The 144179-nt window shown below is 35.0% G+C and overlaps 1 long non-coding RNA gene across 8 annotated transcripts; it reads left to right on the forward strand.

The window, feature by feature from the left end:
- The first annotated feature begins 7681 nt into the window (after window positions 1–7681).
- Window positions 7682–118369, forward strand: LOC117083679. 8 transcript variants are annotated; one of them, XR_004437165.1, is made up of 4 exons: window positions 7682–7822; window positions 30133–30297; window positions 109631–109811; window positions 118355–118369. It is a non-coding gene; the product is annotated as an uncharacterized LOC117083679 (long non-coding RNA). The 8 variants fall into 8 exon arrangements; XR_004437167.1 differs by lacking the exon at window positions 118355–118369 and adding an exon at window positions 111802–112184 and having other exon boundaries at window positions 30133–30245; XR_004437164.1 differs by lacking the exon at window positions 118355–118369 and adding an exon at window positions 111802–112181.
- The last annotated feature ends 25810 nt before the right edge of the window (window positions 118370–144179 follow it).

Raw genomic sequence — 144179 nt, forward strand, 5'->3', positions numbered from 1 at the left:
ATCTACTGAGTTCAGTAGAAATTTACTTGAGGAAGTTCACACTGGAAATTATTAAATAATGTATAAATTGGAGATTTCAAAAGAATATATAAATATTGTTATTGCTTTCTTGGGAGTGTGCAAAAAAATGAAAAAAAAAGTATGCGAATTAAATACTGTTTTGCAGTAGTGAGTTCCCAGTAAAATATTAATATCATGATTGTTTTTAGGGGAATTCGGCTTTATGCATTTAAGTCTTTATTTCCCAAGAATTCATGGTCTAGCCTGGCCTGGAAACAGGGAAAGGGAAATAAAACTCTGGGGGAATGTGAAATTGTGATAGATGTCGTGGTGGAAACCAATTTTTTGATGAGTCCATTCTAATTAGAGGTTCAATATCTGTGTGATTTGGCAGGATTGAGGAAAAGGAGTTGATACTGGGAATAACAAGCTGAAGTTTAGTGAACTTGAAAGGAAGAAAATGTAAAGGCTTTATCATAATGTAGAGAAAGTACCTCATTCAGGAGTTCTGTGTCATGTCCATGCAGATTGCATCACTATGTAGATCTTGAAGAGCATAATAGATGTCAAGGAAAGGAGTTATTAGGTAGAAGATGACTGGCAGTGGGAAAAATAGAATTGAAAGAATAATGAGGAATAAGAAAAAAGAAAGCAAATAATCCAAGTATTCATTTTGTGTCAACCAAAGGGGTCACATTTCGGAAGAATTTCAGTGTTTAGTAGATGACAAGATTAATAAAACTTCTAGAAGAACTATCATATTCTCACTTGAATTTGAGGCCTCAGAGGAAAAACTGAGCTTGCAAAGCTTCAAGCACACAAATTTACAAGGAGTATTATAGGCTTAAATAGGATGAAATAGACAAAGTGAATGTTAATAAATTATTGTTTTGCAGTTTAGAAATCTACCTTTTTCCTCCCTTTCCTCATCTCCTTTAGCAATATGTCTCCTAAATGATGTTGGAGCTAATGGGAATATTCGTTTAAAAATAATTATTTTATGTTTCATTTTTTTTGCTCTAAAATGTCTATGTGTAAAATAAGGCCAGTGTGAACATATTTGTTGAATTAGGATATATTCTTAAATTTAGGATGTAAGACATTTATATGATCTTCATTCAACAATGGCCATTTTTCTGTTTGATATGCCTTCCCTATTCTGCCTCTCTTCCATTCTAAATATTGATATCAACAATGTTGAAATTGTAGATACAATTAATGGAAGATACTTTCTCTATTCCTAATTCTTCAACCAAATACATATGATGTCTCCCTCTCTTGATCTTGACTAACATTTATCAATAATTTTTATACTTAACATATATTTTATTTCTTATCATTACTATATCCCTATTGTTGTGCACTTTTCTTCTTTGCATAATAAATTGTAAATTTACTCCTGTTTGTATTCCCTGTAGTGCTTTGTATGCAGTTTTATAGAAAATAAACACTCATATTTGTTTGAAGATTTGCTATTATAGTGACTATAGTTTTTCATTTGATCCTGTCTTCTTTTTGTTTATCCAACTATATCATCTTTCAGATTATATTGTGTATTCTGCAATGTATTAACATAGTGTCATCCATTTTCTTTATATGTCTTCATAGCTTTGGGAGTAAGGTTTTACATATACAAAAGATAGTTTTTGTCTATAGTTATATTAACTCACTGATGAATTTATCTTTGAATTTTTCTACTGTTTGTAATATTTGATAAAAAGAATTGCAGTAAAAATTGTGCAATTGTAGTTAGCATCAAAGAACCTGAAGTAACACTCTCTTAAATCATCACAGAGACCCACCTGTCTCCTCTAAAAAGAGAAATATTTTATATATCATGAACATCTAAAATTATCTCATAAAATGTTTTAAAAAAGTATGTTCTCAGATATCATTTTAAATGTATAATTGTAATATAATAAAATTTTAAAACAACTGAGGTATCAATTGCAATAAAGTAAATAGTGGTCCTATAATAAAATGCTTAATAGGATATATTGCAACAAAAATATTTCTGGAAGAAATATTTAATAGTAATTTTATATCATAATAGCATAATCTTGACAAAATTTCTTATTATAAATGCCAAGATATATAAACAGAAGTGTTAATATTCATTTGAAATTATTAAAGCAAAACATTTGATATTATGCCACAATGATATCTACTCTATGTCAATGTAAACTTTGAGCTATTTGTTCATATGATATTAGACTAATTTTTATGTATGTAGCTTATTTATTCACACGCTCTTACACCTAATCAGGCTGCAGGTGCAATAGCAAAACATGAGTGAAAAATAACGTCAGAGCAATATTGCTTATATTTGTAAACAAAATATGAAACCCCAAACTCTGAGACTGGTGCTGTTATTTTCATTTTTCAAATGAGAATAATTAGGGGTCCCTCAGTGAGGTATGTCACAATTTGGGTTCACAGGAAGAGAACTCTGAGACAAAATTTACAGTGCAACACAGTTATTAGTAAGTGCCTTGGAACTGGCCTCTGTGGAAGAAAAGGGAATGAAGTAAGATTAGGCAGAGGTGACTCACGCCTGTAATCCCAGCACTTCGGGAGGCCAAGGCGGGCAGATCATGAGGTCAGGAGATCGAGACCATTCTGGCTAACACGATGAAACCCCGTCTCTACTAAAAATACAAAATATTAGCCGTGCAAGGTGGCGAGCGACTGCAGTTCCAGCTACTCTGGAGGCTGAGGCAGGAGAATGGCGTGAACCTGGGAGGCGGAGCTTGCAGTGAGCCGAGATCGCGCCACTGCACTCCAGCCTGGGTGACAGAACAAAAGTCCGTCTCAAAAAAAAAAAAAAAAAAAAAAAAAAAAAAATTAGACAGAGGGAGAGCGCCAGCTTTGGACCTGTAAGAACTGTCCCAGGTTGAACTGAAATGAAAACATTTACAGTCATTGGATGTACCCCCAGGAAGAGTGTGAATTGGGAGAAATTCTTCAGCTCAAACAACCCCTTAAGGGCCAACAGCTGTAGGCTTCTGCCAATAGCACTTTCAACAGCTGAAGCATCACGTTTTTCCTTGAAGGAGGATCTGCACTGAGTGTCTCTCTCTGTTCATCACAAGGTTGCTGGACCAGGACCAGATACGTTTATTACTTAAGGCTTTTTTTTTCACTGTCCTCCATTGAGCATGTCTCAGGACTACAGAAAGACAAAGATCCCCACGTTTACAAAGCCACTCCACTGAGCTGTACTTTGAAGATTTGTACTTTCGGTTTGAGAATACTTTAGCTATATTTATCTGTTGATTTATTCAAGTAAATTAACTATTATTTGTCAGCGAATTGCAAACCCCAGTTTGGGACTAGAATGAAGAGGAGAGTGGAATGATCCTGATTCACAGAGATTTTTCATGTCATTGGTTCTGTTTCTGGGAAAGATCGGATCACAGATTTTGTCATTACTCACTTCTACCCTCAAAATTTTCCTTCTTCCTGGTATCCACCAAAATCTAAAGTCTAGGAACCTATACCAGGAATTTTCTGCCTCAAATGAAATTTCTTCCTCAACCTATTTATGCTGTGGTGGTTAAGGGTCTTTTTTCCTGAATTTTTGATGATGTGCTATAACACATCACTCTTTCCCATGGGACTCACTGGTGTTTATGTGAATGAAATTTTGGTTGATTAAGGTGTTCATAAAATGTGGGCTTGCCCATATTTCTGGTGTGTTTTACTCTTAGCAACCCATTCTGGGACCACAGATACCTGGATATGAAGAAATGAATTTGATAGAGTATTAGAATAATTACAAGACAAACATTTCCACCGTGGTGGCAATTGACTGTTGGCACTGAAATTTTTAATTGCATTTTTAGAATTTCAAAATTAGTAAAAATGTGTTGTGCACATGATGCTAGGAGAAGCCAGCCTTGCTGTTATTCACTGTTTCAATCTTTATATTTGTAGGAGTAGCTCTGTTATGCAATTTTGGCCAATGTCTACTGAGAAATTTCTGGAAAAGCTTTCTCTCCCCTGATAACATATCCAGATATCAGAGACACAGACCCTTCCTCTTAATTCTTCCCTTAAATGCTCACATGATGCCTTTAGCTGAGGTAACCATCTTGTGACCAAGAGAAGAAAGCTCAATTAATTTCATAGACTCTGATCCTGATATTGTTATATAAGCTGTGAAACCAACACCAGCGGATCGCTACCTTCCATCCTCTTGGTATCTGGGAAAATTAACCAGAGTTATAGCCACTGTTGGTCTGGTATTCTGTTACATTATGATTAAAATATGTCTGTTAGAAACAATGGTGTGTAAATTTAAAATGGCATGTTATAAATTTATAAAGAGACACTTAACTATCAAATCGACACATTTATTTCAATGTAATGAGTTCCTATTTTTGTATGTGACAAAATCAAATTATAAACTGCTTGGTGAGTATCAATTTCAAATAAATGGATTTCATTAGTTAAAAAAAGAAAAGTCTAATGGTAACAGATTCAGATAACTGATCCACCATTTCCACAGTAGGAATAGTTTTGCCTATGGAGTAAAACACTCCAAATCCATTGGATAGGAATATGTTACTCTGAACTGTGCTAGGATGAGCCCTGAGTAGTTTTTCAAAACTACTTTTTCTTAGCACTTTTTCTAAATTGGTTCCAGGACTTACTAATTGTATAATCACAGATGAGTTCATGTTCCTCTATGTCCTACTTTTAATATATTAATAAGCATATTTTTGAAATAGGATTTGTTTGATAATTCAGTGAAAGGTATTTGAAAAGTTCAAATATTGCCTGGAATGTAGTAAGTGCTCAATGATTTTAGATTTATTTTATGACTAGCTAATTCTTCTTAAAAACATGTGTTTTCCCCACCTATCTTATATCCAGTCAAGATAGAATCCAGTCAAGATAGAATCAGGGCTTGTGACTTCAGATCCATTTGATTTTTTAAGGTGTTTTGCATATTTTTGCTCTGATTAATTATGCATTGTTGTAATTAAAATTTAATTTAGGGAGGAATCTTTTTTCCACAAAATTATCTCTCAATTTGAAATGTAGATAATTTATGTGTTTTTGAGAAAAACAGAGAGAAAGAATACTATTCACATACATGTATAAATATATGTTCCCTCTTAAATTTTGATACGATCCAGTATAAACAGTCATGGGGTTGAGAATCAGGGGCTTGTATTCAGGGTAGTTCAAAAGTTCTTCTGAGTATCAAAGACATTATTTTCATGTATTTGGTTATTTATTCAGAGACAGAGTCTCACTGTGTTCCTGGGGCTAGAGTTCAGGGGTGCGATTTTGACTCACTGCGACCTCACCCTACTGGCTTCAAGCAATCCTCCTACATCAACCTCCCAAGTAGCTGGGACCACAGGTGTGTGCCATCATGCCCTGCTAATTTTTGTATGTTTTATACAGATGGAGTTTCATTATGGTACCCACACTGGTTTCAAACTCCTGGGCTCAAGTGATCCACCCACCTCAGGCTTCCACAGTGCTAGAATTACAGGTGTGAGTCACTGCACCTAGTTTCAATGAAATTATTGAAGCTCACTACCCATAATAGCCTGTTACAAAGTGCTCCCTACCCAACATTATTTCCTTGTCAATTGCTACTCAGGTTTTCTGAGATTACACTCTGTTAACTCATGAGGTTTCTGGGCACTTTGAAAATTTCCCACAAAACTTTTAAATAAAATTATGATACAATTTAAAAATTGGGGAAGCCCTCCAGATGAAAAATCCTAGAGAAAATATCACAAATTGAACCAAAATGATTTCCCCCTGCATTATTAAAAAAAAAAATTAAAAAGTTGATCAACTTCTTGCTTCAAATTAATGAACACTCATTCAGAATAATAGGACACGATCTGTCAAGATTAAATGAAGAACTAAACTGTAACCTCACTGAATAGCACAAGGGTTTCATATTTTAAAATCTAACCTCTTAATTGGAGATAAAGAACTATGTAGAGACTGCTGATGGCTAATGCTATGTGAATCTTTATCAGATATTAAAGGTGATTTTATTTTATGTAGTTGTGATGTTTATATTCACCATTTCCAATAAAAAGGCTATTTACACTTCATATAAATAACAAGAATGAGGCAACAGATTTTTTTCTTTCCAATACACTAGATTTTAAAATAATTTTGTTTTAACCACCTTAAAATCCTCTACCATTTTCAATAAAACCAACCATTCTACTGAAAGATGGGGTCATTCTATAATTTTGGGGGAAATGTTTCAGTGTAACATAAAAATTTCTGATAACTTCATTGTTTTAAATTTAACGATCCTGATAAGTCCGTTTGTAGATTGCTCATCAGTTATTAATATCTTCGGTGAAAGATATATGAGCATATATAAAAGTGGTGATAATAATTACGACAGTGTTTGATGCAACAACAAAATAGCTATCATGGCTTTAACACTATGATTCAGAAAATATACTAAGTAATTAACATATAATTCTCTATTACTTGACCAACAAATGAAGTAATTTCATAAATTATCTAGATATAATTGAAGCTTTGGGGGGTTAAGTTACAGAGTGAAATTTCATCAGAAACTAATTTGAACTCAGGTATTTTGGACTCCAAAATCTGTGCTTTTAACCAACACTAATTTGTATATACACACAAAATGAATAAACAATTGTATTAGTCCATTCTCACGTTGCTATAAGGACATACCCAAGACTGGGTAATTTATAAAGGAAAGAGGTTTAGAACACAGTTCAGCATGACTAGCAGGTCTCAGGAAACTTGCAATCATGGCAGAAGGGGAAGCAAATATGTCCTTCTTCACAAGGTGGCAGCAAAGAGAAGTGGAGAGTGAAGGGGGTGAAAAGCATCTTATAAAATAATCAGGTCTCATGAGAACTCAATCACTATAATGAGAACAGCATGGAAGTAACCATTCCCATGATTCAATTACCTTCCACTGGGTCCCTCCCATGACATCTACAGTTCAATATGAAATTTGGGTGGGAACACAGCAAACCGTATCAACAATTATACATTTTCATGTTAATTATATAAGTTGCAAATGATAAAAATTGAAAGTATAATTAGATGTACTGGTTCTATTAACCAATTTCATATTATTGAAACATATATTTTAGAGTTATCATACTTTGTAGAATTAAATATATTTTTCTCACACCGTCTCCTTCTCAATTTTTCCCTACTTTCATTCAAGTTGTTCAAGACAACCTCAGTATTAATAGTGCAAAGTGCCTTCAAATTTTTTCTTATCTTGCTCAACATTGAGAAATAAATCTTATAATCGCCATTTTATAGATGAACATCTGCTTTCCAGGATTTAGTTGTATATCCAAGTGAAAACTCCATCATAACTTACTATGATAAAAATGATAGAGATTTTAGAATTCAAGAGTCTAACTTTAAATGAAATTTAGTAAAATAAGAACTGCTTTTCAAGTTACCATAGATAATATTACTAAAGGTTTGGCTAGTGCAAAATGTGTATCTTCATTTCCCCAGCCTCTCTTAGCAACTTCCTAACTACTTGTCATTGATTTGCTAAACAAATTGCTGGTTTTTACTATCGGTGAAAATGGTCTCATTTCATTTTGTAATCCCATATCTGTGTTGCTCAACAAAGCCTAGTATCCATGTTGCTCAATAAAGCCCAAATACTAGTGGCTTAATACTTGAAATGTTTATTTCTCATCGAGGCAACAGATGTCTCTGTTAGGTGTCTTTCTTCTAAGCACTGACTCCAGGATTTAAACTATTTCCATCTTTCTTCTTCCATGCCCTCAGAAGAAAATGGTTGTCAAAGTCAACATGACAGGTGAGAGGGTCCGTAGGGTCAGTAGGGAGTTTTAAATGGCTAGAAAAGGAAATTTTTAAAATATTTTTTCTGTCTACCTTACATTGGCAGTCACATGACCAACATTAATTACAAGGGTAACTAGAAGAGCACATGGAAATAGTCTCTGCCACAGCCTTTTATTAAAAGATCTTACTAATTTTCAAAATCAGATGAAACCCATAAAAGAACAGTACTATCAAGATAATGGAAATAATTTTTAAATTAATTTTATTTTTAATTGACAGATTATAATTGTATATATTTTGGGGGTGCAAGGTGATGTTTTGATATATGTGTACAATGATTAAATCAAACAAATTCACATATCTAGCACTTCATTTACATACCATTTGTTGTATTTAGACACTTGAAATTTACTCTTACAAATTTTGAAATATAAAATACATTATTATTAACTATGATCACCCTGCTGTGCAATAGATTTCAAAAACTTATTTCTCCCAACTGAAACCTTATACTCTCTGACCAGCATTTCCGCATTCCTTCCTCCATCCTTCAGTCTCTGGTATCTACCATCCTCTACTTCTATGAGTCTGACTTTTTGGGTTCTACATATAAGTGAGATCATGTAGTATTTGTCTGTCTATGCTTGGCTTATTTTGTTTACATTAATGTCCACCAGGTTCATCTACATTGCCTCAAATGACAGAATTTCCTTCTTTTGTAAGTCTGAAGAGCATTCCATTGTGTATATAACATTTTCTTTTTCCATTCATCCGTTGATGAAAACTAAGTTTGATTTAATTACTTGGCTATTTCGACTAGTGCTGCAATGAACATGACCATAGTGAATTGACACAGTCATTTCAATGTTATTTTTGGATATATAAACAGAAATGAGATTATCAGATTATATGTAATTCTATTTTTAGAATTTTTGAGAAATCTCCATGCCATTTTCTACAGTGGCTATATTAATATACATTTTCATCAATAGTGTACAATGGTTTTCTCCATATCCTTGCCAACACTTATCTTTCATCTTTTGATAATGGCTACTCTAACAGCTGTGAGGTAATAGACCACTGTGTTTTTAATTTGCATTTCCTTGATGATTAGTGATGTTGAACATTTTTTCATGAGCCTGTTGGCTATTTGTACATCTTCTTTTGATTAATGTCTATTCAAGTTCATTGCCCATCTTTAAGTGGGTTGTTTGTTTTCTGGCTATTGAGTTGTTTGAATTCTTTATATATTTTGGATATTAATCCCTTATCAGATGTATGATAGGCAAATATTTTTGCCCATTCTGTGGGCTATCTCTTCAGTCTGTTGTTTTCTTTACCGTACAGGAGCTTTTTAATTTGATGCTATTCTATTTGTGTGTATTTACTTTCACTACCTGAGCTTTTGAGGTCATATCAAAAAATTCATTGCCTAGACCAATGTTATGGAAATTTTTCTCTAATAATTTTACAATTTCAGGTCTTATTTTAAGTCTTTGATCCATTTTGAGTTTACTCTTTGTGTATGGTGTGATGCAAGGATCCAATTTCATTCCTTTTGTATGTATACCAGTTTTTTGGACACCACTTATTGAAGAGACTGGCCTTTCCCTATTGTATGTTCTTGGCTCCTTTGTCAAAAGTCAACTGACTGTAAATATGTGAGTTTATTTCTAGGCTTCTCATCCTGTTCCATTGGCTAATATATCTTTTTTTTGTTTTGTTCTTCAATGCCAGTGCCATAGTGTTTTGATTACAATAGAATTACGATATATTTTTAAATCAGATTTTAAATCAGAGTATGTAATGCCTCCAGTCTTGTTCTTTTTGTTTAAGATTGCTTTGGCTAGTCAGTTTTTTTTTTTTTTTTTTTGTAGTTTTATAAGCATTTTAAGATTGATGTTTCCAGTTCTATCAAAGATGATACTGAAATTTTGATAATGAGTACATTGAATCTGCAGATTGCTTTGGGTAATAGGGACTTTTAACAATATTGATTATTCTAACCCATGAAAAAAGGCTATCTCTTCCTTTATTTGTGTTTTCTTTAATTTCTTTTACAACATTTGATGGTTTTCAGTATATAGAACAATTTTGTATTGGGAAATCCGTGACACTTTACTATGTATGTCAAAGTACAATAATAATGTTGCCCATTTGTGCCACTAAGCAGCTTCAGTCACAAGATTAACCCCTATTAAACTGGTTCTATAAAATCATGATTTTATGCCCAGAAGAGAGAGGTCAACGTAATGTAGTAAAACAAGCACTAGAAAGTTGTGGGATCTGGGTGACAAGTCCAGATCTAATTGTGATCTAACCTGATGTATCTTATAACATTTCTATACCTCACTGTCTTCATGTTTGAAATGAGAAGAGCAGCTGATGCATTCTGTAGTTGCTTTATCTCCAGAATTCTATGGAATCCCAGAGGGGAAGACAGCAATGCTCAAAGGCATAATAAACTCTGGTACTAGAACTTCATGGTTTTAATCCTCACTTAACATTTATTAGCAATGTGAATTAAGAAAACCTCTCATGTATCTGTTTTGTTATCCACAAAATGTTCCTGCACACATTTCTTGAGAGGACTAAGTTATTTAATACATGTGAATCATAATGCCTAGAACATAATATTTAATAATTTTAGCTATTTTTTTCATCTGAGATAACCTCTGAAAGAAAACTTGGTGGCTTGTCAGAAGTAACAAAGCTATTTGGGAACAAAACAGGAAATGTAATTCTTTTTTTTTTTTTTTTTTTTTTTGAGACAAAGTCTTGCTCTGTTGCCCAGGCTAGAGTGCAGTGCCACAATCTTGGCTCACTGCAACCTCCACCTCCCGGGTTCAAACAATTCTCCTGCCTCAGCCTCCCAAGTAGCTAGGATTACAGGTATGCACCACCATACCTGGCTAACCTTACTTCTTCCTGTTTCTACTAGGCAACACTATTAATAAAAATTCTAAATATTTGCATAAAATCACTATTAAAGAAATTATTTTTTCTGTACAAGATGTTGAAAATGAAAATGTAATCGTTTCCAAGTATATGAAAATGTTTATGCATTTCCCTGCAAAATATTTATGTAGCTCTTACTGTGGAGAGAGTACATTGAGAGCTTTCTAAATTCAGGCTTTTAAGAATATTATTGAATATATTTTCAGAACCAGCTACAAATTTCAGACGTAATATTATAAAAACTGAGATTTAAAATGTGAAATACACAATCCTGTTCATGGTGACATGTAGGGCTGTTACAGAGACTGTTTTTTTTGTTGTTTTGTTTTGTTTTGTTCTGGCTGTGAACATGGCCCAATTCCTTTTATTTAAAAAAAAAAAAAAAAAAAAAGAAAGAAAGAAACCTCATGTTTGAGCAGTATGTTTTCACTTGCCTAGCTAACCGAAAACAATTGCTACCAATAACCTGCCATCTTTTAAAAATAGATATAAAGTATGTCTTTTACAGAAACTAAAGGGGAAAAACACATTTATTTTAATGACAGTTGCTTATCACATTTCTCACTTGCTTCCTCATTAAATTTTCCCAGCCACCCTCAAGAGGATATTATTATTCTCTCTGTGGTTCAGATGAGGGAATAAGGCTCACAATGTCACACAGCTTGTACATGGCAGATCCAAGATTCATTAAATCCCAGATGTCAAATATCAGGCTTGTCCTGCTGAATATCAGCATCTCCCTCACTGTTCAAAATAAGCGGGGCTCCATTGACCAAAAGAGGCACAGTATGATAAATATGAAAGAGTGTGGAGTCTGAAGTTAGAGGACCTGGCTTTGAGGCTTAGGCCTTCTTTAACCCCCTCAAAGCTGGCTGAAATTTTCTCAGAGTGATTACTATTGTTATTGTCACTGCTATTTTAAGTGGAAACACAACTTAAATCTGAATTTCTCACACACAGACAGTTGACACAATATGCTTTGCTTAAGGTCATTCAAGACCTCTTAATTATTAAATTCCATAGCCTCTTTTTCATCATCAATCTGCTTAATTTTTCTGTGGCATTTGACCTTTCTTTACTTCTTAAGATTCTTCTGTAACGTCTTTTTGATGTCCCTTCTTTCTTTCTTCTCTTCTTATATACCCATCACCCCTACCATCCCTTTTTGGTCTCAGGTAGTCTCTTCACACTCCTGGTCCACTGTAGCCTCACTTGGTATTTCTAAGGTCTTCTCTCCTGTCATATCTCTATTGCAATCACATTGTAGTTGATTGCTTGGTCTCCTCTCTTTCAGTAGTGCTTTGTTTGTTTTGTTTTGTTTTTGTTTTTGAGATTGAGCCTGTTTCTGTCACCCAGGCTGGAGTGCAGTGGCACGATCTCGGCTCACTGCAACCTCTGCCTCTTGAGTTCAAGCGATTCTCCTGCCTCACCCTCCCCAGTAGGGATTACAGGTGTGTGCCACCAAGCCTGGCTAATTTTTATGTTTTCATTAGAGACGAGGTTTCGCCATGTTGGTCAGGCTGGCCTTGAACTCCTGGCCTCAGGGGATCTGCCAGCCTCAGCCTCCCAAAGTGCTGGGATTACAGGTATGAGCCACCACGTCCAGCCCTCTTTCAGTAGTTTTAAATGACAGCCTCAGGCCAATGAAGAAGCTTACATTTTCCTCTCGAGTCTTTCATTTCAGTGTTAGATCTGTATGTTCAACTGACCTTTCTATATCTTTAGCTTTATATTCTCCAGGATCCAGTAATTCAAAACTAAACATTTAAATTCACTGTCTTCACTCACTTTTTCTTTCCTACTTCCCTTCTCACATTAACAGCATAATGGCCAGCAATTGATTTTTCAAGCTAGAAAAACAGTAGTCATTCGTAATTTCTCTCTGTATTTCACTTATTAAAAGTAGGGAGTCGGCCGGGCGCGGTGGCTCAAGCCTGTAATCCCAGCACAAGGTCAGGAGATCGAGACCATCCTGGCTAACACGGTGAAACCCCGTCTCTACTAAAAAATACAAAAAACTAGCCGGGCGAGGTGGCGGGCGCCTGTAGTCCCAGCTACTCGGGAGGCTGAGGCAGGAGAATGGCGTGAACCCGGGAGGCGGAGCTGAGATCTGGCCAGTGCACTCCAGCTTGGGTGACAGAGCGAGACTCCGTCTCAAAAAAAAAAAAAAAAAAAAAAAAAAAAAAAAAGTAGGGAGTCTCCAGGTGTTATTACTCTAATTCTTATGTAGATTAGAAATCTCCCTGTTTTGTGCAATCTAGCCTCTGTTTGGGATGCTCATTGATTCTTGTCAAATCTCCCACTGTAGCCTTCTAACTGGTTCCTTCCCGTCTTCAGGCCACAAGCAGCATCATTAATTAGATTTGTCTTAAAGTTAATTTTAATTCAATGTTACCCGTCCCTTCCCCAGAAAATACATCAAAATATCTACAAGGTCCTCCTCACACAACTAAAAAAGTGTTAATTAAAGAATAGGATGCTGTAGTCAGTAAGGGTTGGGTTTGATACCTGACACAACCATTTAGCAAGGGTGTGAACTTAAGTTATTTATTTCTTTGAAGCACAGGACCTTGTTCGTAAATGGGATCATAAAGAAATTATGAGAATTAAAGAAATATGTCAAAAACACCTATCATAGTGTTGGGGAAAAGGTCCTCAATAATAATTAAGATTCATTCTAATATATCTCCTCTCAATTAACACAGGCATCTAAACATTAATAAAACCTAGATTTTCAGCATTTTTAAACATGTCTAATCTTTTCATATCTATGTGTTCATGCCATCTCCTCTGCCTGGAACATCCTTCACCACCTTGATTACTAAATAAATTCTTTCTCATCTATAGAGATTAGATGCCACTTTTAACTGAAAATTTCTGTGACATACTTAGGCAACATTTGTTTTGTTCTTATAATTCTTTGTCACGTGGGTAGGAAGTTACTCTGCCTCATGTCCTTGTCAGCTAGATTACTTTATATATTCAGTAAATATTTTCTGAATGCAGTAAAATCTTTCCACAAATGCCTACATTATAGACTTTTATCCAAATCCAAATGTAAATCCCATTATTTTCTTATCGTCATTTCCCCAAATCCAGCTTTTTAATATCAATTTTTCTGATATTTCAAGAATTTCTCTCTTTTACCACATTAAAAGTTTCAGAAAAAATCTGCCACAATAGAGGGTTTTTGTTGGTTTGCCTATTTGTATTTTTTTACATAGCAAATGTATATTTAAATGACAGAAAAAAGCACAAAATGTACCATGTGTGATATAAACAAGTCATTACGTATTATATAGGGGCCAAGTTATTTAATGGAAAGAATAAAGGCTTTGAAGACAATCTGCCTAGTCTTTTTCTCTTAACAGATTTTTGATTCTTTGTAAATTTATTTAAACTGATATTTCAGTTTCTTAAATGGGTTTTGCAATATCTATGTTGAAAGATACGGTGAAAATTAAATGCAAAATAAATATGTAAAATTACTAGCATTATGGCTTTTTCCATTCCTGTAGTTCAGTGAGCAAGAGGGAGTGGTGCTAAGTGGCTTCTTCTCTCCTGTAGCTCAGCGAGTGAAAGGGACTGTTACAGCTCTTTTGTTCTCACTGCCGGCAACTCTGCAAGCAGGAGTATTACAGCTCTTTCACTCCCATAGTTTAGCGAGTTCTGGGTTCTTGTCCCACGACCAAGAGGAATAAGGTACAAGGACACCAGAGAGTAAGGCAGAGTAGAATTTTATAAAATGACAGAAAGAAAGTTCTCAGTAGTGAGAGGGAATGCAAAAGTGGGCAGTCATCTGTGAGTCTGAGTTCAGGGTTATTATAGGTTTTGAATGGGGGAGTGCATGCTGATTTGTCCATGTGTGGTGATATGGTTTGGCTGTGTCCCCACTCAAATCTTATCTTGAATTGTAGTTCGCGTAATCCCCACATGTCACGCAAGGGACCCAGTTGGAGGTAATTGAATCATGGAAGTGAGTTTCCCCATGCTATTCTTGTGATAGTGAATAAGTCTCATGACATCTGATGGAAGGACAATTCCTGTGCACATGTTCTATTGCCTGCCATCATGTAAGACATGCTTTTGCTCCTCCTTCACCTTCCACCATGATTGTGAAGCCTCCCCAGCCACGTGGAACTGTGAGTCTATTAAGCCTCTTTTTCTTTACAAATTACCCAGTCTCAAATATATCTTTATTAGCAGCAGGGGAATGGACTAATACATGTGGTCTTGGAAAAAGCACCATTTGATTGGTTAAGAGACATAATTCAGAAGAAATCAATCAAAGGAGAGTGGGTAAGATGGGAATAGAATTTCTTACTCCAGTCTTGGACTCTATCTGGAACTGGTAGCTCAGTTTTCAGGCTTTAAACTGTCCTTGACTCAAAGGCCATATTTCACCAGGAACCCATCACTGTCTGCCTAGGAATTTGTCTGTCTCCTGTCACTATCACTAGCACAGGAATTGAAAAAGAGTACTCATTCAACAATTGTCAGATCTAATACAGATGCTCAGCTCTTTTACTGAAGTACTCATATTTTCTTTAGATTTATAAGAAACTTATAAAAATTCAAATAAACAGGCAAAGGCTAAGAGGAGAAAAATTACAGAAGATGCATTAGCAAATACAAAAATATACCATTCATCATCTGTAAAAACTAAAAATGTAAACTAAAGTAACTGTGAGAGATAATTTCGTAGTAGCTAAGGTAGCATTTTTTTCTCTTTTTTTATACAACTAACTCCAGAATGGTTTTGGTGAACCTAGTATACTAATTTTTTGGCTGTAGGCATTATAAATGTATATAACCTTTCTACAAAACGCAGTGTAGTTATATGTAACAAGATCTGTAAGGATATCTATGACCTTTAGCTTGATACATTTCTACCACTTTATTCTCATAAAATAATTTGATAGAAATAGAAACCTATAAATATTTTTATTCATTGTGGTATTTTACAGAGTTGGAATAACTTAATTGAAGCCTCCAGAATATGCAATATTAGAATGTTAATAATACTGTCATTAATTACCATCTAAGAATATTATTTGATCATTAAAAGTAGCAAGTGAATACCATATAGTCCAACATTGTTCAAATAAAATAGAATGTGAGCCACATATATAATTTATACATTTTTAGCAGTCACATGAGAAAATGGAAATAAGTGAGGTAAGATTAATTTTAATGATCTATTTTATTTAAGCAATACATTGAGAATATTATTATTTCAACATATAATCAATATAAATGACATCAATGAAAGATTATTTTATTCTTTGATTTGTACTAAGTCTATGAAATTATGACATAATTTACACTTATAGCACATTTCAATTTGGTTGAGTCACTTTTCCAATCTCAATATCCACATGTAGCAAGCTGCTACCATTTTGGGCAGGGCAAGACTACAGACAAACATTCATAAGAAATAGAAATATTTGTAACAACATACACATAATTATTTCAATTGTTTAAAAGAATTATTCATACATGTTTTAGTGTGCTAGAGTGTAAAATTAATTAGGAGTGTGAGATTATGTTTCTTTTTATGCAAGTTTAAATATTTTCATACTTTTATTCTTTTTTCAATAAAATGTCTTACACCTTAGAATAGGTACCCAAATTGTAAATTACAGCCATTCTGTCTATATGTCTTCATAAAAAATGATGGTGAACTTCAATTTGTATTATATTCACATTTTGACCCAGTTTCTATGGAATTAATAAGTCTTTTCAATTTGGAGCTGTTTGGTGTGCAAAGTAGGCTGAATGTTTTCATAGGAAGTAACAAATCAGTGACCTTTCTGGATTAAGTCAGTCTGGCAGCCTTATATTTTTTGTGGTTTGAATAGGCTATATTTGGTTGATCCTGTCAGTTAGTAAAATAAGGAAATACATTTAAAACATTATCAAAAAAAATCTAGCATTTTGCCTTGCACATAGTAGACACAAAATTCATAGTTGTTGAATGTAATCGATTTGAAGCTTCCATCAGTTAAACTCAAAATGGATTTGTTGAAACCATTTTCTTAGTAGAATTTACTCTTTCTTCATGTATTTCACTATGATGTCTCATAATTAAAGAAAGCCATAAACATGGATAACAAAAGTATTAAAGCTTTTGAGATTTCTGAAGGTAAACAAAAATATCTTTCATATTTCCACCTAAACCTAATTTCCATTTCCACCTAAACCTTTCCACATGAGTGAAATATGTCAAGATTTGTGTCTTTCACATATTCATAGTTTTGCTATTTATTAATGACATTTAAAAATATTTATTTGAACAGTAATATAATTCTTATTATATAATGATTACATTTCCATATAATTTTAATTTTTTTTCCAAACCAAATTTCCAGCTGTTTGTGGTCAGGAGTATTACTTATTATTCTTCACAACCACGAGTAACTTTGGATTATGCTATGGCTAATAAAGTATTTGAAATGTGTTAACCTCACTTGATTTATAAATGCTAAAGTAAATATAGGTAGAATATTTGAAAATTATAAGCACAAGTATTAATGTCTGGCTCATAACTAAGAATGACATAACACAGTTTTTCAGTACTTTTTAATATAATTGAGCTATCAGAAATATTTAATAATAAATAATTATGCATTTCATTAAAAAGGACAAAAGTGGGAATGTGCAAATGATACAGAAGTGTATTTGAAAATGTTGATGAAATTATAAAAGCATTTCTTCATGTGTTTTTAAAACTCTACAGGAAATTTCCATTTTATTACAGCAGCTAATTTTCAAATGTTCCATCTTTCATACCAAATCCAGCCAATTGTTGGTGATAGCTTATTTCCTTCCCCTTTGCCTGCTGCAATGATTCAGACTTTTTCTGTTCAGTTTTAATTTTATTACTATTTTCCTCCACTCCCCTATTCTTCACCACCACTATGTTACATCATGTTCAAAAGAATAGTCAAAACTGAGTTTACCTAATCTAAAGCAAACTTAGGCTGGAATTAAGAGATTGCCACAATTTAGAAGCACTCCCTGTCTTTAGAAATAGAGCCTTCCCTTGTAAATCCTCACAGCTATGGGTTGTGTAGTCTATCACCATCTATAGTGTACTGAAGTCAGAATGTAATTACATGTATTTTATAAAATGAGAACTGCTGACACACAACCAACTAGTTATTTCCTAGTAAAAACATATTAGTAGAATATATTTATAGCCATAACCATAATACATCTGTTATACATCTAGTAATTAATTTCTTAATAACTCTCTAAATATTTGTTTTTTTCTTATTATACAATCTTCAGTTTTCTCAAAAGCTATCCTAATTTAAGCAGATATTTAAATAGAATCTTTCATTAATCTTGCTTTTCAGTTGTCTTGGGAACAATGTAATCACATTAGTAGGATATTTTCTTGTAGAAATGAAAAAAGAAAATACATTTGCTTCTAGAAATAAAAAAAAAGTGTAGATTATATCTAGAGGACAACATAAACTGGCTAATTGATTATAGATGATATATGGGCATACTAAGTGATAGAAAAATAGATGATAGACATTTCTATGCAGATGAATTTTATTATTGTAAACTTACTGGGTTTCTGTGCAGTTGTTTTAATTGCTGCAACATGTCTTCAGGTGGAATTTATCCAATATTACGTACATTGCAATAGTGATAGTATTTGAAAAGAAATCTCTAGATCCTATGGCAATGAAGTGTCTATTCTAATAGAGCTCTTAATGTAAAATTTTGCTTAGTAATGACCAGAATCACTTTTCAAAGTTTCCCTGTCTGAATCAGTGTTAGTGATGTTTCAATTATCCTCTCAGAAAATCAACTCGTTATGCCTTAATATGATATCAAAAATTAAATTGTAGTTCTTTTGAGAAAATAAGGAGGTAGAAAATGTAACAGTTTTGTTGCTTCTGAATGATATGGCTCCAGATTTTTACCTTCGCAGAGTTATATTGTTTGATTGAGAATATGATTCCAGTATGTGATGATTTAGGTCTAATCTAGTAGCTTTATACTTGGATTTCCCCAGAACCATGGTCTGTAAATTCTGAGGATACTGAAGCATCTTGAAATATGCTCATTGCTTAATATACAGAATAATTTTTAAAAATGTATAATTTGTAAATTGCTACACATATATAATTGCTATAAATTTATGATTTATAAATTTACAAAATTTATAATAAATTTTAGAAATATATTATAGTATAGTTCTATATATTATATATTGCATAAAATATATGATATATAAATACAACATTTATACATATTTATATAATGTATTTTAAATTATATATAAATATATCAAATATAAGTTAATATAATATGACATAAGTTATATAATTTAACTATATAATTTATGTTTATATAATTTATATAATTTATAATCTATAATTTATACATTTATAAGTTTAAAACTTATAAACTTAACATTTTCAAAATATATGTATTTACCAGGGTTTGGTCATGGGTTTTCTTTTCCTTTCTGTCAACTGTATCTCAAGTAACCTATCCAGTCCCATAACTCATACTATCATCCTAGTGAACGCTCTCCAGGCTTTATGTCTCTTCTTAGCTTCACATTTATTTAACTAGTTGTTTATTTCATTTCTCCTGTTGGGTCTCAAAGCATAATTATCTTCTCATCTTTATATTATTCTCCATCCTCCTCCTCCAGTCTTTCTCATATTAATTATCAGTGTCACATTCACTCCGTTGTTTAATCTCGCCTAGGAATTATCATTTATTCTCTTCCTCACAGTACCCACATTCTATCCATCAGCAAATCCTCTTATTTCTTTTCAAAATACTTCTTATTTGCTTTGCTACTACTCTTGCCCAAGAAATCTTCCCTTTCTGGGAAAATGCAATAGTCTATTTAATGGTTTGTCTGTCTCAACTTTTTTCCCCCAATTAGCCATTCTTCACACAGCTGCCAATGTGATCTTTTAAAATTCATGTCATTCCTCTGCTCAAAACCCTCCAATGACTTCCCATTGCACTTTGAATAAAATCAAAGCTCCACACTAGTCTATCCATGATCTAGTTACTGCTTCACTCTCCACTGCCTATCTCTTTTTCCTCACTGATTTTATTCTAACCACACTTGATGCTCTACATTCCTGGAAAGCACTAAACTTATTTCCATCCTTAGAATTTTGTGCCTGCTTTCTTCTTTTCCTGGCATTCTCTGCACTCTAATCATCACATGTCTGGCTTTCTCTTTTCATTGAGGTCTCAGCCCAAGTGACATCTCAGAGAGAATTGCCCTGAGATCTAAATAATTACCTCAGTTCTCTCTATTTTATCTGCTGTTTTATATGGTGTTTGGGACATAATACTCATCTCTGCTTGAATTTATTTTACATGTATATTATTTTTATTTCCTCTAGACATATACTGTATTAGTGACTTTTTCTACTCTTTTTTATCACTCTATTCCCATCCCCTAGAAGAATAATAGGAACATACCAGGTATTTCTTTTGGAATGGAAGGATAATATGAGAGAGAGAGAGAGAGAGGTTATGTACAATATAATACTCAAATGATTTACATGTAATCCACATTCATCCTAAACTGGTTTTGGATAAATGCTAATCTATAGGATTCTTGGACAAGAAAAGATTATTTGGGCAAATGAGTTTGGAAGATCTTATTAAGTTCATTAGCCTGTAAAATATTCTTTAAGGTTTTGCAGTAAAGATCCCTATTTAATGACATTTAATCAAATGATTCATAAAGTTATTCAATCCTTGAAAATTTTTCTGCCTTTCAATATATATTACAACATTTAGAAATGCTGTTTTAAATTCACTCAGTGTTCAATTTAGAAGAGAATTAATGTAACAAGAGGAAAACATATATCATAATTTTCTTTTAGAGTTGTTTAAAATAAAGCCCCCCAAAATAAGACACACATATATATATATATATATATATATATATATTTGAGAATTTTGGGTAAATTAGAAATAACTACATTGACACAAAAGTATGCTAAAGAGAAAATTTGGTATACAGCAGATAAGTAACCAAGTCCAACAATCCGTAAAACAATAACAATAGCGAAAAGAAAAAAGACAAAATTGTTACTTTTGAGTAGCTCCTGATGGAGAAGAGTAATATTGAGAAACTATTAATAGAAAATAATGCAGTCCAAAAAAATGATAATAATTATAAAACTCATTTGTTAGAAAGTCTGTAAAAGACTGGGGATAACATCAACATGAATATTATGGTTCTAGTACAGGAAAGTGATGCAAAACCAGAAGTTTCAAGTTAAATTAAGAGAGCGATAAAGAGATTAAATGGAGAGTAATAAATCCATGAAATTTATATTTAACACAGTGTGAAGGAATAGACTGTAAACGTTGCTTTTTAAAAAATCTAATTTTCAGATACATAACATTTTAGCAATATCGCTGTAGTGCTTTGAACTTTTATCATTTGACTATACTTTGCTTTACATCAAGAGCAAATACGTATATTTGAAAAGTTTACAATAGCTAGAGAATGTATTATAATTCCCAAATGGAAAAAAATGTATATTTGGATTCCTATATTTCTATATACCTATCCACAGAATCACTGTTATATTTTTAAACCTTATTCCTGGAAGAACTACAGATATCAGATCAATTTAGAAAGCCAAAGAGTACCTCTGGGAATGAAATGGCAGTAATATAAATAATATTTGGCCAAGCTATCACTGTATGCCTACGATGCCAAAAATCACAGTTACCTGGCAGGTAGGTAACTATTATTTAATGATATGATTGATACTGCTTTCTCCACTGAAAAACTATTAACTCTTTATGCAGTAAAATGAAGCCCAGGGTTTACATAGAGTATTTCTCTATTTTTATGTCAGTAATAGTGGGCTGGCACTTGTACCAACCACAAAGTGTTTCTCAAGCAAATTATTTGAAAGAAAACTAATATGTGATTTTATAACTCATTTAGAAAGAAAATGGGGAATATACATTTAAGGAATAGTTTTGGCTACAAATTCTTAATATTCAGGACAATGTTCATATTCTGGACTATTTTACACATCACTTTCTTTCTAATAGAAGCAGATTGGCCTGAATTTAGTGTTTACTGAAGAACATTTCAATTTTAAATGTTCATTTTGCAAGACAACTAATAAGATAATTACTGTTTTAAATAATTTTCTCCATATGTTCACAATTCCTGGATCTCTGCTCTCTCAGTTTAAATGCTGGTCTCATGGTTGATGTTGCTGTTCATAAAAAAAAAAAAAAAAAAAAAAAAAAAAAAAAACAACTTTGCTTTCATATTTCTTAGAATCTCAAATTGCTCAAATTTGCCCAAGTGCCTGGGAATGCAGCATGTGTTTCTAAATTTAGAAGAGTTGGTAATATGTATAATCTCCTCTTCTGGATGTATATTGTTGTCCTCTTTATGAATAGTGCTCAGTTGATTACGTTATATTTTAGAGTGGTTAAATCTGCTATTTGAAAGTCTGGAATATTTTTCTATTTATTTATTTATTTATTTATTTATTTATTTATTTATTTTTGAGACAGAGTCTCACTCTGCTGCCCAGGTTGGAGGGCAGTTGTATGATCTCAGCTCACTGCAACCTCCTCCTCCCAGGTTTAAGTGATTCTCCTGCCTCAGCCTCTCGAGTAGCTGGGATTACAGGCTCACACCACCATTCTCAGCTAATTCTTGTCTTTTTAGTAGAGATAGGATTTCGCCACTTTGGCCAGGCTGCTGTCGAACTCCTGACCTCAGGTAATCCACTGACCTCAGCCTCCTAAAGTACTGGGATTACAGGCATGAGCCACCACACCTTGCCAAAATTTTTCTACTTTATCATTGAAAAAACAGTTTGTACTCAAGATATTACTTGAAAATCATAAACAAATTATCCTGAAAAAGGTACCATTATCAGTCTACTAATTTTAGTTTTGTAAGGCTCAAATGTAATCAAATAGACTCATGAATTATATTCATACATAATGAAAACAACATTAAATTTGACCTGTTTATGTCCATCCTCATCCATGTAGAATGCATGTGGTCAAGTCACTGCTCTTAAATTTAGTTCTTTGATCAATAATATGAGTCTAATAACATGTATCCATGAAATCATATTGTTTATCAAAAAACAAATAATTATGTCTGTCACCATCATTGTCATTTTCACTAATACCAATTTTCATTTTTATGATCATCAAATTTAATGCAGCCATGGATGAGTCCAAAACTCCCACACTCACAGACATACAGACACAACTGAACCTACTATTTATGAGGTTAGAAGGTAGAATTAAGTATTTATATACTACCAATTAGCAAATATAATTAAGACTCTTTTAAATCTATACTTGTACCTGACATAATTGTAAAATAGCTTTCTTGGACAAACAGAAGAAGACACAGAAAGTATAGGTTTGGAAAGTGTATGTGTTTAATTCAAGAAAAATAATTTATTGTGTAATTTATTGGATGCTTATAGTCTGTTTCATGAACAATTGGAAATAAGACAAAAGGTTTTGGACAATTACAAGTAAATTGATGCTTTATATTAAAATTTCATCCCCCAAATTAGGTTTTAGATAATATAGTTGCATCAGTTATAGAAACTGACAGAGAAATTAAATTTGCTAGTTATTATAACAACACTAATACAAAATAAATTGCAATTTAAATATACAAAATGTTTTTGATATACAGTAAAGTTTATGCTATTTGTGATGACAATCCAATGAAAAACTAGATTATTAAATAATCCAGAGATTTTCTAACTAAATACACCAGATGCAGGTGTTTCTGTCAGATTCAATGATCAACATTGTTGAGGGCAAACTTCCAAATCTAGGAGACAAAACAAAAGAAAAAAACACACACGTCTGGCAAAAAAAAAAAAGAAAAAAAAAAGCATGTGAATTCTTTATCGTTCTTTATCAGTTCAGTTTTTGCATTTTTTATTTTGTGTAAATTTTGCATTGGTTTTGTGTGTGTTCATACATCCTCAAGAAACACATAATATGCTGAAATACAGATAAATTTGAACAGTCAGTGTGTATGTCCTTCATTCTTCCTTCCAGCTACTGAGGAAGCAAAGATTTTTTTTTTTTTTCTTTTCTGAGTATCTCTTTGGAATAAGCATTTGTCCATTTTCAATGGATAAAACTAAAAGTCAGCATTTAGTGTCTCAAAGTCCAGAAGGCAAGGCAGACTCAAAACAATAATTAAAATCTAGTGTGATAAGAGCTACTATTACTACTACACACACACATATAATTACACATACACACATCATATATAGTGTGGGACAAAGATAAGTATAATCTCAGCTTTACAATATGGACAAGAAAATCTTCACAGAGAAAAGAATATCACTTGAACTAGGTTTTGAAATCTAACAAGAGAATTTCCAAGTACTTTAGGCAAGTGTTTACTCTGGGGAGCAGAAAAATCACGTGCAAAGGCAAAGAGCAGGAACATATAATCAGAGATGAATGAAGAAGAACAAGCTAAATCGTTGAAGACAAAAGCAAAGACTAATTAATAAAATACTTTACAATTTTATGTAATGTGTTTGGTATTTAGACTATGGTTAGAAAACACCCCTGATTGAGGAAATTGATACCTTTGGATAACAAAATCTGATTTTCCTTTTTGAAAATTTGTGTGATAGCAGTAGGACTAATGAGTTGAGCATTTGTAGAGAAGAGACAGGGATTGAACTAGGAGGTTACCAGAGATTTTTACAAGGTATGATGAAGGCCTACACTAAACCAGTGAGGTAAAGATGAAGAAGAAAATATTCTGAAAAAATTGATAGGCTATAGTAAGTAACTGTATGTGAAGTCAGCACAGGGAAGGAGAAGGAAGATCCCCAGATGGCTCTATGATTTCAGATTTGGATAGGATAAATTTTTTAGTCCAAATCAGAAAACTTATGAAAGTGAAAGGAGATTATAAAATAATCAAAACTTTGTAATATTTACATTTATTTATTAATTTATGCTGTTGAACATATAAAAAATCTTTTATTCAAAAACTATTTTTTAAAAAAATATTATTTTGTACAAATAAAATTATTTATGTAACAAAAAGATATACCTGTGTATACCAAAGTGAGGCAAAACATTAACAATTACTTTTAAAATTAGGTGGAAAGATTATTTTTGATTCATATTCATAAGCTTTTGGCAATTAGCCATATCTGTCTCTAAAATCAAGTCACTAAAGAATGTATGTTCAGATGTTCCTTATAATTTTCTTCATAGTTGCACTTTAAGGCTAATAAATTTGAAATAGTTTATTGATGCTATTGTTTCTATTGTTACAGTTCTACAGGCCAAAAATATATTTTTTTAATTGATAAAATTCTTATATATTTTTCCTAAAGTTTTAGTAAGCTCAGGGTTAATTCTACTAAATTAATTATATTCTTCATTCTATTTTTGTATTGAAACATTTAAAAATTTCAGTCCACATTTTAACTGGCACTGCCTTTTTGCCTTTATTCAGAATAACTTTCTTCAACAAATATTTTTATGTATCAACACCCATAAAATAAGGTGATCCTACAGTTCTTTTATAAGTCTTGACAAATTTAGATGCTGCAAAAACAAAGGGTTCAATTTCATTCTAAGTATGATAAAAATATTAATTTATTCAATTTCTTAAAAAAGCACTGTCAGAACTTTCTCTCAGAAGAGAAGTTGTTCTGTAGATCAATTATAGATTTTGAAAAGTAAATTATGGGCCAGCACAGTATCTCACACTTGTAATCCCAATGCTTTGGGAGGCTGAGTAGGGAGGATTGCTTGAAGCCAGGAGCTCTTGACTAGTGGGGCAACATAGTGAGACCCCATCTCTCTAACAACAACAAACAACCACAAATGAGCTGGGCATGGTGGCACATGCCTATGAGTTTTTGCTAATACAGAGGCTGGGTGGGGAGGGTGGGAGAATCACCTGAGCTTAGGAGTTTGAGGTTACAGTGAGCTATGATCGTGCCCCTACACTGTAGCCTGGGTGACAGAGGAAGACCCTGGCTCTAAAAAAAAATGAGTAAATAAATATATAAATAAATTATGTACACTGAACTCGCATCATCAAATTTCCTATTTTTGTTTGTTTGTTTCTGTGGATGTTTTAGTCAATTCTGTAGATATCTGCTATAACAAAAAATAGACAGTGGCTTAAAAACAATAGAAATGTATTTTTCACAGTTCTAGATGCTGGGAATCTGAGATCAGAGTGCCAGCATAGTTGGGCTCTGGTGAGATTACAGACTGTCAACTCATTGAATCCTCATGACAAAAAGAATGCTAGAGAGCTCTCTGAAGTTTATTTTATAAGGACACTAACTCTATTCATGAGGACTTCACACTCATGACCTAAACACTTCCCCAAGGCCTATATCTTTTAATAACATTGCATTAGGGTTAGATTTTCAGCTTATAAATTCCAGGGGAACATAAGCATTCAGTTCATTACAATAGAGAAAAGTGTTATTCTGTTTTTTTGTTTTTTGTTTTTTTTCCGTTTAACTTCCTCGGAATTTAGTCTACGTATTCCATACATTTCCAATTAATATAAAACATGAATGTCATATTTTGTAAACCTTTAAGTTCAGGGGTAGATGGACATGTTTGTTACATAGGTAAGCTTGTGTCATGGAGGATTGTTGTAAACAGATTATTTTATTACCCGTGTATTAAGGCTAGTACCCATTAGTAAGTTTTCCTTATCTTCTCCCTCCTTTCTCCCTCTGCCTTCGAAATGCAAATCAAAACAACAATGAGATACCATCTCACACCAGTCAGAATGGTTATTATTAAAAAGTCAGAAAATTGCGAATGCTGGTGAGGTTGTGGAAAAAAAGGAACACTTTTACACAGTTGGTGGGAGTGTACATTAGTTCAACCATTGTGCAAGACAGCGCAGCAATTCCTCAAAGACCTAAAAACAGAAATTCCATTTGACCCAACAATTCCATTACCGAGTATATACTCAAAGGAGTATAAATTATTCTTTTATAAAGACACATGCATGTGTATGTTCATTGCAACACTATTCACAGTAACAAATACATGGAATAAATGAAAATGCCCATCAGTGATAAGCTGGGTATAGAAAACGTGGTACACATACGCCATGGCATACTATTCTATTTCCAGTTTTTAATTTCAATAATTTCAATTTTCTGTGTCAATGTTGACATGTTTGGGTACTTTTATTAGATTTCCAACATAAAAAAGTTTTTTAAAAGTAACTGAGTAAGAAATAGGTATGAGAGGCCTAGAAAAAAAATTTAAATAAATGAGTAAATAAATAACAAATTTAGAAAAACCATTCACAACACAATTCAATCCCATAGTAGGACACTTAGATTGGCTTACAAGGTTGTTTAGTAAAGTTTAAGCTATTTCTATCATTTAATTGATGATAAGCAGCAAAGAGAGAAAGTGTAAAGCTTCGTTTTAATGTGTATGTGTTTGTGTGTCTGTATAGAAGCTGTAGTATATAGCTTGGTGTATTAGGCTGGTAAAATATTACAACTTGTGATTTAATGGAATCAATTCCAAGTATATTTATATTTCATGCATTTCTTAATTCTCTGTCATGACTTTTGATCCATAAATACATTTTTGTTGTTTTGAACCACAAAGTTTGTGATAATTTGTTACAAAAGCAACAGGAAACTAATACACAAGTCAATTATAGGAATGACATTATATTTTCTCATTTGTTGTCAATGTCTAAACAAATGCCATTAGGAACATAAAATCAGAAAGACATAAGACACAGTGCAAAAAATAAAATATAAAGCATTTATATTTTTATTTCCCTAAAAGCATATTTTAGTCTTCAAGTCTGAAATTCTAACTATTCAGAATAATGTTCAATAATTCTCCCATATTTTAGCATAGAAAAATTAATTTCTAAAAGTTTGAGTCCATGAGTTACATGAAAATATAATTACCATTGTGCTTAATAAAACTTTCTATTTGAAATAACTGTTGAGACTAATTTGAACCACACATCATTTAACTGTTTGCAAAGTTTTTTTGAAAATAGCCCTACTCCATAAACAGTTGTCCCTATACTGTTTTCATGCACACAAGAAAACTTGAGATTGAAAAAGAAGAAAAATAATTTTGAGTAGTCATTTATTCTAAATGAAAAATCACATTTCAGTGAAATCTGTTTTCCATGACTATATGAATTAAACCAACATCTATTAATACTGACATGGTTTTCCTTTTAAAAGTACTAATCATTAAACTCATGCTGATATTTTTTTTCTGAAGATTTATGACCTAGCTTTTATGGGGTTTGTAATATTTATATGGCCCCACATATGCTAGATGAGAAATATCAACAAATATTTTGTGCAAGTTTTATGTTCATTATCAATTATTATTACTGAATTTTTTATTAAACACCTATTCTTTAGAATTAAATGTTTTTGGTTCATTGTTGCTAAAAAGAGTTTATCGCAAAATGAATGTGCAAACAATCAATGAAACAAATTAGTTGTCAATATTCATCATAAATATATGATATCATCTTCAGCCTCTATTTCTTACACATATTTCATGTACATATACTTTCCTACATTCCATAGAGCCCTTACTACTAAGTGGAGGCTTAGCAATTTGAAACTCACAGGCTATGGGACAAGGCAGACACACCTGGCTGGGACATGTTATTTTTTGTCTTTTTAATAATGACTATTCCAACTGGTGTAACTTTATTTCTCATTGTAATTTTAATTTGCCTTTATCTGTTGCTTAGCAATGTTGAGCTAAGCATTATTTTTATGACTGTGGAACAAATAGGTGTCAATGCACAGGAGATATTTGAAAACACTAATTTGCAGTGCAGGGGAGTTCTGAAATACAGAAATATAAATTTTAAAATTTTCAGCATATTGGCAGTCAATGAAACCACTTGAGATGAAAGATCTGGCAAGGCATTCTCAACATTAATATTTGTTGAACACGTTATTGGTAGTTTCTAGAGATAGGATGAGTCTCATTTGTTTAGACATTGATGACAAACAAGTATAGTAATGTCATTACTATAATTGACTTGTGTATTAGTTTCTTGTTACTGCTGTAACAAATTATCACAAACTTTGTGGTTCAAAACAACAGAAATGCATTCTCTCATGGTTTTGCATGCTCAAAATATGTACAAAGTATGTACCACTGGGTTTAAATCAAGATGGCTACATTCTGTCTAGAGGCTCAAAGGGAGGTTTTGTTCTTTTCCTCTCCCAACTTCTAATGGCTGCAGACATTCCGTGGCTCAAAGTTGTGTCACTCCAGTCATGGCTTCGGTTATCATATTGCCTTCTTTTTTTCTTCCTCTGCTGTAAAATATCCCTCAACTTCCCTTTTATAAGAATGCATGTGATTCCATTTAGAGTCCACTCTGTTAATCCATGATAATGTCTCCAACTCAAGATCTTTAATATAATCACATCTACATAACCTTTTGTTGTCAGATAAAATAACATCTACAGGTTCCAGAAATTAGGGCATGGATATCTTTTGGGGGGGGGGTTGGGGACGCTGGTTATTATCAGTGTACTATGATTTTATCTTTCTAATCTATATCAAGATAGGAATTTTTTATCCTATCTCTATCATCACTCCCATAAAATGTAGGTATTCAGAGAAATATAAATGTGCTATTTTTTTTTTTAAGAGTTTGAATCTCACTATGTTGCCCAGATTAGAGTGCAGTGGCTTTTCACAGGTGTGATTGTAGTGCACTACCGCCTCAAACTGGCAAGTCATCATCCTTCCTCAGCCTCCTGTAGCTGGGATTTTAGGCATGCACCACTGTGCCTGGCTAAACACACTATTTTGTCAAGTATAAAACTGTGCTATTCATTAGAGTAGCCACTAGCCACCTGGAGCAACTGAGTAATTAAAATGCAGCTAGTCAGAAATGAGATATATTGTAAGTACAAAATATGCATCATACTTGGAAGACTTAGTATAAGACATACAGTGTAAAATATCTCAACTTTTTGATTAATTATATGACTTTTTGATATATTGTATTAAATAAATCACTGAAGTTAATTTTACTTTTTTCAATATGGCTACTAAAAAGTTTAAAATTACATATGAAATTCACATTATATTTCAACTAGACAGCACTAGTCTAGAATGTGTATGCTTAAATCTTTTCATTATATAGAGAAATTGTTTCCTTATAAATAATTAAAATTCCTGAAAGTTGCACACCAAGTTAATTAAATGCTAGTCTTTAAAAACTGTATGGCTGTACCTTGCTCTTTTGTAATCCATATTCATTCAAATTATGAATTTCTGCTTTTCTCCATTTTACAGCAACAAATCAGCAGGACTTCCTGTGAAATCATGACCCCCATGTGCTCTTTCAGCCTCCATCAATTCGTACCTCTAAGCACCCGAGAGCCAAAGTAAACCACAGGAAACCACAGGTACTAACTGTTTTAGACCTGATGAAGTGTCTCCCAAAGATAGTCTGGCATGGTGAGTACCAGAGTAACTGGCAATCTTTTAGAATGGAGAGAAAATAAGAAATTGGGAAAAGTTTGGCATTTGCTTTCAACAGAGATCAGATTCTGACCTCTGAAAAGAAGAAATAAAGGAAAATGTTTATGATGGGGAGGGATCCAAGGGTAACTTGTGGGAAAGGAAGAAGCTGCCAGAAAAGGAGGTTTGAGATCTGAGAAGAGACTTGTGTATGTCTGAGAGAAGAGTTGGAGACAGGTAACCAGGGGGGAAAATCTGGGAAGTTTTGAGCAGTGAAGGTCTGATAAGAGGGAAAAGGAGAAAGGACACTAATATTTATTAGGCCTCTACTGTGTGTTAGATAGCTGCACATAGGTTATTCAAATACATGTACAGTATTCATTTTTGCAGGCAAAAATTGAGGTACAGAAAAATAAAATTATTTTGCTAAGGACACACAACTATTCGGGATCAAAGGTAAATTTATAATCCACTGATTAGTGGGTGGATATCCTTTTAGAGTGTTAAAGCTAGATTAAAGTGTGAATCTGCAAGGGTGAAAAATGGGCACATGATTTTGAGTAATTTGAGAAAAGTTGAGTCATTTCAATGATAGTCTGTGTGTAATCTGGGTTGGAAGAGTGAAAGCAGGCGGAAGCAGGGCAGGGAATTGTTTGTACTTGAAACTGTCCATAATAACTGTGGGAATACTAACATACTGAAAGTCCCCGGAAGAAATTGCATATTGGTTGGCCTTGTAACTAGGCAAAGTTTTGAAATTGATCAGTTCCTTAGCATACCACTGTAGTTCTATAGGTCAAAGCATAGACCTCTGGAGTTTTATATATTTGCCCATAAAAAAAGTCAGCATATTTGAACTTCAACCTCTCACAGATCTGATGGAAACCTACTCAACAGAGAGCGATTCAAGTTTTAGTAAGTTCATTTCTAAAACTGAAGATAACATGAATCACCTTGCCTTCAGAATTTCTAGCTCCGTAATTTACAATTTATACTATTCCTTCTAGAAATTATTTCATTCTCATTTCTCCTAGAACCTTCAAGTGTTCAAACACCTATTCTTCAAATATTCACATTTCCTTCACTTCAGTAGACTCTTCCAACCATGGGCTATAGGATAAATTATTTTATTGATGCCCTTCCCTAGTACACTATTGAACTCTAATCACTTAAGCATTCCATCTATAAGTACATGAATATAGTGGCTGCTGGTGGGAGGCTGAGAGAGTAACCACTGGTGGGAAGTTGGTGATGGAAGTGGGGGAAAACGAAAAACATCTTACACTCTAACAGGCTTGGCTCACCATCATTTACAAAGTCCAAGTATAACTTTTATTCTTGCTGCTCTTTGGCAGGCTTTTTACACTAACTACTCTGGGTTTTCCTATTCTGATTTCTTCTCTCTCTCTTTTCTCTCTCTTTTTTTTTTTTTTTTTTTTTTTTTTTTTTTTTTTTGACAGAGTCTTCGCTCTGTCACCCAGGCTAGAGGGGAGTGGCGCAATCTCGGCTCACTGCAAGCTCCACCTCCTGGGTTCACGCCATTCTCCTGCCCCAGCCTCCCGAGTTGCTGAGGCTACAGGCGCCCGCCACCACGCCCGGCTAATTTTTGGTATTTTTAGTAGAAACGAGGTTTCACGTGTTAGCCAGGATGGTCATGATCTCCCGACCTCATGATCCGCCCCCCTTGGCCTCCCAAAGTAGTGGGTTTACAGGAGTGAGCCACTGCTTCCCGCCTATCCTCCTTTCTTCTAGCTGTTAATCTTGCCTTTCATTTAGCCAAAATCAAGACACTTGGCCCAGGCTTTCTCATTTTCACCTCATTTTCATCAACCAGTATCTCTACATGAAGATCTTTTCATCCTTCTCAATGTTTGTGGAAAAGAAAGCACTCAAACCCCTTTTTGTTTTCCTAAAAAGATAATTGTTATTATTTACCTTTCTTCTATCATCTTTAATTTTTTTTTCTGTTGACTCTTCTTTCCATGTCTGATAATGGTTAACTTTTTTTTTAAGCTTTGGTAAATCATGTATTTACCAAATCAGGAGAAATAATGTATTTTTCTTTAAATTAGCCTTTCTTGAGTTAGGTGATTGAATATTTAAATGTTTAGTAGTCATTTCGTTTTTTAACCCAGTGAATTGTCTTTTGAAATTTCACACTTCTCTTCCTAACTATAAATTAGATAAATTTTGCAATTTTTTTGTTTTGAACTTGCTTATGAATTAATGTTAAACATTTGTCTGTAATATTTGTGACAAATATTTTTCTGTTTCTTGCCTCTTAGTAATGTTTAAAAAATGTTAGATATTTTAAAAGTTTAGTTATATTTATCACACTTGTCACCATTTCCCATTGTGATATCTTTAAGTGCTTACATATTTAGAATGTCATTTGCTGTCTGTATTTCAGATTAAGATATACAGGCATTCAATGTTTACAGTTAGGCATACATTCTGAGAAAGGCATGGGTAAATTATTTTGTTATGCAGGCACCATAGAGTCCACATACACAAACTTAGGTGTTGTAGCCTGCAACACACCTAGGCTATATGGTATAGCTTATTACTCCTAGTCTACAAACCTATACAGCATGTTACTATAATGGATACTGTAGACAATTGTAACATAACATATTGCGGTATCATATATGACATTTTATGGTGTCATATATGTAGTTTGTTGTTGACTAAAATATCACTCTTTAACACATGACTATATTTTTACATTTCTATTTTTATTATTTTAAAGTTTTCAACAAATGTGTATTTATTTTACCCTTTCTCATAATATCAAATTATCTTAGATCACGATAATCGAAGTCTTGAAATCTTCTTTGACTTGTCTAGCTTAATTCATATGCTATATCATTAATTTAGAAACTATAATCTTCAAAATTTGAGCTGAGTCATTCCATTAGATAATAGCCATAGTAAAGATAAGGATCATGTCATAGTTGTGTCCTCAGCACATAGTCTAATCCTTGATGTATTATTTATTATTGTGTGTAATACAATAATAAACTTTCAATAAATGCTGAATTGGATTATAAAATTAGGTTATCACATTAAATCAATGTCATGGTAATTATTTTGCGTATATAATGCAATGCAACGTCTTCCTGAAACTATGCTTTTAGCCAAGTCAACTTGTATATCATTCACTTGTCCTCATTCCTTACTTTTATATTCTTTCTTCTTTCTATCCAGCTTCAGACAATGTTGGCATAATCTCTTTTCTGTTTCTCATTTTAGAATTCAGCTGCCTAATTGAAAGGGCAAATATTTATCCAATGACTCTTCTTTCTGGCCACTTTGGGCAACCAATCATCTTCAGTTCCTAAGACTCCCTGTCTGCATGGGATTTTTATAAAACTGGCTTTATACATTTATAAATATGGCAGTCCTATTTCCCCATAAGTCTCTACACTTTGAATTTTCTGACAGTAGCTGCATTAAGGAAAACTCAAAAGAAATGGTTATCTGAATAATTGCTTATTGAGCATAGATTTTATTATATGACAATCATTTAAATAGTGCTAGCTCAAGCAAAGACCAGAAGGGGTTTAAAGATTCCTAATAGGAAATCCTTAAGCAGACTTCATTTGCTAAAGAGTGAAACTTTATAGTTAATACATAAACTGTAAAAATTTAAAAAAGAAAGGATGGCTTTGGAAGAAAAACAGACACATGTCTTGATATTATTTTTCTTAATATTGGAAAACAGCTTCCTATGTAGTCAGATGATCCAGTTTTCTAAGAGTATGTAGGTTGAGTTTATAATTTAAAACTTCCTGAAGCAAATATAAAGAATGGAGATGAAAAACATACAGTCAGCATGGAAGAAACTGAACAAGAAAGTAACATGAACATATAGATAAACTTAAGTACCAGGCATTGCCTTCTATAGTTTTTTTTTGAAATAGACTTCAGAAAACATAGGTGCATTTGTTAACGCTACTGAGAAGAAAAATAATGGGCTAGAAATTAAAACTGCTTTGGTAAGCCATAAAACCAGGTGTGTAGAAAGAACTGGGAGTATGAGACCTCAATGTTTTGTCTAAGGCCATCCCTATTCATTTTCATCCATAAGCCAGGCAAATAAAAGCAGTATAGAAGTATATCTAACCCTGTATAACCCTGAGTTGACATTTTTGTAGGAACCATGCTTGTTTACAGTTTCTATGTTTAGTAAGCATGTTATAGTTGTATAACATCTCTCTATGGCTCTTTGAAAATAATAGGAACCACCATTTATTACACACTCACTGCATGTCAGACACTGTGCTAGTTTCCTAAACCAGGTTTCATTTTATCTTCACAGAAGTCTTATGATATAATACAAGTATAATACACATTTTACAGATGAGGAGACTGAGGTTTAAGTACCTCAACTGACAGCTGAAGATCACATAAATATAAATGACAGAGCTGGGTACTGAACTTAAGAAATATGATTTTGGAACCTACTACTATAAAACAAAACCCAATTATCAGGACATGTAAGATCTAACTTCCAAAATTAGTAACATCAAAATTACTGGGTATGTTAAGAATATTTGTGTTTATAGGTTTAAGAACTTATTCTTTCTACCACAGATTTAATACTTACACTTATAAGATATACTACATATTTGTTTGCATTAGTAAGTGGTATAATAATAATAATTTATACTTTTTGATGACTCTGCATCTGAAGATCGTCAGTGAAAATGATGGAAGATGCCGGGTGCAATAGCTCACACCTGTAATGCCAGGACTTTGGGAAGTCCAGGCGGGCAGATCACATGTGGTCAAGAGTTCAAGACCAGCATGGCCAACATGGTGAAACCCCATCCCTACTAAAAATACAAAAATTAGCTGGGACTGGTGGTACATGCCTGTAATCCCAGCTATTCACAAGGCTGAGGCAGGAGAATCGCTTGAATCCCGGAGGCTGAGGTTGTAATGAGCTGAGATCGTGCCACTGCACTCCAGCCTGGACAACAAAATGAGACTCGTCTCAAAAGAAAAAAAAGATGATAGAAGATAATAGTTCATTGGAATACATCTAAGTGATATGAAGTCATACCTTCTGGATCTCAAAAATAAATGTATAACCTCATGGCTTTTTAATGGCACTTTAGTGTAAGTGTAGGAATTAATAAGTCCTGTTAAATAGGTGTCTTTATGAAAAATATTGAATTAAGTCTGGAGCATCTGTCTCCTTGAGTACTTGTCTGAGTGGCACTAGTTTGTGATTACAAAACTTGGAATGGTAGATTATTGACATATAGTCTAGTTTTGTTCACTCTTTGGAAGTTTTGGATGAAAGCGAGAGTATTGGAGAACAAAGAATGTATTAAAGGTAAGGTAGATTTATGAGGATAAGGTTTTAACTGAAGAAGAGAGGCGGAAGAGTTTATCAGGAAAGTAAATTTACATATAGCTAGGAAGGAAATGCATAAAAAGAAAGTAGGTAACAAGAAAATAGTTTTGTTAGTTTATTTTTGTTATACCAATTTTGACACGTCAGCTGGAAGTACTCTGTGTTCTCATTAACCTCTATTCCCTTGCTGCTGTTTCCAAATTCTCCAGATGGCCTGTGTCTAAGAAATGCTTCTTATAGTGTAAGTTTGGAGAAAAGGGCCTGTTGTAGTTCCTTTGTAGATATTGTTCAGTTTGAAAAAGAAGCCCTAAGAAAATCCTGCTTGATGTTTTAAAATAGCTACAGACTTTCTTCAGCTACCACAATAAAGGGAATGTTTTATTTAATTGATATTATAAAATATGATAATTATATTTATCACTGTTTAAGATGCATGGCATATCAATAAAATGATTTTTTATCTTATTTAAGAAAGCTTTACTTATTTCACCAGTATTACAGGGACTTTTGCATTTTTATCAATGAAAAAGAATATATATAATACAGAAAGTATTGAGTATGGATTCCTGGTCTGAAATTTTGTCTTTTTTCCCTGTAAAATATTTTCCATTTATCACTTAGGTTGGCTTAATGTAGAGAGGAAACATTTAGACATTAGCAGTTGCCTATGTTAATCTGGTCATTCTGTAACAGCAGCCACAATCAGTTTCATAAAGTTCACTCTTTCAGTGATTATGCTGTTGAGACGCAGAACAATGATATTTATTCTGTTGTGCTTTTAAGGTTTATATCTGAAGTCAGAAACGATTTTCTCAGCCTATGTTATCATACTGACAGGTTGCCAACTTCTCAAGCTGCAGAAGACATTTTAAAGAAACATTTATTTTTCATTCATTCATTCAACGTGCACTGAACTACTAAAACACTAAGTGTCCATTATATGCCAAGTACTGCTTGAAGCACCAGAGATGTAGAAAAAATTAAGATGTAGTATCTACCTTCAAGGAACTTCCAGACCAGTAATCGGAAGTAGACTTGGCTACCAAAAAAAAAAAAAAAAAAAGCGTTAATATAGAGTCACCTGGTCCTCTGTTAGTTATTAGTGTAGGGCAAAACAAAGGATAAAAAGCAAAGTTCTTAGCTTTATCTATGGGGTCAGAAAATTCTTTATAGACATGACACTTTGTGTTTTAATGTAAGAGACAGCCTAGCAGGGAGAGGGTGGGTACATTGAAGAACAACCTGAGGAGCTAGCATTCTAGGGAGAGGAATTAGGATGGCCACAGGTAAACCAGTTGACACAGTTAGAGAAATGTAAGCCACCTCGCATGGCCAGAATGTAAGGTATGAGAGGAATCATGACAAAAACTATGTCTGGAGAGGTAGGCAGGTCGCAGGTCATGGTGAGCATTGTATACTAAGCTAAGGTGTCTAGATTTGTTGTAAGAAACAATGAAAGATTGTTTACACAGAAATATAATAAACATTTTGGCAGTCCAGAAAACAATCCTTATAACACTTTGGGAACAATGGAAAGCGTATATGTGAAGGTCAAATTACTACACATCTTGGGTACTTGAGATAGCCTGTTTCTTTCTGTCTTCCATGTTGCAACTCAATATTTGCCTTTTTTTTTTCTGAGATAGAGTTTCACTCTTGTTGCCCAGACTGGAGTGCAGTGATGCGATCTGGGCTCACTGCAACCTCTGCCTCTGCCTCCCGGGTTCAACCGATTTTCCTGCCTCAGCCTCCTGAGTAGCTGGGATTACAGGCATGCACCACCAAGTCCAGCTAATTTTGTATTTTTAGTAGATATGGGGTTTCTCCATGTTGGTCAGGATGGTCTCAAACTCTCGACCTCAGGTGATCCGCCCACCTGGGCCTCCCAAAGTGCTGGGATTACAGGCCTGAGGCACTGTGCTCGGCCAGCATTTGCCTTTTAACAAAGTATCTGACCATGCTTTGGCTGTGGCTTTCTGGACACTTCCTTCTTAAAGAGATGTGTATTTCTTATACAAGGAAATTTTTTTTGGCTTTTCAGATTAGTTACATATTTAGCAATTTTTTGAGGACTTTCTAAGTTATTACTCTATGTAGAATGAGAACATTTCAATGTGTTAAGTTGTATATTTTAAACTTGAAGTTGCTGGTCTTTTTTAAACATAGATTTGTGTTTTTTTTAAATAAAGTGGCATTTTATTTTCATTATGTTAAAAATCTTAATTTTGATGATGGTAAATATCTTAATTAATTGAATGAAAATTTGTAGCCTTAAGTTTTCTTCTCCCAATGACCCGCTCCACAGGCAATGACTTTAATTTTTTGCATCCCCTCTTGGCTTTCAAATACAATACATATTGTTAAATGATGTGTTTTTACTGTTTTTTCTTATTAATTTTTGATTTGTATGTTAAAATTATTTATTAACTCACTGCTATCATGGCTGAGGATTTATTTCTTTAGCAATAGCAGGATGAATTTTTTTTACCATTTCAATTTCAGAAAAGTCAGTTTTCACATGATAACTGCAAATGTAGGCAGTCTTTAAATCTAAATTGTTTACTATAAAAACATTTTTCTACATTCCTTTCTGTATCGATACATAGGTATCCTTTACATATTTATTCTTTTATATATAAATATAGATCTACAGATTTATGTATATCTATATATATTCATACATAAAATATAAGGAAATCATAAAATATATTCAGACACATCAGAACCCAGGAAAATGTCTACTGCCTAGCTGTCATTTTGGTTCCTTGCCTCATCTTTTTCCCTAATGGGATCCATTTTTTCCTAGATCCTATGTCTTCATCCGATGAACTGATTGATTAGCTAATTAATATTCCCTTGCTTCCTTGGGGGCATATCGTTCATATAGAGAGATATAAATATAGAGAGATATATAAATGATACGCTCCAAGGAAGCAAGGGAATCTCTGTATAGAGAAAGATACAGATATTTCTATGGATCTATATATATTTAGATATCTCTATATATCTCTATATATCATATTCAGATATATCTATATATATATTGTACAGATATAGCATATCTATATTTATGATATATGATATATCAAGAGATATATATATATGGGATATTCCAAAATGTTTATTCAGATTACCCATTTATTAGGGTCTTTTTTTTTTTCAGTTTATCCATTTATCAGGTCTTTTTTTTTTTTTTTTCATAAACTTACTTCTTCTTGCATCCATGTTCCAACTTTAGTCCCAACTGGTGACTTCTAGTCTGCTGCCCAGCTGTCATTTTAGTTCCTTGCCTTATCTTATTCCCTGATGGGATCCATTATTTCCTAGATCCCATGTCTTCATTTGATGAATTGATTGACTAGTTAATTAATATTCCCTTGCTTCCTTGGAACATATTGTTCAGTAAATATGTTTAAGAAGGTATATGGGAGGACATTTTCCTGGGTTCTTATGTGTCTGAATATATTTTATGATTTTATATTTTTTTCCCCTCACAGCTTCAGTAGCTTTTAGACTCATCAGGCTGGTGAGAAATATGATGCCAGACTGAATCTTTGTGATGCATTATTCTCTGAAACTCTTTAGCTCCTCTCATTTTTTCTGGTTTTCTGAATAATAATGGTATGCCTTGATGTGTGGTGTGAAATTCCAAGCTGAGTACTTAAGAAGTTCTTGGATAGTTTTTTCTGTTATTTCTTTGGTAATGTCCTTCACTTTCTATTTTCTATATTTTCCAAAACTTTATTTAGCTAGTTATTAGACCTTCTGAATGAATTCTCTAGGTCTCTAATGCTTCTTATCTTTTCTTTTCTTTCATGTGTTTTATTTTTCCTATGAGATATACTCCCAGAGATATAAAATCATAAGGCTGTATAGTATAAAACAATAATGAAATAAGTATTTTTGTACTAATCACCCAGAATAAGAAATGGAATGTTACAGATAACTTAGAAGCTCTTGATGTTCCACTTAAGAGTTATGTGCACTCTGGGTTAAAGAAATTTGCTTCTCTTCTTGGTCTGAGTGTCTTTTCCTTTTTTTTTTTTTGAGTAGTTATTGTATTGGAAATATATATATCATCCTCCTTTGCTGTGCTAATATGCTTTATTACTTTTCTAATATTAAACAAAATTGTATTTATGAAATAAATCCAACATGGAATTTTTTATATGTTCTTTGGTTTAGTAAATATTTTCCATAAGATCCTTGCTCCAATAGTCATGGGTGAGATGTTAATAAATATCCTTTCTCATACTGTGTTTGTTTAAGTTTGAAAACAAATTAAGATATGCTTTTTCTTCACCTATTTCCTGAGAGTGTTAATGTAATTTAATGTAGTGTCTTTGTACTGTATCAACTTAGTTAAGTTGGAACTATGTTTCTCAGAACTCCCTTCCCTTTCTGGTTCCGGCTCTAGGGGCAACAGGGAATAAGGGATTTATTACAGGAATTAGAAAAGGCCAGCTAAGTAATTTGGAGGACTGAGTATAAAATGAAAATGTGAAAGGATGAACTATGAGAAAAATATGTGGACGTTAAAGGATAACATGGAGTAGCAGCCAGTCTCCTCTGAAGGCTGGAGTAGGGTACAAGACATCATTGCAATTTGCACATACTTTTGTTGATTCACTTGCTCATCTTATTGGGCCCTCAGCTTGTCTAGGTTTTTCGGGCCATCCTTCTTCAGATTCTCTGACTCCTGAGCTAGATACTTGTTGCTAAGGAGACTCGTTTCTTCTGCAGGAGATTGGAGGTGTTGAGAGATAGAGATTTCTGAGTATTCTTGTATCTCTCAGTTTGTCCAAGTGAATTCCAATTGATCCTTACTCTCCTCTACTTCATGTGTATGTTATTTCCTAATTACTACCTGTGCTAATTTAGTGACTTGAGGCCCACCTCAAGATGCAGGGGTATATTGAGGATGCTACAGCTTTTCATAGACCTTAAAAGATATTTTTCTACAATCACATAAGGTCTGACTCCAGGGTCTGCTCCTTGGGCTTGCAGTCAGTGCATCATCACACTGGGCCACAGACTTAGAATGATGCCCATGCCCTGTGGTTGATATTTTAAAACCTTTAAGAGTTTTATCTTTAATTTTCTGTCATGTAAGCAAAATCTGATGGGATAATGCAGCCTAGGACGGGTACTTGGGGCCTTGACTCAAATGTTGTCCTGCACTCCGGGAAGTACTTCTAGCCACTGCCCAGCAACTACTGCTGTCCTCTAGACTCAGCAGACCCTCGTGCATAAAGGTGGGGAGACTTTGAGTTAGATACATGCACCTCAGGCATCAAGGCATGGGCCTGCTCTGTGACTGTTGAGGTCTGCACTCACAAGTATTCCCATGCTCAGGGCAGTGTGACCTTAAACAGCAAATAAAAACATCATGACAAATAAAAAAAGAGACTGGGGAAAAAAAGGAGAAAATTTTGTTCTTTCTTGTCATGCAATAAGCCCTGTATTTTCATTTTATACTGAGTCCTCCAAATTACTTAGCTGGTCTTGTCTAATTTCTGTAATAAATCCCTTATTCCCTGTTGCTCCTAATTGTTCTTGTTCTCTGATTAAAACCTGTCTGGTGGCTGGGTGCAGTGGCTCACGCCTATAATATCAGGGCTTTGGGAGGCCAAGGCGAGTGGATCACCTGTGTCAGGAGTTTGAGACCAGTTTGGTCAACATGGCAAAATCCTGTCTCTACTAAAAATACAAAAATTAGCTGGGCGTGGTGGTGCGTGCCTGTAATCCCAGCTACTCAGGAGATTGAGGCAGAAGAATCCCTTGAACCTAGGAGGTGGAGGTTACAGTGAGCTGAGATTGTGCCACTGCATTCCAGCCTGGGAGACAGAGCAAGACTCTGTCTCAAAACAAAACAAAACAAAACAAACAAAAAACCTGTGTGGTATAATGAGGAGTAAACTGTTTCTTGAATGTTGATAGAACTCACTTGTAATATATTTGGGCATGTATCTTCATTGTAGGAAGGTATTTAGCTGATTATGGTATTTTATTATGATTATTTGGAATTTTAATTTCTTTTCAAGTTAAGAATTGGCAAATTGTATTTTTCTAAAGATTTATTAACTTCATCTAACTTCTCAGATGTGTTGGTACAAACTTGTTCTTGAAATTTTCCTAACTGATTAATCTTTGTGGCATCTATAATTGTGTTCCCTTTGTCTTTTCTGGTTTTGCTTAATTTTCCAATGGCTTATCTATCTATTGGTCTTCTCAAAGAGCCAGTTTCTATCATTTCTGACCTCTATATTATGTTTTTTTTATTTCTCTGAATTATGTTCTTATGTTTGTCTCTTTGAGTTTATTCTATTGCTGTTTGTTTTATTTTGTTAATTTGTAAATTTATTAACTTTGAATGGTTTTAAACTACTGGTTAAGAATATAAGGCTTAGATTTAACTTTAAATACAAATTTTTAATCAAAATTGTTTGAGTAATTTACATAAAATTACGTATAAAATTTGGTATGTCTTGACAAATACATACACCAACGTAACCATTACCATAATCACGATATAGAATATTTCTATCACCCCAAACAATCTCTTCTGTTTTAGATTCCTATCTAAGGGATCTGGGGAATCATGCCCTATAAACCATAAATTCTTATCTGATGAGTATTATTTAACCCTATATCTTGTGACTTACTTTCCAACCTGACTCTGGCGTAACATTACAAGACAAGAAAGAAAACCCAAATATTTTACCCCAAGACAAGTTTTGTTTCCCTATCGTGAAATGGCCCTGCAAAGCTGTCCTTTGTGAGGGGAAATTTGCATCTGTAAAGAATCTCTGTTAACATAGCTAGATCTTTTTCTTCATGGCCCTCTCAATCCTAAAGAGATTAACTAAAAGCCTATCACCTTTTAAAGATCTAAATAGGAAACATTTGTCATCTATTATCTCTAAGCAGGGCCACTGTAAGACTTCAAAGGAACCTTGGTTTCCACAATATTTTATCTTAACCTGAACATTTCCTTTCTATTAATCCCAGGTCCTTAAACAAACTCAACCAATTGTCAACCAGAAAATGTTTAAATTAACCTATAGCTGGAGGCACCCACCCCCTGCACCCAGCATTAAGTTGTCGAGTTTTTCTGGACCGAGGCAATGTATTCCTTAAATGTCCAACTTTTCTGGACCAAACCAGTGTATTCCAAACCATGTGCCATTGGGAACATGTACTCAGGAACTCCTGAGGACTGTGTCATGGGCCATGGTCACTCGTATTTGCCTCAGAATAAATCTCTTCAAAGATTTTTACAGAGTTTGCCTCTTTTCATTGACAATATCTAATAAACAACTTCAGCAGCAAAGTTCCAGAATACAAAACCACTGTATAAAAAGCAGTAGCATTTCTGTACACCAACAACGTCCAAGCTGGGAACCAAATCAAAAATGCACTCCCGTTCACAATGGCCACAAAAACAATAAAAGACCTAGGAATACAGCTAACAAGGGAAATGAAAGATCTCTACAACAACAATTACCAAACACTACTCAAATAAATCACAGATTACACAAACAAATTAAAAAAAAAAAAATCCCTGTTCATGGATAGGAAGAATCGATATTGTTAAAATGATCATAGTGCCCAAGACAATTTACAGATTCAGTGCTATTCCTATCAAACTACTAATCACATTCTTCACCGAATTAGAAAAAAAAAAAAAAAACTATTTTAAATTTCATATGGAACCAAAAAAGAGCCCAAATAGCCAAAAGCGATTATAAACGAAATAACAAAACTAGAGACATCACATTACCTGACTTCAAACAATTCTGCAAGGCTAGAGTAACCAAAACAGTATGGTACTGGTACAAAAACAGACAAATACACAAATGGAACAGAATAGAGAGCCCAGAACTAATGCTGCACAGCTACAATCATCTGATCTTCCACAAAGTTGACCAAAACTAACACTGCGGAAAGGGCTCCCTATTCAGTGGTGCTGGAATAACTGGCTAGTCATATGCAGAACACTGAAATATAAATAAATCAATTCAAGATGAATTAAAGTCTTAAATGTTTGTATAAAAGCAAAATCTGTAACATAAGCCAAGAAGTAGCATTCTGGACATAGGCACTGGCAAGAAGATTTTATAACAAAGATGCCAAAAGAAATTGTGACAAAAACAAAAATTGACAAATGGGACTTAATAGAATTAAAGACTTACACTGAATAAAAGAAACTATCAACAGAGTATACAGAAAACGTACAGAATGAGAGAAAATATTTGTAAACTATGCATCCAACAAAGGTCTAATATAATCTGTAAATAAATTAACAAGCAAAAAGCAATTCCATTAAAATGTGGATAAAGGACATGAAGTGACACTTTTCAAAATACGACATATACATGGCCAGCAAGCATATGAAAAAAATTCTCAATATCACTAATTATTAGAGAAACGCAATCAAAACCATAATGAGACACCATCTCACACCACTCAGAATGGTTATTACTAAAAAGTAAAAAAAAAAATAGATGCTGGCAAGGTTGCAGAGAAAAGGAAATGTTTATACACTACTGGTGAGAATGTAAGTTTATTCAGTCATTAGGGAAAGCAGTGTGGCAATTTCTCAAAGAACTTAAAACAGAATTGCCATTTGACCCAGCAAGCGTATTATTGGATATATACCCAAAGGATGCAAATAGTTCTACCAAAAAGACATATGCACTCACATATTCATCACTATATTCACAAGAGTAAAGAATTGGAATCAACTTGATGCCTACCAACAGTCGATTGGATAAAGAAAATGTGGTACATATGTACCATGGAATACTACACAGTACAAGAACAAGAACAAAGAACAAGTTCATGTCTTTTGCAGCAATATGTATGGAGCTGGAGGACTTTATTCTAAGCAAACTAACACAGGAACAGAAAACCAAGTACCACATGTTCTCATCTATAAGTGGGAACTATACATAAAGAATACATGTATACAAAGAAGGAAACAACATCCACTGGGGCCTATCAGAGGGTGTAGAACAGGAGGAGGAAGAGGGTTGGAAAACTACCTATTGGGTGATATGTTTATTGCCTAGGTAATTAAGTAATCTATACACCAAATGCCCATGGCACACAATTTACGCCTATAACCAACACGCACATCTACCCCTAAACTTTATTTTTTAAAGATGTTAAAAAATATCTTATTTTTTAAAATAACATGTTTTTAACAGTTAGTTTTAAAAAGTTAATAAGTTAAACAAGTTTTAAAAATATTTTCAGTTATTTTTAAAAGCTTTTTTAAGTTTTTTTAATTAAAAAAAGAAAAATAAAGTAAAATTCTCAAGAAGTATAATTATAGAAATGCTCAAATATAATCATACAAGAGAATGAAATGATGCATCACATTTTCTAAAACATCTAAAGAATATTACTACCACAGCTTAGAGTCGCTACTTTGAAAAGATAGTTTTTGGAATGTACCATGTGTATTTGCAAAGAAAATATATATATTTTCTACATGTTGTATATGATGTACTAAATGTTTCCTTTAAATCTAATTTGTTAATTTTGCTATTCAAATGGCATTATCAATGTGTCACAATGGTGGTATTACTGCCATCATTTCTCAAATATGTAAAAGTATTTTAGTGGTCACAGAAATGTGGAGGGTATTATTGTCATTTCCTTAGTGGAGTCCTGAGTGGTAAACATTCTTGCATTTGCTAAGAGAGTGGCCAACAATCAATAAGTGTACTATATGTTGCACAACTGAACATACATACTAGCTTTCTTTTACCTGCACAAATCACTTTGCCAGTCTTTTATAATACACTGAGCTTTCCAAGCACACAATTACCACAAAGACTAAGGAAATATAAAGTCAACTCTGGGGAGGCAGAGCAGAGAGTCAAAGACAGCTTGAGTCCTTGGTGAAATCACTCAGCAGTGAATCAAATGATTCAGAAGTTGCTCTCATTTGTATTGAGGGAGGAGACCACCCCTCATATCATCTTATGCCCAATTTCCGCCTCCAAAGAAATAAGAAGTAAAAACTAAAAGGCAGAAATGAAATCCACAGGCAGACAGCCCGGCGCTGCACCCTGGGCCTGGTAGTTAAACATCGACCCCTAACCTAATTGGTTATGTTATCTATAGATTACAGACACTGTATAGAAATGCACTGTGAAAATCCCTATCTTGTTCTGATCTAATTACCGGTGCATACAGCCCCCAGTCACATACCCGCTGCTTGCTCAATCGACCCTCTCACACTCACACCCTTAGAGTTGTGAGCCCTTAAAAAGGACAGGAATTGCCCAATTGGGGAGCTCAGCTCTTGAGACAGAAGTCTTGCCGATGTCCCCTACCAAATAAATCCCTTCCTTCTTTAACTCGGTGTCTGAGGAGTTTTGTATGAGTCTTGTCCTGCTACAGTATATCTGGTTATGTGCATTAATACATTCCCTTAGTGGTCAAGCTTTTTTTTTTTTTTTTAATATTTGTAGTTAGAAGCAACCTAAAATTTAGACCTAATAATTTTTATTGTGTTAGCCAGGCAAGGCTGTATGCACCTGTAATCTCAACTATGCAGAGGCTGAGGTGGAGGATCAATTGAGCTCCAGTGATTGAGGCTGCAGTAAGCTGTGATTGTTGCATTACAATACAGCCTGGGCAACAGAGTAAGACTCTGCCTCAAAAATATATATAAACTATGTCGGCAGGGCACGGTGGCTCACGCCTGTAATCCTAGCACTTTGGGAGGCCAAGCTGGGCAGATCATGAGGTCAGGAGCTAGAGACCATCCTGGTTAACAAGGGGAAACCCTGTCTCTACCAAAAGTGCAAAAAAATTAGCTAGGCTTGGTGGTGGGCACCTGTAGTCCCAGTTACTCAGGAGACTGAGGCAGGAGAATGACGTGAACCTGGAAGGCAGAACTTGCAGTGAGCAGAGATCACGCCACTGCACTCCAGCCTGGGCCACAGAGCGAGACTCCGTCTCAAAATAAATAAATAAATTAAAAAAAATAAAAATAAAAATAAATAAATAAGAAAATATATTTATAAGATAAAATAAAGTGACAGTAACTTAAAAGAGTAATAATAGCCATATTGAGGATGTCTGCTCTTATTACTCTTATTCTTTATTTTAATTGTATATTTATTGGAGGGCTTCATCCCTCAGAAACAGCAAAAAAATGAAATAGAAGATTAGAAATAAAGAATAACTGTCTACAAGGTCTTAAAAACCTTTAAAAAATCCCAATAGAAGTATAAGTGAGCTTAGTAAAGCTGCAAAATAAAATCAGAATATAAGTAAATTGTTTCCATAAAATATAAAAATTTGGAAATTAAAATTTAAAAAAATATTTATTGTGATTATCTGTATTGTGTTATTATTAGCATGAATGAGCCTCTCCATTATATAATCTACTAGTAATATATAAAATATATTATTAATAATTTACATTTGTTGTTAGTCTAGCCCTTTAATAAATTTTCTAATAGATCAAAGTATAATCATTTTTAATTTTCCAATTGTATGATTATTTGTATACACATAATTATTTACCAATTTCTAAAACTGTATACTTGGAGTGAGTATTGAATTTATTAAATACTTGATGAGCATTGAGATTATAATAGTTTATTTTTTAAAAGGCCTTTTAAAAGGCCTTTTTCTAATTTAAAAACTATCTGTGAATTCTAGTACTAGGTCTTACATGGTCAGGTTGATGGATCTTTTAATATATTATGTATTTCAGTTAATATGTTTTCTTTGCTATTTTTGAAATCTATTTTAATCAGAGTCACAAATGACTTTTTTCTGTTATGTTTTTAATATTTTGTAATGGATTAAGTCAATTTTTGTTCTTCTATGCTATAGAAAAATTTAAATAGAACCTAAGTTTTTAAAATTACCAGGAGTATTATATTCTTTTATAATTTATAAAAGTACCTTTATGTCCCTCATGATTTTACTATGGTTTAGTTCTTTACTTCATTTAATTTTCTCATGTTGTTCTAATTATATTTGCCAAAGTTTTATGTATATTATTTTTTATTTTATTTTAAAATTCTGTGCTTAAATGTACTTACTAATTCTGGTTTTTGTTCACACTTTTTGAAAACTCCTTAACTTCTGCCGGTATTTCATTATTTCTGAAATATAGTTTATATTAAGTACACAATTTGGTTTAACATCCTTCTTTATTAAGCTATTTGTTATTTTGGATTATTTTTGATGCGTCTCATTTGTTTTCTTTTTTTGCTATTATATATGACATTGCAATAAATATTATTATAAATGCTTTTGTTAATTTCTCTTATTACTTCCTAACCATAAATTCCTATAAAAAATGATTAGGTTGAATTGTTTCTCTCTCTCTATTTTTCTCTCTTTCTCATTCCAGTTTTACAATGCATTTTCAAATTAATTGCTTACTAAAAGTTTGCACAATATCCATTAGTATGCATTCATGTTTGGTTTTGGCGCTTATGAAAATAGATAAAGGTAATTGACCTTTTTCTAACTACTGCTCTTATTTAAAGTATAAATAGGACTGGGTAGCCCAATAGCTTTCTTTTTCAGTCTAAAAAATTGATTTGTTAAAATCTCAAATATTTTTAGTTTTAGAATTCCTTTAATGAGGAGAAAAATCTTAGATATGAAAATAGTAAATGTTGGTGCTATCCACAGATTAAATAATTTAATGAATTGAATTTATTAAATACTTGATGAGTATTGAGATTGTAATTAATCTTTGATTTAATATTAGATTATAAACTTTCAGCTCTAGCTTTTATGTAAAATCATACTTTCACTTTATTACATAAAGAGAGAAAAGGAAATTTATCTATAGTTGGTAATGCTTTCCTTGAGATGAATATATATGGAGAGAAGCAGAAGGCAGGTCTCTGTACATTTAATTACCTTTCCCTTATAACTTCTAGCTTCAATTTCTTTTCTTGTAAAATTCTCTGTAATCTCCAAGGACACTTTAAAGATAGAAAAGTTTATTTCAAAATGATTTAGAATTAAAAAATAAAAACAACTCTTCTGGCCCACCCCGATTTAGGCCCAGTTTTATGTGTTGGAAAGGTTGTTTAGAGTGAGGGAATGTACTTTCATGATATGAAATCCTCAATTGTTTATATTTGTATAGACTAAGGAAAGAGCAAAGCATGAGCCATTGGCTTTGGATTTAAAAATATTTCAGCTCAAATTTGTCTGCTACTTTTTAATTTAGTGACATTGAGAAAACTTACTAATATTCCTAAATTTCAGGAAGATTTAGTAAAAGTGAATGTGTATATGTGTGTGTGTGTGTGTACGTATGTATATATATAAGAACTTACTTCCAAAGTGTTATTACTTATGTAAATAGGTTTTCTCTGTTAAATTGGTGTGTGTGTGTGCATACAAATGTGTGTGGTGCATGTTTGTTCATACATACAATTTAATAGATTTGGAAGCATAGGCATATAGAGTAGCCACTTTTTCTGAAGGAGAGAAGTTATTTCTTTTTATTTATTTATTTTTCTTTTTGAGACAGAATCTCACTCTGTTGTCCCAGCTGGAGTGCAGTGGCATGATCTCGGCTCACTGCAACATCCACCTCCCAGGTTCAAGCAATTCTCCTGCCTCAGCCTCCCAAGTAGCTGAGATTATAGACATGCACCACCACTCCTGGCTAATTTTGTGTATTTGGTATGGATGGAGTTTCACCATGTTAGCCAGGCTGATTTAGAACTCCTGACCTCAGGTAATCTGCCTGCCTCAGCCTCCCAAAGTGCTGGATACGAGTGAGCCACTGCACCAGGCCTCTGAAAGAGAGAGGTTATTGATAGAGAACTTGAATTTAAATTTCAGATCCATCATCCATTAGCTACATGACCTTGAATAGATTACTTAATTGTTCTTTTGTTTTATTTACCACCTATTTGCTCTCTCTACTCCAGCCAGGTGATGAAATTATTTGATCAAAACTGATTTGTATTCCTGGAGCAGATTCTTTATCTCTTTCCCATGTTTTGTTATACCCTAGCTAACCATCTCATTATGCACATTGCTTTGATAAGGAAAAGGATGTCAAAGAGCAAACTCCTTTCTTTGTCAGTCAGTGTAATTATTAAACATACACTATATGTTTCTTATATTTCTTACTTCTATCTATGAATATCGCTATAACAACAATATGAAGTTCAAAAAATTATGTAGTGATCCTCTTAGAACATTCATCAAACTATTTCTGTGAAGCACTGTGTGAAACAATCCCTAAGAGACATCTGTATTGAATCAAGAACTCCCTGGAGCTATCAATATTTTTTTGTTTTGTTTCAGTAGTTTTTGTTTGTCTTTTTTTCTTTCTCCTTCTCATAATCTTTACTTGGGAAAAATTACATTGAATTCACAGTCAGGCTTATTCTGCTCTTCCCAACACAATAGTAGAAATGAAGTAATATGTACAGCAGCATATTGTCAATTCACAGTTACAGTAATGCTTATGAATATGGTATTTAGATGCCTGACAGATGTTTGCCTGTGTAATTTTTTAGAATTATATTTTCAATGCTTTTTATTGTGATGTCTCTTAACAGGAAGCATAGATCTAAAAACTTAGCTTTGAATAATTTTTCTACTAAAAACCTGTGAGAAACTGATAATGTCATTGTTATTTCTATTATTACTAAGTATATGTGGTTCTGATATTAGATGTCTTCAAGAGAGTTAATCACTCTTTATTACCCTCTAAAGATGAGTTATTTGTACTCCTCTTCTACCAACCTCCACTTGATATATAATTTTTTCTTCTTTCTTCAATAAATTTTATATTCAAACTGTATTATTTACTTCCATGTTGTTGTTTATTACTTATGTAAAGATATTTTTACTGTTCAATTGATAATATTTTTCTTTAACTGTGAAGAAGTATTTGAGTATATCAGGTTGGAATTGACCACATCATATTTTCTCATTAAAATTACTAAATATGTGTGTGACACAATTTCCAGGAAGAAATTAAAATTGTTAACTAAAAATTGAGTTACATTTGTCACTGAAAGAGTCAGAAGCCAGGATAAATTCTGTTGTCTATAAATATAACTTCCTTGTTGAATATAATGAATGTCTTTACCATAAACATCATTAGTTATTAAATTCTATAAATAGCACACTGCATATATGTCATTACAACCCATACACTGAAAAGACATTTGTATATTTTTTGCTATAAATTTTAAACGTTATTTATCATATAAATAATATAGGAATCTTAATATACTTTCAAACATCTATGATTTAAAAGTGCCAAAATTCAATATAAAAGGTCTACATTTTAAGTCTTAATATGTAAAAAAAAAAAAGAAGACTATGTCACTGGAAATTATAATTGTTAATTATTCCATTGGGAGGTTGATTTCTTCAACACTTATTTAATTGTAGGACTTTTGTCATGAATAATGGACAGATTAATATGACATTTAATTAATAGTTCATTTATTTGAATATAATCAATACACACTATGGCCTAATATATTAAAGAAATTATGTGTGAAACTATGTATAAAAACAAATCAAACGTTAATTTCCAGAGTCAAGAGTGCATAGATTCTTAAAAAATAAATAAAATGTAAATAAATCATAGCTTCTGGTCTTGCTTTTTAATTTTTTTAATACAACACCTTTTTTTTTATGCCTATGAAGAAGTGAAAATTCAAAATGATTCATTGTATTATTTACCTGAAAATTAATTTTTCCTCTATCCCACTGTTTACAATAATGATTTCTTCTACAAAATCTTCTTTAGGATATATGTTCTCAGGTGGAACAAAATGGCTGATACAACCCTCCAGTGATGATCCCCCACCCCTGCCCCACTAAAATCACCAAACTGGACAACTACTAGTGCAAGAAAATACCCTCATAAGAAATCAGGTCTGCAATCACAGTACCTGACTTTGACATCAGAGCAAGCAAAGAGGCACTGAAGAGCACTGGAAAAATAGGCTTGAATTTCCTGCACTGTCCGTCCCCTCTCTCCCAGCAGTGCCATGTGGCATGGGGAGAGAATCTGTGTGCTTGAGCTAAGGAAGGAGCAGTGATGTGCAAATTTGCATTGGAATTTAGTGCTTCCCTGTCACAATGGAAAGCAATAGAGAACAGAAATTCAGTTGGTGCCACAGAGACAACAATCAGACCAGCGCTAGCCAGAGAGGAATCATCCAGCCCAGCTGTGAGAACCTAAATTTTGGCTAACCCCACCATGGGGGCCTAAAGCAATCTGGGGTCCTAAATAAACTCCAAAAGCAGTCTAGGCCACAGGAACTGCAATTTCTGGGCAAATCCTGGTGCTATGCTTGGCTCAGCACCAGTGGACTTGGGGTACATGTGCCTGAGTAAGACATCAGCTAGGGCAGTCAAGGAAGTGCTTACATCTACCCTCTCTCAACCTCAGGCAGCACAGTTTGGAGCTCCAGAAGAGACTCCTTCCACTTGAGGAAAAAGGAAGGAAATGTAAGGAAGACTTTGCCTTGCAACTTTGATACTAGCTCAGCCACAGCAAAATAAAGCAAAAAAATAGAGGCCTGAAGCCCTCATTTTAGGCCCTAGTTTCCAAATGGCATGTCTAGACCCACTCTGGATGAGAAGGAAAACTACTGCCCTGAAAGGAAAAACCCAGTCCTTGCAGGATTCATCATTTGTTTACTAATGAGCCCTTGGGCCTTGAATAAACAGCAGTGGTAGCCAGGCAGTAGCTGCTATGGGTCTCAGGCAAAGTATCATGCTGGCTTCAGCTGTGATGCAATGCCTTCCCAGCTGTGATGGCCATAGAGCGAGAATCCTTCTGCTTGAGAAAAGCAGAGGGAAGAGTAAAAATGACTTTGTCTTGCAACTTGGCTACCAGCTTAGCAACAGTAAAACGAAAGACCACCAGACCAGACCTCTAAGTCTCCAACTCCAGGATTTACTTCCTGGACAGTATTTCTAGAAGCACATTGGGCCAGAGGGAAACTCTCTGTCCTGAAGGTAGAGACACAGGCCTGGCAGGATTCACCATCAGCTGGTTGCAGAGCCCTTGGGCCTTGAATAAACATTAGCAGTAGCCAGGTGATAGTCACCAGAGACCTTGAGTGAGTCCCAGTGCTGTGTTGGCTTCAGGTCTGACCCACCGCAGTCCCAGTGGTGGTGCCCGTAGGAGTGTTTGCATCACCGCTCTCCCAACTCCAGGCAGCTCAGAATGGAGACAGACTTCATTTGTCTGGGGAAAAGTAAAGGAAGAAAACAAAAGAATCTGTCTGGTAATCCAGGGAATTTTCCCAGATCATACCCAAGATCACCAAGGTACCTCTACAATTCTTCAGGAGTCATAATGTTACTATTATTGGGGAGCCACTAATGCAGACATAGGTGCAGTGACCAAAAACTTAGATTACAATACTCACTCCCCTTGGAATACTTGGAAAACCTTCTCAAGAAGGATAAGTACAAATAAAGCTACACTGTGAAGACTACAATAAATACCTAATTATTATTATTATTATTATTTTTTTGAGACAGAGTTTCACTCTTGTTACCCAGGCTGAAGTGCAATGGCGTGATCTTGGCTCACCACAACCTCTGCCTCCCGGGTTCAAGTAATTCTCCTGCTTCAGCCTCCCAAGAGGCTGGGATTATAGGCATGCACCACCATGCCCAGCTAATTTTCTATTTTTAGTAGAGATGGGGTTTTTCCATGTTGGTCAGACTGGTCTTGAATTCCCGACATTAGGTGATCTGCCTGCCCCAGCCTCCCAAAGTGCTGGGAATATAGGAAAGAGCCACTGCAACCGAACTAAATACCTAATTCTTTGATGCCCAAACATCAACGAACATCCGCAAGCAGCAAGACCACCCAGGAAAACATAACCTCACCAGATGAACTAAATAAAGCACCAGTGAACAATCCCAGAGTGACAGAGATACATGACTTTTCAGAGAGAATACAAAATCTCTGAGAAATCTCATTGAAATCAAAGATAAAATAGAGAAGAAGTTCAGAATCTGATCAGATAAATTTAACAAGACATTGATATAATGTCTAAAAATCAAGCAGAAATTTTAGTGTTGAAAAATTCAACTGACATACTAAAAAATATATCAGAATCTCTCAACAACAGAATTAATCAAGAAGAAAGAATGATGAGCTTGAAGACAAGCTATTTGAAAGTACACAGAGGAGACAAAAAAAGAATAAAAATAATAAAGCATGACTACATGATCTAGAAAACAGTCTCAAAGGGGCAAATCTAAGTATTATTGGCTTTCAAGAGGGGGTAGAGAGAGAGATTGGGTTAAAAAGCTTAAAGAAATAACAACACAGAACATGTCAAAGCTAGAGAAAGCTGTTAATATTAAAGTACAAGAAAGTTATAGAACACCAAGCAGATTTAACTCAAAGAAGACTACCTGAAGACATTTAATAAGAAAATTCTCAAAGGTCAAGGATAAGGAAAAGATTATAAAAGCAACAAGAGAAAAGAAAAAATAAAATAACATGTAAAAGAGCTTCATATGTGTGACAGCAGACTTCTCAATGCACACCTTATAGGCCAGGAGAGAGTGGCATGAAATATTTGAAGGGTTGAAGGAAAAACAAAACAAAACAACTTTTATCCTAGAATAGTACATCCAACAAAATAAAGGCTTTCCCAGATAAACAAAAGTTGAGGGATTTCATCAACACCAGACTTGTTCTACAAGAAATGCTACCAGAAGTTCTTCAGTCTGAAAGAAGAGGGTGTTAATGAGCAATAGGAAATAATCTGAAAGCCCAAAAGTCACTGGTACATAGACAACTAGTGAATACTATAGCATTGTATTTGTGGTGTATACATGACTCATATATTGATTAAGAACACTAAAATATTAACTTATGAAAAAATAACTACAGGATGGGCGAGGTGGCTCATACCTGTAATCCTAGCACTTTGGGAGGAAAAGGTGGGCAGATCATTTGAGATCAGGAGTTCGAGACCAGTCTGGCCAACATGGTAAAATCCCATCTTTACTAAAAATACAAAAAAATTAACCAGGTGTGGTGACTCATACCTGTGTTTCCAGCTACTTTGGAGGCTGATTCAACAGAATCGTTTGAATTCGGGGAGCGGAAGTTGCCATGAGCCAAGATTGCATCACCGCACTCTAGCCTGGGTGACAGAGTCAGACTCTATCTCAAAAAAAAAAAAAAAAAAATTACTACAAAAACTGTTTATGATAAAGACAGTATAACAAGATATAAAAATAAACACCAAAAGGTTAAAAACAGGGAGATAAAGTTCAAGTGTAGAGTTTTTATTAGTTTTCTCTTGCTAGTTTGTTAGTCTGTTTATATAATCACAGTTTAGCTGTAATCAGCTTAAAATAATGGGTTACAAGATGCTATTTGCAAGACTCATGGTAACCTCCAACCCAAAAACCTTGATAGACACACAAAATACAAACAACAGAAAATAAAAACATACTGCCAGAGAAAATTACTTTCATAAAAAAGAAGGCAGGAAAGAAGAAAAACCACAAAACAACCAGAAAACAAGAACAAAATGTTTTATACACGTGTAAAGAACACTAGATGCACAAAGTAGTTTCTTTTCTTTTAATTTTACTTCTCTCTCTTTTTGCTTTGTAATCATGTTTGTCATTTCAGTTCATTTATTTATTTTGAGGGTTTTTTTGGTAATAAGTTTTATAACATATTGTTTATTATGTCATTAGCAATTATAAAATTATACTAACATTTCTAAAAATGGGCTTTTCATTTTTTGATCTTTATTGATTTCTCAATGACTTTTAACACTTATAGCAAATTACCCTTCTTCTCTCAAATTGGTTTATTGTATATAAGAAAATCTCCCTTTTCTGTGACTCAGACCATCCCTGGTCAGTATTATTGGAGTCACAAGCACACCAGTGGAAACTGAAAAATCTAAAATGTTTTAACAAAATGTAATACAGTTCAGCTAACAAATTATGAAAAGAAAGTTTAAAAATTCCGTGTAATTCTTTATATACTCAGGTCAGTCTTAACTTTGTAACTCCCTAAGATTGTCTGAAGACTGTAAATATCTTACTAGTGGCATTAAAGGTGACTGGGTGCAGCACAGCAACATGGCATAAGTATACATATGTAACAAACCTGCACGTTATGCACATGTACCCTAGAACTTAAAGTATAAAAAAAAAAAAAAGTTTACAATATTTTTTCCATTTAGATTTTTATTTTCAACTTAAAAAAAAAAAAGTGACTGCTTTAAATTTGAAAAAAGCAAAAGAACCACCATATAAGAGTTCCAAACTAGATTTTTAACTTTTTTATTTTTATTTCTGCTTGGCTGATATAATGGCACTTATCACTGTGTGACTTATGAAATCAATTACTGGGTAAGAGATTGAAATCTGGGAAATAAGTTCTAGAAAATACTTTAAAATATTCCACACTCTAGGTTTAGGACTTGACTCTCTAGAGTAACATTTCAGCATGTGATTCATAGAAACTATAACTTAACTATACTATACATATGGAACTTGTCATCTTGTTCCTTGTATACTACATGGTAAATTTCTTTCTGTCGTAGCAAGTAGTAAACTTTATTTCTTAAGAATATATTAAAGGAATTGGAATTTTATTTCCCTATAGCTAAATAGTTAAACTGAAGCAAGCTAAAAATGTTTAAGAGCTTTAGTCAAGACAACATATTTCAAATCTCGGATTTACTTTCCCTGATCACAGTTAAACAATGATGGTTTTATAGGAAATACAAAGAATTTCAGCATACACCTGTTTCTTTGGAGTTTATTTTTCATTATTATGTTAAACAACAGTGGTAGAAAACACATTTCAGAAACAAAATGTGTCTTCAAATTATTATTCCCTCTTTATTACTGATTATAGACACAGTGCTTAAAATATGGAAATAAAAATTTAAAGTCTGTGGTATTCATTAATGCATTTTATTTTATAATAATAACTTATTTTAAAAATACTAAAGTTTAAATCTAAATATATTAAGCAAAATAATTTCTAAACTCAAGTGACATAACTTGTCACTCTATTTAAATATGCTCGACATTATTAGTAATATTTTATAAATATTATTTGTGTTAATATATGTTAAGGCCGGGCGCGGTGGCTCAAGCCTGTAATCCCAGCACTTTGGGAGGCCGAGATGGGCGGATCACGAGGTCAGGAGATCGAGACCATCCTGGCTAACACGGTGAAACCCCGTCTCTACTTAAAAAAATACAAAAAACTAGCCGGGCGAGGTGGCGGGCGCCTGTAGTCCCAGCTACTCGGGAGGCTGAGGCAGGAGAATGGCGTAAACCCGGGAGGCGGAGCTTGCAGTGAGCTGAGATCCGGCCACTGCACTCCAGCCCGGGAGACAGAGCGAGACTCCGTCTCAAAAAAAAAAAAAAAAAAAAAAATATATATATATATATATGTTAAAATTTGATTAAATGCAGGTTTCATATGGCCAAGTCAGTTACAATGATTATAATAACTTTACTTGTGATACATTAAAGAGATTTGTGTAATTCATTATAAACATAATTATTTCATTAACAAAATAAAACTTATTGGCCAAAATTTTTAAAAATTATCAAATAACTGGCAAAATCAAGTAAGAACAACTAAAAAATACCTCTTTAGTTTGTGAAACATTTACATATTTATGATTTGTTTTATGCCTGCTGTCAAAAAGCTTTTGAGGTAATATAATTTTAAAATATGCATACACAAGATAACTTAGTCAAATTTTAAAGGTGGAGAAATAATATAAAAGATATAATAGCTTAACTTTATTAATTAAATACTTAATATAATTAGAGTAATTTGATAACAAATGAGATACTGTACCCCTATCTATCCCTGTGGGTTAAGTTATAAAGCTATGGGTAAGTGAATTCATAGCATTTCCAAACCTCTTTTTAAAAGAAATAGAATTTTCTGATATAAATTCCACACTGCCCATTCTGGTTATTTTCTGTCACTGGGTATATTCAAAGTTCAGTGATTAGAAGAATGAAATTCAATAAACTTACAAGCCCCTTCACTTTGAGAGATCATTCAGTCGGGCATAGAGTACCTGAGGTATATATGTTGAATTTATAACCATACATCAACAGAAAGAGGACAGATCTGTTTTTACCATAAAAGAACTGCCTTCTACAGTGTTCTATCCATGTAGGGGACCTGGCAAGGGTAGGAAACAGATGGTTACAGCATAGCTTGAAGAACCACAAACATCTGGACACCAATGGCATCGATGCCAGACAACTTATGGTCACAAATTAAAAATAAGAAAAAAAATCCTTAGGCTCTTTTTGCAACTTGAGGGTTAGCCTGAATCTTTGCTTTTGGAGAAAATGATTTGTACTGGGAACAAAAGAAATGTCTAAGAAGAGAATGAGAAGAGAAGCCACAGACTGGGAGAAAATATTTGCAGTAGACAGATCTAATAAAGGACTGTTATCCAAAATATACAAAGAACTCTTAAAACTCAATTTAAAAAATAATTAAAAAGTAGGCAAAAGACCTGAACAGACATCTCACTAAAGAAGATATAACACTTTGGGAGGCAGATCATCAGGTCAGGAGTTGGAGACCAGCCTGACCAACATGGTGAAACCCAGTCTCTACTAAAAATACAAAATCATTAGCCGGGCATGGTGGCATGCACCTGTAATTCCAGCTGCTCAGGAGGCAAAGGCAGGAAAATTACTTGAATCTGGGAGGCAGAGGTTGTAGTGAGGCAACAGAGCCAGATTCCAGCTCAAAAAAAAGACAAAAAAAAAAAAAAGAAGAAGAAGAAGATATAAAGATGTAAAATAAGCATATGGAAAGATGCCCAACATCACAAGTCATTAGGAAACTGGATATTAAAAGAAGAAGATACCATTATATACCTACTAGAATGGCCCAAATGCAAAAGTGCAACACCAAATGCTTGTTAGGATATAGGGCAACAAGAACTCTCATTCATTGATGGTGGGAATGCAAATGTTACAGCCACTTTGGAAGACCATTTTCCAGTATAAAAACAAAAACAACACAAAAAAAACCTAAATATATTATTGCCATAGGATCTAGTAATCACTTTCCTTAGTATTTACCCAAAGGAGTTGAAAACTTACATTCCATAAAAACCTGAATATGTATTTTTATAGAAGTTTCATTCATAGATATCAAAACTTTGGAGCAGCCAAGATATCCTTTAGTAGGTGAATGGATAAATAAACTGTGGTATACCCAGACAACAGAATATTATTCAGTGCTAAAAATAAATGAGTTCTCAATCCATGAAAAACATGGTGGAAACTTAAATGCATATTACTAAATGAAAGACACCAATCTGGAAAATCATGCACTGTATGATTCCAAGTATATGACATTCTGGAGAAGGCAAAACTATGGAGAAGATAAATGATGAGTAGTTGCTATGGTCAACATCAAGCATCTACTCTAAAGTAAACCATTTACTTAGGGTAATAATAATGTGGCAATGTAGGTTCATTGATTATAGCAAATGTATCACTCTGGTGTGGGATGTTGATAGTGGGAGAGGCTGTACATATGTAGGGGCAAGGGTACAGGGAAACTCTGTACTGTGCACTCAATTTTGCTGTGAAAAAAAAGTAAAGTCTGTCAAACAGAGAAAAAGAACCTTTCTTTTCGAGAGAAAGGCCAACCCATAAAACTCAGAAAAAAACTAAACCCAAGATAGACATAGGTAGCCAGTAATGAGAAAATTTTTGTATCTGTGTTTCAAAGTCAGGTTAGATATAGACACATTCCCGTTGGCATAGGAAATATTGTTTATTCACATCTAATCATGAGACTCCCTAGACTCTTTTAAACTTTTTAGACTATGACCTCCATAAGAAGTACATTTTACCTGAGGGATCCAGTATACACAAACACACACGTACATACACATGCAATTTAAAGAAATTCAACACTTAATGCATGTGATACACTCTGTATTTTCTTTTATTCAATATTATTTAAAAATTTGCTGAATACAATTTAGTTAATTGATTTTTTAATAACTCTAGTTTGCAAAATGTTGCCTGGAAGCCAGTCTCGTACTCTAACAATATTAGAGATTGTTTTATGACCAGTTACACAAATTATTACTGGTCCTTGATATTCTTCAGACACAAGAATGAATAAGGGAAACTTAATTGAGAATCTTCTGTCAGCATGAGGCTTAATGGAGTGAATTCAGTTGAAGCACTAAGGGAGGTCTTGTGGTTGAATTCATACATTACAAACAGGACTTTGAATATACCATCTTCCTTCTCTGGCCAGAAACATGGCTGACAGCTATTGAATCCTAATTTTGAATACTTGTTTTCTAATAATTGATTTGATTAACCAGAAGAGATCCTAATTCAGCCAAGGAAAGCCAAACATCATCTTCTGGACTGTCAGAAAATAATCCCACCCTACACATAGAAAGAGAGAAACCTAAGAAATGGGTTAGGCTATGGCTGTGTGAGAAAAGAGAGAGGGGCAAGAGATACAAGAGTCTGTACAAGATAGATTGGGAAAATGTTATTTTCAGAGAAAGAGAATTTTGACGAGATTCTATCCTGTTTATGAGAGGAGTTAAGAGTAAGAAAAATAGACAAAGAGAAATTTTTATAAAATATTGTTCTGCATTTGAAAAATCAACTACTAGCATTTTCATGAGAAATGAATTTAAATATTTAAATGCTTTCAATCATATCTTGGTTACCAAACTCTTATGTTGTTTTGTTGCTGTTACATTGTTGGTTCTGTTGTTGTTGTTATCATTATTGTTATTTTTAAGATAACTACATGACACAATGAATCTCAAACAAAAATTGCAATTATTAAAATCTAATAGAGTTAATTTTTCCAATGCAGTGTATTAACTGGGATTATCCTTTAACTCTTTTCTAGGTTTGAACTCACATTTTGAGGTTGCTTGATAAAGGAAGGATTTAGAATATTAGTAAGCCTAAATATAGTATGTGTATATATTCAAGGAAGAAAAACACACTTATTATAAATACATTTTAAAATATGAGTTGATTTATTTTTTTCTTTTTAGATATGTAAATCAGAGTACTAAAAACAGTATATATCAGCAAGTGAGTTATATTGAAATCTCCCAAGTTTTCCCTTTGTTGGCTGTTTTAAGTCTAACAATACAGCTGTAATTAAATCTGAGAACCACTCAGTGACTCTTGGAAAACATTAAGGCTCAAATCTTAAAGCAACTCAGCAGATAGCCATGATGGTTTAAATATACTTACTCCAGGCTGACTAACACGGTGAAACCCCGTTACTACTAAAAATACAAAAACAAATCTACTTGGGCGTGGTAGCAGGCACCTGTAGTCCCAGATACTCAGGAGACAGAGGCAGGAGAATGGCGTGAATCCAGGAGGCAGAGCTTGCAGTGAGCCAAGATCATGCCACTGCTCTCCAGCCTGGGCAACAGAGCGAGAATCTGTCTCCAAAAAAAAAAAAAAAAAAAAAAATACTCTAATCTTTTAGAAGTTGATGGCATTATTAGACATATGTTACTATTAACTTCATCTAAAAGTAGACAAGGCAGAATATGGCGATCACTATTCCCTGTAGATTATATTTGACATGATGTACCATAATTTTTTAAATACCTAGTTTTATGTATCTGTGCAGTGAATTGAAAATCTTTATCTTGTCTTTTTAATCTTGTTTATAACACTATTGAATTGAGAAATTGCAGGCACTAAATTCAATATGATTTCTCATCTGTCTTTCAATTTAAAAACAACAACCACAGCAAAAACCAATGTCTGTTTTTTTTTTTTTTTTTTTTTTTAAAGAAGCTTCCCCTCTGAGGACTGTCATTGCAGTCAGATCCTTGGCAGGCACAGAGCCAGCCAACTCCATCTCCACCAGTGCCCACTCTGGTGCCAAGATTGGTACAAGAATGAAACTAGTCTCAGAGAACAGCAGACCCTCCCCCTCCCTGAGTGACCAGCCGTACTTACAGCACACATAGAACACACACAGACTTGTACCCACCAGCACCCTACCACTATGCTAACACTACTACCAGTGTGAACACATGCACTTCTCCCCTTCCACCCCTAGCCATTCTGCCTCCACCATTGTGGTGAACTCTTGCATGGAGGCAGGAACCCTGGCACCTGCTAGTGCCCTGCTGCAGCTGACAAGTGTGCACCCTGCAGCACTGCCACTGTCACTGTTGCTGGGATGTTCAAACGAGGACAGATCCTTCCACTGCACTAAGAAATGCTTTGGCTAACACCAACTATTAGAGTGTAGGGACCAGTGGTCCAATAGCATCTTGCCCCCTTGCCCCCAGTGCCTTGGATTCCTAACCTCGAGGAGCCATATAAAGAAGTCACGACCTGATAGAAGTCCACCAGAGGAAGAGCATGCAGTCTAAAATTGGGAGCTGAGTGTTGGCTCCCTAAAATCTTCTGGAAATGAATCCAACTGGCTAAATTCACCTTATACTACAATTAAGCCCTCAAAGTCATCAAATAAGATAAAAAACTAATCATCTAAAGATCAGGATCTTTAAAGATTGAAGTAACATCAGCCCACAAACGAGAACAAACAAATGTAAGAACTCTGACTGCTCAAAAATTTAGAGTGTCTTCTTTCCTCCAAATGACCATGCCACCTAGGCATCATGGGTTCTGAATCAGGCTGAGATGGCTGAAATTACAGAAATAAAATTTGGAATATGGATGGGAACAAAGATCATTGAGGAGTATATTGAAATCCAAACCAAGGAAGCCTAAGAATCACAATAAAAAAATACAGGAACTGATAGGCAAAACAGCCAGCATAGAAAATAATATAACTAACCTGATAGAGCAGAAACACTACAAGAATTCTATAATACAGTCACAAGGATTAATAGTGGAATAGACCAAGCTGAGGAAAGAGTCTCAGAGCTTGAAGACTGGCTTTCTGAAATAAAACAGTGAGATACAATTAGGAAAAAAATTCAATGAAAAGCAACAAATAAAACCTCTAAGAAATGTGGGATTATGTAAAGAGACCAAATCTACAAATCATATGTGTCCCTGAAAGAGAAGAGGAGGGTGTAAGCAACTTGGAAAACATATTTCAGGATATCATCCATAAAAATTTCCCCAATGTAGCTAGAGGGGCCAACATTCAAATTCAGGAAATGCAGAGAGCCCCAGTAAGATACTTTACAAGACAAAACAATCATCCCCAAGGCACATAATCATCAGATTCTCTAAGGTCAAAATGAAAGAAAAAATGTTAAAGCAGCTATAGAGAAAGGCCACATCACCTACAAAAGGAAGTGCACCAGACTAACAGTGGACCTCTCATCAGAAACCCTACAAGCCAGAAGAGATTGGGGGCCAATATTCAACATTTTTAAATAAAATAAATTCCAACTCAGAATTTCATATCTAGTCAAACTAACCTTCATAAGTGAAGGATACATAAGAAACTTTTCAGACATGCAAGTACTGAGGGAAATCATTACCAGCAGACCTGTCTTATAAGAGTTCCTGTGCAGGATGTGGTGGCTTATGCCTGCCATCCCAGCACTTTGGGAATCCGAGGCACGTGGATCACAAGGTCAGGAGATTGATACCATCCTGGCTAACACAATGAAATCACATCTCTACTAAAAATACACACTCACAAAAATTAGCCAGACATGGTGGCGGGTTCCTGCAGTCACAGCTACTTGGGAGACTGAGGCAGAAAAATGGTGTGAACCTGGGAGGTGGAGCTTGCAGTGAGCTGAGATTGTGCCACTGCACTCCAGCCTGAGCAACAGAGCGAGACTCTGTCTCAAAAAAATAAAAAGAAAAAAAAAAGAACTCTGGAAGGAAGCACTAAATATATAACATAAAGAAAAACTGTTACCAGCCACTACAAAAACACATTGAAGACTGTTACACTATAATGCAACCACACAAACAAGTCTGCAAAATAACTAGTTAGCATCAGATCCATACATATCAAAACTAACATTGAATGTAAATTAGCTAAATGTCCCAATTGAAAGGCATAGAATGGCAAGCTGGATAAAGAACCATGACCCATTGGTATGCTGTCTTCAAGAGCCATATCTCACATGCAGTGGCACAAATGGGCTCAATATAAAGGGATGAAGAAATACCTACCAAGCAAATAGAAAACAGAAAAAATCAAGGGTCGCAATTCTAATTTCAGACAAAACAGACTTTAAACAACAAAGATGAAAAAAGACAAAGAAGAACATTATATAATGGTGATGGTTTCAATTCAACAAGAAGACCAATCTATCCTAAATGTTTATAACCCAACACAGGAGAACCCAGATTCATAAAGCAAGTTCCTATCGATCTTCAAGAAGACTTAGTCTCCAATGGGAGATTTTAGCACCCCACTGACAATATTAGACAGATCATCCAGGCAGAAAATTAACAGAGATATGCAGGACCTGAACTCAGAACTGGATCAAATGGACCTGACAGACATCAATAGAACTCCCCACCCAAAAGCAACAGAATATACATTGTTCTCACTGCCGCATGGCACATTTTCTAAAATTGACCACATAATTGGACACAAAACACTCCTTAGCAATGCAAACCAACTGAAATAATAACAACTACCCTCTTGGGGTAATGTAATGAAATGTGTAATGAAATGAAATTAGAAATCAAGACTAAGACATTCACTCAAAACCGTACAATTACATGAAAATTGAATAACCTTCTCTTGAATGACTTTTGGGTAAATAATGAAATTAAGACAGAACATAAGAAGTCCTTTGAAACTAATTAGGGCAAAGACACAACACATCATAATCTCTGGGAGACAGCTAAGGCTTTGTTAAAAGGAAATTTATAGCACTAAATGCCCATAATGTGGTTTGACTGTGTCCCTACCCAAATCACATCTTGAATTGTAGTGCCTGCTATTTCCATATGCTGTGGAAGGGACCTGGGGGAAGGTAATTGAATCATAGGTTCAGGTCTTTCTTGTGCTGTTCTCATGATAGTGAATAAGTCTCATGGGATTTGATGGTTTTCTAAAGGGGAGTTTCCCTGCACAAATGCTCTCTCTTGTTTGTCACCACGTAAGATGTGCCTTTCACCTTCCACCATGATTGTGAGGCCTCCCCAGCCACATAGAACTGTGAGTTCATTAAATCTGTTTATATTTATAAATTACTCAGTCTTCAGTATGTCTTTATTAGCAGCATGAGAACAGATTAATACAGTTAATTGGTACTGGTAGAGTGAGGTGCTACTGTAAAGATATCTGAAAATGTGGAAGCAACTTTGGAACTGGTTAACAGGCAGAGGTTGAAGAGTTTGGAGGGCTCAGAAGAAGACAGGAAAATGTGGGAAAGTTTGGATCTTCCTAGAGACTTGTTGAATGGCTATGACCAAAATGCTGACAGTGATATGGACAAAGAAATCTGGGCTGAGTTGGTCTCAGATGGAAATAAGGAACTTTTTGGGAATTGGAGTAAATGTGACTCCTGATATATTTCAGCAAAGAGACTAGAGACATTTTGCCCCTGCCCTAGAAATTCATGGAAATGATTTAGAGTATCTGGTTGAAAAAATATCTAAGCAGCAAAGCATTCAAGAAGTGACTTAGATGCTGTTAAAAGCATTCAGTTTTAAAAGGAAAACAGAGCATAAAAGTTTGGAAAATTTGCAGTCTGACAATGCAATAGAAAAAAATAAATCTATTTTCTGAGAAGAAATTTAGACTAGCTGCAAAAAATTGCATAAGTAGTGAGAAGCCAAATTTTAATTGCCAAGACAATGGGGAAAATGTCTCCAGGGCATGTCAGAGACCATTGTGGCAGCCCCTCCTATCACAGGCTTGGAGTCCTAGGAGGATAAAATGGTTTCTTGGGCCAGGTCCAGGGTCCCCTGCTTTTTGCAGCCTAGGGGTTTGGTGCCCTTTGTCCCAGCTGCTCTAGTCATGGCTGACAAGAGTCAAATTACATCTCAGGTCATGGCTTCAGATGGTGAAAGCCCAAAGACATGGAAGGGCCCATGTGGTCTTGAGCCTGAGGTGCACAGAAGTCAAGAATTGAGGTTTGGTAACCACCACCTAGATTTCAGAGGATGTATGGAAACACCCGGATGTCCAGGCAGAGATTTGCTGCAGGAGTGGGGCCCTCAGGGAGAGCCTCTGCTAGGTCTGTGCAAAAGGGAAATGTGGGGTTGAAACCCACACACAGAGGCCCTGCTGGGGCACTGCCTATTGGAGCCATGAGAAGACATCCATCATCCTCTAGCCCCCAGAATGATGGATCCACTGACAGCATGCACTGTGTGCTTGGAAAAGCCACAGATAATCAATGTCTGCCCATGAAAGTACCCAGAAGGGAGGCTGTACCCTACAAAGTCACAGAGTCAGAGCTGTCAAAGACCATAGGAACCCATCTCTTGCATCAGTGTGACCTAGATGTGAGACATGGAGTCAAAGGAGATCATTTTGGAGCTTTAAGATTTGACTGTTCCACTGTATGTTGGACTTGCATGGGGCTTGTAGCCCTTTGTTTTGGTGAATTTCTCCCATTTGAAATGGTTGTATTTACCCAATGCCTGTACCCCCATTGTAAATAGGAAGTAACTAACTTGCTTTTGATTTTCAAGCTCATAGGCAGAAAGGAGTTGCCTTGTCTCAGATAAGACTTTGGGCTGTGATCATTTGAGTTAACGCTGAAATGTGTTAAGACTTTGAGAGACTATTGGAAAGGCATGATTGGTTTTGAAATGTGAGGGCATGAGATTTGGGAGAGGCCAGGAGCAGAATGATATGGTTCAGCTCTGTTCCCACCCAAATTTCATCTTGAATTGTGGCTCCCACTATTTCCATTTGTCATGGGAGGGACCTTGCGGGAGGTAATTGAATCATGGGGTGAGTTTTTTTGGTACTGTTCTTATGATAGTGAATAAGTCTCACAAGATCAGATGATTTTATAAAAGGGCTTTTTCCTGCACAAGTGCTGTCTTTTGTCTGCCGCCATGTAAGGTGTATCTTTTACCTTCTGCCATGATTATGAGGCCTTCCCAGCTGTGTGGAACTGTGAGTCCAGTAAACCTGTTTTTATTTATAAATTACCCAGTCTTAGGTATGTCTTTATCAGCAACATTAGAACAGACGAATACAGCCCACACCATAAAGTTAGAAAGGTCTCAATTTAACAATCAAACATTACCACTAAAAGTACTGGAGAACCAAGAGCAAAACAACCCCAAAGTTAGTAGAAGACAAGAAATAACCAAAATCAGAGTTGAAGTGAAGGAGATTGAGACACAAAAATCTATACGGAAGATCAACAAATCCAAGAGTTGTTTTTTAAAAAATACTAATAAAATAGATACACTGGACTAATAAAGAAAAGAAAGAAAATCCAAGTAAATAAAGTTAGAAACAACAAAGGAAATATTACCACTGATCCCACAGAAATACAAATAACTATCAGAGAATATTATGAACACTCTGTTAACATAAACTGGAAAACTAGAAGAAATGGATGAATTCCTGGACACACACACACGCTCCCAAGACTGAGCCAGAGAGAAATTGAATTCCTGAACAATAACGAGCTCCAAAATTGAATCTGTAACAAATAGCCTACCAACCGAACAAAGTCCAGGACCAGACAGATTTACAGCCAAATTCCACCAGGTGTACAAAGAGAGCTGATACATTTCTACTAAAGCTATTCCCAAAATTGGAGAAGGGCAGACTCCTCCTTAACATATTCTATGAGGTCAGCATCATCCTGATACCAACAACTGTCAGAGACATAATCAAAAAAAAAGAAAGCTTCAGGCTAATACTCTTGATGAACATAAATGAAAAAATCCTCAAAAAAATACCGGCAAACAGAATTCAGCAACGCATCAAAAAGCTTATCCACCACAATTAAGTAATCTTTATCCCTGTGATGCAAGGTTGGTTCAATGTACACAAATCAATACATGTGATTAATCACATACAGAACTAAAGATAAAACCACATGATGATCCCAAAAGATGCCAAAAAAATCCCTTTGATAAAGTTCAATACCAATTCATGTTAAAAACTCTCAATAACTAGCTACTGAAGGAACACACTTCAAAAGAATAAGAGCCATGTATGACAAACTCAGAGGCAACATCACACTGAACTGGCAAAAGCTGGAAGCATTCCCCTTGAAAACCAGCACAAGACCAGCACGAGAGAGCACAGGACCTCTCTCATCACTCCTATTCAACATAGTATTGGAAATCTTGGCCAGAGTAATGAGGCAAGAAAAAGAAATAAATGCATCCAAATAGGAAGAGAGAAAGTCAAACTTTCCCTGTTTTCAGACATCATCTTATATCTAGAAAACTCCATAGTCTCAGTCCAAACATTCTTTAATCTGATAAAGAACTTCAGCAAAATGTCAAGATACAAAATCAATATGCAAAAATCACTAGCAGTCCTATACATCAACAAAATCAAGCTGACAGTCAAATCAAAAATGCACTCCCATTCACAATAGCCACAAAAAGAATAAAGTATCTAGGAATACAGTTAACCAAGGAGGTGAACAATCTCTACAACTAGTACTACAAAAAACTGCTCAAAGAAGTAAGAGCTACCACAAACAAATAGAAATATAGCCCACATTCCATGCTCATGGATAGGAAGAGTCAATATTGTTACAATGGCCATACTGCCCAAAGCAATTTATAGATTCAATGCTATTTCTATTCATCTATCAATGTCATTTTTCTCAGAACTAGAAAAATCTATTTTACAATTAATATGGAGCCATGGAGCCAACGAAGAGCCCAAATAGCCAAGGCAATCCTAAGCAAAAAAAAAAAAAAAAAAAGAAGTTGGAGGCATCTGTACTATCCAACTTCAAACTATATTACAGGGCTATAGTAACCAAAATAGCATAGTACAGTTATAAAAATCGATCCATAGACCAGTGGAACATAATGGAGAGCCCAGAAATAATGCCACACACCTACAGCTATCTGATCTTCAACAAAGTTAACAAAAACAAACAATAGAGAAAGGACTCCCTATACAATAAATTGTGCTGAGATAGCTGGCTAGCCATATATAGATGACTGAAACTGGACCCGTTCCTTACATTATATACAAAAATTACCTGAAGATGAATTAAATGTAAAGTGCAAAACTATATAAACCCTGGAAAATACCTAGGCAATGCTGTTCTGGTCATAGGAACAGGCAAAGATTTCATGAAGAAGATACCAAAGAAAATTGCAACAAAAGCAAGAATTGATAAATGGAATCTATTAATAATTAAGCTAAAGATCTTCTGCAAAACAAAAGAAGATACCAACCAAGTAAACAGGCAGAATGGGACAAAAATTTTGCAAACTATGCATCTGAGAAATGTCTAATATCCAATATCTATAAAGAACTTAAAGAAATGTATGAGCAAAACACAAGCAACCCCATTAAAATGTGGGCAAAGGACATGAACAGACACTTTTCAAAAGAAGACATACATGCAGCCAAGAAGCATATGAAAAATGCTCAACACCATTGATCACTAGAGAAACACAAATCAAAACCACAATGAGACACCTTCTCACATCAATCAGAATAGCAACTATTAAAATGTTAAAAAAATAACAGGTGCTGGTGAGGTTGCAGAGAAAAGGGAATGCTTATAAACTGTTGTTAAGAGTATAAGTTAGTTTCAGCCATTATGAATTTCCAGTGTGATGATTTCTCATTCATTGTGGTGATTCCTTAAAGACCTGAAAACAGAACTACTATTTAACCCACAAATCCCAATATTGAGTATATATACAAAGAAATAAAAATCATTATATCATGAAGACACATACACACATATGTTCTTTGCAGCACTATTCACGATAACAGAGAAACTGAATCAACCTAAATGCCCATCAATGGTAGATAGATAAAGAAAATGTGGTCATATACACCATGAAATACTATGCAGCCATAAAAAAGAACACAATCATGTATTTTACAGGAATATGGATGGAGATGGAGGACATTATCCTTAGCAAACTAACGCAGGAATAGAAAACCAAATATCCTATGTTCTCACTTTTACATGGGAGCTAAATGGTGAGAACACATGGACACACAGAAGGTAACAACAGACACTGGGGCCTACCAGAGGGTGGAGGGTGGGAGGACCGGGAGAATCAGGAAAAATAACTAATGGTTACTAGGCTTATACTTGGATGATGAAATAATCTGTACAACAAACTCCCATGACACGAGTTCACCAATGTAACAAACCTGGACATGTACCCTCAAACTTAAAAGCTAAAAAAAGGTCAAGTATAGCCTTTCCTTTCATATTAAAACAATGGAAATCCTTTTATTTATATACATATCAATATCAGCTGACCAGAGAAAATCATGCTTTAGGGTATTAATAGTTTTATAAATACAAATGTCTAGTTCAGTTGTTTCAAACATTTGTAATATAGTTAGATTATTACTTCACAGTTTGCCTTCCTCCCTGAGATCCTCTGACCTCCTAAATGCTTTTCAAAAAATTTGCAGACATTAAGATTCACTCCTGTTGCTGTAGTTCAATGGGTTTTGAGAAACACATAATGTCATATCCACCATTACAATATTATATAGAATATGTTCGCTGCTTTAAAATACTGTTCATGTTTCACCTATCTAATCCTCCCTACAATCCCCTGGAAGCCACTGACGCCTTTAACGTCTCTATAGTTTTGTTGTTCTACAGCCTTGCTCTGCAATCTTAGCATTGTCAAATTCTAGATATTCTAATAAGTGTGTAATTTATTCACTCTTGTTTTAATTTGAAATTCTCTAAATACAAATGATGTTGAACATGTTTTTGTGTTTATGTGCCATTGGTACATCTTTGATGAGTTGTCCATTTAAAACTTCCTCATTTTAAAAATTGCATTGTTTTTTATTTTTGAATTTTGAGTTATTTTGTATATTTATATATTTTGTAGATACTTTCTCCCAGTCTGTAACTTTTTTTTTTCCATTCTCTTAACAGTGTCGTTCACAAAGCAGACATTTTTAATTTTACTAAAGTTCAAATTATCAAATTTTACTTGTATGGATTTTGCTTTTGGTGTTGTAGTTAAAACTCATCGTCAAACTAAAAGTCACCTATATTTTCTTCTGGGAGTTTTGTCATCTTGCATTTTACACTTAGGTCTATGATTCTCTTGTGTGATTTGATTTCTATCAGTTCATTTTAATTCTTTCTTAGAGTTTGCATTTGTTTGCATTACCTAACTGTTCTTGCATTTTGTCTACTTTTTTTGCTACAGCCCTTAGCATATTAATCATGATTATTTTAAATTCCCTGTGTGATAATTCTAAAATTTGTGTTATATTGACATTTGTTTTCCCTCTTCAGTCTGTGTTTTTTCTTGCCTTTTCTCACATCTTTTTTTTTTTTTTTTCTTTTCTCACATCTTGTAGTAATTTACTGAAACCAGACATGATGCATGGAGTAACAGGAATGAAAATAAATAGACCTTAAGTACAAAGTTTTATGTTAATCTGGCTTATATTTAGACTACATGTAATGTTTGTTCTTACCGCAGGTACCAGAAACTTTAAATTTCCCTAGCACCTTTGCTTTTGCTTCCCCTATTGCCTTTGTGTTTCCTACAGAACTCTCTCTTTTCTTTTCTTTTTTTTTTTTTTTTTTTTTTTTTGAGACGGAGTCTCGCTCTGTCGCCCAGGCTGGAGTGTAGTGGCGCGATCTCAGCTCACTGCAAGCTCCGCCTCCTGCGTTTGCGCCATTCTCCTGCCTCAGCCTCCTGAGTAGCTGGGACTACAGGCGCCTGCCACCACGCCTGACTAATTTGTTGTATTTTTAGTAGAGATGGAGTTTCACCGTGTTAGCCAGGATGGTCTCGATCTCCTGACCTCATGATCCACCCAACTCAGCCTCCCAAAGAGCTGGGATTACAGATGTGACCCACCGCGCCTGGCCCAGAACTCCCTCTTAAATGGAGTCTGTGACTTGCACATCTTTCATCTGTAATCCACTGTTGATAATGGTATAAAGGATGGGGTGACAGGAAGCATTCTACTATCTTTTGATTTAATCTTACTTTTTACTGAACCTGCGTCACTGGGATATGACCTTCATAAGAGTTTCTTAGGTTTTTCCTCCTTGTAAGGTGTCAGGACTCTGAGCCCAAGCCAAGCCATCACATCCCCTGTGACTTGCACTTATAAGCCCAGATGACCTGAAGCAACTGAAGAATCACAAAAGAAGTGCAAATGCCCTGCCTCGCCCTAACTGATGACATTCCACCACAAAAGAAGTGAAAATGGCCAGTCCTTGCCTTAAGGGATGATATTATCTTGTGAAATTCCTTTCCCTGGCTCATCCTGGCTCAAAAAGCTCCCCCACTGAGCACCTTGTGACCCCCACTCCTGCCCGCCAGAGAACAACCCCCTTTGACTGTAATTTTCCTTTACTTACCCAAATCCTATAAAACGGCCCCACCTTTATCTCCCTTTGCTGACTCTCTTTTCGGATTCAGCCCGCCTGCACCCAGGTGATTAAAAAGCTTTATTGCTCACACAAAGCCTGTTTGGTGGTCTCTTCACACGGACGCGCATGACATAACGCAGAAAGGCTAGAGGGACAGGTTGGATAACTACAAAAGACACAACGAGTGAAAAATAAAGGTTTATTAACATGTATATTACATATATACATTGGAGATACCCAGGAAATTAGTCATTCTCAAAAAGGTGGCTTTGAATTCCAACTTATATAGCATCTTCAACAGAGAACAATGAATTTTTACAGAAGTGACAAAATAAAAGAAAAAAAAAAACTTCGAGATTCTAAGGGCAGCAAATTGTGGCAAGGCAGACACATGATAGATAAAGACTAGTTAAAAAAATTCATTAAATGTGTATTTCTCTGGTGCTGTCTCTTTAGACCAATAAGGGTCTTAAGTTGTGCTCAGTGGTTTTGTCCTCCCTGATAGAGAAGAAGGAAGGGATAGCTTTTGTCTTTCTAAATGTATGTCCTACTTGTAGGCAAATAAAGGGAGGACAGAAAACATTCCTGCATCTGTGTCTTTTTAATTGCCTTTAACTTGAAACAATACTTATTCCAAAGAGGCTGATTTTGGGGTGGCCTATTCTGGTATGCCAGACTGGAAATGTTTTTTACTAGGCTTTGATATCTGAGGTATTCTGGCTTTATAAGAGAAGTTGGGACAAGTTTCCTCCTTTATTTCCTGAAATAATTTGTTTAGTATTTATATTATTTTCTTGTTATATGTTTGCTAGAGTTCATCAGTAAAGTCATATGGACCTAATGTTTATTTTGGGAAAGTTCTTGAATTTTCTGGAATCATTTCAAATGTTAACTCATTATTCTTCCTTCAATATCTTTAGATTATTTCTCCTTTCCTCTGGTATTGGTAAGTCTCTCTCTCTCTCATTTTATTTTTGATGAATTCACCAAATTTATTAATCTATTTAAGGAATACATTTTTAATTTTTCACTATTATCTGTTTTCTATTACATTAATTTATACTCTACTCTTACCTTCATATTTCTTATGTGTTTTTTGTCATTCAGTTCAACATATAGATGCTCCTCAACTCTGGGTGGGGTTATGTCTTAGAAAATTAAGTTTAGCCTAATGCTGCCACCTTGTAAGTTGATCTAATAGTTACTTCATACATTGTGTCTAAACACTGCCCCTCTCCATATCATTTCCCCCCCTTCTCTTCCCACACATAAATACTTTCCTGTAAATGGGGTGTTACTTTCTGGAGCGTAATTAAGGAAGAAGAAATAAATGTGTGGTCTCGAATGAACTATTATGAGTTTTAGATCTAATTTGCTAATTAGGGTAAATCAAATATTTTACATTTTACTAATTTTAAGTTTTTTTTGACCGTGGGGGTCACAATAGTTATATCTTATTAGTAGTAGTTTTTGATAGGGTCTGACTCTGTCACCCAGGCTGGAGTGCAGTGGTACAGTTATACCTCACTGCAGCCTTGACTTTCTGGCCTGAAACGATCCTCCCACTTTGGCCTCCCAAAGTGTTGGGATTACAGTCATGAGTCACACAGTTGGCCATTTTTCTTTTTCCTTTTTATTATTATATGGTGACCTCCTTATCATTAGATTCAGCATAGGGAAATGTTTTAATTCAACATTGCAATTAACTTAGATTAATGTCTCTATCTCAGTTTGGTTATATTTAAACGGGGTGATTATATGGCCTTTAGTAAGGTTGAGAATTAAAAGAGCTAACAAAATATTCAGAAAAGTTCTTGTCATGTGATAAGCACTAATATCTACTAGGGTGTTAGATGTTAGCTGTCGTTCTTTTACTATCTAAGAATTTAGGCAGAGAACTCCAGCCAAGAATAGTAAGATAGGTAAAAGTATCCCTTTATCCCAAAGTAAGGTGCCAACTCAACTATACAGGACGTGTTAGAAGTTTGGTCATTTCAGCTAGCTTTTGATCTTTACTCATTCTGAAATTATGAAAGGAAGAAAGTTGAAAAGCCCACTGGAAATTTCTTTATGGAGAATTATCAGGGTGGCTTGGTAAATACACTTTACCCTTCTCTGCTCATTTTCTAACACTGGATGAGCATAAAATAGCAGTAATCAAAAAGAGAATAAATTAGAGTAAGAAAATAAAGATTAAAAAAAATCACTACAAGTTTTCACATCAAAGATTATCTGACCTGAAATAGGTTAGAGAGTTGACAGAAGAAGTTTTAATTGAATGAAAGTTTTCAATTTAAAATTGAAATGAACATTCCACTAAGTGGCTGACAAACCTACATGAAAAGATACAGGAGGCAGAAGGAAAAGTCTACAAATAAATATTCAGGGAGAGTAGTTCAAAACAAAGAGGTAACTTTTCTTCACTTTTCACTGGTCCATTTGTCAATAAAGTGTTTGCTTGAGGGAGACTCACCTAAGATCCTCTAAGAACCTAAACCCAGTATTAAAGATGTATCCCAGGTTCATCAAGGACTCCTAGACATAAAAATGGAATCATGAGCTGCTAGAGTAAAACTACTACTATGAGACAGTTGAAACCCGTTGAGGGTATTTATAAGTAGCAAACAGAAGAATGAGATTTACTTAAGGCTAATTTGGGTTTACAGAAATAGAAGGGGACAGATGTAACAGAAAGTTAAGTGTGATTTTGTTGTATCAGAGTTTGATCAAAGACCTCAAAAGTCAAATATGCTCATATCTTACAAAAAAAAATGGTTGATTACATTTAAAGACATCTAAACTATCATTATACTCTGGCAAATCACACATCTGCATGGTACAATAGAGAAGAAATTGAGGAGGTTGTAGATGCACATCGTTTCTTGGAGAGAGCTGTCCATGTGCTATGTGAGTTAACTCTCCTCCTGGCTATGTTCCCTCTCACATGTATCTCAGAAAGAAGGTTCTGAGAAAGTCATTTAGAGAGTTTTATGTTCCCTGAGTTTGAGAAACTGTAAAGTCTAAAAGTAAGTAGCTAGAGCTGGCCGAATTTTCTTGATCGACAGAGCAAGCAACTGAGCATTCACTGGTATCCTTCCACTCTTTCTACATTTGCCAAGCAAAGGTGGTATGCCTGTTGTATAAGAAGAATGTGAGCATCTTGAGAAAACTTTCTGGATGGGGGAGGTCAACCAAAAAAAGGACAGTATATCTTCAGAAGACAGAAAGATAAGGAGGAAGTCTCAAGCAGCCAGCTCGAGGAGTCAGCTCCCATGAAAGGGACACATATGTGAGAGCTGCTAGGAAATAGAGGATCTTCAAAGAACTCATCAAGCAAAGCGTCCTACTAGAGAAAAAGACAGCAGTTGTGAATCTCGGGAACCGGCATTCATAGGACAGACATACGATTGTACCCGGTTGTACCATTTACCACTGTTCATTACCAACTCCCCAAACATGGAAATGACCCCAAATAGCATCTAGTCAGTGGACAGTATAGAGAGCTAGAAAAAGAGAAGAAACCTATCATGCCTCCTTCCTATAGCAGGCTTTCCACTCTGAGAAAGACTTAAACTTGGAAAATAGAGTAATATAAAATCACAAGAAGTTTAAAAAAAGAAAAAATTACCTGCATGTGGTGGCATGCACCTATAGTCCCCGCTACTCAGGAAGCTGAGATAGGAGAATGGCCTGAGCCCAGGAAGCTGAGGCTGCAGTGAAGTTTGATTATGCCAATACACTCCATGCAACCTAGGTGACAGAGCAAGATCCTGTCCAAAAACAAAACAAAACAAGAAGTTTCAAAGTTTGGTTAAGATTTGGACTTGTATTACATAGAAAAAGAGACCATTTTTTCAAATTACCTGATAATGAAGTGAAGACATTTTATTGCCTGAAATTTTCTGAAAGAACTATGGGTCCTGCCTAGGGTTTTGTCTAAAGGTGAAGAGACAATAGGTACAAAGGGTGGGTTTGCAGGGATAGTGAATAAGAAAAAAAAAGTTTTTCCTGCCTGCTCTCAAGTCCAGACATGTATAATGAGCCCTTTATGCTATGAAATATTAGCAAATTTAGGCCCTACACTCACACATAGTATAGATCTGGGGCTCTCAGTGTCCTGGGGAACTTTTTTTTGTATTTAAGACACTTTAAGCCAAGTACCCAAGCCAGTTTTCTTGGGGGACGGAGCTTTGTAGATGTTGATTTCACACACAAAGTTTATTCTTGTTGTTTAGTAGTAAGTTTGTCGTACCTAAGTTCATATTTGAAAATAAATGAGGTTTATTTAAAGAGAATAAATGAGAAATAAATCTCATTTATTCTCAAATATAAATTTAGGTGCACAGTTAATTTGCTCAAATGTATCCTGCTGAAAAAGGACAGATTTTTGTTCAATCTAGATAAATAAATATATTACCATGAAATAAATATATTACCATGAAAAATAATGAGACTCAGTAAAAGTATGTATTTCTGAATTCTAAGGACAGAGAGAATCAAATACCACTTAAAAACAAATCTCTAAGCCCTTGCCCCAAATAATACAATTTGTGAATACTAATATTAATACTTTAAAAGATACACTTAATCTAGGAAATGTTACTATTTGATTTGACACTTCTTGTGTAGCTCTTACAATGATATTGAGCTAATTAAAAAATAAGGAGTCTGCCAAACAAACCTAGTTATTGCTAGAACCCATTTCCAGTTTAATAGATAAAATTCATCTTTGTGATTTTCTTGATGTCCTTTGGGAAGGCTCAAAGATAGTTTTAGCTGTGAGAGATAACATGACATTTTTATTTTAGTTTAGTTTTAATTTAGAATCTGATCTAAAAGAAAGAGTAGTCAAGAAGATTTGGTCATTTAATAAAGACAGGATCACAGGTACTGAGAAAGTATACTTGTATGCCTATTTAATCAAAGTGATAAAATGTTTTAAAGTTAACATAGAATAAAGCATTATTAGAAAGAATTCTCATCTTCCACAAAGGAGAAACCTGCCTTCTTTGTGTTTTTGTGTGTTACTTTTGTTATCATTTAAAGTAATCAAAAAATGTGATAAAGTTAACACAAAGCAGAGAGAATTATTCTAGAGAGAACTGAAACTTCATGTCTATCTAGACAAATTACACAGAAACAATTTTTTGTTACTATTCCATGTTGAAAACTCTAATACTAATTTGTTACTTTGATACAGAAAGTGTCAAATATAATTATTTTATTATTTTCAATTACAGAAACATGGAACCAGTCCAAATGTCCATCAACCAACGAGTAGATAAAGAAAATGTGGTATGTATATATAAGTGTGTGTGTGTGTGTGGTGTGTGTGTGTGTGTACATACCATGGAATACTGTTCAGCCATAAAAAGGAACAGAATAATGGCATTTGCAGTAACCTGGATGGTTGGAGACCATTATTTTAAGTGAAGTAACTCAGGAATGGAAACCCAACTATTGAATGTTCTCACTTATAAGTGGGAGCTAAGCGATGCAGAGGCCAAAGCATAAGAATATAAAATAACAACTTATATTTACAGCATAGAAATAGATGATAAATTTTTAACATGAATAAGTTATTTAGTGTTGATTTCTAAGATTTTTGGTGCACCTGTCACCCAAGCGGTGTACACTGTACCCAAGGAATAGCCTTTTATCCCTCACTGGCCTCCCGCTCTTCCTCCAAGATCCCAAAGTTTATTATATTATTCTTGTGCCTTGGCATCTGCATAGCTTAGCTCACATTTATAAGTGAGAACATTCAATATTTGGACTTCCATTCTGAGTTACTTCACTTAGAATAATGGTCTCCAACTCCATCCAGGTTGCTGCAAATGCCATTATTTTGTTCCTTTTTATGGCTGAGCAGTATTCCATGGTATGTACACATACACACACACACACACGCACTTACATATACATACCACATTTTCTTTATTTACTTGTTGATTGATGGCCATTTAAGCTAGTTCCATCAGGAAGGAGAAACACATGATAATGATATTGTTCATTTATTATCATACCAATATTATTAGAAAAGACAAAGGAAAAAGAAGTCTATTTTAGGGGACAGTACATAACTATTTCCTAAGGGTTTGATGGATGTTTTACTTGAGGACAAGAATATTTAATAGACAGTGAGAACATTAACAAATCCCTAAGAGTCTTTTTAATATAACGACTTCTTTTCCTCTGGATAAATACCCAGTAGTAGAGCTCTTGGATCAAATGGTAGTTCAACTTTTAGTTCTTAAAGGAATATCCATATTGTTTTACATAATAGTTGTACTAGTTTACATTTCCACCAACAGTGTATAAATGTTGCTTTTTCACCATATCCATGCCAACATCTATTTTTTTTCTTATTTTTAAATTATGGTCATTCTTGCAGGAGTAAGGTGGTATCTCGTTGTGGTTTTGATTTGCATTCCCTTGATAATTACTGATGTTGAGTATTTCTTCATGTATTTGTTGACCATTTGTATACAGTCCTTTGAGAACTGTCTATTCATGTCCTTTGACCACTTTCAGATGAAATTATTTGTTTGTTTGTTTGTTTGTTTCCTGCTGATTTGCTTAAGTTCCTCATAGATTCTAGATATTAAAGCTTTGTGGGATGAATAGCTTGCAATTTTTTTTTTCCATTCTAGGGGTTGTATGTTTACTCTTCTGATTATTTCTTTTGCTGTGAATATGCTTTTTAGTTAAATTAAGTTCAATATGTTTTTCACTGCTTTTGTTGTGTTTGCTTTTGGGTTCCTGGTCATGAATTCTTTGCCTAAACAAACATCTAGAAGAATTTTTTCAACGTTATCTTCTAGAATTTTTTGGTTTCATGTCTTAGATGTAAGTCTTTGATCCATCTTGCATTGATTTTTGCATAAGGTGAAAGATGAGGATCCAGGTTCATTCATCTATTTGTGGCTTGCCAATTATTCCAGCACCATTTGTTGAACAGGGTTTCTTTTCCCCACTTTATGTTTTTGTTTGCTTCATCAAAGATGCGTTAGCTGTAAATATTTGGTCTTGTTTCTCGGTTCTCTATTCTGTTCCATTGATTTACATGCCTATTTTAAAATGAGCAACATGCTGTTTTGGTAATTGTAGCCTTATAGTATAGTATGAAGTTGGATAATACGATGCCTCCAGATTTGTTCCTTTTGTTTATCTTGCTTTGGCTATGTGGGCTCTTTTTAGGTTTTATATGAATTTTAGGATTGTTTTCTCCAGTTCTGTGAAGAATGATTACGGTATTTTGACGGAAATTGCATTGACTCTGTATATTGCTTTTGGCAGTATGGTCATTTTCATAATATTGATTCTACCCATCCATGATCATAGGATGTGTTTACATTTGTTGGTGTCATTGATGATTTCTTTCAGTAGTGTTTTGTAGTTTTACTTGTAGAGATCTTTCACCTCATTTGTTAGATACATTCCTAAATGTTTTTGTCCCGTTTTTTTTTTATTTTTGCAGCTGTTGTAAAAGAGATTGAGTTCTTAATTGGATTCTCAGCTTGGTCATTGTTGGTATATAGCAGTGCTACTGATTTGTGTACATTGATTTTGTATCCTGAAACTTTACTGCATTTATTCGTTAGATCTCGGAGCTTTTTGAAAGAGTCTTTAGGGTTTTCTGTGTATGGGATCATTTCATTGTCAAGCAGCAACAGCTTAACTCCGTCTTTACTGATTTGAGTGCCTCGCATTTATTTCTCTTGTCTGATTGCTCTGTCTAGGATTTCTGATACTATGTTAAATAGAAGTGGTGAAAGTAGGCATCCTTGTCTTGTTACAATTCTCATGAGGAATGCTTTCCACTTTTCCCTGTTCAGTATAATGTTGACTGTAGGTTTGTCATAGATAGCTTTTATTACCTTAAAATATCTCCCTTCTATGTCAGTTTTGCTGAGGATTTTAACCGTAAAGTGATGCTAGATTTTGTCAAATGCTTTCTCTGCATCTATTGAGAAGATCATAAGGTTTTTGCTTTTAATTCTATTTGATGTATCATATCCATTTACTTGTGTTTGTTAAATCATCTCTGTTTATAGGTTACCTAAGGCTTTGCCTCAAAACTCTTAAGATTCTTTCCTTCATCTTGACTTTAGATATTTTGGTGACTGATGAATGTCCCAGGTGTTCTTTCAGCTTCTTGTATTCAGATGTCTAGATCTCTAGCAAGGACAGGGTAGTTTCCCTTGATTATTCCCTGAAATATGTTTTCAAAACTTTTAGATGTCTCTTCTTCCTCTGGAACAACAATTATTCTTAGGTTTGGTCATTTGACATAATCCCACATTTCTTTGAGGCTTTATTTGTTTTGATTACTTTTCCTTTTTCTTTTTCTGATTGGGTTTATTAAAAAGCTTTATCTTCAAGCGCTATAGTCCTTTCTTCTACTTGTTCTAGTCTATTGTTGAAAGTTTCCAGTGCATTTTGTCTTTCTCTAAGTGTGTCCTGCATTTCCATAAGTTGTGATTGTGTTTATGATATTTATTTCTCTGGAGCATTTTTTATCTATATCCTGTTTTTTTTCTTTTTTTGGGAATTTATTTTCATTGCTTTTCACCTTTCTCTGTTATTTCCTTGAGTAGCTTAATAATTAACCTTCTGAATTCTTTAACTGGTCATTCAGAGATTTATTCTAGATTTAGATCAATTGTTGGGGAGAGTGTCATCTTTTCGGGTTTTTGTCATATTACCAGAGTTACTTTTCTGATTTCCTCTCAGTTGAGTAAACTATTTCAGTGAAGAGGTCTGGAACTCAAGATCTGCTGTTCAGATTATTTTGTCTCAAGGAGTGACTCCTTGATGTGCTGCTCTCCTCCTTCCCCTAGTGATATGGTTTTGTGCTGTGTCCCCACCTAAATTTCATCTCAAATTGTAATCTCCAGGTGTCAATGGAGTGAGCTGGTGGGAGGTGATTTGATCATAAGGGCAGTCTCCATTATGCTGTTCTCTTGATAGTGTGGTGGTTCTCATGAGATCTGATGGTTTAAAAGTGGCAGTTTCCACTGCATTCTCACTCTCTTCCACCATCATTTAAGACGTGTCTTGCTTTTCCTTCATCTTGTGCCATGATTGTAAGCTTCCTGAGGCCTCGGCAGCCATGTGGAACTGTGAGTCAGTTAAACATCTTGTCTTCATAAATTACCCAGTCCTAGGTAGTATCCTTATACCAATATGAAAACAGACTAACATAGAAAATTGTTACCAGGAGTGGGGCATTGCTATAAAGATAACCTGAAAATGTGGAAACAACTTTGGAACTGGGTAATGGGCCGAAGTTAAAACAGTTTGAGAATTCAGAAGAAGACAGAAAGATTTGTGAACATTTGGAACTTCCTAGAGACTTGTTGAAAGGTCTTGGCCAAAATGCTGATAATAATGTGGACAATGAAGTGCTGGCTGAGGTGGTCTCAGGTGAAGGTGAGGAACTTATTGGGAAGTAGAGCAAAGGGTTAGGCAGGTCTGGGCTAAGACTCTCTTTAGGTGGGGTTTCTCATGGCCACCATGGGAGGTTGAGGTGGTGGTTCTGGGGCCAATGGGGTAATGTTCCAGAGGGGATTGCGGCTGCCTCTGCTGTGTCAAATAGTTCACCAGAGAAGTAGGGGATAGCTGTAACAAAGGCCTCACCCTGACCCTTGGCAGTTGGTGAGGCAGGTCTCGCTCCCACAGTATCCCTCTCAGACCTTGCCTCAGGCTGTAAGCTTCCCCACTGAGAAAGCAAGTATGGCTTTAGGAACTTGCTCCTCTCCATCTTCCCACATTGTCGTTATTGGCTTCTGTGCTCATATCTGCAGCAGTTCCCATTCACCTCCCAGATTCTGCTCAAGATAATTAGTGCCCAGTAAAAATTATTATAAATTTCAGTTGAAAGCTTCTTTCATTCTGTGACCCCTCCCTAAAACCACTTACTGCCTTGCCCTGAGGCCCTATGAGATAGAGTCAGGGATGGCTTCCCTGGGCTCAAGCTGGAGACTGAGTGCCTACAAGGCTCTTCCCAATGCCTCTTCTACTTTTATATTTAATGTGGCTCCCTACATCAATTTCAGCTCTAGATAAGGTTAAATTATTCTCCTGTGATCTTGGTTTTCAGATTCCTCAGGGATGTCTCTTTGGAGACAGGTTTTGCCCCCTCACACTTTGGGAACTCACATTATTTTGCCTGTTTCATGGAATTTGGAGTGGTATGCTGCTTCTTTCAAAGGATCTGTGAATTCTTTTGGTGTTCCTGGTATGTTTCTGTGGTGGTTTTTGGAGCCAAAGTTCACAGTGTGAGTCTCCACATACTGTTCTTTCCATCCAAGTGGGAGCTATATGTTAGCCCTGTCTCCGATCTGCCATCTTTCTCAGATGATGATCTAGAAATTTTTTAATGTTATCTTCTGTATTCTAAAGTTTTTCTCTGTCTCCTAATGTCACTTATTCCATTTTGCATTTTTATTCTTCACATTCATTTTATTGATTTTTCCCCCAATATCCAATATTTCTTGATTATTTATTTACAATATGTTTAAAATATATTGACTTGTACATGGGACCAGCAATGTTTTTTATAGTGACATTAGCATCTCTCTCTTTAATAGACCTCACTTTTACATGGGATGACTGGCTGTATGTTCTGTATAAGTGGATCATACATTTTTGATAATCAGGATTTTCTATAGAATGCATGGACAGCAAATGGGAAATTAAGTTGGTGGCTCCAAGCATTTCCAAAGTCAAGTGGATTTGTGAGATCATATGCTTCAATGCTATACGGGAGGAAATAGTCTTTTTCTCTTCTCATCCTAGGTTCATGGTCACAGTTTGTTAAAGAAAACAGACCATGAGATCTGCAGAAAGAAAAAAGAAAAGAAAAAGAAAAAAAAGAGAGAAAAAAGGAGAGTTTTATCTTCTTAAACAAAAAAAGGAAGAAAATAAAACAACTGCAGATTGGGGAGATGCAACCTGTGATGTAAAACAAAAGCAGCCAGGTGGTGGGGTGTTTTGAGAGTTAGTGATTATAGAGGCAATAATAGCAGGGGATAGAAATCAGGGAAGTGAGAAACAGAAACAGAGTCTTGATTTAATGACTGTGTAGCCCTAAATCACCCGTCACTCTTAACTGGTTGGTTCCAAGTGGTTGATGAGTTGGCACCAGATAGCTTGTTGGTAGTCAGTAGTGGAATGTCCAGCTGCAGTCTATTTAAGTACTGACAAGAGGAACTGGTCTGGCTTGATTGTAGGAAAAAAAAAAAAAGTTCTGTGACACTTTTACAATAACTTTCTAAGAATACAGAGAATGCTCCCTGACCCAGCCATGGATACCTTATTCTATTTTAACTTTGAGCACCTCAGTTAGTCACAGAGAGTCCATTCTGCCTGAAAGGGGCATATTTTAATGGCCCTGAGGCTACTTTTACAAAATTATGAAACCTAGAGAAATCTGACACAGTTCACTTAATCTTGCTTCTGATTTCCAAGCTATCCTTGTTCTTTCCTGGGCATAGGCCAAACCAACTTTGAGGCACATTTAGTTTCTGGTTTAACTTGAAAGCACGGATCATAAGAGTCCCTCTCTAAAACTAACCTCCTTTTTGCTCAGGGACCAAAAACCATATACGTAAACCTAACAGAAGGCCACAAGAATAGGGCTGTGGGTGGGGCAGGAATTCTGCTAGGATGTAGGTGTAGTTTCTATAGTCCTTTAATGCTCAGGAGTCATATGACCAGAAATCACAAGATTTATGACTTCCCCAATTGCTCCTACAGATAACATCACTTTTACAAAACCTAAGACTGGTCTTTTTTGAGATGTTTTTCAGACTCACCCATCAAGAATTGTGACTCATAATTCAACTGGTTCTATGGGCTGCAGAGGCAGACCGAGTGCATGAGGACTATTTTCCACACCTCTAAATTTTATACACTACCAATCAGGAGTATCCATTCTTTAGCCCCCATCCACCAAATTATTTATAAAATCCCTAACCTCTGAGCCTTCAGAGAGACTGATTTGAGTGGTAAGTTCAGTAATCCAAAATGAACCAGCCTTGCATCGATTTGACTCTTTCTCTACTGCAATGCTGTCATCTCAGTTGATTAATTTTGTCTGTGCAGAAGGCAGGAAGAACCTGTCAAGTGATGATAGCCCCTATAACAAAAGATGGATTAACAAGAGAAAAGTATACACATTTATTTAATATAAGTTTTACATGAGAGGAGAACCTTCATAAAGAAATGAAGACCCCCAAAGAAGCAGTTAAACTGAAGTATTTTTCATAGTAGGTTTGACAAAGAGTGAACAGTCATGAGATATAGGATAGGACAAAAGGCTTTATCTCCTAAAGGGACAGATATATCTTTTCCTCCCATCTCAGGTTCATGGCTATGGTCCCTATAACAAAAGACAAATTAACAAGAGAAAAACAACATACAATTTTTTTTTCTCTTTTTTAGACAGGATCTGGCTCTGTCATCCAGGATGGAGTGCAATGGTGTCATCTTGGCTCACTGCAACATCTGCCTCCCTGGGTTCAAGCCATCCTCTCATCTTGGCCTGCCTAGTAGCTTGAACTCCTGAGCTCAAGAAATCCACTTGCCTTGGCCTCCCAAGGTTCTGGGATTACAGGCATCAGCCACTGTGCCTGAACTTGAAGACATACAAATTTATTAAATGTAAATTTTATGTGACATAAGAGCCTTAATAAAGAAATAAAGACCCAAAGAAACAGGTAAATGTGTATTTTTATACTTAGTTTGATGAAAAGTGAACAGTCATGAAGAAATATGATTGGAAAACACAAGTGTACAATCTCATGGCAACAAACTGGGGGGAATTTAGCAAGGCCTGTCTGTTCAGATGTTTCTTTGTGTTTCTATGTCTTCAGGGATATGAATGTTCCTGTTCCTTTCTTCCAGGTTTAGGGAGGACATTTCCTTCATGAAGATCTTATAGCCTGCCAGGGGAGAAAAGTGGTAGAAGGTCAAAGACTAAATTTTCTGGGTTTTATTAATTGCTTTAGGAGAGAAAGGCAAGAGGAAGTTGAGAGTAACTTTTCTGCTTCTGCTGTTTCCTCAAATGCCAAGTTCCCATAATTTGGAGTAGTGTTTCCTAAACTTTATCAATCAAACGGTAATAACCTGGGGGAAACTCAGTGCTGAAGCTCAGAAAATGATTCCCCATAGTCTTGCACTTTGGCATGCTGAGCATTTCAGATTAAAGGAAATTTAAAAGGCCTTAGAAACAGCCTCAGAATCAAGGATCTTCTGATCTTCTATTTTTCTCTCCAGACACAGAGGGGAAATCTCTCCCTAAAGTTCCCTTACTCGAAGCTCTTCCTTAAGTAATACAATTGCCTTCGATCACTTTCTTGAGATTCCATTAGCCAGGAAAGATAAAACACATATCACAGAAAGGAAGACTGAGAAAAGTCACCACACCTATATAGATTTTGTCAAATGCTGTAATCTATTCTTCCATCCATTCAACTTCTAGAGAGAATTATTTACACATTATTGTCTCCTTTTGGGCCCAATCAATTCCCTTGAAAATCATTTACTATCTCCTAAAAATTGTCTACATCCTCTATTTTCCTCTCCTTTATAAAGAGGGGATTTGAGCCTCATCTGGCCCTTCTTTGATTCTGATATTTTATATGGCTCCCATGCACATTTGTACATTAATAACATTGTATGCTTTTTCTCCTGTTACTCTATTGTCAGATTATTTCCGCAGACTCTAGCCTTCAGAGAGGAAGGGAAAGTTTTCCATTGTCCCTATAGCAACAAGGGCTGTTATTCAGATTATTCTCTGTGACCTTTTGTCTTCAGATAGAAGAATGTTCCTTTTCCTTGGGTACAGGAAGATCACCTCTCATATGAGTATCTTATGACTACTTCAGGGGAAGTTCAAAAAATTCTTTCTAGGTTTTGTGATCTTCTTCAGGGGAGAAGGGGAGGGTTGGGGTAGAATAAGGTAAAAGAGATTTGCTTCTGTGGTTTTCCCAGATGTTTTCAACTCAGAATACTAAATATGCCAAGGTGCTATATGTTAATTTTTTAACTACATGATTTAAAAGCATGTTTTACCATAAATTTAATTTTTTTTTTTTTTTTTTTTTTTTTTTTTTTGAGAAAGGGTCTTGCTTTGTTTGTCACCCAGGCTGGAGTGCAGTGGTGCAATCACAGTTTACTGCAGCCTCAACCTCCAGGGCTCAAGCAATCCTCCTACCTCAGTCTTCCATGTAGTTGGGACTACAGGTGTGTGCCACCACACCACACCCAGCTAATTTTTGTTGTTGGTTGTTTTGTTTGTTTGGTTGTTTTTTTTTTTTTTTTTTTTTTGGTTTTGTTTTGGAGACAGGGTCTTGCTTTGTCGCCCAGGCTGAAATGCTGTAACACCCTCTTGGCTCACTGCAACCTCTACCTCCTAGGTTCGAGTGATTCTCCTGCCTCGGCCTCCTTAGTAGCTGTAATTACAGGTGTGCACCACCACACTGGCTAATTTTTGTATTTTTTAGTAGCGGCAGGGTTTCACCGTATTGACCAGGCTGGTCTTGAACTCCTGACCTCAGGTGATCTGCCCACCTCCACCTCCTAAAGTGCTGGGATTACAGGCATGAGCCATCGCACCTGGCCTTTTGTTTTTTTTTTTTTTTTAGAGATGAGGTTTCACCATGTTGCCCAGGCTGGTCTCAAACTCCCAGACTCAGTTCATCTGACAGCCTTGGCCTCCAAAAGTGCTGGGATTACAGGTGTGAGTTACCACACCTGGCCAATAAAACTTATTTCTTAAGAGAATACTGACCATGATGAGAATTTGAGCTTAATTCTTTCTGCTCGTGTTCTATCATAAAGCACTTGGCAAAATTTCTGGCTATTTTTCTTGGCATTGTTTTTATTATTATTATTACTTTTATGATATAAAATCTGTACTTTTAAAAATCATAAAATTTTTAGATATGATACGTGCATTTTACATTACACATTTTTCTGTATATAAAAAGACAGTTTTCTAGTTGTGTGCTGGTGTTTAATAATCTAATTATATTCACTATTATTTTTCATGAGTCTTAATTTAAAATCCAGGAAAATATTACATATTACATATTCCCCTTAAACATTATACAAGACAGACCACCATAAGTAATGTAACCAAAACTCACACCCATTTATATCAACTGTTTTACTACTGTTGAGAAAAGTAGTCGTAATCTTGCCTTATGAAGATAAAATTGGAATGATAGATTTCTACTTCTTTTTGTGATTGCGTTAATGCTACATATGAAAAATAAACTCTCTGTAAATGTATTACACTTTAACTTACATTTTCAAATTTTTTCCAGAATTTACATACATAGAATTGAAGGTTTACTGTATTAAAACACAGTGGTGACTGGTATTGGATTTCTGTATGAGATAACAGTTGAAAGAAAAGGAGAAAGAGATGAGAAGAATGAGGAAGAAGGAGTGATGCCAGGGAAAATAAAATGCTCATTTTACTTAAGGTCATGTGAAAGGGAAAGTGGTGGTTAAAGGATGAAAATATTTGATAGTAAAATGCAACCTGAAGGAAACTGAATGATAAAGGAACGTGACTTTCTTCTGTTTCTATTCATCTTCATTGGTTATTTCCTTTGTGGTTTATCTTGTCCTGCATTTGTAAAGGGAGATTGAGCCTTATCACTCAGATTCATTCTCTCCTGTGTCATTAGAACTTTGAAAGGCAGGATTTGTTGTCCTTGACAGATATAATACTATCTTTCTTATCAGATCCTTTTGGTAGCTTTTTCTAAAGTTCATAGTCTCTAAATCTGTAGTTTCCTCTTGTTTTCTCTTTGCAAGAAGTTACTGAAAAATACCTCTTTTTCCCCTCCCTTCTTTCCTATTCTTTTCTTCCTTACTTAATTAACCTCTTCTCTACCTGACATTTTGTGCAGTTGTGTACTACAAATGCTTTGGACTGACATGACATGTATCTCTTTTTTGTCACACTTTATGGATTTCTCATTGCTAGAAAAAAATACTCCCTTCTAATTGCTTATCATTGGCTATCCAGACCACCTGAGTAAGTATTACTAAATACTTTCAGAATATCTCATATGATAACATTAAAAAATAATTTTCAGATAAAAAGGGACTTTTGGGTCTGCTTACTCTACTGAGGTGAATTTTCTCATTTGCTATTTCACACGTAGCTTGGAGCTAGCTGCAAGTTCTATTTGTGGGACTATCACCAGCTAAGTGGTTTTGTGTTCAATGACTAGGCCCCTTGCTTTCAAGTTTCTCAATTGCCTGATGTTCTGGATGAGTAGTCAAGCTATTACTGCTATTTTAGATTATTTTGCAGAATATTTTATGTTCTGTATATTATTTATTTTTTCTGGAATAACTGTGGTAATTCTAATTAAGTTTATTTCTGCCATATTTGTAGAATAACTTTTTAAATCTCTTCACAACTACAACTGAATTAGTGATTAAAATAATATATTCATCAAAACATTTACATTAAACTCTCTCTGTACATTCCAAATTGTCATGCCATTTTTAAACTATATAATCTTTTTAATCTCACAACTATTTTTAATAAAAATTTGATATTCCTAATTTTAAAATGAAATAACGTGAATATTTTAAAAAGTCACTACCTTGAGCAATACTACCTTGTCTTCATTTTTTGGGGGCAGCTATAACAAAGTACCATAGACTGTTAGCTTGTAAACAATAAAATTTTATTTCTCCTAGTTTTGAAGCCTGGGAAGTCTAAGGTGTTGGCAGATTGAGTGTCTGATGAGGGCTTTTATCCTCGTTTGTAGATGAACCTTATTACTGTGTCTCCACATGTCAATATATAAAACCTATGGTAAGACTTGGAGAGACACATTTGGACCATAGTACAGCTTATTAACCTTTCTAGAAATCATTTAGAAATAATTTAAAGAGAAAAAGTTACTTTTTCAAAGGAAAAAAATAAAACTATATCACAGACCTAAGAATGTGTTGCAAAAAATATATATATTTTTCTCTTCTCACTTGGGTCCAGTGGTTGGTGGCCTGCAAATTAAATGACAATATACATATTGACAGGAGAAAAGGCAACGTTGATTTATATGCTTGTGAAGGAGCTCTCAATAATGGAAAAAGTCATAGAGTAGGTGGAAGTAAATGTTTCTATATATCAACTTAATGAAAGGAAAGATTTTAGGGCTCCAGTGAGAGAGTATGAGAGATTCTATAGTGTTGTTTAATGGTAACATAAATGGATTATGTTCTTGGCAGATAATCTGCAGGAAACTCCCTTTGGGGAGGGTTAATGACAGCTATGTTTTGGGCAGTTTATATTTTAGCACATAAGGGAATTCCAATAAGATTTCTGCTGCATCTTCTCGAGTTCAAATATTTTCACTTTAAATTAAATGTTATGCCAACTTTGGGAGTCAAAGAGGATCCCCACAAATGGTAGAGCCGGAAAATTCTACCTTAAAAATCTTCATGCTATTACATTTTAAGTTTGTGTATGAAATGTCTGTGCTATTATCACGCTTTTTAAAGAAATTGCCTCTGTTGCATGATTGTTGTTTATAAATTCAGTAGGTTAAAGCAATCAAACAGTATATAGTGAGACATGGATCATAAAGCAAAATGTAGTTTGCTTGTATTTATTTTCATTTTAAACATATCAATGCATATATACTTAGTTTCACATTTATAGTGAAAATAGTTTAGACTTCCAAACTAAATAAGTTAATATTTGGGAAATGTTTTTGAGATTTCTACAAAAATTTAAAAATCATCATCTGCTATGTTTCAGCATCACAAAACATATCAGCTGAATGCTTCTTAACTAAGAATTGTGTCTATAAACCTGTAACTTCATTCTGTAAGTCTCATCTAAAGCAAATTAATACTTCTCTCCCCAGCGTAGATCAGTGCTTGGCATAAAGTACACACACATTTGTTAAATAAACAAGTAGATAAATAAATCCTTTTTCAACTTGAGCTGTTATGGTTATATATTTACAACATAGAAAGAAAAATTAATTTTTAAATCATTAAAGATAATTTCCTTCTGAACTCTTTTAGGATGATAATACATGCCTGGTTTTGTGTAGTAGTCCTACTTTATACTTGCCTTATTGTAAGTATTAATAATATCCCTGTTTACTCCCAAAGTGTCCCAGTTTGGGCAGTAAATTATATGGTTCTTCTACTTATTTTTCACATGGAATATATAAAATGTATATGTATATGGCAGAGAATAGAAAACTGCTTGTGTTGCTTCACTATTTTTATGTCTATTCTGGTTCCTGAACTAAATGGTTTGAAATCCCCAAACTTTGCATTTCTTACATAACTATGATAGTTTTTTACCTCAAAATATTACTTTGGTTGCAAAAGTCTAATGCCAAAACTTTTATATAATTTATTTGAGTTGAGGCACTCAAAGCCTACTAAAAGTATATATTGCATGTATGCTTATTTGTGAGCTCTTATTAATGTAGCTTTTTATTGTCAGGGGCCAAGTTTTTCGGCTCCCTAGATAAAGGTTCATTGAAAATCATGGACATGAGGCAAATTAATTAATAATATAAAAGGCATACATGTTTATTTAACGTGTATACAAGGGAGAATTCAGAATGAAGACCCAACTTCCCAATGGAGTACAGAAGCTTGTATGCTATCAAGATTACAGACAGAATGAAGTTACAGAAAAGCAGGTTATGTATGGGAGGGGGAGAAGAGGAATTCCATTGAAGGACAATAAACGATTACTAGGGAAAATGATGGATATGGGAACATAAATTAACTTGTAAATAGTTCTCTTTGGAATTTAAATGATGCTTGTAGATAGTCATTACCTCAAAAAAGGGTCTGTTCCCATGTGGGTATATCTTTGGTCTTATAGAGAGGGAAGAAAACTATTATATTCCTTGGTGGGTCCAAATCTTGGGAAGATAAAGATGCTTCATATTTTGGTGTACTGGTTTCTGAGTACCAACATTATTGTCATCATTAGTGAAATAATGTGGAATACAGTCATTTGTAACTTGCAGAATATTATACAAATGGAAAGTAGGTGAAACAGTATTCATTACAGGTGTTTTCTAAATATGTCCAGCTTTCCTTCCTTTAAGCATATAATAGAATTGTCCTTTGTTGCCCCCTTAAAGCTAAAAAAAAAAAAAAAAATAGTCAAACTGAAACCTTACAAGCTATTTCATGATGTATTATCTTCCCTGCCCACAAAAACTTAAGCTTCTGTGCAATCTTGGCACTTGGGTATTCGAGTGAAACCCTTATAGTTCTATATATAGCATCAGTAAGAAATCAACTTTTATTATGTTAAGCCATTGATATTTTAATGTGCTTTGTCACTATAACATAACATCTTATATCGACTGCTAAAATAACCTTCTTACCTAGTACCTATCATTTGCCATTGAGAAACAATTGCACTATTTGCTTTTAAAGACATCACAATCACTACCAGTACCTTGGTCTTCTTTTCTGCTGAGGTCAGATGGCCATTAGTCTTTTTTGACCACACAACCTGCAATCTCTCAGAAGAAAATGTCATGGTGTTTTACAGCTGGAAGTTATCATAGGAATTATATAGTTGTAGTCCACCATTTAGGTAGGTCACATAGAATAGTATAGCCTAAATAGGTCTGATAGTCACTCCTTATGTGAATTCAGCAAAGTACTTAATCTTTCTCAATTTAATTTTCTTAACTTTCCAAATGTAGATAATCACATCTTCCTGTCAGGTTTCTTTAAAGGATTAAGTTAATTTAAATGAACTCATCAGCACATTGTGGTCATAAGACATCTATGTATCCCTTTGTTCCTTACTGGTTACATCAGGTTACCCAGGTAAAGAGTGGTAGAGCTAGGACTTAAAAATAACATCTATAAACAGTTTTATATGCTGTAGTGAGCTATGATCACACCACTGCACTATGATCACACCCAGCATGGGTGACAGAGCAAGACTCTATCTCAGAAAAAACAAAAATAGTTTTATAGTTTTCTTTTTATATTCATTAGCTATTCTTTGTAAACTATAACCAACTTGTTATTCAGCCAGAATAAGAATTATTATTGTATCTATTTCACAGTAGCCAATTAAGACCCAGAAACTGCAATTAGTCCAAAATCACCAATAGTATATAACAGAACTAGAGCTCAAACCCATGGACTCTGGCTTGAGCATTATGTTCTTTGTTTTCCACTACCTGAAGCATAAACATGGTGCTGTGGACTCTCTAGCCAGGACTTTTCCACTAGAAATAACTTTTGTATAAGTGGACATTTCTGAATTTCTCAATACTCAATAGTGAAGATAATATGAAATGACAATTTATATACTTTAGATCATACTGATGGGATAAAAATTTCAAAATAAACTCCTATGTAATTAAGAATTTGGCTGGTCTTTGCCTCCAATTCCCAAGAAGTAGCTTCTAAATCCTTGGGAAGGATGCAAATCTTTAATGAACGGAATGTCTTTATCATTCTTGGTGAGACTTGATGATGATACATTTCTCCTAAGGAGGTAATTCATGGGTGCCCATAGAAAGCTTGTGTTAATGCGATGGCTCAGAATAGAGGCTGTACATACCAGAAAGACCAACAATATGATTAGAGGTTTAGAAACTTTGAACCATGCGATAATAACATAACCTCTGGGTAGAGGAGAGGGGTTGAAGACTCAGTTCAATCTCATAGCAAATGGTTGAATAAATCATGTCTACCTAACAAAACCCCAATAAAAACTGTGAGCATAAATCTCAGATGAGCTTCCCTGATTGGCAATAATCTACATATGGTCCCATGTAGATATGACAGAAGGGAGATTCCTCCTGACTCCATGGGGAAAAGGCAAAAGATGTTCCTTATTTAAGATCCTTCCGTACCTTGCCCTACTAATCTCTTCTTTTGACTGGTTCTGATTTGTATGTTTTTGCTATACTCATACTCTAATCATAAGAATAGCACTTTCTTTAGTTCTGTGAATTGCTGAACCTGAGGAGTAGTAGAAGCCTTAAATTAGTAGCCAGCTCTGTAGTGAGGGCATTCTTTTGGAAATCTATGTCCTTAACCTGTGAAGTTTGGCCCAACTCTAGGTAAGTAGTGTCAGAATTTATGGCTTAAGCATACTCCAAAATCAAGAATATAAATGTGTAATGTAGACAGTTTCTTTCTTTCTTTCTTTCTCTTTCTTTCTTTCTTTCTCTCTCTCTCTCTCTCTCTCTCTTTCTTTCTTCTTTCTTTCTTCTTTCTTTCTTTCTTTCTTCCTTTCTTCCAGATGGAGTCTCGCTCCATCACCCAGGCTGGAGTGCAGTGGCTCAATCTCAGCTCACTGCACCCTCCGCCTCTCGGGTTCAAGCAATTCTCCTGCCTCGGCCTCCCGAGTAACTGCTACTACAGGCATGTGCCATCAAGCCTGGCTAATTTTTGTATTTTTAGTAGAGGTGGGGTTTCACCGTATTGGTCAGACTGGTCTTGAACTCCTGACCTTGTGATCTGCCTGCCTCAGCCTCCCAAAGTGCTGGGATGTGAGCCACTGTACCTGGCTGTTGACAGTGCTTTATTTCTTATACTTTCAACTCATAGGTAAAGACAAACAACATTTCAAGTTATGTTATATTTTAAAAGTTTTGAATTATATTTACACTAAGTAATGAAGGATATTTCCTAACCTTATAATTTTTATCATGATTAAAATAAATTGCAGGGCAAATTTATGTTACTCTGAAGTAGAGAGAATCATGATGGTAGATAGGAGGAAGGACTAACTTGCAACTCCCACTGAGACAGGCAGACCAGCGTGTGGAGACTCACATTATGAACTTTTGCTCCAAGAACTACCGCAGGAACATACCAGGAAAGCTGAGAGAATCTGCAGACCCTTTGAAGGAACTTAATCACCACTGCAGGCTCCCTGAGATGCTGAAGAAAACTTGTGAGTCTGTTTGTTTTCTCAGAGGGGAGGCTTGTGGATTGGGGCAAGTTCTCAGCCCTGATCACTGGCTACCTGGAAAAAGACTTGGTGCTGTTGGGGAAGCACAGTGGGACTGAGTACACCCTTTAGGACTGCAGGCTGCATGGGAGCAGAGTGAAGCCTGTGATTGTTGGCTTTTCCCCACTTGCCTGGTGAACTGTATGACCCATCAGAGGCAGCCATAATCACCCTGGGAATATAACTCCATTGGACTGGGAACCACACTCCCATCCCCTACAGCAGCTGCAGTAAGCCCTGCCCAAGGACAGGCTGAGCTCAGATACCCGTATCTCTCCCCCCACCTGGTGATCTGTCTCTACCAACCCTGGTAGCTGAAGACAAAAAACATAATCTCTTGGGAACTCTATGGCACTGCACACTGCCCAAGAAACCTGACTACTTAACCAGGTGTGCCTAGGACAAGTTTGCATTTCCTTATAGGGCTGCAGCTGATGCAGTCTCGAAAGTGTCATCTCCTGGCTGGAGGCCAAGAAAAACAAAAGCAGCACATGAAATAAAAATACAAGCCGCTCACAAAGTCCACTTCACTCCCCTGCTACCTCCACCAGAGCAGGTGCTGGTATCTATGGCTGCAAGACCTGAGGATATATCACATCACAAAACTCCTTGAAGACACTCCTCAGTACCAGCCTGGAGCCCAGTAGCTCCACTGGGTGGCTAGACCCAGAACAGCAGAAACAATCATTACAGTTTAACTCTCAGGAAGCCCGATAACTAGGGGAAGGAGCAGAACACCACATTAAGGGAACACCCTGAGAGACAAAAGAATCTGAAAGCAGACCTTGAATCCCAGAGCTTCCCACTGACAGTCTGCCCAAATAAGAAGGAACCAAAAAAACAATTCTGGTTCTTTAATACCCCCTGAAAACAAGGTTCTTTAATACTCTCTGAAAATTATACCAGCTCACCAAGAATGGATCCAAACTAAGATGAAATCTCTGAGTTGCCAAAAAATAATTTATAACGTTAATCATTAAACTAATCAAGGAGGCACCAGAGAAAGATTAAGTCCAACTTAAAGAAATTTTAAAAAATGATACAGGATATAAAAGGAAAATTCTTCAGTGAGATAGATAGCATAAATATAAAACAATACACCTCTGGAAATCAAGGACACACTTAGAGAAATGCAAAATGCACTGGAAAGTCTAGGCAATCAAATTGAACAGCAGAAAAAAAAATTCGGGGGTTGAAGACAAGGCATTTGAATTAACTCAAACCATCAAAGTCAAAGGCAAAAGATTTGTTTTAAAAAATGCACAAAGCCTCCAAAAAGTTTGGGACAATGTTAAATGTCCAAACCTAAGAATAATTGGTGTTCTCAAGGAAGAAGAGAAATCTAAAAATTTGGAAAACACATTTGAGGGAATAATTGAGGAAAGCATCTCCAGCCTTGCCAGAGATCCCGACCTCCGATAAAAGAAGTTCAAAGAACACCTGGCAAATTCATCACACACACACACACACACACACACACACACACACACAAAATTCACCTGGGCACATAGTCATGAGGTTGTCGAAAGTCAAGATGAAGGAAGAACCTTAAGAGATGTGAGGCAAAAGCATGAGGTAACCCATGAAGGAAAACCTGTCAGATTAAAAGCAGATTTCTCAGCAGAAACCCTACAAGACAGTATGGAATGGTGACCTATTGTTATCCTCCTTAAACAAAACAAAATCAGCCAAAACTTTTGTATCCAGTGCAACTAAGCTTCATAAATGAAGGAAAGATTCAGTCTTTCCCAGATAAACAAATGCTGAGAGAAATTGCCACTACCAAGCCAGCACTACAAGAACCGCTAAAAAGAGCTCTAAATCTTGCAACAAATCCTCCTCAAAATACACTAAAATAGAACCTCCTTAAAGCATAAATCTCACAGGACCTATATAACAATAACAACGTAAAAAAAAAAAAAAAAAAGGTATTCAGACAGCAAATAGCACACAAAAAGAATAGTACCTTACATCTCAATACTAACATTAAATGTAAATGGCCTAAATGCTCCACTTAAAAGATACAGAATGACAGAATGGATACTAATTCACCAACCGAGTTTCTGCTGTCTTGAGGAGACTCAACTAACACGTAAGGACTCATATAAACTTAACGTAAGTGGGTGAAAAAAGATACTTCATGAAGATGGGACACCAAAAGTGATCAGGAATAACTATTTTTTTATCAAATAAAACAAACTTTAAAGCAACAGCAGTTAAAAATGACAAAAGGGGACATTATATAATGATAAAAGGACTAGGCCAACAGGAAAATGTCACAAATCTCCACCTAACACTGGAGCTTCCAAATTTACAGAACGATTACTACTAGACTGATGAAATGAGCTAAACAGCAAAACAGTAAAAGTGGGGGACTTTAATAGTCCACTGAGAGCACTGGTCTGGTTATCAAGACAGAAAGCCAACAAAGAAACAACGACCTACATTGTACTCTACAACAAATGGACTTAACAGATATTTACAGAACATTCTACCCAACAACTGCAGAATACACATTCTACTCATCAGTACATGGAACACTCTCCAAGACAGACCATATGATAGGCCACAAAACAAGTCCCAGCATATTAAAAAAAATCAAAATTATATCAAGTATTCCCTCAGACTACAGTGGAACAAAATTGGAAATAAACTCTGAAAGGACCCTCAAAACCTTGCAAATACATGTAAATTAAATAACCTGCTCCTGGATGACGGTTGGGTCAACAGTGAAATCAAGATGGAAGTTTAAAATTGTTTTTGAACTGAATGACAATAGTGGCACAACTTATCAACACTGGGATACAGCAAAAGCAGTGCTAAGAGGAAAGTTCACAGGATTAAATACCTATATCAAAAAGTCTGAAAGAGCAAAAATAGACAATCTAAGGTCACATCTATAAAACTGGAGAAACAAGAACAAATAAAACCAATGGATACTCAGGGGAAAAGGTAGGGGGTGACAAGAGATAAAAGGCTACAATTGGGTAGAGTGTATACTGTTGGGTGATGGGTGCTGCAAAATTTCAGATATCACAACTAAAGAACTTATTCATATAACCAAACACTGCCTTTTCCCCCAAGATCCATTGAAATAAAAAATTTAAAAATTTAAAAAATCTTACTCTGAATGTTCTTTATTTATGTCATGATAACACAGTTTTCAAAACCTAAGATATCCTTATCTGATGAAGATATGACAGAAAGTTAACATTGTTCTTTCTGTGTTATGAACAAATGGGTGTTTATTATAAATTTTCTTTCTATAAGTGTGAAATATATTCTTAGTTGTATTTATGTTTCAGTAATAATGTTACTTTCTTCCCTGGCAATGTTGAATAAACAAGGCATGAAATAATTGAACAGTACAAAATAAAGCATCACAGGAGTTTGCAAATATTAGAAATCAGGGCTTTACTCCTACCTTCAGAGAGCTGGTGAAAAGCAGCCTACAATTGCATAGTGGTATTTTTTCAATTTCCTAAACAATACACATCCAGTTTCCACCAGGAACACATCCTCTTAATAATTTGCTCTGCAGAATTGGAATAGTAGTAGATTTGATGTTACATTGCCTGCTTTATTGCCGATTAGTCATCTCACCATGCATTCTGTCCAATCATCATTACCTGTCAACTTCATAATGAGAAAAAATTGCCATTTACAAAGTCCTCCCTTGGTGAAATATTTCATTATGGTATAACTTTAAAATGTTACAATTTGTTTTTTGATGAACTCACCAAATATTTCCTGTTTTGCACTAATAACCTCAATAAAATATGCATAGATACTATCTTAAATTCATGATTGGTAGGATTATTCATTTTAAGAGTATATGAATATTAGAAGTAATTTTTTATCTTGATAATAAAACATATTTAATTTATATAAATATTTCTTTTTAGTTACCATTTAATGGACATCAACTTCATGCCAGGCAATGTACTAAGTAGTCTTCTTATAGTCACTTTCTTGATTCTTTCTCTAAATATCTACCAGGAAAATAAGATTTGCATATGTTCTGAATTGAAATATATACTTCACTAGGGAAGGGGCACAGTCCATTTCTCCAGTGTGTGGAGGACAAGGCTCTTGGCCCTCTAAGATTCACTGAAAATTACTGACATGAGGCAGATTAATTATTACAAGAAAAAGCATACCAATTTTTTAAAGGCATATACATGGGACACTTCAGAACGAAGTGAAGACCAACTTCCCAATGACGTGCAGAGGCTTATTTACCATCTTGCGATTACAGAAAGAATGAAGGTTTGGATCCTGGTAAAATGGGTTAGAAGAGTTGGGGTGAAAAGAGGAATTCTACTAATGTACAATAAATGGTTACTAGGGAACAGAAATAAAATTGTAAATAGTTCTCTATGGAATTAAGGAAATCTTAGAGATGGTGTTTCTGGAAAAGGATTCTGTTGAAATGTAGTTATGTTTCTGGTTTTCTTTCCTGTAACGGATAATGAGATAACAAGGAGGGGAACAGGAACAATTGTTCTCCTTGGTAGGTCCATTCTTATCTTTATGTAGATAGGGAAAAAGCCTATTTCAGGACTCGTTAATCTCTAAGAGATTTTAATTTAAAGTACTCATTATATCAAGAGCCATATTTTGGCATGAAATATTTTATTTCCTTCTAACGATATAAATGTATCATATATATGACTATATATGAGATAAATATATGAATATATATAAGATTGATATACATATATATAGAGAGAGAAACAGTGCTGAGAACATAGTAGATACTTAATAAGTGTTAGTTGAATGAATGTGTTTATTTCCACCGTATAAACTTACATTAAAATGTAACTTTTCAACATCACACAACTTATAGGACTTAAGGCTATCATTTGAATGCGTGCTTTCTGCTAATTATATAACTGTTACTGGAAATGTGTCCTGATCCAGACCCCAAGAGAGCGTTCTTGATCTCATGCAAGAAGTAATTTGGAGAGAGTCCACAAAGTAAAGTGAAAACAAGTTTATTAGCACAGTAAAGAAATAAAATAATGGCTACTTCTAGACAGAGAAGGAATGCACCCACTTTTGGTACAATGATTGTTAAAACCAAAAAATTCACATCATAGATACTTTGAAAGAAGTGGCAGGTCACTGCAAATTCCATGAGACAGGCAAAAATCTCTGGTGCTCTCTTGAGAGATTGGAGGCCTCATGGCTGGAGGCCAACCAACTCAGGGCATTACAGAAACTCATACAGAATAACTCTGTTCCCAGGAAGGAGGACACAACAGCTAATTACGCTACCTGCAACATCCCGGCTAATCAGTGGTCCTGTGTCTGTCTATGTGACAGTTTCACTGCTAGCATAATAAGCATTCAAGAAAGCCAGCACACTAAATGTATCTACAACCAAGGACTCTCACAGAGTCTACTTTACTCCCGTCCCACCTCCACCAGAGCAAGTGCTGGTATCCATAGCTGGGAAACCTGAAGACAGATCACATCACAATCCACTTTGCAGACATCCCCCAGCACCAGATCAGAGCCTGGTGGTCCCATTAGGTGGCTATACCCAGAAGAGCAATAACAATCACTGCAATGTGGCTCACAGGAAGTCCCATCCCTAGTGGAAGGGGGAGTGTACCACAACAAGAAACCACCTGTGGGACAAAAGAATTTGAACAGCATCCCTTGAGTTCCAGGCCTTTCCACTGAAATAGTCTACCCAAATGAGAAGGAATCAAAAAAGCAATTCTGGTAATATGACAAAATAAGGTTCTATAACACTCCAAAAAGACCTCAGCAATGAATCCAAAGCAAAACTAAAGCTTTGCATTGCCAGATAAATAATTCAGAAGATTTATATTAAGCTGCTCAAAGAGATAGCAGAGAAAGGTGAAAAACAACTTAAAAAAAGTATTAAAAAAATACAGAATATGGATGAGAAATTCTTCAGAGAAATAAATATTAGAAAGAAAAATAATCACAGCTTTGGAGATGAAAGATACACTTAAGAGACATAAAAAATGCACTAGAAACCTTCAACAACAGCATTGAACAAGTAGAAGACAGAGCTTGAAGACAAGGCTTTGAAATTTACATAATTACAGAAAGATAAAAAAAAGAAAATGAACAAACCCTCTAAGGAATTTGGAATTATGTTAAATAGCCAAACCTAAGAAAAATTGGGTTCCTGAGGAAGAAGAGAAACCTAAAATTTTGGAAAACATTTTTGAGGGAATAATTGAGGGAAAGTTCCCTGGCCTTGCTAGAGATCTAGCCATCCAAATACAAGAAGCTCAAAGAACATTTGGGAAATTCATCACAAAAAGATCATCACCCAGGAGAATAGTTATCAGGTTATCTAAGGTCAAGAAAAGGAAGAAAACATCTTAAAAGCTGTGAGACAAAAGCATCAGGTAACCTACAAAGGAAAACATATTAGATTATCAGCAGATTTCTCAGCAGAAACTCTACAAGCCAGAAAGTATTGGGTTCTGTCTTTAGCCTCCTGAAACAAAATAATTGTCAGCCAATAATTTTGTATTTGGCAAAACTAAGCTTCAAAAATGAAGAAAAGATAAAGTATTTTTCAGACAAACAAATGCTATTACCAAGCCCACACTTAAGAAATGATAAAAGGAGTTGTAATCTTGAAACAAAATCTTAAAATACACCAAAATAGAAACTGTTAATGTATAAATCCCACAGGGCCTATAAAACAACACAATGAAAAAAACCCCAAGGTATTCAGGCAACAACTGAGATGACCACATGACAAATAGAACTACCTCACAGAAATACAAAAAAAAAAAAAATCTTTCAAGGTTACTATGAACATATTTTTGCACACAAACTAAAAAAATTTAGAGGATATGGATAATTTCCTGGAAATATACAACCCTCCTAGATTAAATCAGGAATAAATAGAAACTCTTAACAGAACAATAACAAGTAGTGTGATTGAAACAGTAATTTAAAAAGGCAAACAAAAAAAAGTTCAGGACCAGATGGATTCACAACTGAATTCTATCAGGCATTCAAAGAAGAATTGGTGCCAATCTTACTGAAACTATTTCAAAAGAAGAAAAAAAGGGGATCTTCCCTAAAGCATTCTATGAAGCCAGTATCACTCTAATACCAAAACCAGGAAAGGACATTAAAAAAAAAAAAGAAGGCCGGGCGCGGTGGCTCAAGCCTGTAATCCCAGCACTTTGGGAGGCCGAGACGGGCGGATCACGAGGTCAGGAGATCGAGACCATCCTGGCTAACACGGTGAAACCCCGTCTCTACTAAAAAATACAAAAAACTAGCCGGGCGAGGTGGCGGGCGCCTGTAGTCCCAGCTACTCGGGAGGCTGAGGCAGGAGAATGGCGTAAACCTGGGAGGCGGAGGTTGCAGTGAGCTGAGATCCGGCCACTGCACTCCAGCCTGGGCAACGGAGCGAGACTCTGTCTCAAAAAAAAAAAAAAAAAAAGAAAAAGAAAAAAAGAAAAGAAACTACATATCAATATCCCTGGTGAACACAGATGCAAAAATCCTCAACAAAATACTAGTTAATTGAATCCAACAGCATATCAAAAGATAATCCACCTGATCAAGTTGGCTTCATACCAGGGATGCAGGGATGGTTTAACATACACAAGTCAATGAATATCATACATCACATACACAGAATTAAAAACAAGAATAATATGATCATCTCAATAGATTCAGAAAAAGCATTTGACAAAATTCAGCATCTCTTTATGATTAAAATACTCAGCAAAAGTGACATAGAAGGAACATACTTCAAGATAACAAAAGCTATCTATGACAAACCCACAGCCAACATGATATTGAATGGGGAAAAGTTGAAAGAACCAAGAACTAGAGCAAGACAAGGATGGCCACTTTCACGACCTCTATTCATCATGGTACTGGAATTCCTAGCTAGAGCAATTAGACAGGAGAAAGATATAAAAGGTAACTAAATTGATAAAGAGGAAGTCAAATTGTCACAATATGCCAATGACATGACTGTATAACTAGAAAACCCTAAAGACTCATCCAAAAAGCTCATGGAGAGGAAAAAGGAATTCTGTCAAGTTTCAGGACTGAAAATCAATGTACAGAAATCAGAAGTGCTGCTTACACCAAGGGTGAGCAAGCTGAGAATCAAACCAAAAACTCAATCCTTTTACAACAGCTGTAAAAAATAAAATAAAATACTTAGGAATATACCTAACCAATGAAAGATGAAAGATGGATGATCCCTACAAGGAAAACCACAAAACACTGCTGAAAGAAATCATCAATGACACAATCAAATGGAAACACATCCCATGATCATGGATTGGTAGAATCAATATTGTGAAAATGATCCTACTGCCAAAAACAATCTATAAATTCAATGCAATTCCCATAAAAATACCACCGTCATTCTGAAATGGGAGGAGTTCCCTTATCCTCCTCCCAGGGTGTGTGACAGGGGTGTGGCTCGCTTCTTTGGTGCCCCACTGCTTAACCCCCTAGGGGGAGCATGCAGACAGTCAGGTTGTGGGGTGCATTTTGGGGCTCTGGCCCCACAGCCAGAGTGAGTGTTTACAGCTCTCAAAGCCCCAGTGAGTGTGTGTTACAGTGTGCTGTGTCAGTTTTCTCATCTTGTGGCTTGTGTTAATCAGCTCAATTAGACCTTCTACCTTATGTCAAGGACACAAGGCTTTCTGTATCCCGGATTCTTGCCCTAGTGTACCAGAAAACCCAGATCACACGTGGGCTTGGAGGATGGGTACAAGGTTCTATGTGGTGGAGGTAGCTCTTAGCAAGGTGGATTGGGAGTCAGAAGGGGAATGGAATGGGAAGGTGGTCTTCCTCTGGAATCAAGCTGCCCAGTGGCCAGACTTTCCTCTGACTGCCCCTGACCAAATTCAATGCCATCCCATCTCAATGGCCTGCCGGTGTCTACTGATGTTTGTCATTGTGCTCTTCCACTCCTTTTGATGTCCAGCTGCTTGTGTCTCTGCCCACTAGGGTCTCAGGTTTCTATGGGCACGGAATATGGGGCATGGCAGGCCAGGTTGGTCTTGGAAAATGCAACATTTGGGTGCAAAAATAGGAGTTATCACTTAATTCCATGGGCACAAGCCTGAGAGTGGAGCCCTCTCCAGAGACCCCACGTTTTTCTGTCCAGCACATCCCTGCCCCACTCCCATATCAATTCTACACAGAACTAGAAAACACAACCCTAAAAGTTATATGGAACCTTAAAATAAAGTACATATCCAAGCAAGACTGTCACCAAAATAGCATGGTTCTGGCGTAAAAATATGCACATAGACCAATTGAACAGAATAGAGAATCCAGAAATAAAGCCAAATATTTACAGTCAACTGATCTTCGACAAAGCAAACAAAAACTTGCAGTGGGGGAAAGGACACCCTATTCAACAAATGGTGCTGTTATAATTGGCAAGTCACATGGAGAAGAAGTAAGCTGGGTCCTCATCTCTTACTTTGTACAAAAATCAACAAAAGATGGATCAAACCCTTCTAGATATTGATTTAGGAAAATAATTCATGACCAAGAATCCAAAAGCAAATTAAGCATACAAAAAAAATAAATAGATGTGACCTAATTAAAGCCGAAGAAACAATCAGCAGACTAAGCAGACTGCCTACAAAGTGGGAGAAAATATTTGCAAACTATACATCCGACAAAGGACTAATATCCAGAAACTACAAGAAACTCAAAGAAATCAGCAAGAAAAAAACAAATAATCCCATCCAAAAGTGAGTAAAGGACATGAATAGACAGTTCTCAAAAGAATATATACAAACGCCAACAAACACATGAAAAAATGCTCAACATCACTAATCGTCAGGGAGATCCAAATTAAAACCGCAATAGGATACCACTTTTCTCCTGCAAGAATGGCCATTGTTAAAAAGTCAAAAAACAATAGATGTTGGCATTATGCGGTTAAAAATAAAAATAATAATAATAATAATAATAATAATAATAATAAAGGAACACTTATGCACTGCTGGTGAGAATATAAGTTAATACAACCATTATGTAAAGCAGTATGGAGATTCCTTAAAGAACTAAAAGTAGAACTACCATTTTTTTTTTTTTTTTTTTTTTTTTTTTTTTTGAGACGGAGTCTCGCTGTGTCGCCCAGGCTGGAGTGCAGTGGCGCGATCTCGGCTCACTGCAAGCTCCGCCTCCCGGGTTCCCGCCATTCTCCCGCCTCAGCCTCCGAGTAGCTGGGACTACAGGCGCCCGCCACTGCGCCCGTAGAACTACCATTTGATCCAGCAATCCCAGTACTGAGTATCCACCCAGAGCTAAAGAAGTCATTATATGAAAAAGACACTTATACACACATTTATAGCAGCATAATTTGCGATTGCAAAAATATGTAACAAGTGTCAATGTCCAACGACAAGCAAGTGGATAAAGAAAATGTGGTACATATATATATATATGCCATGGAATACTGCTCAGCCATAAAAAGGAACAAAATAATGGCATTTGCAGCTACCTGGATGTTAGAGACCATTATTCTAGGTGAAGTAACTCAGGAACGGAAAACCAAACATTTTATGTTCTCACTTAAAAGTGGGAGCTAAGCTATGAGGATGCAAAGGCATAGGAGTTACATAATGAACTTTGGGGACTTGGAGAGAAGATGGGCAGGGGGTGAAAAATGAAATACTACACATAGGGTACAGAGTATGCTGCTCAGGTGATGGGTGCACCAAACTCTCAGAAATCACCACTAAAGAACTTTTCCATGCAATGAAACACCACATTATCCCCCTAAAACAACTGAACGAAAATAAAAATAAAAATAAAATAAAATAAAATAAAAAAACAAAGGCAAAAAGTCATGGGGGAAATGGACTCCACTACAAGGACTCCTGACAAAAGATTATTAATCTTTGTGTAACTGTTGACTTTGGCAAGAAACTTACTATTAAACTAAGAATGCTTTTGTTGGCCGGGCAAGGTGGCTCACACCTGTAATCCCAGCACTTTGGGAGGCCAAGGTGGGCGAATCACGAGGTCAGGACATCGAGACCATCCTGGCTAATGCAGTGAAACCCCGTCTCTACTAAAAATACAAAAAAGGTAGCCGGGCGTGGTGGTGGGCACCTGTCACCATGCCCAGCTACTCCGGAGGCTGAGGTAGGAGAATGGTGTGAACCCGGGAGGTGGAGCTTGCAGTGAGCCGAGATTGCACCACTGCACTCCAGCCTGGGCAACAGTGCGAGACTTCAACTCCAAAAAAAAAAAAAAAAGAATGATTTTGTCCTTTAGATGTGGGATATCAGGACATTTCCTGGCTTTGTTAAGTTCTAGGTCTGTTTAGCAAACATTATTCATCTATTCCCTTAACTGTAAACATCTTGTCACCAAGAACACTCATCCTTCTGGGAATGCAACCCAGCAGGTCTCAGCCTTATTTTATCCAGCCTCTATTCAAGATGAAGTTGTTCTGGTTCCCATGACTCTGATATAACAATAATTTTACAACAATTAGTTACAAAAGACTAATGTATTCACCAACTATGATCCCTCTGGCAAACTTTCTCTTATTTTGGAGTTGGCAAAAAGCATAAGATTTATGACCAGCCAGAAAAAGCAAAGGTATTATATTATGGTATCCAGCAAGATAATAATTCTACAGATATGTCTTTTTTGCTTAATTACATATGGAAAGCTTCTAGAACAGGCACTGGCACATACTTGGCACTCCAGTCAATAAATAAATTTTGAATAAATAAATTTTGTTTTCTAGGTGAACACTAGTATTAACAGAATTTAAGATACTTCCTAGTAGAGGTTACAATTTAAATCTTTTCAATTACACCATGTTTTTTTATTCTTTTCAGTATGCTTTCCGATATTTTATTTGATCCTAACAATAATTCTAGAGATGAATAAAGAAAGTGTGATTGATGTATTTTGATATATTGTCCAAGGTCAAATAAATTTTCCACAATTACATAATTAACTAAAAAAAAACTGTGATTTCTTCACGCACGTCCGTGTGAAGAGACCACCAAACAGATTTTGTGTGAGCAACAAGGCTGTTTATTTCACCTGGGTGCAGGCAGCCTGAGTCCGAAAAGAGAATCAGCGAAGGGAGATAGGGGTGAGGCCATTTTATAGGATTTGGGTGGGTAGTGGGAAATTACAGTCAAAGGGGGTTATTCTCCGGCTGGCAGGGGTGGGGATCACAAGGTGCTCAGTGGAGGATTTTTTAAGCCTGGATGAGCCAGGAGAAGGAATTTCACAAGGTAATGTCATCAGTTAAGGCAGGAACAGGCCATTTTTACTTATTTTGTAGTGGAATGTCATCAGTTAAGGCAGGACAGGCCATCTGGATGTGTACGTGCAAGTCACAGGGGATATGATGGCTTAGCTTGGGATCAGAGACCTGACATTCCTGTCTTCTTATATTAATAAGAAAAATAAAATGAAATAGTGGTAAAGTGTTGGGGTGGTGAAAATTTTGGGGAATGGTATGGAGAGATAATGGGCGATGTTTCTCAGGGTTGCTTCAAGCGGGATTAGGGGCGGCATGAGAACCTAGAGTGGGAGAGATTAAGCTGAAGGAAGATTTTGTGGTGAGGGGTGATATTGTGGGGTTGTTAGAAGGGACATTTGTCTTATAGAATTATTGGTAATGGCCTGAATACGGTTTTGTATGAATTGAAAAACTAAACGGAGTAAGAGAAAGAGAAAAACAGGTATGAAAGGGCTAAGAATTGGGAGGACCCAGGACGTCCAATTAGGGAATGCCCAAGGGGGTTCAGCATAATTACTTGGCTTGGTTGGTGAGTTTTCAGGCTTTATCCAAGTTTTTGGGGTGCAGTGCAAGTTGGGCTGGTGTCTGGAATGAGACTGGGGCCTAATAAAAAGGAGTGTCTATACAGGAGCTCAAATGGGCTGTAAACTATAGCATTCCAAGGACACTTCTACCAACTTCTTTTTGATAAAACAGGTATTTTTAAGGCATCAGAATTTACTGTTAATTGAAAAATTTTCATGATTTCAAATAATCTAAGAGCCATACATAGCATTACCTTATTTCATGAAAATAGTACACTATATGAAATCCTCAATTCTTATTGATAAATATGTAGTGAAAATAGAATCTTTATGGCTTCACGCATTGCCTTTTTCTATCATTAAAACTATCTGAGAATAGGTTCTGTTTATTAAGTTAGTTATTTAAATTAAGGAGATTCAAGTACTGATTATTTGTTTATCCTTTTGCTTAAAAATGAGTAACCATGCTCTAACTCCTCAATAATTTTGTTTTCTTATCTAATACATTAACTTTTATTACCCCAAGTATGATACACAGAACTCAAGCTTTTATAAATAAGTGTTTGTTACAAATAATATCCAAAGTCCATTGTTTGTAATGGTTTGTTAAATAACATTAAACAGGATTTTGTTGTTGTTGTTTGTTTCTCATTTAGATTAGCTTTGCTTCAGCTTAAATGAGAACAGCTTAGAATATTTAATATACCAATGCGAAGTGTAATGTCTAAAATTGGAGGTATAATAAACAGTATTTCCCTAATCTATTTGAACATGAAAAAAACTTTCTCCCCTATCGGGCATCTTGAGAAATTACTGTGCATGGATCATACTCAGAGTTGTAATGGCCGAGGACTTTATCATATATTTAGCTAACTCTTCTGAATTAATGGTTGTACTTCCTGGTTTCTGTAATTCACGGTTCTTCCACTATTTTAGATTATTTCAACTATAAGGGAGTAAATAGATAAGTTCAGTGTTCATGCAATTTTTAGTAAATAAAATGAAAATAGGAAAAGCAAAAAGGGAATGCTAACCTGCTTTTTATCTGGTTCATTATAAGGTAGTGAAAGACACCCTTAGACCAAGCATGGGATACACAGATATGGTTAAACTATCTGGTTTACATTTCTTTACATTCAGAATTAAACGGAATGTATTTCTTTCAAAGATCTATAGTTCACATTTTATAAATACTATCTTCTATCTGTGTGCATCTATAATTACATTGTTAGAGTATTTAACTATAATGTGTTACTCTAATGACTGTGTAGCCAATAAGCCCATGTGCATGCAGTGATGATTAGCTTATTGTGAAAATACAGAAGAAAGGCAATCAAAGTCCGTACATAATGGTCAACCAACTGAAGGGTCTTAGTTATGAAATATTAGCCAACTGAGGACATGGTTTGAAAAAAGCTACTTTAGCAAAAAGAAAAAAGGAAACAAAGCAGATAACAGATACGAGAGGCATGTCCCTGAGCATGGGCATGTCTATGAGCCTACTATTATGATTCATACCAGATCTCATCATAGATGAGAGGCCACATGAGTTAACCATGATACAGCAGAAGACAGGATATGAGAAAGAAGATCTGTTGACTTTAGTCTTGGAAGATTCTACTTTGAGTGGCAATTTTAAAGAATATCAGGAATATTATATTTCTTTCCCTTATAGATCCAGTCTCACTCCTTGATTCTCCATTGGATGCTTGTTTACATGTTCTCACATTTTAAATGCTGTATAAAGACCTTCCACTTTTAAAAACCATATAGACAAAGTATAGAGGATAGGTATAACTACAAACTGTAACAAAAGTATTGAATATTAATTTATATAAGAATTGCTATATACGTTGATGTGCATTAGTCTGTATATATGTAAAACTCATATACTCATATAAAATTAAAGTTTAAATTATAAAAATAGATAACTGAAGATTTGCTGAGGAAAGATTGAAAAAAGTATAAATACTCTTTACCTTCTTGGACTTCTCCCACAGTTTTTCCAAAGGCTGCAAAGCTATTATTTGCGTCTGGTTCCCTAGAAGCAGACCTGCAATAGGAAATGTTATGCTATTGATTTATTAAGATAGTGTTTTCAGGAGAGACAAGTAAGGGAGTGGTGGAAGCGAGGTGGAGAAGGAGAAGGAGCTGCAAGGATGTGCTTTCAGGTGAAGACTAAGTTCGTTCTGATCCCTTGTGAACTTGGACCACAAATGACAAGACAGTTTGTCACTCCCTGAAGTCAGAAAGCAGGGCTTTTTGTTCACCTTCAACCATGGGTTGCAAGGTGGAGGGAGAGAAAGGGTGCACCAGTATAACACCCAGTCACTTTTAGGAAGGTGAGTGTGATAGTTAATTTTATGTTTCAACTTTACTGGGTCATGGTACACCAAGGCATTTGGTTAAATATTAATCTGGATGTGTCTGCGAGGTTGTTTCTGGATGAAATGAACATTTTTGTAGACTGAGTAAAGTAGTTTGCTGCCTCCCCCAACCCAACAATGTGGGTGGGGCTCATCCAATTAGTTGAAGGCCTTACTAGAACAAAAATGCTGAGTAACAGAGGAAGTCCTCCTGCCTGACTACCTTTGAACTGGGACATGTGTCTTTTTTTCCTGCCTTCAGACTCAAACTAAACATCATCTTTTCCTGGCTCTCAAGCCTGCTGGTCCCTGAACTAAAACGCACATTGTCAACTCTACTTGTTCTTAGTCCTTTGGAGTCAGACTGGGACTACACCATTGAGTCTTCCGGAACTCCTGCTTACTGACTACAGATCTTGGAACTTTTCAGCTTCCACAACCATGTAAGCCAATTTCTTTCTAATAAATAAGCCTCTCTCTCTATATACATACTACTGGTTCTGTTTCTCTGGAGAATTCCAACTAACGAGGTGAGAAATGGCTTCTATAACATAAATGAAAAGCTCCGGAAAATACTGGTCTTCAAGTAAACGTTGTTTCTTATGAAACGTTTCCTGTGATTTAACCCCATATTTACTGTCTAAATTTATCTGTCTAAAATAATTTTCAGGATTCTAATTTCACTAAATGTTTACACAGGTACCCTATCATTCACTTTCAACAAAGCTATTCTATATACTAAATTGCCGCTGTGTTCTTTTTGGAAACCTAACATTTAGAAAAATCTAAAAGATGATCTATCTATTACTTAAACCTGAAACACTTAAATCTATCTATTACTTAAATTTATCTATTACTTAAAGCCGAAATGCTTACTTTTTAGCAAACATTTACTTTGTTACCTATTTCTGAGAGTGCAAAAGCTTCCTTTGAAAATGAGACATAAAATCAAGAATTGCAATTAAAGCTTTAGGACTGGAAATTTCTTAGAGATTATCTTGTTCAATACACTTTTATTTCATACAAGTAAACTGAGGGAGAATATGATGTCAGTAAGCCATAGGGGACATATGGGAGATAACTTTTTACTTTACAAGTTTTAACACCTTGATCAGCAATTATTTTTAGCTGGAGCTTAGTATAAAGTCATTTATATACCATACATTTTTAATGTTGAAATCTTATTGCTTATCGTTCTAACTTCAACCAAAAAATGCCTCAGATGCAATTTGCCAGTAAATATTTTATTAAAAGAATGTATCCTTCATAGAGAACAGATTATCATGAACACAATGTAGTCATTCTTTTTAAAACAGTTTGTTACTACAAACCTTTGAAAAAATAGTAATGGAGGTTGATAAAAATATCGACATAGCCATATTAACACATTTCATCAGATATCCCTGTTAGGTCAGTATTTTCATTAATCTATTTTCATTAACATATGAGTAAACTGTGGTGTCTGAATTCAGTTATTCTGGCTCACAAAAATGGTCTTATCAACTACTATATTCTTCTGTAGAGTAAACATATGATCAACACTGAAACTATTGTTTAACACATTGGAATATATACTTAAACCATTTTCATACATATTTGCTCGAAACTTATATGAACTAAATACTGTTTCACCACTTTTCTTGTTTTGGTTATGAAATAAAACAATGAAAAATCATTGGGTGTAACCTAGTGAGCAAGTGGAAAATCATGTGTGTTAGTCCTTCTCTTAATCAGTGTGTAAGTAATAAAACTTGCTATTTAATATGAAGGTGATGATCTTTATCCACTGTCAAAGGACATGTATGTGGGGCTAATTTTGCTGTAAATAAAGGATTACATAAGCTACACTTATTGTTCTTAGGAAAAAGTACAATGGCACAGAAATTAGGAGGCCCTGGGTTTAATTTCTGCTCTGTAAGTGGTTATCTGACTTTAGCCAAGCATTTAGCTTTATGAGAATCATTTTCCTCTTCTTGAAAGTGAAGAGGTAGGAGTTTTGACCTAGATCAGCTTATAGATTCTTTCTAGGTCTATTCTAACATTCTATGAGTCTATGATCTAGACTTCATTAATGGTCTGCTATTAGTACTAGTCATGCCCAAACGAAATATATTAAGTTACATTTTGTATGTGATAGGTGCTGCCAGATTTTATATTCCTACTTTTAATTTCTATTTTGAGATCCTCTTCTACCTTCTCTAGGCTTTTTTAGAAAGTTTTACTCTTAGAAAAGAAACAAAATGCATGGATTGATTGAGATCATTCAAAATTTTTAAAATTATTTTACAAATTAGATTATAAAGATTAAACCTCATTAATAAGAATAAATTAAATGTTTAAAGGTTAGAAACAGACATCAGATTGGACAGTATAGCAGTTCCCTATCTGAACTGGAAAGAAGAATAAAAGTATTATTATACTTTATCCATGTAGGAAAGTTATGTAACATGTCAAGAGTGAAGAATGAGTTTGGAAAAATTGCTTTTCATGGCATTCTTTTACTGAACCTCGAATGGTGTGCTTGAGCTGTTGGAAGCAGGCTGAAACAATTGGAAAACATTGAATTAGTGGGAGGTAAGGGAGGTATCTGCAACAGCTGAAGTAAAATGAACTTTTCTGCAGAGAAAAGCAGCTTAGTTACAACCCTCAAAGCTCAAACGTCAATCCATTCCCAAGCAGGACAAGTGTGGAAAGGCTATTTTAAAATCCGCTTGAGCTTGCCAATCTGGAGATTTGCCCAGGAAAGAGAGCCTCAGAAAAATCACGATGCAAACAAGCAAATTTTATCAAATTTATGCAGAACTTGAGAGTCACAGAAACTAATTGGACAGAATTCCATCTAAGATTTCATCATTAATAATTACTATGACAGATAGTTATTTTAACTGTCTTTTCTCTCATGTCTGTTTCAATGACTTAATAAGTATGTGTACTTGTTTTGTGCAATATCATCATGGAAAAAATACTTTCCCAACATGTCCTTATAAAGCTAATTCTGTTCTTTTGGACTTCGCTGAATCTTATATCATTTTTCAAATATGGCTATGCTGTCAAATAGAAGTGGTAATGACCTTTTTTCTAAAGTCAGAGCATTTCATTTTGAATGTTCAAGAAAATCACAAAAGCCAAGTGTTACTTTCTTTTAAAATAAAGGTTTGTTTAACATATTGCGTTATGCAAAATATTTAAGTGACATTAAATAATAGTGAATACTTTCTGTAATATCAACAGAATATTTTTGTCCACAAAGTGATGTCAATATATTGAGTGAAACACTGTATTAAACATAAGATTAATGCTTATTGACTATGTATGTTAATATCTTTTGCAGACATCAGTTGAATCACTAAGACTTATTCTAAATGAGATATTTTTAATGAAAATGTATCACACAGATAAGCCAAACCATTTCCAGGAATATTGTAACAGCTTCAAAAGAAGATGCTATAGTGTTAAAGGGAAGCATATGATTCTTGGTGTTAGTGCCAGAGAGCTATGGTTTTAATGTGTTGAATCACTATAAGTGATGACATGAAGGATTAGATTTTGTAATAACAACTTAATTTGAAAGAGGGAGATTTTCCGATTCAGGAACTTACTAAAATTTCTCAACAAGTGATAAAGAATGAAAATATGACAAAAAAGTTTTCAGATAACTTAAAAAAAACTTCAGGTATAATGATTATTTTTGTAAGCAATAAGATAGATTTTGAGTTGATGAAAGTACTCCAGATGGAGTGTAAGTAGTATTTCATTCCTGCAAAAAACACTTCATATTTAGTTATTGAGATGGTCATCCTAAAGACATTTATTTAAGATGCTAAATTCTGGCATGTTAAATTACAGTGCTATTTGATGACAGGTAGATCAACAAGATTAGGTTATATTTGTTAACAATTGAGAAATTAAAACGTAGTGGAATGCACAGCAACCAAATTAGGATAAAATTCCCTGAAGATTTAATTGGCCAGTACTCTTTTGAAATATATTAATATTGATGCACTCATTTTAAAAGACCAGCATTAACACTATCAACCCGATCATCATAGATCACTGTTGATAACCAGACAGCAATTATTACTGCACATTGTCAGTGAAGTTATTATTTTAGATTACATGATGATGTGGCTTGGAATAAATTCTAACTAATTATAAGAAATTGAAAGAAGCAACATTCAAATTACAAGCGATGTTTAATAAAAGGGCTCACTAGGAAAATGCTAGAAAGTAAACTCTTTTACTTGGCATCATTTAACCATCTCTAAACTTAATACAATGGGTACTTTTTTTTTTTCAGTGAGTGGCTTAGGACATAAATTTCTTTTGAATCAATTTTATTTTCAAAACTTCGCAGTTAGGAATTGATTTGGGGTGAAAAAATATATTTTTTCAATAGCTCTCATTCAAACTTTAGTGAAATAATTTTGTAATTGGTTGTTTAATGGCGAGCATTCAGCAACTACTATTACCATGATTAAAAGTTCTTTGAAGAAGGGATTGGTGTCTGCCATGTGAACCAGAGCCCCAGCACCTACCTTACACAGTGTACAGTCCCTCAATAAGGAATTGCTTATTAATGAAATGAATGCATAGGCCCATAGCTAGTAACTGGGAGGAAAGGGGATTCAAGCCAAACTGCTGACTTCGTGTGCAGAGACTAATATGAATTTGTATGCAGCAAGATATAAGCATCCAACTCATGGATATGTTTCTCAATGAACTCAAACATTACTATTGAATAAACTATGTGTAAGATGAATAGCTTGACCAAGTCAGTCTGTCATTCTTGTGGTATGATTTCATGGTTTGCTGTTTATGGAAATGCCTTTAAGTTATAGTTTATATTACATATGATTCCAGAGAGTTAATGGCTACGGCCACTGATTTAATTCTCAGAGGAAAAATTAGATTTTCCAGGAAAACCTTCCTTTTCCCCCCCATAGTTTGTAACCTCAACTCTATATGAAAATGTCTGTCTTGTTCTAAATGAAATCTTGGGTTAAATGTGAGCAGCCATTAGGCTTTTCCATTTCAAAATCTGAATCATCAGTTGACCAACTGGGTCACTGTTAAGAAATTCTTTTAAATATTACTAAATCCACTTTTGGTTCCAAATTTATACTGTATTAATAGCAACCAAGTGATAGACATTTTATCCCTTTTAATTCTGAAAAAACTTCCATGAGATAAACGTTAGCATCTTAACATCAGAGATGTAGAAAACGAGACAGATAATTCAGATCAAGGTCTTCCCAATTTAAAAAATTAATCAAGTGATTATTCTACAGTAAAATAAAGACAGTAATAAATAGGTAGATCACCCTTAATCAACACAGAATTAAACTACATAGGTCCCCTTATACGCAAAAATTTTTTCCACCAAACAAATAAAACCTTTGTGGTATGCAAACCTGCCTATACATAGTGCCAAATTTTCAATATACATATATTCCACAGGCCGGACTGTGGGACTTGAGTATGCACCAATTTTGTGTTTATGTAACATCCTGGAATCAATCCCCCAACTATACTGACACAGTGCACTATTGTTCATAGTAATTTCTAGGTAGTAGACACGAGCAAAAATTACTGTATTAATGTGATTCGTAAGTTAAAAATAATGTATACAACACAGGCTATTGTTAGGGTCACTTAATCCAGGCTCCAGAGCCCTATGACTAGAGACAAACACCTTGAGTTGATATATAATTCCACAAATATAAACAAAAAAACCTAAATTGTCCCTACTGCAGAATTAGGAAAACTCTTAAGAAATATTTGAGGTTTTACTTTTATGATTCTATGAGTTATTGAGTCTTTAAATGTCACAATCTTTTCAAAACACAAAAATACAAATATGAATGTTACTGTATTAACTAACACAGTGTAGGTGGACTCCCTAGGCCTTTTGGGAGGCTTGGAAAAGCATTCTTATTCTGTGCTGAAGGGGAGGAATGGGCAGGTGAGGACTAGCTTTCTTAGAGCTTTATTTAAATCAAAGGATTATGTAGGTTGTAGAGTCACACTTGTAGATCAGAACTTTTTAAAAATTATTTTTTCCCTGCATTTGGCAAAGCTGATACTAAAGAAAAATCCAAAATTTAATTTGTCACCTTCTTGGTAGCTAAGAGACAGACATTTACTCATTTTCCCCAGTGAAATGTACCACCACAATATTTCAGTGTTCAGCAGGGCAAAAAAAGAAGAAGCAGGCTTTTTGAGGAATTCATACCCAGTAAATATGGCAGAGGTTGGCACAGACACTGAGACTGAGAAACAACTGTTGCGGAAGGGCTGGGCTTAGGGTCCCGTATTCATGGTTTGCAATGCCTCTTCTGGAATCTAGCCTGTGAATAGTTTAGTGATTGGCTTAGATATTACTTCTGGCAGCATACTCTCTAAATCCAGTTTTCTGGCCCTCCTAGAATTTCCGAGGGCTATCTTAGAAACTTTAATACATTATTCTTCTGTTTCACTTAGTTTTTCTCATTTTAGCTAATAAATCTAGCTAAAATAAGCCTGTCCTACACAACAGGTTTGTGTGTTAGAATAATAGTCCCCCAAATAGGTGCACATCATAATCCTGGGAATTCTGAAAGCTCGAATGTGAATTTTCTTGGTAAAAAGGGATTCTGCATATCTGATGAAGATTACAGACTTTGAAATGGATAGCTTATCCTAAATTATTCAAATAGGCCCAATCTATTCATATACATCCTTAGAAACAAATTATTTCTGGTGAGTGCAAGAGAGAGTCAGAGAGATATGACAGAAGAAGCAGGAAATACTTTAAGCATGAGAAAGATTCCATTAGCTGTTGCTGACTTTGAAGATAGAGGAAGGGTGCCATGAGCTGAAGAGTGCAAGAAATCTCCAGGAGCTAGTAATGGCTCTCAACTGACAACCAGCAGCAATAGAGACCTCAGTCCTACCTGTTGGATGGAACATTCTGCCAACAATCTGAACAAGCAAGAAAACAGAACCTCTCTTAGAGCCCACTGGAGTTCTGACTCATGGAATTCTAAAACAATAAATTTGTAGTGTTTAAAGTCACTAAATTTATGATTATAGAAAACTAATTTAAGGCTAGAGCAAACTCAACAGTTCATGGATCAGTGTCTCACTGGTAATGGGACAGGGACGATTTCTACAAAACATTTGTATAATGCCAGAAAAGGTGAGCTTGTTTCTGGAGACATTGATAGGACATGGACTCGAATTCATAGTCATAAAGTGCAAAGTTTAGAATTATCTATTCTTTCAGAGTCTAAGTTATCAAGTGACAGGTGTGTATCTGGTTACTAAATTTATTTAATGAATTTAAATATTAATACCTACTTCATTTTTAACTAATGTAAAATCAGTATAAAGGCCTTTAAGAATTGGACTTCACTTGATGGAAAAGCAGTGACCTAAAATCTTGTATCTTAAAGGATGGTTTGTGGGAGCTTGTTTGAGTGCAGAATGTCTGATGCCACCTGAGACCTACTGTCTTAATTTGTGTTGCTTAAAGGAGTATCTGTGGCTAGGTAATTGATGAAGAAAAGAGGTTTATTTGGTAGTTCTGTTGGCTGCACAAAAAGCATGATGCTGATGACTGCTTGGCTTCTGGAGAGGGCTTTTGTGCCACATCAAAATATGACTGAGAAGATAAGATGAGAAGCAAGCACATGAAAAGAGGAGAAAACCTGAGAGGTATCCTGGCTTCGTAACAATTCACTCTTGAGAGAACTAATCCTGTCTCATGAGAGCCAGAATCACTCACTCCCAGAAAAATAGCACCAAGCTACCCATAAGGGATTCATCCCCATAGCCCAAACACCAGCCTCTAGGCCCCACCTCCCAACACCATCACCATGGGGACCAAACTTCAATATGAGCTTTGGTGGGGACAAGTAAACCATATCCAAGTCACTCCAACTACAAAATTAGAATTTGCATTTTAAGAAGATCCCCCAGTGATTTTTTGCTGCCTAATGTTTGGGAAGCACTGATGTAAAGCTTGAACAGCAAACATTGGAAAGATACCCAAATTAAATTTAAAAATCACTAAGTTATCACTGTACTAAACTTATTCTTAGGCATTCTCCATTTTGTTTTATCACTTATAAAAAAGGTATTATATACTATTTCATAGGGTTAAAAAGAAAATTTAATGATCAATGAAATTAGTAATTAGGTAATAAATGCAAAGCTCTCTGCAAAGTGCCTAGCCAATAACAAATGTTTATAAAATATAAATATGATCAGTATCATTTCTTACTAGCCCATTCCTCTACACTAGCCTTCCTCTTTCTGCTTGTCCAACAGTCCAATTTAAATAATATCTATACAGCAACTTGGGAACTCTGGCGCAACTAATTATTTTAAATGGCAGTTATAGTAAATCAGGAGGGAATCAAGCATTTTTTTATCCCTCCTTTTTCCCCTTTGCAGAGGAAATGGGATAAGAAATGAAGGTTCTACCTAATTGTAGTACCTAATATTCATTATGTTTTCATATACATTAATTCATTGCCTATAAAAATTATTCAGCTCTGAATATTTAGCCCAGTGGAAAATGACTTTAATCTGTGCAAATGAAGTCATATATAAAATCTAAAATGAGAAAAGACATAGATTTAGATATGTATATTTTTATATCTTCAACGTAAGTATAAGCATGAAATAGAAATCTGCTGGCCGAGTTAAGAAGCCAACAGGACCTGGGTTTAAATTCTGACCATTTGTCTTACTCTGTGACATTTGGCAAACCAACTTAACTACTCTCAAGTTTAGTTTCCTCATCTATAAACATCTGCCTTAAAACATTATAATTCTTAATAAATAGAAACATATTTTCCATGTGATCTGAAACATAGTAGGAATAAAACAAAGGCTTTTTTCTCTCTTTTCAGACTTTTAGGTTTATATAAATAAGATAATGTATGTACCAGTATTGTATCTCTAAATTTTAATCTGCACATTTTCCACATGTTTTCTTCAGCCTCTCAGCATTGTTTTCCAAGGCCATTTTTTTCCCCTGCTCATCTTGAGGATTGGAAAGCATCAACAAACACTCACATGTAAGTAAGTGATAGAAAAATTCAACGATCTGCTTAAACAATAGCTTCAGACAAGATAAGAGTGGAACTGTACATAGAAGAATAGAAGGTGGACGGGTAATGAGTAACTCTGCTTAGAAAAAAGGAAAGAAGGAATCCTAAACATTGAATGGAAAAAAGTAAATAATATCTTTCTTTTAAAGGGCTAGAGACAAACAAAAGGAGCTGAGCACTGACATCTCTCTAAACGGACTGTATCAACCCATCAGATAGAGAAATAATTCTGTCTAGTGGTCCTAAACCATTAAGAACATCACATCTTGAACATAGTTTGAGGGAGTTAAACAGTGTATTGGTGACTAAGTGACTAAAATGGAACAAAACACAACCAGAGATTATACCACTATAAATCACAGCAGCAGTGTATAAACTGTCAAAGATAATTGCTATTTGCTTCTAACTCCAGGGAAAGTAGAGAAAGACCAAGTATCTTAAGAAGAACAGTGCCTAAGGCTACAGGGGACCCTGAACTTGAATATGAAAACCCTTAAACTTGATTACTTCACTAATTTGGGTAACTAGTAGAGCTTCACGAAGTCACAGAGAGATTGGAAAATTATTAATAATTATTACATTTATTTATTTAGTGTTTAAATATCTATTATCTGTATATAATTATAAATATTTTTTACTGATGCATTTGGATACATGCATAAAATATTTTTATTATAAACAATTTACAATATGAATTTCTTTACAATGTTGTTAAATTGTTTTTTTTTAAGCCTTGGAATCTACTTAAAAAATATTTTACATTTACAATTAATTATGTTTTATATGCATTTTTGAAGAAGGCTAGGGTTAAAATAGCCAGTTAAAAATAGCCACTAAATATTTTAATGATAATTCTTACACTTCTATCAACTACCTTAAATTTATAAGATGTATTGAGTAGTTACTATATACAAGGCACTATCCGATGTGTCAAGATGATGATGAAAGAGACATGCTTGTTCAAGAATGGTATTTAATATTATAGGAATACGTGTAAAAATGATGCGACACAATTCTATGGACATGGATGTTTTCGTGCTCATGGTTGTTATTTGTGCTAATTTCTCTCAGATAGCTTAAGCTGATTCTTTTTTTTTTTTTTTTTTTTTGAGACGGAGTCTCACTCTGTTACCAGGGCTGGAGTGCAGTGGCCGGATCTCAGTTCACTGCAAGCTCTGCCTCCCGGGTTTATGACATTCTCCTGCCTCAGCCTCCTGAGTAGCTGGTACTACAGGCGCCCGCCACCTCGCCCGTCTAGTTTTTTGTATTTTTTAGTGGAGACGGGGTTTCGCCGTGTTCGCCAGGATGGTCTGAATCTCCTGACCTCGTGATCCGCCCGTCTAGGCCTCCCAAAGCGCTGGGATTACAGGCTTGAGCCACCGTGCCCGGCCTAAGCTGATTCTTAAAAGGGTAGCTCAGTGCTTGAGAAGCTGAGCAATGATTTTGAAACTCCCTCAAGTCTAGAGAGAAAACTTAAGTAAACAACAAGCGGCGTAGCTCTCCCATACATTGATGCCTAGTTTTAAATTATTTCAAGTCTGAAACTAAATTAGGTAATCCCAGATTTCTAGTGACCTCTAACTGTGTTTAAGAGTTTAAACAACTTTGCTTGTTATATTCAAGGAGATAAATGATAAATTAGAAATATTTGGCAGAGCACGAGGCTTTTTAAAAAATGAATATTCTAGAACTTAAAAAAAAAAAGAACTTAAATGAAGAATTTAATATATTGGTTCAACCATAAAGTAGATACAGCTAAAGAAAGATTTAGTTTATTTGAAATAGATCACAAGAAAATTTCCAGAATGAAGTGAGAAGAGATGAAGTATGTTAAACACAGGGCAATATTTCAGAGACAGAAAGAACACAATTAGAAGAACAAAAACATGTGTAATTTGATTTTCAGTATGGGAAGAAAGAAAAAATGAGGAAGAAGCAATATTTAGAGATACCATTTCTGCAAATTTTCCAAAATTGACCACAACAGAAATATCAACCAATCACAGAGACTTTGAGAATGAAAAAAAAAAGTGAAAAAAAAACACACACCCTTAGGTTCACACAGTGAAATTTCTGAGGGAGGAAGGGGAGAGCGAGAAAGACAGAGATAGAGAGAGAGATTGAAATAAATGGGTAGTACAATTTAGAACACGAAAACATGAGCCCAAAGAACATTAGTGTAACTCTAGCTAAAAAAGTATACTTTAATGCAGAATGCATAGCAAGACATTAGAATATATACCTCATGAAAGAAAAGACATAATTCACCAGGAATATTTAAAATTTTGAATTTTTAATGCAGCCAATAGTAAAATCTGAATGACAGCACTGAAAAGAGTAAAAGAAAAAATTATAATTATAGTGGAAAGTTTATCGCTCCTTACTAATGGTTACAGAAACAGAAAAAAATTGTAAAACTATGAAAGATTTCAAGAACTTAACTAAAAATCTGTCCTAATTGACTTATATTTAGTTTGTGATCAGCAACTTCAGACTCCATAATGACATTTACAAAAATTGAAATTATATTCAGACTATTCTTTGATCATGATATATTTCTGCTAGACATAAACACATAATTTTGTATCTCTACCTCTATATCTATATGCACACATATGAGTCACTAGATGTATATAACTGAGATACTTGTATATAACCCGTAAACAAAAGAAAAACTAGAATGAAAATTTGTGGAAAATTTATAGGCTTAAATTGATATCTTAGAAAAGAACATTTGAAAATCAATGATCTAAGTGTCCTTCTCAATAAGCTTTAAAAGGAGCAAATTAAGACAAAAGAAGTTGTTTGCAAGGAAATAATATAAGATTACAGCTTCAGAGTGCAAAAGTAAAAAGTTGATCAATAAACCTTAGAAATGTATCTTTGACAGTCTTTGTAATTGATAAATGCCTTGTAAAACGTGGAGGGAAGGAGGGAAGGAAGAAGGAAGGAAGGAAGGAAGGAAGGAAGGAAGGAAGGAAGGAAGGAAGGAAGGAAGGAAGGAAAGAAGGGAGGGAGGGAGGAGGGAGGGAGGGAGGAAGGAGGAAGGAAAAAGGGAAGGAAAGCAAGAGATACTATCTAATATTAGAAATTGTTAAAATTTAGAAGACACCAAGAGAATATTATGAACAATTTTACTCCACATTAAAATGTTTAGATGATATGGACAGTCCTAGGAAAAATGCAACTTGCTAAATTTGACATAGATGAAATAAAATAATCAAATATTACTATATTTACTGAATAATTTAATATAAAATCTAAAACTTTCCTATAGAGATAATTCCAGTTCCAGATGATATGACCAATTAATTCAACCAAATTGGTAGGAAATGTAGGGAAGAATAAATGCCAGTATTACACGAGTCTTCCCAGGACTGGGAAAAATAGGAACAAATTTTGATAACATATTCTGTCAAGAATGTTATCACTGGCAAAAAATATAGGCCAATTTAAATCATGAACACAGATGCAAAAATCTAAAATATTAACCAAAACATACAATGAAATAGAAGAAGAGCAGCATATCATAATCAACTTGAGTTTATCTCATAAATATAAGTTTAGCTTAACATTTGAAAAATGACCCATGTTTTTTAGTACTACATTAAATCATTTGATTTCAACATATACAACTACCTTAACAAATTAAACACTTAGTCATGAAAAAAAATTTAGAAAACCAGAAATTGAAGAATATTTTCTCAGTGTAATATCGAGTATGTACAATAGGTATGTTGCTAACTTCATACTTTATGGTATGATGTTAAATTATTTTTATTTAAAATAAGAAAAAATGATACATGTTATCATTGCTTCTATTCAACATCTTACTAGAGGTCCAACCCAATATAATAAAAGCACAAATAAGAAAAATTAATGAATATTGTAAAATAAGAAATAAAAGTATCATTACAGACAGCATAATGATATACCAGAAAGTAGAAATAAATCTCCAAATAAATTGTTAAAATGAAGAACTGAGCTCAGGAAGAATACTGAACACAAGCTCAGCACACAAATATAAAAAGTATATGCATATACCAGGTACAAAAATCAAAATGAAATAACTTTAAAAATACCATTTTCTGTTTCTTTTTTTTTTTTAACTTTTATTTTAGATTTGCACGTATATGTGGAAGTTCGTTCCACGGGTAAACTATGTGTCACAGGGGCTTGGTGTGCAGATTGTTTCATCACCCAAGTAATAAGCATCGTACTCAATAGGTAGCTTCTTGATCCTCCTCCTCCTGCCAACCTCCACTCTCAAGTAGACCCTAATGTCTGTTGTTCCCACTCAGTGTTTAGTTCCCACTTATAAGTGAGAATATGCAATATTTGGTTTTCTGTTCCTATGTTAGTTGGCTTAAGATAATGGCCTCTAGCTCCATCCATATTTTGCAAAGGACATGATCTCATTGTTTTAAATGACTGTGTAGTATTCCATGGTATATATGTACCACATTTTCTTTATCCAGCCTACCACCAATGGGTATTCAGGTTGATTCCATGTCTTTGCTATTGTAAAATAGCAGTGCTATTGTGAAATAGCAGGTAGTGCTGTGATGGACATATGCATGCTTGTGTCTTTATGGTAGAATGATTTATATTCCTTTGGGTATAAACCTAATAATGGGATTGCTGGCTCAGATGGTCATCTTGTTCTAAGTTCTTGGAGAAATCTCCAAAAGCTTTCTACAGTGGCTGAACTAATTGATATTTCCACCAGGAGTATATAAGGGTTCCTTTTTCTCCACAACCTCACCAGTACTTGTTAGGCATGAAATAACATCATTTCCAATAAATAGAATTGAACAAATTTTTTAAAAACTAAACTAGTGAAAAACAAGCAATAATCCTGCTCAGACAAGTGAAAGTATTATTGAGAGGTAAGTAATTATACAAGTCAGATATCAAAGAATACATAATATATTATCCAATTTGTTTAAGGATTCCTAATGGCAAATTTGAACTTTAGAATCAGCTGTCAGAGTAGTGGTCACTTTTGATGAGGAAGATGGTTGGAGTGAAGATTGTACAGAAAGGACTATGTCTTGGGTCTATTTCTTTTTTTGGATGAGTATTACATGGTTGTTTTCTGTGATAATTTGTTTCATTATAGATTCATTTAATGCATTTTATGTGTATGTGTTATATTTCAAAACACAAACATTTAAAAATCCTAATCATTAATATAAAAGAGATAGTTTATATATACTATATATTTATATATATTTATATACAGTTGACCATTGGACAATGTTGGGGTTGGGGTGCCAATTCTCATGCAATTGACAATTTATGCATAACTTTTGACTCCTCAAACTTAACTACTATAGCCCACTATTGACTGGAAGCCTTACTGAAAACATAAATGATTAACATACAAATAGACTAGTATCTATGTGTACTTTATGCACTCATACATACCTTAATAAATAAACATATTGATTAAAAATAATCTGTATATAAGTGGACCCTTGCAGTTCAAACCTGTGTTGTCCAAGGGTCACATATATAGATCAAAATATATATAGCAAAGGTTAAGAGAATCTCAGCAATATGGAAAGAGTACAAATCCCTTTGCTTAGTCGTATGTTAGATTGTTTGTGTGTCTAGAAACCCAGAGTGAGGATCCCATTTATGTCCTGATATGATTGTTCCAATGAGAACAAACCCACCTGGCAGCATCTTATCTTCTTTAGGCCAATAGAAGTTATTTAGAAAATTACCTCTTTCAGTGAATTAAATTAGCCAAATAGATTTGTATAGCCTTCCATGCCAAATGTAAGTGATAAAGCTGCCCGTATATTTAGGATTAGACAATGAAGGTTGGCTTGTTTGAAAAATTGAGTTTCATTTGCCAAAAAAGGAAATCAATGCCAATTTACAAAGCCAAATGCAGTGATGGTCACTGCTGTTCAAAGAAAGTGTGTATGAGAGCTGGAGGGAATTCCTCTATTATTTATTTTTATGAATGCCTCTCAGTAGATGATGTCTATTCCCGCAGAGCTACACAAATATTATCTTGAACATAAGTTTTTCAGAAAAATGGAAAAAGTCTATTGCTTCAGTCAAAAATTATGTGCTGTATCAAGACAATAAAGCCTGTGTAGCTCTATTGTTCTATTGGCAGTCGATTGTTAAATTAGCAGTCTGTTTGTAACCTAATGAGCATTCCACAAGCTCCTTCTGTTCTACCTTTGCTATTGAGAGAAGTAAAGTAGAGAACTGAGCAATCATTTGATTGAGTAACTGATCCCAAATTCCCACAATAAAGATAATTATAATTATTTTGCAAATTGACATAAATATAAAATACGTACCTTTAGAACATAAAATTCAATTACATCAGTCAAACAAATATGTTTAGCATTTTTATTTCTGTGTTTATAATTTAAAAAGAAACTTAGAATCAAACAATGTAAGGATGCCCACTTTCATCCCTTTATTTAATGTAACAATGGACTCCTCACCAGGGAAATTAGGCAACAAATAAATAAATGAAATACATTGAAATTGGAAAAATAAAACTAAAATTATTTCTTTTAAAAGACATGATCTTACACACAGAAAATCCTAAAAATGTGGCAAAAACTAGTAGGGCTCCGTTTTAATTTAAATTCAGCAATGTTGCAGAATACAAAATCAACACATGAAATTTAGCTGCATATCATTTTTCACTAATAATGAACAATCTGAAAAGGAAATATATAAAAAAAGATTCATTTACTTAGAAATAAATGTAACCAAACAGGCTAAAGACATGTACACTAAAAACTACAAAATGAAGCTGACAGAAATTAAAGAAGACATAAATAAATGGAAATCCATCTTCATTGATTAGAATAATGTTAAAATGTCAATACTACATAACATGATCCATAGATTTAGTGAAAATCCTTATCAAAATTTCAGCGGTGTTTTTTGCAGAAATAGAAAAAGACATCCTAAAGTTTGCATGGAATCTCAAGGGAACTGAAGAGCCAAAACAATCTTGAGAAAAAACACACTTGTAGGTCTTATGCATCTTACTTTCAGAATTTATTATAAAGCTACAGTAATCAAAACAGTATGGTACAGGCATAAATACTACCTGGCAGTAATAGACAGTCCAGAAATCAACCCCTGAATTCATAATCCAGTTATTTTTTGAAGTTGTGCCAAAATTATTCAATGGGGAAAGAACAGTGTTTTCAACAATTTTGTTTGGGAAAACTTACATCTACATGCAAAAGTTGGATATTTATATTACATCACGTGCAAAATTTAACTCAAAATGTATCAAATACCTCAACATAAGAGCTAAAATATAAAACTCTTAAGAGAAAATGTGAATAAAAATTCATGACATTGAGTTTGGCAATTATTTTACAGATAGGACCTAAAAACACAGATAACAAAAAAGAAGAACTAGATAAATTGGCCTTGATGAAAATCAAAAACTTTCATTCATCAAAGGACACAATTAATCGAGTGAAAAGTAAATTGCTATAATTTGAATATGGCTTGTTCCCACCAAAACTCACATTGATGCTTGGTACCCAGTGAGACATTGTTGAGATACTGTGCCTTTAAGAGGTGATTAGATCATTAAGAGAGGTTAAGGTCCTTTTTGCAAGAGTAAATTCTTGCTCTCCTGAGACTGGTTTGGTTACCCAGGCTGTTATAAAATGAGGCTGTCTCTCATGTCTGGTCTCTTAACAACACCTGCTCCCCTTTTGTTTCTCTATATTTTCATACTGTACAAAGCCCTTACCAGAAGCTTCCGGAGGTAGCTCTCCAGTCTTGAACTTTCCAGCCTGGAGAACCACATGCTCAATAAACCTCTTTCCTTTATAAATGACACTGTCTCAGGTATTCTGTTATAGCAACACAAAATGGGGTAAGACAGAATTGATACTGAGAAGAGGGACAATGTTATAGAGATACCCGAAAATATAAAATTGGTAACTGGGTAATTGATAGTGACTGGAAGAATTTGGAGAAGCAGGCTAGAAAAAGCCTGTATTGCAATGAAGACAACATTAAAGACAATTTTGGTGAGGACTCAAAAGATGAGACTAGGTAAAGTCTTGAACTTCTTAGAGATTGGTTAAATAGTCTGGCCAGAATGCTGATAGAAATATAAACACGAAAGGCCATTTTGCTGAGCTCGCATATGGAAATGATGGATATCTTATTGAAACTGGAGTAAAGATCATTCTTATTACATAGTAGCAAATAACTTGGCTATATTGTATCTATGCCCTAGGACTTTGTGGAAGACTGAACTTAAGAGTGGTAGAAGAGCATATCTGGTAGGAGAAATTTCTAAGTAGCAAAATTCTCAGGATGGTGCATGTTTACTTCTAACTGCTTACAGAGAGTTGCTAAAGAAAGCAGAAGAAGAAAAGAAATATTTGGAAAATTTGCATTTGATTATGTGGTAGAATAAAAAACATCTTCAGGAGAGAAAATCAATTATGTGGCCCAGAGACCACTTGCTAAGGAAATTAATATGTCTAAAATGGAGCCAGTCGCTAATCATCAAGACAAACAGAAAGAGGCCCAAAGGTCATCTCAAAGATCTTTAAGTCTGCAGCTTCCATCACAGACCCCGAGGCCTATGAGGGCAGAATTGTTTGGGGGATTAAGTCCAGGATGCCCTTCCCCTGTTTGCTGCCCATAGCTGCCTTAGAACTCTGCTTCTGCATTCTTACACAGTGCACCTTAGCCACACAGCCATCTTTCTGGTGGCCCCAGGTGTGGTCCCACTCATGGTTCTGTCCCCTGCTTCAGAATATGCAAGTGGCAGATCTTGATGGGGTCCACATGGTGCTAATTCTGTAAGTATACAGAATGCTAGAACAGCAGAGGTATGGTAGGATTCCCTTACATTTCAAAGGATGTGTGGACTGCCTGGAAGCCTGGACAGAAACCTGCTGCACAGGTAAAGACACCACAGAGAATATCTGTGGAGCCATTAAAATGGGGCTCAAAAACTGTCAAGTCACTAACATTGTGCATTGCCTACCTGGAAAAGACACAGGCACTATTAAACTCCAAACCATGAGAGCCACTGTGCAAACTGCACCAAGCAAAGCTAGAGGGGTGGGGCTGCCTGAGACCTTGGGGGTCCAACCCCTGCACCAGTGTGCTCAGAATGTAGGTCATGGAGTCACTGAACATTGTTCTCTAACCTTAAGTTTAATATCTTCCCTGATGGGCTTTTAGCTTGCTTTGAGAAAGTTACCCTGTTCTTCCTATTTCTCCCTTTTAGAATGAGAATGTGTACGCATTTCCTGCTCCACTGCTGTACCTTGGGAGCAGATAACTTGTTTTTGATTTTAGAGGCTTACAGCTAGAAGAAGTTTGCTTTGAGTCTCAGATGAGACTTTGGACTTTGGCCTTTTCACTTGATGCTGGAACAAGTTAAGACTTTGGGGACTATTGTGATGGAATGATTGTATTTTGCATTGTAAAAAGGGATTGTGTTTTGGGGAAGCCAGAGGGAGAATGTTGTGGTGTGAATATGGTTTGTCTCCACTGAAAGTCATGTCATGTGTTGGTACCCAAGGTAGTACTATTGGGAGGCAGTGCCCTTAAGATGTGATTAGGACATTAAGAATAATTAATGTTTTTGTTTGTTTGTTTGTTTGTTTTTTAGGTGTGCTTTCATGCTCTCATGAGACTTGATTTGTTATCACACAGCAGACTGTTACACAGTGAGGGTGCCTCTCATGTTTGGTCTCTTTTTACATATGCCTATTTCCCCTTCTGCTTCTTCTCCATGTTGTGATGCAGCATGAGGCTTTCACCAGAAGCTATCCAGATGCAGCTACCCAATCTTGAAGCACCCTTATTGGAGAACCATAAGCTAAATAAAACTCTTTCCTTTACAAATAACATAGTCTCAGGTATTCTGTTATAGTAACACAAAATGGATTAAGATAACAACCTACAGAATGGGAGAAAATATTTGCAAATTATACATCTGGTAAGAGGTTAATATCCAAAATATATAAAGTAATCCTAGAACTCAACAGGAAAAGAAAAATCAACCTCATTTAAAAAATGAGCAAATAACTAGAATAGACTTTTCTCTAAAGAGATATACAAATGGACAATAAGTACACACAAAAATGCTCAACATCACTAATAATTGTGGAAATGCAAATCAAAACTACAACAGATCAGACGCAGTGGCTTACACCTGTAACCCCAGCACTTCAGGAGTTGGAAGCGGGTGGATTACCTCAGGTTAGGAGTTTGAACCAGCCTAACCAATGTGGTGAAATCCCATCTCTACTAAAGATACAAAATTAGCTGAATGTGGTGATGCATGCCTGTAATCCCAGCTACTCAGGAGGCTGAGGCAGGAGAATTGCTTGAACCTGGGAGGCGGAGGTTGCAGTGAGCCGAGATGGCGCCATTATACTCCAGCCTGGGCAAAAAGAGAGAAAGTCTGTCTCAAGAAAAAAAAAAAAAAAAAAAAAAAAAACTACCATGAGATATCACCTCACATCCATTAGAATTACTACTATCAAATAAATGGAAAATATTAAGTGCTGGCTAGGATGTAGAGAAATTGGTATCTTTAAGCACTGGTGGTGGGAATGTAAAATGGTACAGCTACTATGAAAAATAATATAGCAGTTCCTCAAAAAATTAAAAATAGAATTACCATATGATCCAGCAATTCTACATCTGTGTATATATCTAAAAGAATTAAAAGCAGGATCTCAAAAAAATATTTGCACACCCATGTTTATGACAGCATAATGCGTAACAGCCAAAAGGTGGAAGCTAGCCCAGTGTCTACTGACGCATGAATGAATAAACAAATGCATTATTTTCATACAATGAAATATTATTCAGCCTAAAAAGGAAGGAAATTCTCATACATGCTACCAACATAAATAAATCTTGAGGATATCATGCCATATGAAATAGTCACGGAAAATACAAATACTATATGACTCCAATTACATGAGGTATACAGAGCACTCAAATTAAAAAAAGAACACAGAATGTTGGTTGCCAGTGGCTGGAGGGAGGGATAAATGGGGGGTTGTTGTTTCATAAAAATACAGTTTCAGTTTTTCCAAATGAAAAAGTTCTAGACATTGGGTGCACAGCAATGTGAATGCTTTTACTACTGAATTGTATATTTCAAAATGATTAACATGATACATTTTACATTATGTATCTTTTAATACAATGATAAATTGATTTTAACACAATTAAGTTAACACAATTAAAACAAATCTTAGAAATGCAAAAATAAAATAAAAATAAAACTAGAGTTACATTTTATTTTTGTTTAAAAAGTAATGCATCTAACTTGTTTAATTTGTTTTGGGTACAATTTATTCTTTCTATTTACTAAATAAATAGAAATAATAGAATAATTTTCTTTCAGTTCATTTAGAAATATAACAAATGTTTGTATGGTTTATTGATAAATGTGAACCAATGTGAATATGGTTTGTTAATTTGCAGACTGTAAGACAATTTTACTTCAGAAATTATGGAAAGTAAGATAATAAGAAAATATAGTTTCAGGTCAGGATTCCAAAGGCCTCAGTATATATTGAACTTAAATATTCAAGAATCCAGTTAATGCTAAAAAGTATTTCTAGTAACTACATGTATGCATTTTTTTTTTTCCCTCAAAGAGCTCCGTGTATTTTTCTTAGTTTTTATTACAATAATTAATCCAGTTGGGGGCAGAGTGAAGGGATGAGGAGTTTGTAGCAGTAGTAATACTGCTAAGAAGTCAGGTAGCCTTTGAATTATTCCAGATGATGCATCTAAGTCAAACATAAAACAATGTAGGCAAAATTAAAAATAGATAAACAATTTCTTCTAGAGATTGTTTGAAACAATGACCATTAAAGTTTTAAGCCATAAAGAAGCAGAATAATTTTAAATTTTACGAGCAAAGGAAAACAAGCAAAACTTTTTGGTCCAAAGATATTTTGCCTTTGCAAAACATCAAAACCTTCTGTAGTGTGTTGCCCGATGATTTTGCCCAAGTCTAGGCTAATTGTTCTGATCGTGTTCAGAACATGATCTGAGCTAGGCTAAGCTACAATGTTCAGTAGGTTAGGTGTATTAATTGGACTTTTGACTTTGATATTTTCAACTTACAATGGATTTACTGTGACATAACCTCTACTTAACTTGTGGAGCACCTGTAAAGGAAAAAAAAAAGGAATGAAATTTGCAGATATCTTTAACATTCAGGTGCTTTTATAGCTGGAATTTCCATCAAACACTTTGTTTCTCTGGTCCCTTTATATGTTAAGATGTATTTAGGATTTCATAGGAATTAATTACCTAGACCTAATTTTGACTAATACCTTTGCTCACAAGTACTGTATGTCTTTGCCTACTAGGTAAATTGCCAACACTTTCAGATTTGTTTTCCCGATTTTTAATTTGGGTTTTCATCATTCCTTAATCAGTCATTTTACTCCAAAGATGAGAAGAAAAAATTGACTTTGGAAATGGGGTGGTGTTTTCAAAAACATTTTAGGAAGTTGCCCATTATTAGAAGCAGATACAAATGTGGAAATGCAGTAAATGGCATGATCTAGAAATCAGAGTACTTGAGATCATTGATAGAGTGAGTCATCTCTGCTTTTAAATGAGGCAAATCTGAAACCTCCAAGTATCCATGATATTATTTTTTAGAGCAAGAGCTGCTGTGATAAAGGTAGTTCATCACTTCTAAGAAAGATACGTAACCAAATGAAACTGGCACTAACAATACATTTGTTCTTGCCCCAAAAGCTCTCTATTTGTATACCTGCAATCACATACTAATATAATTCTATACACACATCCTTTTCAAGCATAGAGTTGGATCAAATATTGTATCAATAAACTGCACAAGAGATAGTTTCTTAAGTCTTTGTTTTGTTTTTTGAAAATAGTTTTTTACTATTATTAATTGCATGTTCCCTGAGATGAGTCCATCATATTGAGGAGTTGCTTATGACTTCAATAAGAGACAGTTTATTTGAGCTACAGGAACGGAAAGTATTGAGCAATGTATGGGGTAGACAAGTAAAAAGAATAAATGTGGAATATGCCTTTTAGAAGTTTATGCTGATGGAAGAAAAGAGGATAGGGCAATAATGGTTAGATGACAATATGGGGTGCCTTTTATACTAAATAGTTTATGATTTTATAATTTTGGTAAAAAAATCAGAAAATATTGAAGCAAGTATAATTGAGGAAGAATATTTTACAGAATATGAGAGTATGTAATCTAATAAGAAGTTTGGAATATAGGGTTAGACTGTGTAGTTTAACAAAAAATAAATGTTTGGTGTTTGTCTCAATTTTCTGGCACAGAGTTTCTAAAACCCTTATCATTTACTGTCTTTTTTAACTTTAATGAGATTCAGGAAGATTCCCTCGATAGCTTCAGGATGAGGTCTGATCATCAAAAAGACTAAGAAAAAATTAAAGGGTTTGGACTTTTAGCACAATACTCTAAGCTCCAGGGAGGGGAGAGGGACTGGTGATTGAGTTCAATCACCAATGGCCAAGGGTTAATCAATTATATTTATATAATGAAATCTTTATTTAAACAGGAAAAAATGACAGGAGCCTGGGAGCTTTTGGGTTGGTGAAAACATGCAAGTACTGGAAGGGCAACGTGCCCTGAGAAGGATAGAAGCAGCACCTACAATCTCTCCCCTAATCCTATACCTCACCCTATGCATCTCATCCATTTGGCTATTCCTGAGTTGAAACATTTGTAATAAAAGAATAAACATAGATCATGTGTTTTTATGAATTTTGTGAACTCTTCTAGATAATGAACATAAATGGAAATAGTGTAAACCCTCAAATTTTCAATTAGCTGAATTTGTAGGTAATGTTAGAATCAAATTGAAGTGTTGAATATCTAGTTGGTGATGAAGAATTCAAGAATTGCTTGGTATGGGAAAGGCAAACATCTAGTGTCAGAAGTGGTGTTGGGAAACACTGTCTCTGGCTGAAAGAGAGAAACTTCTTTCTTTGAAAATCAAGGCAAAGAAGTATAGTTGAGTATATAAGTATATATTTTTAGATATGACATTTCATGCTCAGAGTTCTTCGTGTCTCTGTGTGTGTGTGTGTGTGTGTGTGTATGAAAGAGAAGGCTAAATTATATGGTAAATATAAGTGCCGCAGGCTGTTAAGGAGCATAAGAGAAATGAAGCAAATTTTCATTAAGCAGGATAGGAGAGGAAGCAGTTAAGAGACAGTTAAAAAGTTTTCCAAGCAATTTTTAGCACTTCGTCAAAGTTAGAGAGCATATATATATTTGCAGCGGTACTGGCCTGTGTAGTACATAGTTTTCTCCACGGCTCTTGGTGGTTTAACTCCTGACAAATGTCTATGCTGTACCCAAATTAATTTGCTCTTTCATTTTTATTAATTTCAAATGTATTGAGTATATATTATTTGCCAGTCACTCAGTTAGACACAGGAAATATACAACAAATGAAAATTAGTTGTCATTTACATCAGTTAAGATTCAATCAGAATTAATAAGGAAGATCACAAATAGGATAAAGCTGCACTATATCAGCTGAAGCTGTCTTTTGCTCATTTTCTTATCAGCTTATTCACTTATTTAATATTAAGCTTTAAGAGTTATTCGTATATTTTGGAGAAATCTACTTTACCATTCCAAATTCCAATTATTACCTGTTGGTGTAAAGAAATGAGATTGGCTTTCACATATTAATCTTGTATCTTGCAACCTTATTCTTGTTGCTTTTTAGTTCCAGGAATTTATGTTTTTCTCTTTTCTTTTAGATTTTATACACAGACAATCATGTCATCTTCAAACAAATAGAGGGTTATTTATTTCCAATCTGTATAACATTTCTTTCCTTTTCTTGTCTTGTTGTGTGACAAGATTGTCCTTCTTCCAGGACAATATAGAAAAGCAGTGAGAGTGGGTATTTTTCCCTTGTCCTAATCTTACCAGGGAAGTTTCAAGTTTCTCACCCTTAAGTAGGATGTTATCTGTAGGTATTTTGTAGACATTCTTCATCAAATTTACAAAGTTTCCAATTTTCCTAGTGTACTGAGAGTTTATCTTCAATGGGTGTGATATTTGACAATCCTTTTTTTCCCTCTGTCTATTAAGATAATATGATTCTTGTTCTTCAGTTTGTTGATGTAATGGATTACATTACTTGATTTTCCAACATTGAACTAGCCTTGCATGTGAGATAAATCCCACTCGGTGGTGGTGTATAATTATTTTTGCCCATTGTTGAATTTGATTTTGCTTGTTAAAGATTTTTGTATCTATGTTCATGAAAGATTCAGGTCTGTAGTTTTCTAATAATGTCTTTGTTTGATTTTGGTATGAGGGTAATGCTAGACTTACAGAATGAATTATGAAGTATTCCCTCTTCTCTAATGAAGCAGCATCATTGTCTGGGTAAATACCCAGGGTTTGTCGTCTCGCACCAAGAAGATTAATGACACTGACACACACACGGAATGGGTTAAGGTGCGGAAAGTTTAATAGGCAGAAGAAAGAAGAGAGGAGAGCAGCTCTCTCTTTTGCAACAGAGACATGTCTGAAAAAGGAAAAAGCAGCAGACTGCAGCAGATTTTATAGACAGGCTTGAGGAGGCAATGTCTGATTTACATAGGGCATACAGATTGGTTTGAACAGTTGTGACATTTACATAGCATGGGGAAAGCTGGTCCACCCACCTTAATCTTATTAAGCAAATGGACTTTCCACTTGGCCAAGGTCATGTTGTCTGCTCCTTATTGTACACGTGGCTGACAAAGAGAAGATGGAGCCACCATATTGATCATGCCTAGTCCCAGGTAGCATTTTTTCCTGTTGGCACAACTGCAGGCATTTACCTGTGCAAGCTCCCAGCATTTTTATGTCTGCAGCTCGATATTACAGGTGTTCTTTGTTAGAAAAACAAATGATTTGGGGGCTGCTTTTCATTGAAAGTTAAACCTTACTGAGGACTACCCTCAGTAACTGCCCTTACTTCCTTACCCTCACTAACTGCCTATGCAATTTCTTTTTAATTCCTTTATCCCTGACTTTAAAAAGATATTGTAGATAATTGTTATAATGTCTTCTTACATATGTGTAAGAATTTACTAGTGAATTCATTTGGGCCTGGTGCTTTCTGTTTTAGAAAGTTATTAATTATTGATTCCATTTTTAAAATAAATATATATCTATCAAGACTGTCTAATTTTTCTTTGGAAGTGTGTGTCTTAAAAGAGTTGTTCCATTTAATTAAATTTGTAGGCACAAAGTTGTTCGTAATATTATTTTATTATTCTTTATCAAAAGCTTTTAGGTTCGGGTTTGCATGTGCAGGTTTGCTATATAGGTAAACTGTGTGTCGTGGAGGTTTGGTGAAAAATATTATTTCATCACCCAAGTGATAAGCATAGTGTCTAATAGGTAGTTTTTCAATCCTTAGCCTCCTCCCAGCCTCCATCCGGAGGCCCTGGTGTTCCCTTCTTTTTATCCATATGTACTCAATGTTTAGCTTCCACTTATAAGTGAGAACATGCTGTGTCTGGTTTTCCGTTTTGTGGTAGTAGGCTTAGGATAATGGTCTCCAGCTCTATCTATGTCACTGCAAAAGACACAATTTCATTCTTTTTATGGCTGTGTGGTATTCCATGTTTTATATATATATATATATATATATATATATATATACACACAACATTTTTTTTTTAATCCAGCCTAGCATTGATGGGCATTCATGTTGATTTTGTCTTTGCTATTGTGAATAGTGCTGTAATGAACATACGCATGCATGTGTCTTCATGGTATAATAACAATTATATTCCTTTGGGAATATATACCCAATAATGGAATTGCTGGGTCAAATGGTAATTCTGCTTTATGTTCTTTGAGAAATCACCAAACTGCTTTCCACAATGACTGACTAAGAGTTTGCATTCCTGCTGGCAGTTAATAAGTGCTCCCATTTCTCTACAAGGTCATCAGCATCTGTTATTTTTTGACTTTTTAATGTTAATAATAGTCATTCTGACTATGTGAGAGGGTATCTCATGGTAGTTGTTATTTGTCTTTCTTTAATGATCAGTGATATTGAGCATGTTTTCAGATGCTTTTTGGTCACATGAATGTCTTCTTTTGCCCATATTCTTTGCCAGCTTTTTAATGGGGTTGTTTGTATTTTGCTCATAAATTTGTTTAAGTTCCTTATAGATTCTGAATTTAATTTAATCTTTTAATCAAATTTGTGGGCATAGAGTTGTTCATGATTTTTTAAATTATTCTTTTACTGTCCATGGTAACTATAGTGATGTCCCCACTTTTATTTCTGATACTAAAGATTTGTGTCATTTTTTTCCCTTTATCAGCCGAAGTAGAAGTATATTGACTTTATTGATCTTTTCAAAGATCAAGCTTTTGGTTTTGTTGATTTTCTCTGTAGATTTATTATTTTTGATTCAATTCATTTTTGCTCTAATATTTTTTATTTCTTCTTCTTAATTTTAAAATAGTTTGTTCTTCTTTTATTAGTTTCCTGATGTGGAAGCTTAGATTATTGACTTTAGATCTTTTTTCATTTCTAATATATGCATCAAATCTTTTAAGTTTCTGCCCTAGCATTGCTTTTTAAACTGCATCCCATAGATTTTAATATGTTGTATTTTTATTTTTATTTAATTGAAAATATATTCTAATTTATCTTGAGATTTCTTCTTTGGCCCATGCATTATTTAGAAGTTTGTTATTTAGTCTCCAAGTACTGGGGGATCTTTCAGCTACATTTCTGCTGTTGATTTTTAGCTTAATTTCATTGTGGTCTGAGAACAGACATTGTATGACTTTTATTTGTTTTAAATTTTTAAGGTGTATTTTATGGTCCAAAACGTGATCTATTTTGGTGAATGTTCTATGTGAACTTGAAAATAATGTGTAACCTGCTATTGTTCGATGAAGTAGTCTATCGATGTCAATTATATACAGTTGATTGAGAGTGCTGTTGAGTTTTGATACCTACTGATTTTTATTTCAACTGTGGAATCAATGATTGTGTAGTTGCTGGGGATATGTCCACTTCTGATAGAGGATTCTTAAATGTTTCCAGCTATTTAACAATAGATTCATCTATTTCTCCTTACAGTTGTGGTATCCGTTTTGCCTCATGTACTCATGCTCTGTTGTTATGTACATATACATTAAGGATTATGTCTTCTTGAAATATTAATCCCTTTATCATTATGTAACACTCCTCTTTGAAAACTGGCTTTCTGAAGATAAGGGTTTAAGAGGAGGAGAGATTTCAGTGGTAGATGAGATAATGAGTTTAGCATTACACATGTGTAATTTGAGCTGCTTTAGGGGCATACTGGTAGAAATGTCAGATAAACAGCTGGATATTTGTGTTTGAAGCTCTAATAAGAGGTCAGATATGAAGATATAGATCAGCGATTCTCATATCCTAGTGCACATCAAAGCACCAGGAGATCTTGTTAAAATGGAGCTTTCAGAGTCCCATTTCCTACAATCTTGATTTCTGAGGCTCATCCTTAACAGTTGAAAAGTAGTTTCATCAGCCAAACTGGAGTTATTTTGAAAAATATTTTGGAGAAAATATCAGCATACAGAAATATAACATTGTTGAGATTGTGAGAATAAAAGAGTTTACTTAAGCAAAGTGGAAAATTATCATAGTTAAAACTAGAACAGCGATAAAGAGGATAAACATTGAACAGACTAGCTGAGAAAGATGATCCCTCAAAGGCAACTGGAAATTTTGGGGAAGAGAAAGTTCTGAGGAACACCAAGAGTTTGGGAAGGAGTCGTGAAAGTCACTCTTGACTTCCGTGAGTGAAAAATGAAAACTAGTGCCAGATGCGGCAGATAATTCAAGAATGATATCTACCTATAAATGTAATTTGGTTTATCAATAAGCCATTTGTAAGGCCAATTTTCAACTAAGACAAGGTAATGGAGGGAGTGTTTTAAGAAATTTATTCATTTATTCATCTATTTTTGTTGATTTCTTATCATAAATCAGGCTTTATTCTAACCACTGGGAATGTAACTTGAACAGGAAAATAAAAAAAAAAGAATTTACATTCCAATGACAGAGAATTAACAACAATAACAAAAGGTAAATACACAGTGACTTGTATAGTGGCCAGTGCTATAAAGACTAATAAAGCAGAAAAAAATGTAGTGCCAAGAGAAGAATAGGCCGGGCACGGTGGCTCAAGCCTGTAATCCCAGCACTTTGGGAGGCCGAGACGGGCGGATCACGAGGTCAGGAGATCGAGACCATCCTGGCTAATACGCTGAAACCCCGTCTCTACTAAAAATACAAAAACTAGCCGGGCGAGGTGGCTGGCGCCTGTAGTCCCAGCTACTCGGGAGGCTGAGGCAGGAGAATGGCGTAAACCCAGGAGGCAGAGCTTGCAGTGAGCTGAGATCTGGCCACTGCACTCCAGTCCGGGCGACAGAGCGAGACTCCGTCTCAAAAAAAAAAAAAAAAAAAAAAAAAGAGAAGAATAATTAATATTTTATGTAGGGTAGTCATAGATGCATCTCTAGTAAGATGGGATTTGCAATGAGATAAAGGAAGTGTAGAAATAAGCCATACATAAATCTGGAAAAAAGAGCATGACAGGAAAAAAAAAAAAAAAAAGGAAAGGCCCTATAAAGGCCCTGTGTTGTATGGATATGTGAACTGTTTCAACATCAGCAAGGAGATGAGTGTGGGTGAAAAGTAGAGTGGTAGGAGATAGGGTAGAATGATAGTAGGATTCTAGAGCATGCAAGGTCATTCAGGCCTTTGCAAGTTATTTGACTTTTATTCTGAATAAAAATTTTGCAAAGAGGAGTAAAATTATATGCCTTATGTCTTAATATGATTAATCTGGCTATTGGTTGAGAGTAGACTATAAAGAGTTAAGAGCAAATAAAGGGTTTCCATATACAATTTATTAAAATTTCAGTGAGAGGTGGTGGTTGGGACCAAGAGGATCAAAGGAAGTAGTAAGAAGCTACTGAAATTGTTGTTTATACTGAAGGCAGCACCACATTCTTTCAATGGTAAACAGGATGAATATTGTGAAATGATAACTTCAAGAATAATTCCAAATATCTAAGCCTAAGAAACCAAAAGGATTAAATGATTATTTACTTAAATAATGGGGATGACTATGATGGGGACGGGAATGGATTACATATTCAGTATTTGAAATGTTATGCTTAAGGAAACTGTTCAAACATCCAAGTATTACTGTTAAAAACAAAATTAAATATATGAGTCTAGAGTTCAGGGAAGAGTTAGGGCTGGGGATATACATTTGGGAGCCATTATCATATAGACACCATGAGTTTGGATCAAGTCACCTAAAATGTTAGCAAAAAGAGAGAAGAAAAAGGTCCATGAACTGAGACCTGGGCCACTTTAGAAGTTAAGTAGTTCAATCATATGCTATTTCACTTTTTAATTTTTTGAGGAACCTCCTGACTGTTCTCTATAGTGGTTGCACTTATTTACATTCCTACCTATGTTAAGTGAAATAAGTCAGGCACAGAAAGACACGTTCTCAATTATTTATAGAATCTAAAAATATGTATAAAAAAATTAAACTCATGGATATAGAGTGTAGAAGGATCGTTACCAGAGGCTGAGAGGAATACCGGGGAGCTGGGTAGCAAGGAGGTGGCAATGGTTAATAGGTACCAAAAACAGAAAGAATGAATAAGACCTACAATTTGATAGCACAACAGGGTGATTATAGTCAGTAATAACTTAACTGTACATTTTTAAATAACTTAAAAAGTGTAATTGGATTGCTTGTAACTCAAAGGATAAATACTTGAGAGGATGGATATCCCATTCCCCATGACATGCTTATGCCACATTGCATGCCTTATCAAAATATCTTATGTACCCCACAAATAAATGCACCTACCATGTACCAACAAAATTCAAAAATTAAAAAATAATAATAAAAAAGAAGTTAAGTAGTTGATCAAGGAGACAGAAAAAGAGACTGAGAGGATACAGTCAGAGATATAGGAAAAGACTTTGATCTACTGGGCTATTCCTAATAGCACACACATATTTTGATATTTCTTCCATTTAAAAACTCATACTAATTTCATATTTTCTTCCAGTTCTCCTTACATTTTCCCCATCTCTGTAAGTAACACTTCCTGAAAGTGTAGTCTTTTCTCCCTGTTTCCTGTTTATCTCTTACCATTCCCTCTTGGGCTTACTTCAAGTGGGCTTTTAGTCCAAAAATCTATCACAAATGTACATTCCAAGTTCTTAAATAATCTACCAAGCCCCAGAGATCTGGCTTTGTTTTTTTAAAGTTTTTTTGAGTCAGGGTCTCACCCTGCCACCCAGGCTAGAGAGCAGAGGCCAAATGATGGCTCACTGCAGCCTCAAACTTCTTGACTCAAGCAATTCTCCTGCCTCAGCCTCCCAAAGTACTGGGATTACAGGTATGAGCCACCTTGCCTGGCCTGTTACTTCTTTGATGTTATGCCCTTGTTCTGATTTATTTGTCCTCAGCCACATTGCCTTTTTTTTTTTTTTTTTTTGAGACGGAGTCTCCCTCTGTTGCCTAGACTGGAGTGACTGGAGTTCAATGGTGCGATCTCGGCTCACTGCAAGCTCCACCTCCTGGGTTCACGCCATTCTCCTGCCTCGGCCTCCTGAGTAGCTGGGACTACAGGCGCCCACCACCTCTCCTGGCTAATTTTTTGTAATTATAGTAGAGATGAGGTTTCACTATATTACCCAGGATGGTCTCGATCTCCTCATCTCGTGATCGGTCCGCCTCGGTCTCCCAAAATGTTAGGATTGTAGGTGTGAGCCACCGCGCCTGACCCCACATTGCCCTTCTTAATGTTTCTCCCTGATGTAATTATTACACATGGTATGACTTTCTCAGAACATCACATCTACCCCATGAATATATACACCTACTATACACCCGTAACAATTGAAAATAATAATTAACTAAAAAAATATATATATATTGAGCATGTTCTTGAATTAGGACTTCTATACTTGCTCTTCCCTCTTCCTGGAAAGTTATTCTCTCAGGTGTCCACATGATGTAATTTATATTTTTTTCAGGCCTTTACTCATTTTCTCAGTGAGATTCTACCTGGTCACTCTATTTAAAATTGCCAGCATTATTTTCTCTTTAATCAATTTATACACCATATATTTTACTTAATACTCCTTGCTTATTATTTTTTCAGCCAAAAATAGAAAGTGAATTCTGTATTTTCTATCTGTAGAACAGTGACTGACACATAACGATCACTCAATACATTGTTACTGACAAATACGTAACGAATATAACCTCTTTCTTTTGCATGGCCAGCATCTCCCGCTTTTCTAGATCATTCTTATCGGCATAGAAACATGATTTTAAAATTACTCATCTTTTAAAACATGTATTATAAACCTTTAACTTCCCATGGTTACCACTGATTTTTCCTGATCCTATAATAGCAAAACTTAATCTAAAATATATATCTTTATAATTGCTATTTCCTCTTCCTAACGTCTCTTCCGTGCCGTATGTGACTAAAATCAGCCTTCCAATTACACCTGTCCACTTGTCTCTTGTGACTTTTTCATTGCCAAAGAACATTCACGTCTTCTCTTTGTATTCAAACCATAGCAGTATTCAATATAATTGGACATTCCCTACTTCTTGACACACACTCTCCTGGCTTTTAAGATGACATATTTATACTTGCTGTCCCAGGTTTCGCTGGTTTGTACCAGTCTGTCTTCTGTATGCCTGATAGGCATAACCTACTTTATAATCCTGTTTTTCACCTCCAGGGAGGTATAGGAAAATGAATTTTCAGATTCCTTTTAATCAGAGAAGACTCATAGTTGACACACTACAAAATTATAGAAATATGCTCAAATGTGTTATAGGCTAAAATATGAAAAATGTTCACCATATCTTCCCAGGTCTAATTTATTAGTAAATATTATCTGCTTTTTCAAAATATATTTTATATCCATCTGTCTCTTTATCTTTACTGCTTAGTTCAAGCTACCTTCATCTTTTATGTGGAATATTGAAATAGCTATGCGATCTTTTGTGGCCACATTTGCCCCTGTTCCATATATTTCCACACAGTCCTAGAATGGTCTTTAAAAAAATAAATTGATATTAGCGAGAGTGGTGGCTTGTGCCCATGATCCCAGCTACTGGGGAGGCTGGGCTGGGTGGATCACTTGAGGCAAGACCAGCATGGGCAACATAACAAGACCTCATTGCTAACAAAAATTAAAAATAGCTGGACATGGGGGTGCATGACTATATTCCTAGCCACTTGGTAGACTGAGACAGGAGGATCACTGAAGCCTAGGAGTTAAGGCTGCAGTGAGCTATGATTGTGCCACTGCACTCCAGTTTGAATGACAAGGTGAGACGGTCTCAGATAGATAGATAGATAGATAGATAGATAGATAGATAGAGAGACAGATAGATATAAATAGATATTCAACCACTCAGAATACACAGTGGTGTTCCACTGCACTTCTACTAAGTCTAAATCTTTACCATGATATACAAGGTTCTAGAAGATCTGGTATCAGTCTCAAGAAACTCCTATAATTTTCCTATCAAGGATTTTGATGCCCTAAATCTTTGCTTTATTTTTCCTGTTGCTGCAAGATTCTACTCCTGACAATACCCTTATGAAAACATAAGGCTAATTCCTTGTTATCATTCAGTTCTCATCTTAAAAGTACTTTCTCATATAAACCTTGCCTAATCAAAATAATTAGCCTCTCTTTCATCAGCCCATCATGTTATTCTATCACTCTGTTTTATTTTTTTTTTCTTCATGGGACTTAAATTGTTGTATTTTGTTATTTTTCTGTTCTCTTCACTGTAGAATGAAAGCCAAGCATGTTCTATCATTTCCTAGAACCTAGATAGAGCACATACAGGAACTAGCAAAATAAGGTAAATTTTTAGTTTTAATTCAAAGATAACATTTAGTTGAGGAATGAAGTGAAAATTCTCCTTTCTCTTTTTTTGGAACATGGGTGTGGTCAGCAGCTTCCAAGATGACTCCTAAAGATCCCTACCTCTTAGTATTTTTACTCTTATGTAATTCTTTCCCCTTGAGGGCGGATGATTTAATGACTTGTTTCTAATGAACAAAATATTACAAAAGTGATGGGCTGTCATTTCTGATTAGGTTACAAAAGACTGTGGTCTGGTTTGGATGCCTTGTCTTACACTCTCATTCTCTCATTCACTTGTTCTGAGGGAATCAAGCTACAGTGTTTTAAGGTGCTCACATGTCAAAGAACTGATGTTTTCAGCCAGGATCCAGCAAGGACCTGAGGTCATCCAAAAGGCATGTGAGTTTGGAAGAAATCTTTCCCCAATTGAGATCTGAGATAATTGCAACACTGCAGTGCAATTTCCTGAGAGATGTTGAGCCAGAACCACCACATTGAGCAAAACAAGATTCCTAACCTGAGAGAACTGTGAGATGATAGACATTTTGTTTTAAACCAATATATTTTAGAAAATTTATCACACGACGATAGATAACAAATACATACAATGGAAACATCTTCGGTATTCTAGACTTGGGTAGGGTGGTTAGTGGGATATTTTCTTTCGTCAGAAGTCAGAATAAGTAAAGGAAATTAACAATCAATAGTTCAGAGAAGGCCGTAAGATAGAAATTTGCTAAGGAAACACTGTACCTATTTTACCTAATTCTAAGTTTTTATTTATTTCCACCACTTCTTCGATGCCAAGGCATTAAATATATATATATCTTTATATATATATAGATGTAATTTTAGTGGAATATTTACATATATTTTACTAAATATATATATACACTAAATATATAAATATTCTACTAAAATATATAAATATTCTACTATATATATATATATATATATATATATATATATATATCTTTCAGGTTCTCCTTCCCCAGCCACTTACTAAGCTATAATGATAATAAAGGGACAAAGAGACTGGGAATTGAACATCAATCATAATGAAATGGCTCCATAATTCAAAGACAAAAAAACCATGGTTTCCTTTTTGGATTTAAAGAAGCAATAAACATTTATCAAACCAATAAATAATAATATACCTTTACACAGCCTAAGATAAAAGCCATTTGTCTATATTAGGGTTCTGATAAAAATATACAATTCTCAGTCAAAAAAAAGATTTTATCATGGGATCAGGAGCAACTACAGGTGTTTATTTCCAGTCAGAATAACTGAAAAGTTTCAACTGGACTTCCAATGTTTATATAAACCTGGTTGCTTCTACAGAAAAGTAAATAGTTTAATTACCCTTTGCCAGCCACGATTCCTGTTTGGAAAGTTAGCTTTCTGAAAGTACTGATGGGTGTGTATTTCAGGGACACTAAATTATGAAACAGAAAATTACATGACTTGTCAGTTCATTATGCTAGAAAGATTTAAAAGGTAAATCAGATTTTATAAACCATACCAAATGTACATGCTGAAGGATTCAACACATCTTTAGAATACTTCAAGTATATGAGGAGAAAAAAATGTAACTTTATTCTTGAGCTGATTCAGCAGAGTAGAAATAATTTTGACATTTGTAGTTTCTAGATGAGGATTAATGTAAGAATAAAAATTCTTTCAGGAAGTGTGTGTTTGTGATTTA

The sequence above is a fragment of the Trachypithecus francoisi genome, unplaced genomic scaffold, assembly GCF_009764315.1.
Source record: "Trachypithecus francoisi isolate TF-2019V2 unplaced genomic scaffold, Tfra_2.0 Lachesis_group0, whole genome shotgun sequence".
NCBI classification, from domain to species: domain Eukaryota; kingdom Metazoa; phylum Chordata; class Mammalia; order Primates; family Cercopithecidae; genus Trachypithecus; species Trachypithecus francoisi.